Source organism: Brienomyrus brachyistius, chromosome 8 (genome assembly GCF_023856365.1).
Source record: "Brienomyrus brachyistius isolate T26 chromosome 8, BBRACH_0.4, whole genome shotgun sequence".
Lineage (NCBI taxonomy): Eukaryota > Metazoa > Chordata > Actinopteri > Osteoglossiformes > Mormyridae > Brienomyrus > Brienomyrus brachyistius.
This window is the reverse complement of record NC_064540.1, coordinates 27,689,702-27,826,933: the sequence shown is the minus strand read 5'-3', so window position 1 is coordinate 27,826,933 and position 137,232 is coordinate 27,689,702. Positions and strand designations below refer to the sequence as shown.

The 137,232-nt window shown below is 42.9% G+C and overlaps 1 protein-coding gene and 1 long non-coding RNA gene across 5 annotated transcripts; one reads left to right on the top strand and one right to left on the bottom strand.

The window, feature by feature from the left end:
- Positions 1 to 56,096: 56,096 nt before the first annotated feature.
- Positions 56,097 to 64,740, top strand: LOC125747395 (uncharacterized). Its single transcript, XR_007399293.1, has 3 exons — positions 56,097 to 56,313; positions 57,858 to 57,973; positions 60,426 to 64,740. It is a non-coding gene; the product is annotated as an uncharacterized LOC125747395 (long non-coding RNA).
- Positions 64,741 to 68,964: 4,224 nt separating this feature from the next.
- Positions 68,965 to 98,893, bottom strand: LOC125747373 (caM kinase-like vesicle-associated protein). 4 transcript variants are annotated; one of them, XM_049022573.1, is made up of 14 exons: positions 98,649 to 98,893; positions 81,433 to 81,579; positions 80,129 to 80,241; positions 79,370 to 79,636; positions 75,815 to 75,922; positions 75,299 to 75,430; positions 74,110 to 74,184; positions 73,534 to 73,672; positions 73,054 to 73,174; positions 71,886 to 71,961; positions 71,613 to 71,749; positions 71,386 to 71,464; positions 71,117 to 71,204; positions 68,965 to 70,439 (listed from the first exon to the last, which is right to left on the bottom strand). In XM_049022573.1, the coding sequence occupies exons 5-14, from the start codon at positions 75,907 to 75,909 to the stop codon at positions 70,146 to 70,148; spliced, it is 1,236 nt and encodes a 411-aa protein (XP_048878530.1). In that variant the 5' UTR covers positions 75,910 to 75,922; positions 79,370 to 79,636; positions 80,129 to 80,241; positions 81,433 to 81,579; positions 98,649 to 98,893; the 3' UTR covers positions 68,965 to 70,145. The 4 variants fall into 4 exon arrangements, with proteins under 4 accessions (XP_048878530.1, XP_048878529.1, XP_048878532.1 ...); XM_049022572.1 differs by having other exon boundaries at positions 80,129 to 81,579; XM_049022575.1 differs by lacking the exons at positions 80,129 to 80,241; positions 81,433 to 81,579.
- Between the last annotated feature and the right edge of the window lie 38,339 nt (positions 98,894 to 137,232).

Here is a 137,232-nt window from a genome sequence, read left to right as displayed (position 1 = left end):
CTGGTCTTATGCACCCCTCCCCCACTTCCCCCACAAAAGTGTCACACCGGAAATGTTTACCAGGCCAGACAGACCAGGAAGGGTCACACCCCAGCCCCAGGGGTTATTAATAACACATTGTTACTGTCTGGGTGTCCTGGATACATAGTGGGATGGGGGGGGGGGGGCGGGGGGCTCCCTGCTGCTTGCACTCAGAGACACGTTTTCCCACGCCCTGACCCGCACCGAGCACGCTCATTAAAACGCCTGTCAAAGCCACAGCGCCCCGAGGACAGCTGGGACTGCGTGTTCAGTCACACTCGAAAAGCAGGCAGACAGCAGGCGACCCGCCGGCTTCGCGGCCATAAGCTGCCTGTAAATTAAACAGGGGTGCCAGCGGAAATGAAATTACACCTCCACCTGTCAATTAAGCCAGGCTTATTTACAATTTAACTCGCAGTGCAGAAGTAGAGTTACTGCTTAATTTACTCCAGAGTATTATAATTAAACTACAATGCTTAGTGGAATAAAAAAATGATTATGATTTTGTTTAATTAATAAGGGCACATTAAAAAAAACTTCAATTATCTGTAAAAAAGGGGAAAATTAAAAGAGTGAAATAAAAATATGACACAAACACCTAATCTCCCAGTCTTGTTCATGTTGAACAAGGGTCAGGAACTGCACACCTCCAAGCAGGAAATGGAGATTCTGGACCTGGCTTCCTTAAGCAACAGATCCATTAGTGCCAGAATACCTTTCGCTACCAGAGAAGATGGCCCTTTTTGCTGTGTTCTCCATGCTCCTCAATGCTAGGCTCCTCAGGCCTCCACGCTTTCCAGAATAACACTGGATATCTGAATGCTGTGCCAGTCTGGCCCTGCCAATGGCCTCATGCACCGGAGAGAACGTTGGTCTCAACATCTGCTTTTGTGTCAAATCCTTATAACTAATGACCTGCCTTTACCAGCTGTTGAACCAGGTGGCTGGAATTCTTCTCTCTTAATGTCAAACACTGCACTGCTGAAATTCATCTGCTGATTGGCTCCTATTCATGCTCTGCCCACTGCCAAAGCTGACTGACATTAAGGTGGCTGTCTCATCACTGATAGTTTGAAGACCACCTGGGGGAAAAAAGTTTTAGCTAATCATAATACATATTTTTTTAAATAATTATGGTGGGTTTAGGCATGCACTTTAAACTCATAAGTTGCCATTAGGGAAAAAAGTTCATCATGACTAACAGCACACAAAGTTAAAAGCCATCACAGGTTTCAAAGTCTTCTTTCCGCCAATGCTAGCTGAGATTTTTGCTGTTAAAAACACTGTTGTGGTGTTTCAGGCACCATTAAGCCCACAGGAAAAATGCCCCCTACTGGCCAACTGCTATCCTGTCCAGAAATATGCAAATCAGATATCCCACATGACCTGTCACCTGCTGTTAGACCACAATCTCCAGTCTGGTCTATAGTGTCTTGGAAACGTCATGCATGTTTACATCCAACATGTAGATATGAACCATGTTTCCATTCATTCAGAGGGAAAGGCAGAGGCTGTCACTCGGTTTGGGTTATTTAGCGGGGAGACAAGAATTAACAGATGACTTGGGGAACTTGAAAGGAAACAGCGGTGTATAGATTTTGGCCTTAGGCAAAAGGTGACTGTAAAGTGACCTTCTTGAGGTATGAGGGTTTGTGGTCTTCAGGAATTTTTTTCTGTATCTTCAACTGTCCCAGCCTCTAACACCATGCTCTCTATACAGGCAACTCCTGCCATATGCATTTTAAACAAGAGCACAGTCTTCTTCGCTAAACTGGGATTCCCAGTTGTTCCTGCATTGCTGAAAATTCATTGAAGCGACGGTTCTTCACACAAACAGGATTGTTAGGGGTCCTTTAATTAGCTGATAAACATAACAAAAAGGCAAACTTACCCTGTCAATGGGCTAGTAAAATATTTATTAGCATGGTAAAGTAAAACAACCAAAAATGCATATCAGAAAAAAGCACATAAACTCATATATTTGGTTAGTGTCAGGCACGGAAATAATACTATACAAAAATACTACAGTGTCCTTTGCAGTTCAGATTATTTTTTTATAGTACAACAGTATTTAACAAAGTACTTAAGTCAGAATTTTTGAGGTTATAGCCCGAGAACTGAGTACTATCCTCATTACAAAGGGTTAGTGTGTGTGTCTTGCAGTTTGTCAAACCGCAGGTCTAACAGGAGGAAGGCAGTTGGGAAGCAGAGCTGTTTGTGGGGGGCAGGGTGGGGGGCGTTGTGGTATCACAAATGCCGCAGACCTGGCTGTGCGCATGGGCCATAACATATTCCAGATGTTGGCTGGGACCCCTACGCCCTGCGGCTTTATTTATATGAAAGCGTGGCATGTCAGGGCCTCGGGTTCTCTGGAATCCGCGTTTGAGCCAGGGGCTCGATAAATTCTCATTCGTTCAAAGTCGAAGTGCAGCTCCCTTCACTGCTGCCCTGAGACAGGCTCCCAGCTGGCAGCGCGGACGCAGAGACATCTGCAGGCGCGCCCATTCTGAAGCCACGCCACGTAGGAGGCCATAAAACCGTAACCTTGGTGATTAGAGTGCAAGAATCCCCACAGCCACCCTCCACCGTGTCATCGAGTGATTGTACATGATGTCACCACTGATGGAAAGGAAGAGAATGGAGGTGATGCACAGACAGAGTGCGCAGTTCCTGCATTTTCAGAACTCTATTGATGTCAGTCCAAGGATGTTAAATTGACCCGCTGAGTGGAGATTAGCAGGTCATGTGCCCGGCCCAGCACTGAGGCCTTCCCTTTGTTTTCCTTTATTTGGTGTTGCTCCTCTCGCTGTAATGCTGCAGTTCTGCTCCCAGGGACAGCAAAATGGTTTCCTGTAGCATTTTGATTTTCTCTGGTTTTCAGTTTCAGTGAACAGGCCAAATGTAGAACAAATGAGAAATGCATGGCAGTTCTTTCGCATGAATCATAGCTTCGGTCTTCTCTCATTTCTGTCCAGGAGAAGATGTCAAGCTCTCTATACATCATTATCAATCCCACACTGCTCGTCTGCCATAGCAGTGTGACACCACACATAAGCAACACCTGATAACTCTTTCACAACGTATTGTCAAGGCTATGAAGTCTAATGAAACAAAAAAGGTATAAATGTAAAAATCCAAAGATAAATTTCAGGGCACCCAATAAGATATCCTGTTATGCAGTCCTAAATTAAGTTTCACTTCTACCCACAAAGCAAGATTAATCTTTTAATTGAGGGGAAAAAAATAAATAAAACCATTTAATTACATGCAATTTACATCTTCAAGCATTTCTTTTCCTGTATCTCCAACTGTCTCAGCCTCTCACATCATGCTCCCTGTAATTACAGGCAACTCCTGCCGCATGCATTTTAAAGAGGGGCAGCCATATCTTCTTGGCCAAACTGGGATTCCTAGTTGCTCCTGCATTACTGGAATTTCACTGAAGTAATGGTTCTTCACACAAACAGGATTGTTAGGGGTCCTTTAATTAGCTGATAAACATATCAAAAAGGCAAACTTACCCTGCCAATGGGCTAGTAAAATATTTATTAGCATGATAAAGTAAAACAACCAGAACCGCATGTGAAAAAAACACAGAAAGACACATAAACGTGTGACACATATAGTTAGTGTCATGCAAAAAAAATAATACAATCATACCTCTTCAAAAATACCATATTACATCCAGCATAAAAGAAGAACTGGTGGAATGCACCATTTAATGTAAGTTCAATTTGTCTTTAGCGAGTAGGATTTACAGACTTTGTAAAATTTGCACATCTCAAAGTCAAGAACAACAGTGTAAATGCCTCACCGTGCCCTTTAAAACTTTATTAAAGCTGAGAAAAAAAAACAAAAAAAAAAAACAATTAATTACATATAATGTATGTCTTGCACTATGTAGACCTTATAGAAATGTGAAAGTATAAATCCTGAAGGTACATCATTATAAAGTTTTAAAAAATCATGGAACTGGTGATGCTTTGGTAAATGCAGATCAGTCACTCCATTAGCAGACCAATACCAATACTTCCATTAGCACAATAAAATGATACAAAATGACAGCCCCTGACTGGATCTTGTTTATATTCACGATCAACGAGGGTCAGGAACAAAACACCTCCAAGCAGGGACAGGAAATTCTGGACCTGGCTTCACTGAGCAACAGCAAGGGCCGTCAGCTCCATTCTGTGTGATCTGCAGCAGGATCTCAGCCCACTTCCTCCAAAGCCGTTTTTTCCCTTCCCTTTCATTTTGTGGAATTTTTGAAGAAACATGATATACATGATAGGTACACTGAGTTATCATTTAGAAGGTCTGTGGTTGAAGACATTTGAGTTTTACCTCTCGCCAGTGAGAACAAAGATATCCCAGACATTTGGATGGAGACAGTGTGTTAAAGTAAATGCACAGCTCCACAGCAAATGTTATACAGGTAATCTGTCGGGCTGATGGGGCAATTCAATGGGAGTAAGTGAAATTAAGTATTAGCATAACCATAATGAAGAACTGCTTCACTCCTAACAAAGTCACAATGCAAATTCACAACTTAAACTGTACCTGCATATTTACATTGCGATCCCTGCTTTACGAAAAAAAAACAATAGAAAATGGCATCAGCTAACACCCCCCCCCACCCTAGTCATGCATGCAGCAGATTGTGTCCTACCCTGCGGCCAGGTATGGAATTAAAAGGTAGACAACCAGTACCTTTGAGACTCAGTACCAGCCCTCTTTTCACAGAACTTTATCCACACTTAGCCTGCACTGTCAGCCATAGGCAAAACCATAAGTGTGCTTTAACACCACACGTATGCAAAAGGTTCATTCCTAAGCTGATCAAGGTTCTTAAAGTCACAATGCCTGCTGGGGGTAGAGGTATATCAAGCCCCAAAGGACACCATGTTCATGTATCGGAAATATGTAAGAGATAATCATGAAAGTATGTTGTTTAGGCAGCAAAAATAATGATATAATCCATCTTCCATTACTGCTTATCCAGTACAGTGTTGCAGAATCTGGGGCTTGTCAGAGGAAGCGCAGGGTACAAATCGTGCGAGCAGCCTGGACAGGATGTCAGTCCATTGCGGGGCACATGCTATGAGCAATTTAAAGACATGATTTCAACTAATCAAATGTTTTTGGACATTGGGAGGAAATGCATGCAAAACTCACAGTGCTACCCACTGAGCCACTTGGCTGCCATATAAAGAGTAATAAAAATGGCAAAATAATGCACATTTCATTACAAATTGCAGGATATCAAAAATAGAAAATAGAGGTTAAATCTGGTGAATAGTCAACTGAGCTTTGAGGGGGTAAGATTGAATCAGTCACTTGGTAAGTTTACAGACAGGCCTTGGCAGGAAACCATGCAACCTGGTGTTCAATAGCGTGATGCTGATATTTTGTACTGTGACAGACGCTTGTGTCATGCATTGGGCTCATGCGGGATGGACGCAGACAGGTCATGCGATGCGGCGTCTGAGGCGTCATGAGGGCCGCAGTCATCCTGTTTGCTTTAAGTGCTGAAATGACGGTACACAACCGCAGCCAGCGGGACACAGCAGCTAATTACGCATCGTTGATCTCTGCGATCTGTCGCTAAGAAACCACATCAAACCAGGAGAAGAGTGTGGGAGAGACCAGGAGAAGAGGGCCCCGGATGCTATCTCTGTCTCCTTATCTGTGAGGCGTGAGCGCAAGGCAAAACAATAGTATGTGCAGCCAACGCAGGCACGAATATTTTGAGTGCTACACATGCAACACACAGACACAAGTCCAGTAATAAGTGAGAAGCTCAGGGAACAGCTTCAGATGTGATCACACCGACGATAACATAACACATGTGCCGGTTGCGGTCTCTGGCTTAGAAAGAATGCTGCTGAAGCACAACTTGAAAACTTAAATGACAAAATCCTTTCATGAGCAACGACACCAAGAACATTTTTTTTCTCCAAGGGTTTAGGGTCTCAGAACTTAATATTTCTGACATTCTGCTGTTAGCTTCCAGGCAGCCTGGGATTATGTTTGGTTATGGTGAAGAAATCGCAGTGTTGTAATGTCCAAAAATACATTAAATGTTTGCTTCATGGTAATGAACTCATATGATTTTGATTTCCTTCAAAATTGTCTGTCTATCACTTAGATATAACCACTAAAAAGACCAAAGTGACATTCTGGAGGATGCTTGGTGCTTTATGTTCCCCTGATGAGAGCTATGTTTCATGCTCTGTGCCCGTGAATCCCTCTCAACTTCCTGCAGAGGAAGATCCTACACCAACTGTTGTTTTTGACATCGGCTTTCCTCATCATGGACCCGGAATACAACCCTGTTGTTGTTGATGTAGGTGATCTGCTTACACATTTGTCTCACTCATAATATCAGGTACCAGGCTGACTTATCACTGATAGCAGATATGCCCCCCCCGGCCAAACAGTCTTCTGTGTCCCTCTAATGATGCACGGCAGTTCGTCTATGCATTCATTAATCCTTGCTATGCTTCCAAGTGATATGCATCCTGCTGTGGCTCCTGCTACACAAGACCTAAAAGGCTTGGACGTCTTGAATATCCCCCGTCCATTAAGATGGACGTCCTGTACATAGCTCACTATGCTGGAGACATAGAGCCGTAAACAGACACGCGTCTACTCCAGGTTAGTTATGTTGTTCAGAAGATTTTCATTACCTTGTTGTGCCAAAAATTTAAACCACTAAAAGCAACAAACTGTTAAACATTTTATGGAGTAATCTATCTGCCATGTGCAGAACTTAGACACACTCTCTTACTGTGGATCCCTTATTAAGGTGATGACAAAATCCTACTTTTTAATTTCTACTATAGTTAAATGTTCTGAGCTGAGGATGTGCTTCACCACAGAGCTGCTCCATGCCTGATTTTGGTGTTGTCTCAGGTCTCCCTCATAGTTACATATATCTTCTGTCTCTTATCTTTTATTTTGATGTCATAGTTGCGTTCATTAGGGATATTCTATTTTGCATTTAGTTAACTAATTGTAGGCTATTTATCAATATGATACATAGTGCTTAGCTGATGATCTATTAATTCAGGTAACCTTCTGCACAGAGCCATCTGGTCTTCAGCTAACCGATCATAAACTGGATCCAGACAACTGGCCAACCATCATCTCTAGAGAATGGATCCACATGTTGGATGACCCAGCAGACTGACTCCATCATCTCACTCTCAGAACTTCATATGTCCAACAGATGGATCACTGGACCATAGTTCCAGACAAGATTCCGTACTTCCTAAGTCCAGCAGCTATCATCCATAATCAAATGTATTTGTGATTCATGCATTTATCCACACTATTTACGGGAGTAGAATTCGATCACCTTTTTTGAATAGGTTGGAAAATGACTGAAGAGACTGGGAAGAGACAGTAACACTACCACAAGAAGTGGCATAAACATCCTCTGCTCTCTGTTCTGTTGAGTGTTATTAGGCTTGGCATCCAAAAGCTGAACATGTGAGACATTTAGATGAACAATTATGCTCTAAAATGTACTCTTTGAATTGTTTATTGCCTATTTCTGGCAAAATATGTCATATGAGTGTGAATATTGTAGAGAATATCTAATAGAGAGATTCAGTATACTTTGTGGTGTTCCTACCCATCAGTATGCTGTCAATGGTGCATAGGAAAAAGATCAGAAGGGTCTGTTTACTCATCTTGCTTCTCTCCAGACATGCACTGTTGAGCCATTGTCAGTCTGATGTTGTGTGACCCAACAAAATCATCAGAGATCTACATTGAGCTTGGATGGTGTGTCATGCCTTACAAAGAGTCCTGAACTGCCACACCATACCATGCAAGGCCAGCTCACTCTTCATGAATGTATATTTTTCTTACAATAACATGATATTTTTTCCAAAAAGAACATCACCTTTCACAGATCTGTCCAAGGTGCTGAAGTAAAAAGGAGCGAGCCATTTCTATGATTCTCCGTGATTTTATCAGCACTACATCTTTTGCATATAAACACAATATCTCACTCTTAGCTGTTTGACGTGTGTTTGCCAAGGGATTAACTTGATCACCTTTCAGGAAATGAGGTTCAGGTTACTTCTGAGCCACATGACAATGAAAATAACCAGGCATCCATCTAGCCTGGAGTGGGCTCATCTATTGAAAAACAGAGCTCATTGTGAAGTAGAAGCAACTGGAGACTTCATATTTATTTGTTCAAGAATTTCAGTACAATTCACATTTTCATCCTGGATTTAATACATCCATGAAATGATTGAAACAATACGTTTTTTTGCTTGAATGAGAGAGATATCCGAGTTTGTCGAAGACTAAGCCTCGCCAATGTCCTTGGTGCCACCTTTGCATTCTGTGTTGTGAAAACCCCCCTCCCACCAAATAACAGCAAGTTCCCCTCAGACCTGCTCTGTTTACACCAGACCTGCCTCTTAATTACCTCCATGTTTTAGTCATCCTCCCATGGGGCTTGTTCAATCTACACGCTAAATCGCATTAGAAAGCGATAGGGGCGACGTAGGCTTATCTAAATCTCCCTGCTAATTTCTCCCCGTCATCTTCTTTGAGTGTTCCGTCCGCCTTTCTCCTTTGTGCATCTCACAATAATATCTCCACTTCAGACAAAGGATAGACGTCTCTGAAACAATTGGAGGAGAGCGGCTGTCTCTGGCTGTGGGTTGGCTCTCGGCTCCTCTTTGCGGTCTCCCCGCACGGCATTCCGATTACCTGCTGGGAAGCCTTTGTTGTGCATCTGAGGGAATGGGGGTATTTGAGTTAGATTCCCCCGATTGCTTTTGGATCGTGCGTACATATCTGATGCTATTTCATCCTGGGGTCTTTCATGCTGACAGTGTTGTTTATGCATAGACTCCAGCATAGAAACCAACCGCCTTTCCCTGCTACTCTGCCTCAGGACACCAAGGAGTACGGCTGGCCATAGAGTAGGCAACTTTCCTGCATGTAAAATGTGAAAAACTTCACTCGCTTTCCCTGCTGATGGCCTGTGATTTTCTTCCTCAAGATAATAAGAACATAAGAAATTTACAAGCGAGAGGAGGGCATTCGGCCCACCAAGCTCGTTTGGGGAGAACTTAACTAATAGCTCAGAGTTGTTAAAATCTTATCTAGCTCTGATTTAAAGGAACCCAGGATTTTAGCTTGCATGACACTAGCAGGAAGTTTATTCCATACTCTAACCACACGCTGTGTAAAGAAGTGCTTCCTCAAATTTGTTTTAAAATGTTCTCCTGCTAATTTCCACTTATGACCATGAAAATACAATGTCATTTCTGGGGTTAATTTTGCACTTTGTTAAAAGTACAGCAGTGTGGAAAAGTCTTAGGCAGTCAAAGAAAATCGTGTTAAAATGGCCTTCATCTTGGTGTAAAACATGACATTATGCCTGTCAATGCCTCTCCCAAGGTCACCTCAGGATCTGCAGCAACCATCCATCACATGCATGTTTTTTTTTTTATTTGACCACTAGCATACCATGTTAGGCTAATCAATATTTTATCGATTTAACTAATTAAGTTAATTAATAGAGCTTGAGGTGAAATTTAAGGAATACATGGAATAGTTGAGGGGCCCCTGAAGAATTGTTTGGAGACCAAAGCGGTGTTCATCTTGCCATCCAACTAGATGCCAGCAACCTTTTTGGAGAACCCTGGTATTCCTTATTGTGTTACTGATATTTTTGTATTTTTTGATGTTAAATAGTGTTTTTTGTTTGTTTTTACATTCACTATCCAGACAAATAGCTGCACACATTTTTATTTTTGACTGCCTAAGACTTTTACACACTATATATTGGACTCTTGTCAGTCAAATGATCACATTCTTAACAATTCTTTTTAAACAATCCAGTAAAAAAAAAAGAGAACAGAAAAAAATCCTAACTGTAATCTTAAAACAGCCACTTCCACTGAGGATATAACCAGCTACTCTTCATTTGTATCTGCCTCCCCACACTGATAAATTACAAGTGAAGATCTCCATTCTTCATTCTCAGATGTGTGATTAGTCCTGCATCATGCTGATCAGTGTTCTTACTTTATCAATGAACATGAGATCCCGACCTGGAAAGGGTAAGTGTTCCCCTGGTCAGCTCCTTCTCCCCAGACTTGGCTCTTATGCATGTCCGGAGTGTTTTGGCTCTGCTAGATTTCAGTGCGCAAACAGGCTACAGGCAGACAGCTTAGCAGATTGTGAAGGGCCTGGGCTTATCAGTGCACTGGGAGAGTCAAGAGGCAGTAGCGGAGATAACATCTGCGCTTTTGTTATGATTACTTTACGGCTTTATCTTAGCGGTAGCTCGTGTCGCTCCCCCTGCCTGGAACTACGGCCCAGAGAAGACACGCACAGCCCTGCTGAGTAGCACTGGGGAAGGGCGGAAGGCGAATGCACGAACTGACCGCAGTCAGACGCCTCCCCATCAGGTTCAGGTCCCCAAAATGTGCCGATGGCGGATGCAGTTCAAGTGATTCATTAAAACCACCCTCCCCAACATGTCTTTCAGGGAAAAGTATAGCACAAATAATGAAGTTACTGTCAGTACTGAAAGAGGAACTGATTCCAAATTGTCCTTTACCATTTACTCATGCATGTCTGCATGGTTAAGCATGCGATGGAAATGATTGTAGGCTGGGAGAGGACAAGATTGGCTAAAAGTGCATTCTGCTCAGGTTTACATGTACAGCAATGGCGTTAGATACGGTCTAAATCTCTGCCATGACGTTATAAAAATGTTACATTTTATGTTTATGTGATACAGCTGTAATGAACAAAACATGTTTTATCCAATTTTCTGTCTGTATATATTACACAACATTCGTTTCAGAGTACACAAAAGTTCCTAAACAGTTTATTTTTGGATGAATAGTAACAAGAGACTTAAAAAAAAGGTTTTAAGTTGTTTGTTCCTTGCAAAGGAGAAGATAAACAAAGCAGGCATTTAGACAAACTTGCATAGCTCTCGGACCCTGCTGTACATATGAAAGCACGGTCTTCTCTAATGTGATGGACACCCACCCACTCTGCAAAGGTCTGGCCATGATGTGTCTCTTCTCAGAGTGACAGAAGCACTTACAAAGGCATGTATGCTGAATTAGGTTGAGCGTCAATGATCCCACCAGTCAGGCCACACATCCTCTTTACACTTACCTGCCTGTACTGGGTCAGGAAGGCTGCGCGTGACCTGTTCTGGGTTGGTGTGCGTGTGTCCTGCACTCCTTAGCAACCCAAAGGACCCTGAGATGGATATAATCAGATCCACTGATAAACAGCAAATCTTGAAGTGGCGACATATTAGTGAGACGTGATGGAGTAAACCCAGAAAAGTCAGGAATCTACGAAGCACATGTGGAGGATGTGTTTTCACCAGCTTAGAGTGACCTGTATAGGAATCTCATCGTATGTCCCAGAATACTCTGATGCGATACTTTAAAATTTCTATTTACATTTATTAGAAGTGTTTATCCAAAGCAACTTACAGTAGAGGGAAAGTTTACCATTTATGTGTGCTACTAAGATAAATCAGTCATACTCTGATAATTATTTATCCAGATTTTCCTGTAATAAACAGAATTACGGTTTCTTCCTCACATTTGCTTGTATTTTGCCTGTTAAAATATTACCTTCATCATCCAAACGGCTCAAATGCAAGAGGGAACACTTCTTGCAGAAACTTACTTGACTTGAAATTTCGGCACATTCCAAGCAGTACAAATGCAAACACATTCCCCAAATCATAGGCCTCGTAAGTGAATGAACATGCTCTGTTCTCAGAGTGAGATGTTTTACGTCTGGCTTATGTAATACGCCACCCTCTGTGACGTGGATCTGAGTCAATGCTGCCTACAGCAACAATTTACCGAGATATGAAATCTCTGCAAGAGATCTGCAGCTAATCATTGAGCAAGTGCTTCAAGAAGATAATGAAATCGATGTTAACTGTCTTTCATCTTAATTAACAAGTTGCCCTGTTGGGGCTTTGATGCTCAACCCGCAAGCAGACAGAATGTAAAGCACAGGAGTCCCGCAAGGTGACCCCTTGCACAGAACGCTCACATCAGCTGGCTAGTTTGGACAATCTGTCGTGTGAGGATGGTCGATGATCCTCTCACAGCTTCACACAGGCGCCTAGCTTGTGCCGCCGGTGTTTACAGCGGCTCTGCGAAACCTGAAGCGGGGACGGGGTCAGCAGTGCCCCCCCCCCTTTCTCACGGGGAGGGGGACAGGGAAAGCCTCCGATCGCGTAGGCGAGCCATAGAAGCCCGGTCAGCCGCCTGTAATGGGATTGGGTTTCCACGCAACTTGTTGCTTGATGCTAAATAAACTCTGGCATGTGAGGATGAAACTAAACACTACGAACCCCCTCATCTTGCACCGGATGGAGGGTCATGCACCAAAAGGGCCCTCGTAGCCTGCTTCAGTCTCTGCCCTATCCTGCTGGGATCCTGGCCAGGATTTCTGCCCCCTTCTTTCAACACCGGCTTGTCAAGAAAGGAGGCCTTATACTCAAAGATGTCGGAGACATGGATACTCCGGACAGGGGCACCTTGAATATGAAAATTGTATGTAAAATTAGATGAGGGGGGAGGTAGAATTTCTAGGTACACATGCAAAGATGAGAATTAAAACAAGAGAATAATAAAGGATTAAAATAGTAGCCACCTCATTATTCGGTACAATCAAATGGAAATTAAATCATGTTAGACATACACACCCCCTGAGTCTTCAGTTGATTGGAGTCACTGAGAGTTAGCTAAGTGGAAACTTCTGGTACCTTCACACCATGCGTATCACCTCAAAGGGCCCGAGAGGCACTGATATGTCGCCTCAGCAGCATACTCTCATAGCCGAGTCGGCTTGGATCAGTGAATGCCTGGAGCTGAACCCCAGCGTAGCCTGGCAAAGTCAGAGGACCTGCCCATGCTAAGCAAAGGATATACCTCTTCAAGGGGGTATAGCAATCAACATACGATAAGGCCTTCAATTAGGCTGCTGGACCCAAAGGCAGAGAGACACACGGCATAAATGCTAATCAGACAGGTCCACATGATGACAAGTTCATACCTGTTCAAACATGTTCAAGTTCAAACATGCCCTCAGTAACCATATGACCTGCCTAATATCAGGTGGGACCCCATCATGTGTACAAAACAGCCTAAATGTTTCAGAGGCCACTGAAAGGAGATTCAACTTCTGGGATCATATAAGTCACATGTGCTAATGGACCCAACTGCTGATGAGAGTTTGACTAGGAAGAGAATCTCAAGAGAGAGGCTTATTTCCTCATTTTACTTCGATTCTAACAAATATCACTTGCTCAGGTCAGCACAGATGTCAGAATAACATTGATATAATGCTTTACCTACCACCAAGAAACCAACGAGAATGTCTATCTAGTATTGTAAAGCTATCCATTTTATCAGAATAAACCAACTAACATTAACACTTGAACGATAGCATATTCAACTCACAGACACCAGCAAATGCAGAGTTTGTACAAACTTACACCCCTATTTCTTGGGGTACAGCTTTCATCATGGCTAAGCAATCAGTCTAGAATCCTCTCTAATCTCATTGAAATGTCTTTAAGGAGGTCACCCAAAAGAGATTTAGTGAGATTTCCCTTTAAATACCTTGTTCTACAGCGTTCTCTTGTCACAGCCAATCAATGCTCACTGATTAACTCCTATAATTGCCTTCAGTCTAGTTAATTGTCTCTGTATGTTTTAATTAGTAAACAGCGGATGACTGTCCAGGTCAATATGACCTCCTTAACGGACAGAGACTGTGCATATTTTGCTTGTTGTGGCTGTTTCCCGAAGGGACGCGACGAGTATTTATACTCTGTTAGATAGAAAGAGTAGGTCACTGGGCCACCTCTATGAATCATCTGCCAGGCAAGTAAAACAAATGATTTTAAAAACCAAACTTATATAGATATTATGTTCCATCATTACTGTTATAAGTGTTTAAATTGAAGGAAAAAGTATATCATCCATTTGGATGTTGTCATGTTTGTTACAGACACAATCCTGCAAGCAACAGTAACTCCGATGGGTTAAATATCATGGTCACACTCTTTGATGCTACAAAATATTATCTTATATCATCAAAATCACTCTTCTGACTCCTTCTCTGGGATTAAAAGGTGTTACGTAAATTCTAAACCTCTCGCAATACATTATCTTGTCATGTGTGCATTTTGCTGGGACAGAACGCATCCATCTCTGGTTCCCGCATCTCCAAATTCTCTTTCTCATTAAATGCAAATAGTTATGGGGGGTGTGAAATGGCCCATCCCCCAAATTCAACCCCCATCACTGTGATGGCAGCTGCTGGCCTGATTATAGATGGCACTGAGGCTCAGAATCTACTGCCAATCAAAGAGCACATAATGAGTGGGATCATGGTGCCATAATGGAGAAACAATGCTGACGTACCCATCCACTGAAAGATATAAGATGTGGTGAACAGAATGGAGCTCTGCGCTGGAGATCCTGCTGTAACCATCTGATGGAAACAAACGCTGACAACAGTGCGGTATAGGAATCACTGGTCAGCTGATTTTCATTTCAAATTAAAATGGCAGATTGTAACTAACCATGGTAAGGTTTCCCAAAGAGGTCGACCTTTGTGAGTTGGTAGATGAACTCTCGGTTTTTATTTGTCCAGGAAGTAAATATAGATAGACAAGGAAATTCTCTCTAAATAAAACAGGACTGCATTATGTAATTTTCCAAATAATGTATTAAACATAATTTGTCTCTTCATATAAGTATATACATATATTTAACAAATAGCATAATCTATGCAGTGATCACAAATAAACATTTAATTCAGATATGTTGCTGACCATCGTGAAAGAACATTATTCATAACAAACAAGTGTGCTTCCAAGGACGAGTCAAGCTCGGTGCTGTGGCTGCAGCTGTGCTCTGCGCCCCCTGGTGTTCATCTTTGGTCGTAGGCACGGTTCTGCCTCCTCCTGCCAGTGCCATTCCTTCCTGGTTCATATTTTTTCCCCATTTCGCAGGTGTAAATATTCATGAGCCAGGAAGAATCCAGCACAAGTCATTTCCAAGTGCCCCTTTTGAAGCAGAGGAAGCAGGTCAGGAACCGGTGTGTGTGTGTGTGTGTGTGTGGGGAGGGGGGCGTAGAGGATGAAGTACCCGTGGAGCGAGACTGACCTCCTGGGCAACTGTCACATGGGACTTAAAAAGAAAAACAGGCGGCTCAGCCTCCCGCCGGCTTCTTTTGGTTCCGCCAAATCCGCCGGTGGGGGTCAGCGCGCCGTTTCGGTGGGCGTCATTAGCTGAAGTGCCGCTTCTTTGTTTCAGAGGTGAATGAATGAGGAAAACATTCAGAGATCCAGTGATGAACAAAACCCACCCAGGGAGAGGAGGAGGGCTTTCTGCAACAAAGCTCAAGCCCCCTGTGTTTGTTTGTCGGACCTCTGAATGGGCCCTTTGCTTTGTGTTCACAACCTGTGGCCGTGGCTGCGCTTTCAAGGCAATTATGTTCGTACTGTTCCGCTGTGAAGTTACTCTAAATGACTTAAACTTCTGACATATAAACAAAACTCAGCCTAGTCTACAATCCCTTCAGTCACCCAACAACAACCATTTTATTGTTGATTGATCTGAACTAGAGGCCAAAACATCATTTGAAAAACGATCAGTTCGGGAAGTGAAATTGATCCTTGTCTGTTTAAATCTGAAATCTAGCACATTTGAACAAATAACATTTGTGACCTTCTGGTCAATTATGAGCTCACTTTCCAGAATTCATCTGGCTTGCCTGACCCAGACAACACTTCATCTGGGCTCTGGACAGTAGTTCTACCCTCATTTAGCAAAGCAGGCCTCTGTAGCTCCCCATTCTCCATATCTCCATGAAGTCTCCATAGAACATTCCATAAGTATTGGAAATATTTACATACCATTTGTTTTCTAATACATTGATCGTGGTTCTTCAAATGTAAAACAAGTAACATCTTCACCATAGTGTTGCCAAAAAATGAAAGTTAACAGGGAAATTAAACTTAACCTGTAAATTCTAAGCGGTTTTTGCAATAACCATAATAGTAATATGACATCATCACAAGTGCAATTAATTAATTAATGCTAATGCACATTTTCAGGACTAATGCTTGTTCTGGGACAGATTTTCAATCTGTAGCTCATGCCCAGGCAGTGTTAAATGGGCGGAGGACCATCTTCCAGCATAGATTAGTCAGTAATAAAAAAGGTAAGTTAGTTCACAATTAGCTACAGCAAGGGTACATCACAGATTTTCTGGCAGTGGTTGTCTTTGCTGAGCATGCTCCACCTTTTTCAGCAGCGCCGACGTCCTGGACGCAGCAATCAGAAAAGTTCTGGGTGCGGACTGGCAGAAGTTGTGACGCAGTGGTATTATGAAACAGAAAAAGTAGCGGTTAGGGAGCCAGCTGGCTGCTCCTGCTTTGCAGAGGCCAGTCAGGGAACAATGCGCAAAATGCTGGGGGAGAAAAGACTACAGAATGTCCATGAGAGCAGAGAAAAGCAGCAAGCTGCCCACTGCTGAAGCCCAGATTTAGCCGACCGCCCGTTACACTAATGCAAAATAAACACGGCACATCTGTAATGGATTTACTAATTACACACGTAACACATAGTGCTCAGAAGATTTATTCTGCCTTTGAAACATATGATAGATTGAAAGGTAATCTGTGCAAACGGTTTTGCCATATGCGTTAGTTTCTTTAATTCAAGCCAAACTGAGTAGGATTTGTTAACTTCTCTTAAAGGGCAGTCAGAGGGGAGCGTTTTCAGTTTACCTGCATGTGACATGTCTACACTGCCTGTTAAAGGCTTTCCTACCCCCCTGACAAAACATAATCCATTTAATTTTAAAATCCTCTGTGGTAGTTTGTGCACCTTTCAGTAGCAGTGCTGTTGCTGAGTGCACCTGCAGACGTAAATCCATCTCACAGCTAATATGATTGCATTTGTATATAGGAATGTGGCTTCAGTCCAGGTTCTCACAAAATAGTATTAGAGATAGTTCAGAACTGAGCCTGGATCAGCATACATCAGTCCAGAAACATCACAAACACACACACACATACACACACACACACACACACATACACACACACACACTCGGGCTGGATGATATCTAAAAAAATTATATTCAAGATTTGAATTTGCAAATATTGGGATAAACGATATCAGTTATGCAACCTCCTCAACACACACACACACAAAGAGGTTTGTAATTGTATATTTGTGGGGACCCTCCATTCATTTCTATGGGGAAAACTCTAATCCCAACATGACAACCTTAACCCCTACCCAGCCTTAACCTTAACATAATAACCAAACAAAATATGAGACTTCAGGCATTTTTTAATTTTTTGATTGCATTCACAGATCATTGTGAGGACCTGAAAATTGTCCCCACAATGTCAAAATAACACAATGTAATATAAACATAATTCACACACACACTCACACACATGCACAATAGATCATTGGCCCATATTTATTTAGGATTTAATGAAAGACATAGACTAGAAAAGTCTATAGCAGTGGCACTCAAACTTACAGTAAGCCCTAGCCGTGGATCACCTGACGTTTACATACACTGATACTTTTGGGCACCATATGAGAAATTAAAAAAACAACACCAATATGTTTTTGAACATATTGGCACGCACACTATGGGCAATTTAGAAATTGAAAAATGCCACTTGACCTAACAGCAAGTCTTTGGACTGATGCAGGAAACCAACATGGCACATGCATATTGGGGGGAGGGGGGGGGTAAATCCCCAAACCTATTTTTAATTGCTACCAATTTATTACTGTCATTAATTATTATTAGCAATAGTAGTAATACTAGTAGTAGTGCATGGAATGGGGGAGGGCGTGGGCATGCTGGCTGAGTGGAGACAGGTGTTTGGACACACACGGGCGGCCAAGCCTCCCCGATCACTTCGCAGGGCGATCACTGGAACACAGTGCTGCACACATGAAAGAGCGTGAAATTCATACCCACTGAGGGGAGCACATGCAAGGACTAAGACGATATAACCCAGCACTGCGCGGGCCTGAAAAGCCATAAGCATTTGCAGCGTTTGTATGCTTTGAGAATATTTTATTCCCCCATTGATCAGGACCCAGAACGGCATGCCAGAGGAGGAACTGTGACCTGTGACCTTTAACCTATGACCTGCACTCTGCCAGAACTTCAAGGCCCTGTCTCAAAGCACACCCACTCCTGCCAGCTCATGCTCCTCCCTGTGTCTGATGCGCATTACGACCGTGTGACAGTCAGCATGGTGCAGCAGACGTGGGCAAAAGAGCCATGCAGAAGAGCAGAAATATCTCACACAAGTGTCAATTAATCACAGGCGGCAAGACAGCCGCCACTGTCATTCTGAAGATGTTAGGAAGTCAACTAAGTTTTTCCCACGCAAAACTAGAAAATGAGATAAAAATTAATTTATAATGGCAATAACAATAATATTAAAAAACAATAATAAACAACAAGCTGCAGCAGTAACATCAACAACAACAACAATAATAATAATAATAATAATAATAATAATAATAATGTTTTCATGGTGGTGAATTTCTGAAATTACAATGCTTAGAAATATTAAGTTGAAATTAAGTTAATGTTGAAATAAGTTAAAATTGTTGAATTACTGTCACAACTGCATGTTTAACAGCAAAACAGAGTCCTATCTGTGAAGTAGACGAACGTCTTAGACACAAACCTTCTGTCCACTGAGACGATCCCACTTCAGCATTCAGAAATTCATAGGCAGGAATTTCCATCTCAAAGCTTTGGTTTGTTATAGTCAAGGTTCCTTCAAAGTTTCACTCAAGTTTTGTGTTACTGGACACAACCTGATGTCTCAAACTTCTTTCCCACAGGGGAGGGGGCGCATTTGAAGGAGAAGGCAGGACGGGTCATGTCATCGAAAGACCCACATAAATAATGGGTGTGGTACTAAGCAGCGGAGCCCCCGGCTCTCCTGGCCTGTTTTATGGGAGGTGAGGTGGCGCTGTGCCCCTGGTCGTAATGAGGACTCCCTCACTCTGAGGCTAATTGACCAGGTAAGGGTGGGAACTATGCCACTTCACGGACAGACCATAAAGTATCATGTTACAAAGCTGTTAAACTGATACATGGCCATATGAATGTCAACTGCTGATCTACTGCTTTGCGCAAATGTTTCAATAACCAAATGTAAACGAAAGCGAAAGTTTCGCATAAACTTGCAGCCAGTAAAATATCATGCTGTTAGCTGTCCAGGATAAAGGTATCAGCTTCAACACAAATAAAAATCATTAGTACATAAAAATGAGAGGTAGACTAAAAAACAGAAAAACAGAAAGTATTTGTTCTGTGACCTTCTTTACCTGTGCTGCTGCCCCTGAATCAAACCAAGACGTTAATGAGTTCTTCAGCATCTCAGCTCAGTATCGTGACTTAGATGCCAGCTGCGGGATGTGCGCTTAGTAGCAAATGCACCTGGATGTCAGTTGGACACATGGAGGTTGGAGGTTCATGATAACATGCTTGGCTTGTGGTTTCTGATTATGGTTCAGGGAATGGGAGTCCTGACCAGGGGAGAGCGAAGACGAGAAGAACAGCAGCAGCATAGTAACTGTCACAGGAACTGCATGAAGTGCCAGTCTGCTCTCCCTAAACCATTAGTCTGGCAAAAAAATAGCATCTAAAATTTATATCAGCTAACTAATATGGCTCTGGAATGTACAGCTCACACAGCATAAATTAGGTAAAGGAATTGCTAACAGGCACTGAGCTTTTTTGAGTTAATTGAGAGCCTTCTCACAGTGCTCCAAGCCAGTACAAACTTTAGGGTTTCTACCTGGTGGGGCCTCCCCCTATGTTCCATAAAAGCTACACAACTAAAGTCAATATCTTCAACTTGTAGGATCACGTTACACTGCACCATAAAATCGGTCCCCTTTCAAAGGGGCCGGTCCCTGTGTTTACAGCGGAAGAGCTTGGGCAGCAGGGAAATATGCTAAAACATCCTTAACTAGATCTGATTAGAAAAACATGGTCTAAAAGCTTGCAGAGTCCAAGCTGGAATATAAAGCTGTTAATGTTGTACTAGATTTAGAGTTTGGAAAAATAACAGAGTCATCCAATGTTGGGCTGAATTGGCATAGATATGATCAGTACAACTGCGGACAAGGCTGATACAAGTGGATGTCAGCTAAACAAATAAGTATTTGGATCATAACAGGGGTAATACAGCATAATAGTAAAAATGGAGTCAGATCTGTAAGATAAGATGAACACCAGTAATCACCTGAAGGGAAATTTCGGTGTTCCAGCTGTAGTTATAAACTGCATCAGACTATACACAGAACACATGGACACAGTATAAAGAGTCATCAAGACTCAGAGTTAGATAAAGAGGTTAAGCTAACTGACGATCGTGGATTGCGGGTAAGCGCACGGACAGGCAGGCAGGCAAAGATCAGGCAAACAGGCAAGATACAGGGCAGAACTAGGGGTTTATTCGGCGAACATCGACTAACATCAATGATGGACAAGGGATACATGCAAGACTTGGACTTAAATAGACAGGACTGATCAAAATAACTAGACACAGCTGGTTACGATCAGGGAAGCACACATGGATAATCAGGGGGCGTGGCACACACGAGGATCGTACGAGCCGGGCATGACAGAACCCCCCCCCCCCAAAGGCGCGCTCTCCGGGCAGACAGGACGGACAGACAGAACTGGCACAAAGACAGGAAGTAGGACAAAACTTGACAGAGGACAGGGAAGGCAGACAGACAAACCATGAAAGGGGACACAGTGGGAACATTCGGAACAAAAGGACCAGGGGTGAACGGAGGAGGAACAAAGGGACTAGGAATGGGAACAGGAGGGACAAAACCAGGAGGAGGAGCAAAGGAAGGAGGGAGATAGGCAGGGGAGTAAGGAGAGAAGGCAGGGGAATAAAGGGGAGCCCGAGGGAGCCCCAGCAGGCGACGGGTGGCAGCCGGAGGGGCCGCAGGCGGCCGGGAGGCCGGAGCCGAAGGGGACCTCGGAGGGGCTAAGGAGGCAGGGCGAGGGACCGATGGAGGGGCCGAGGAGGGATCACCAGGGAAGGGGACGAGGGAGCCGGAGGGGACCCTGGCGAGGGCAAGGAGGGGGGGGAGCCGCAGTAGGCAGCGACGTCCTCCGACGCGCAGGAGGTGGGGGACCAGCAGGCGACCGAGGAGCCGCCATTGGGGAGCCCGCAGGCGACCGACCGGGCACTGGAGTGGGAAGCGAGGCAGGGCGACGAGGCCGTGAAGGGGGACCCGCAGGCGACAGCCGACCCGGACGGCCAGGACCCGCAGGCGCCGACCAAGTTTTAGCGCAGGCGATGGAGGGCGAGCCAGGGGGCAGGGTGGGAGGGACCCCAGCCCTACGTCTGTGTCCTCTCCCCTTGTAGGACACAGACATATGGACCCCTGGTCGGGGTCGAGCTCGCCGGGGCGAGGGCAGAGGAGTCACCAAGAGGGTCCCTGAGGGGTACCATTCAAGCTCCTCCACCTCCGAGGAGCGATGGTGGGGTCCTCCGGGACCTCCTCGGGGACTGGGGCAGAAGGGACTGGAGAGGGGTCAGGTACGGGAGTCACTGGGGTCAGGGTCATAGTCACTGGAGGCGGAGGGAGCGCCTCAGGCGTGGGCGCTGCAGGCAGAGGGAGCGCCTGTTCGGGAGCTGCAGGTAACGCAGGCAGAGTGAGGGCCTGCTCAGGAGCTGCAGGTAACGCAGGCAGAGGGAGCGCCTGCTCGGGCGGCGGATCGGCTGGCAGGGGCGGCTGCTCGGGCGGCGGATCCGCTGGCAGGGACGGCTGCGCGGGCGCCAGCGGTGGCGGCTGCTCTGACTGCGCAGGCGGCAGGAGCGGAGGGAGCTCCTCAGGCCAGACGGCTGCAGCGAGCAGCGGAGGAGGCTGCTCAAGCTGTGCAGCAGCCCAGCGTGTTCTCCGGACGTGGGAAGATGCCCGGGGAGGCAGCTTAGCAGCACTGGGGACTTCTGTGATGATCGGGAAGCACTCCCGATCACCTCCATGAAGAGAAGCGGGAACGAGGGTGCACGCCCCCAGGGCGATCGTCGGGGCGATCGCCAGTCTCTTCTTTCTCCTCCTCCGGCACACGGTGGTGGTGGGAGGCGGCGCTATGTCTGTAAAGGCGGACGGCGGGAGGAAAGTCCCTGGTTCACTTGGCGCGACATACCACTCGGTCCGGAGCTCGGCCACCCGCCGGAAGTGTCCTCTTCCAGGGACAGCTGATCCAGGATATCCCAGCTCCGGCTCACGAGGTCCCACACTGGGGGATCCTCCCGGATGCCGGGCTGGGAAATCCAAAATAGCACCTGGTCGACGGAGCTGAGGTAATCCTCCTCAGCTACGGAAGATGCCTTTTCTTTAGGGTCTGTCATTCTGTGATGATCGTGGATTGCGGGTAAGCGCACGGACAGGCAGGCAGGCAAGGATCAGGCAAACAGGCAAGATACAGGGCAGAACTAGGGGTTTATTTGGGGAACGAAGCACGAACATTGACTAACATCAATGACGGACAAGGGATACATGCAAGACTTGGACTTAAATAGACAGGACTGATCAAAATAACTAAAACAGGAAGCAGGCAGGCAGAATCAGGGGTAAACGGGGTTTAATCAGGAGACGGGGACCAGGATACATCAGACGCCTACGAACATCAATGACAGACAAGGGAAACAGGTAAGACCAGGACTTAAATAGGACGGGACTAATCAAAGTAAGTGGACACAGCTGGGTACGATCAGGGAAGCACATGTGGATAATCAGGGGGCGTGGCACACACGAGGATCGTACGAGCCGGGCATGACACTAACGCACTTCGACAGACATAATATCATAGTTTTACACCATCATGAAGATAATATAATTTTCTTTGACTAAGAAAACTAAGTCTAAGTTTGACTAAGTCTAAGACTTTTGCACAGTACTCTGTTTGTACCTGTATACAGTCAAACCTGGGATTGTGAGTAACTTAGTTTGCGAGTGTTTTGCAAGATGAGCACATTTTTTTTTATAAATTTTAACTTGATAGAGAACTTTTTTCTCAGAATTCTGACTTTAGAAAAAATAGAAATCTGACATTACAATAGATGAATAGAATAGAAAGCCTTTTGTTGTCATTGTACTGGAGCATGGATGCTACTTGTACAATGAAATTGCAGTGGTCACTTCTGAAGTGCAGACATATACAGACATCTACAGACATATACAGACATTACGCTTGCAGTACGGACAGCATAGACAGAGTAGATGCAATTAGTTTTGTATGATACTATATTCATGTATTATAATAATAGAAAATTATTGCACATTTCCTTATGTGGGGGTGGTGTGTGTTGTATATGTGTGTTCATTGCAGTGATGGCTTGTGGGAAGAAACTGTCTCTGAGCCTATTGGTCCTGGTGCTAATGGCCCTGTAGCACCTGCCGGAAGGCAACAGGTGAAACAGGTGATAGGCAGGGTGAGTGCTGTCTCTGATGATCCCCTTAGTTCTGCTGAGGCAGCCGGATGTGTAAATGTCTGTTAGTGAGGGGAGGGGGCAGCTGATGAGTTTCTGCGCCATCTTCACCTCTTTCTCCTCCGGTCTGCCTTAGTGTAGCGGGAAAACCAAACTGTGATACAGTATGTTAGAATGCTCTCAATGGTGGACCAGTAGAAGGTCACCAGCAGCTTCTCACTGATGTTCTTCTTCCTGAGCACTCTCAAAGTTAAAGTCATTAAAATCAGAATTCTGAGAAAAAAAGTCAGAATTCTGAGATTAAAGTCTTATGTACTTATGTACTGTATGAGTGTTTTGGATTACGAGCACGTTTCTGGAACAAATTATACTCCCAAACTTTATTGTTTAGTTATAGTTTTTAAACACACACACACACATACACACACACACACAAAGGTTTGTTATTATAAGCCCCCTCTAATTATTGTGGGGACTCTCAATTCATTTCTATATGGAAAACTCTAATCCCAACATGACAACCTTAACCCCCACCCAGCCCTAACCATAACCATAAGTAACCAAACAAAATATGACACTTTTAGCATTTTTTGATTACATTCACAGGTCTTTGTGTGGACCAGAAAAATTATCCCACAATATCAAAATAACAGGTTTTTATAACATTGTGGGGAACATTTGGTCCTCACAATGTAATATAAACACACACACACACATACAATGATCTGTATTCAAGTAATTAAATAATAGCTAAAGTGTAAGACCTGAGATTGTACTATACAAGGTGACGAGTGTCAGAATATGTAAACATAGGCCACGAGGTTATGTGGTTCAGTGTGAGTACACATGGCGCATAGCATTGGTGTGCAAACTCATTTTCACGTGGAGAAAAGACGACGCTCTCCCAGGATCGGATGTCAGAAAGTCTTAAAGAAGCTGTGGGATTGGTCAGTGTAAATCTGTTAGTGGAAAGAGACGTGGACAAGGTCAGTCCTTTACAGTCTCTGGTGTCCCATTCAAAATGGAAAAGTCCCCTCTGATGGACAACAGGCAATTTGTTCACTGTTAAGTTTCACAAGGAATATTCTGCGAACCTTTTTCAAGGTCACCGTGTAACGACATATTCAGATGTAGGCCGTAGTTTATGTGCATAATACTATCCAAACACCTGCTTCTTGCATTACATTTGCCTGCATCAATCACTATAAGGGACGAGATCCTGCCTAGCAAAGGTAAACCCTGGGGGATGGGGAGGGGGGCAGTTTGGCAGGGCTGGCCCACATTGCTGTTGCACGCCCCCTTTCTATTCTCTTTGGCACCTTCCAGCACTCCTCCTCCTGTCAGATTGCCAGGGACCTGATGGGGTCCAGATGTACCCAAACACTCAGAAACATGGGTTTTACTGGATGATGAAGACCGGTGCAGAACAGAGCAAAGCCCAGTACAGTGACATCAAGGGAAAACAAAAGACCATCCATTAAACACAACCTCTTAATATCGCTACAGTTCTATTGTGAATGTTTTCCTAAAGGCTATCTTCTATGGTCCCCACCCTTCGACAGTATCCATGAAAACCTTCACAACTATCATCATCACAAATTGATAATATGAGGTAATGGAATTTAAGACTCATTGTCCATGATAACGCACATAAGCTGCTGGGAGGAAACTAATTACATTTGAACTATACTTGAAAGTACCTTTGCCTTCTAATGCCTTGGTCTGGGGGCCCCGCTTGAGTCACCCACCTGTACATGGCTGGGTGCTCAGCCTATTCCCCATTCTCCACCTCCTCTTAAGTTAATGCAAAACAGGCTGAAAAGCTACAAGGAGACAAGGAACTGTGGTCTATTGTTGGAAATTAGAGCATGACGATTGGGGGGGTGGGGGGGTCACCAAGTATGGTTATGTATCAGTAACCCAGCACTGTTAAGTGATATGACTTCCATGGCACAGACCTCACACCATGTTCAGGTCCAAATCTCTGTCACTGTTTGACTCGCTGGTATCACTGTTGTCAATGTCGTTCCAGTAAATATATCATATCATGGGCCGAGGAACCGTACTCCTTAGCTAAACTTTACTTCCTGTAATGAGAATGCTCTTTCTACCAATGAGTGTCATTCGAAGACACTGATTATTCTGTCCCCTATCAGATAATAACTCTATTTCTCATTCTCTCTCTCTCTCTATAGTGCATCTATGGAATAAAAAAGAAATTCAGCAGAATAAAAGCATTCGTGTTTGAAGTGTTTAGTGTAGCGGGGACGGCCATTGTGTGACCTGGATCAGCGTGACCTGGTCAGGTTGACAGGAGAAACAGGTGAGACTGACTAACTGTGATGTAGTAACTAGTAAAATAGCACCTGGAAGACACCACCTCAGGGTGTTTGGTGGTGGTGGTGGGGAGGGGGGGGGGAGTGGAATGAACCATCCAGAGCTAAACTACTAGGCTTTGTGCAGGGCTGTGTATTTCATAAAGAAGTATTTTCTGTTCTGAGATGGGCATCACCTGCAAAACCACTACACCTTAAACCTAATCCATCATTTCAAGCTTGACGGATCCACAATCCATCTCCACTGTCGCTGGTGGCGCTTCTAGACGATGGAGGTCAGACCCTGAGGGACACCAAGGACTGGCGGCAAAGTGATGGAGCGTGAGGCTGCGGACCATCTCCACGGGCCAAGGGCTGATTCAAATGAACGTGTGCTACTGTGTTTTTTTTTGGGGGGGCCGGGGGGGTCTTTAGAAAGAGCTATTGCCTGAGGACTGATTGAGATGCAGCCTGGGATATCCTCCATCGGTGCTCATTCAGGTCTCCTGCCAGAGCCGATGGAGCAGAAAATGAGTAGATTGATGGATTCGGAGCCTTTGGTGGCTGATGTGACCGGGGGCTCTACATTCGCCCCAAACCTTTGATTAGCATGTGATATGAGCCCCTTCCATTGAGAATATGTGCTCAGTTTACAATCTGAGCACATTTCTATCCATAACGTACAGTATGAACTCCAACAGCAGGTGAACACTGAAGACGAAGGTGACAAATATCTGGGACCCTGCCAAGAGAAACCTCCCAGAACTATTTCTCATTTTCATAGTGGGTTTTTGCTACAGCTCCCAAGTCCACTCCCTGGCAGGACAGGACCTTTTTGCTATCTGCCTTCTATTCCTCGCAAAATTAAGTTTCTGTTCAAAAACAGCCATCGCCTTCTCCACCAGAGATGTCTACTTATGGATTATTAATGATAGGTTCCATAAAGAAGTGGAATTGATTTTTTTCCACTTTCCTTTGAACAGTGCATGTATTGCTGAGCTATGGAGTCCTATCAGAAGGAGAAAAGATGAAAAATTAACTCTGCGGGGAGTTTCTCCAAGGATCAGAGGTGTAAACTAACCAGCTCCATGGAAACACTCATACTATTGCCTCTATACAGTAAGTCCTGAGATGTAATAGAATATAGATGAGAAGGGAAACAGAAGAAACACAGAACAGCCTTTTTCAGATTTTTCAGAGGAAAGAAATACCACATAAAGCACCCAAAAACATTCCTATTGTCACTGCCACCAAAAATGTGATGTTTCAGTTCTCAAAGGAGTATGAATGACAAAACATTTTCCGCTTCAATTATTCATTTGCAAGAAGAATGGATCATTCCATTGGTTTGTTTGAGAGTTAGGGAGGCAGCAGGATGTTTGCTTGGGGGTGCATGAAACGGGAGTAACTGAGTAAACACAACCAAGATATATTCTTTGTCAGCCAGCCCGCCATCACAGCAAATGTCATTTTTGGACAGGCAGAATGTCACTGAATGTTAAAATCTTACTGGCATCTTCTCTGCTTTCCTCAGTAGTTGAACACACACACACACACACACACACAAAACAACAAACATGAATGTGGCTAACATGAGTAGATTAACTTGTCAGGCACAGAAAAATCAAATGTAAATGCTGTGCCAGCCCCCTCCCCCATTTCCCCAACTCCAAAGCTTGTTCATTATGTGAGTCTCCATAGGCTGAGTGGTACAGCACATTACTGTATGTGTCTAAAATCACACTCTTTCCCCACTTTGAGCGCAATTGACATAATTCCAAAAACCCTCAAAATCATGAATTTAACACCTTATTGTCGTCGTTCTTGGATATATCCCTCATTCTTCTTGTGCTTCTGGTATAACCAAGATATTATACTGATTATGTTTATGATTATGCCTATTAAGTGATAGTGCATCAAGCTGAAATCTAGTAGTTCTATTCTTTCTTGAACATTTTAAGAGACTCAGCCAAGCCGGTGCTTCTTCAGGAGTTATAAAGCCTGTTTAATGTACAACCCCAGCCCAACTTGGAAGTGTGCTGCAACTTTCCTTATCAGCTACGGAACACTCACAAGGGTGCAGCTAATGAGGACCCCTCTCCTGTTGGGATGCTCATTTATAACAGGCTCTTCTAGCAGAGTAATTAGAGCCGAGCCGTGGGCCCCAGGTCAGGACATTTCATCACATGAGCATTTTCAGCAAAGGTTCATTAAAACAAAAACACTGTCGTCTCTCCAGTGCTCACATCCACAGAATGAAGCACTTTGTCTTCTGGTCTTGTTTACAGTAAAAGGTGTGAGGCTCTGGGGAACAAGGTGACTTTGGCACAGCCAAAATAACTAGGTCATAGAGATGCAGTCCTTCACTAGCCATTTCTAACAAGGAAGGTCTGATCCTCCTGCTGACCCTAAAGATCTTCCCAAAGGTTTTGAATGTGTATTTCTATGTCACAGGTTTTCCTGTATATGTTATATTCTAGGCTGATCGTTCTGAACAAACATCGGCTGGAAATATAATACCAGTCAAAAATTTGGAAACTCCAAGCTGTCTACAAAGGAGAGCGATAGTGTTGCATCACATGACCTAGTCACCTGACCTAAACCGAGTAGAGAGGTTTGGGAGGAGTTTGACCAGAGAATGAAGGAAAAGCAGTTAATGAGCGTTCATAATATATGTGGGACCTCCTTCAGGACAGCTGGAAAAGCACCTCAGGAGGCCACCTTATGATACTGGCATAGAGGAGGAAGTAGGGTCAGTCAATCCCAGGAGAAATTGGGGTTAACAGCCTAGCTCAAAGGCCCAATGATGGCATCGCTCTGCCAACCATCAAACCATGGATTTGAACCAGCAACCTTCTGAGTTCCAACCCACAGACCTTTTTGGTCAGTGCATAATTCCATGTGTTATGTTATAGATTACTGTCTTTATTATTAATCTAAAAAGTAGGGTATAGTACAAATAAACCTTTCTATGGGTCAGTGTGTCTAAACTTTTGACAGGTACTGTATACAAGCTCCATGATGTACTTAATGATCCAGGGACATCTGATACTTCTTCACTGAAAACAATTAAATAAGATCTAGCTTTTCGGTCAGAAAGAATGATTGACTCACTCCCAGGTCATGCGTTAACTGCACCGAGAGTGAAAACTTTAATATCAGGATGACACTGAGTCACAGAGGTAAGACAGAAAGGACAGCAATGTGTAAAGTGGTGCAGGTGATGTATGAAGCTTTCAGAGCGTGGGGGGGCGGGGTTCGGGGCATCTGTAAACACATTTCTCAAAAAATAATTATAGCTAACATTGTGTACATGATGTGTTATTCTATACCTTTACTGCTAAGTACAGTTTCAGACAATTTGTCTAAATTTCACAATGATGTTGAAACATCATGAAAAGATTGCAAAAACTGTATATAAGCCACATCATCATCCTCTCTAGCTTACATTTTTTTTTTTAATGTTTCAAGTTATTTTAACATGTAACAAAGTATATCAATCACAATTCTAAAGGGATGAGTCCAAGAATTCCAGTGTTACCTGATAATGTCCTTCGGGGATTAAATGTTTTTTTGCTAACCAGAACCTAAAGTAAATTTCCTGGATCAAAATAAACATAGACCCAAATCTCTGGTCAATGGCCATGAGTGTATCAAATTAATCCTACCTCGCTGCTGTGGATGTATCTGCCACTTGGGGCTTGGGTGAGTCTCTTTCATTCACACCTGGGATTTAATGGGGCTTAAGGAGAGAAAACAATTAGGAGACTGAAATGCAGTCAGGGTCTATCTAGAACACTTCCAGATTGATCCTAGTATGAAGGGAATTCTTCTAGGTTCTAGAACACCACTCCACTGGGGGCCTAAAGTCGTTTTGTCTTTGGGGGGAATGCCTTATCTGGAAGCCCTTATTGTTGTACTGTACAGTCGAGGTTGTACCTCATTGATTGGTTGAGCCTAAGTTCCAGCATTTGACAGTCTGCCAGCCAACATCTGGATACATTGTTAGACTAAAAGCAGACAGGCAGATGGAAGAGCTACACGCTGAGCCTGTTTGTCCTACATATGCTTTCAGCTTTCCAGGCTATGGTAATGTACTACTGTGTCTCTTCTCACCATAGATGCATCACATCCTCTGCTCTTGATTTTAGATGTGTTTGTGGGCAAAGTTAGGCTACCCCACTACTCAATCCAGGAAGGTGCTATAATGGCGGTTAAGAGCTGACCCAGCTGGCGCCAAGCCAGGACGTCCACATAAATGGCTGGCAATCATAAATGTATCCCAAGCCTTCAGTTTGCTCGGACTCATAGCACATAGCTGAGGCTCTCACCGCATCCTTGTGTGGGAACATCACAGTGACCAAATCCCAGAAGAATAACAGGTATAGGTGAGGAAAGGAACCAATCAGCCATCTTACATTGACTTAGAGAAGAACTACAAAGCTTTTCTCAGACTGACCAACATATAATTAGATGATGAGGGGAAGAAGTTTTTTTTTGCTTTCATATTTAACAAGAACGTCGAAATTATTATGGGTCTTTTAAAATATATTACATTGAAGACACACTTATCTAGGATCCCCTGGGGGTTTGGAAGGAGCAAAAACATGGAACACCCTGGGGGCTTCCAAGGATTGGTTTGAGAAACACTGCTCTGGAATGCTACATGACAGTAAACAAAATCAAGTAGACAATACACAATACTACATGCCATAATAAATGATTATTATGGAAGATGAATGGCTTATACACCTATAGACAATAGGGGTTATACTCGTCATGAATATTGAGTCAATGAATATTTGGGTCAGACTGAAGTGAAGTGTGTGTGCATGACTGAGAAAGATTTTGAAAATTTTGTTTGCACGATTTGTCTTTTGGAACACAAGTGTGTTTGTGAACACAGTCAGGAAGACTGTCACTTGAAGAATCCTGGACAAAACTGAAACGAAATACAACACTGACACATAAGACTTTTGGTGCTTTTGAAAAATTGTATTTGAAAAATAAAATGATGATGGATTGTGACATTCATGTCATGTCTAGCTTTGACACGCGTGGGGTGCTTTGAGTTGCTGTGTATGAAATTAAGATGCTATCAGTGTTAATGTATAAATAGGATGACACAACAAATGTACTGGGAAAGTAGGATGAAGATTAGCTTTTCAGAACAAATATTTTTGTTGTCTGTAAGATAATTGTATCTATTACACTAGGTGTACCATCAAGCTACAGTAGTAAGGTGGGGGAATGAACTCATGCAAAGTATTTCCCTGCCACAGCAGATGACGGGGGGGGGGGGGGGGGCTGCAGGCTGGGCTCTGTCATGTCCGCGCCCAGCGCGTGGCTCATGACGATGTTTTCGTATCCCTGGAGACTGTCCTATCAGCTTCCTCCCTGTGATTTATACCCTGGCAGCTGAATCATTGGCACTCAGGCCAATGTGAATGGCAATGCAAACAAAGATGGGGGATGACGCGCGGGTAAGGCGATCGTATGTGTTCCGCGGAGGGTAACTGGCTGTAAGCGGCCCATGGATCTAATTTACCATCCCTACCCCGCCTCCCCCCCCCCCCCAAGGGCCTGTCCAAAAAATAATGGGTCACAGACCAAGGACAAGACAAATAATACAGAAGTGAAGTTCAGACCCAGGGTGGGGGGAAGCATTTGAAGATGCCAATTTATTTCTTCATTTCCTCTTACAACAATAACCTGTGTAGGAGTCTGTGTGTGTGTGTGTGTGTGTGTGTGTGTGTGTGTGTGTGTGTGTGTGTGTGTGTGTGTGTGTGTGTGAAATAGATTTGTTTTACATTGTGGAGACCAAATATCCCTCACAATGTGATAGAAACCTGTTATTATGATGCTGTGGGGGGCTAGGTACCCACAAAGATCTGTAAATGCTATCAAAAAACTAAAAATGCCAAAAGTCTGTTTTCTTTGGTTACTTTTGATTAAGGTTAGGGCTGGGTAGGGGTTAAGGTTGTCATGTTGGGATTAGAGTTTTCCCCTTAGAAATGAATGGGGAGTTCCCACAAAGATATAATTACAAACCTCTGTGTGTGTGTGCGTGTGTCTGTGTCTCTGCGTGTGTGTCTGTGTGTGTGTGCATGTCTGCGTAATTATTACATTGTGGGGATATCAGATATCCCCACAACGTGATAAAACCTGTAACTTTTTAGTGTGTGGGGACATTTTTTTCAGTCTGCACAAGTATATCCTGCATTTTATAAAACTCTGTGAATGCGATCAAAACAATAAATGTCAAAAGCCTTGTATTTTGTTTGGCTACTTATGGTTTAGGTTAGGGATGGGTAGGTGTTAATGGTGTTGTGACTGGGATTAAGGTTTCTTGGAAGATAAGTAAGCCATCTTGCATGTGTCCGTGTGGTTGTCATTGATTGGATAAGGGTTAGGTCCATAGAAATGAATTGACTGATATCATCATGTTCGGAATCCATCCCCCAGTCTGCTCGGTATATAATGGGTGGATTTTATCACCACGCCTGGTGGCAGCAGCACTAACGAGCTCAGCTCAAGAGTCCCAAAGCACAGAACCTCACAGACAAATTCAGCATCACTGCTGTGCAAATACGGGCAATAAATTGCTTACAAGACACCATTAAACTGCAAGTTTGAAGCTAATATACAGGTACGGACACTCATCTGTAATATGTATTTAATGTAATATTTATAATCAGCTGTTGGTGAATAATTAACATTAAAGACATGGATCTGATCCAGACTATAGTTAGCCTGTAAGACAGCACTTTTATCCATTCACCTACCGGGATATTTATTGAAGTTAGAAATAGACTGTGGACATGTTGCCTGATTGAATTATCAGGAATCGCCCAGCCCTTGTGGCTACATGCAGAGCTTTGATATTTTCATAACCCTGCCGCCATGACGTAAGATGCCATAATGGATCATGAGAGCAGCTTATATTCGACACAGATAGTGTCCAACAGCTGCATCCAGCATAACGCAGACAGTGGCCAGTACCAAAAATGGGTCTGTGTGCCTTTGGCAACCCCATCTAAACCCATTCAAGAATGTAATGTATGCATTGCAGGTTCTAACCTGGAGCAGCAAGATCATATTCAGAACTTTTGAAGCGGAACAGGAGCTTCCAAGTCCGTCCTGAGCAGCAGGCTTACTGACGGAAACCTGGAGATCTTCCTATTTATTACTCAACAGCAGTAATTAGGATATTGGTGTGACTTACTTCTAACTGCTTACTCAAATGGAATCCACTGAAACCCATCACAACGATCCAGCATATCCAGTGGGCTGATTCATATCGATCCAGTTACTTAAATCATCCTACAGCATCACAGTTCTTTGACTTTAGATCACCCAATCCACTGTTCTTGGCTAACACTGACAGAATATTATACCATATATAGAATTTTTCATGGTTTACACAACCCCATTTCCAAAAAAGTTGGGTTCCAAAAAAACCCACATTCAGTCATATAAACCATGTAAACACAGAAGAACAAAGGCAACATTATCAAACGCTGAAAGTGAGAAATTTTATCGCTTTATGACATATATTTGCTCAATTTGAATTTTATGTCAGCAACATTTTTGAAAAAGCTGGGACAGGCGTGTTTGGGACTGTGTTGCATCACCTCTTCTTTTAACAGAACTCGGTAAATGTTTGGGAACTGAGGAGACCAGTTGCTAGAAGTTCTGAAAGTGAAATATTCTTGCCTGATATAGGATGTCGACTGCTCGACAATTTGGGGTCTCCTTTGTCATATTATTTGTTTAATGAAGCACCAAATGTTTTCAGTGGGTCACAGAGCTGGACTGCAGGCAGGCCAGTCTAGCACTCGGACTCTTCTACTACAGAGCCATGCTGTGGTATTACACACAGAATGCACTTTGGCATTGTCTTGCTGAAATATACAAGGCCTTCTCTGAAAAAGACATTGTCTGGATGGCAGTATATTTTACTCCAAAACCTGAATATATCATTCAACATTAATGGTACCTTCTCTGATGTGCCAGCTATCCAAGTCATGGGCACTAATGCACCCCCATTCCATCACGAATGTTGGCTTATGAACTGTCTGCTGATAACAAGCTGGATGGTCCCTCTCCTCTTTAGCCCGGAGGATGCAGCGGCCATGATTTCCAAAAAGAATTCGAAATTTTGATTCATCAGCCTACAGGACAGTTTTCCATTTTGCCTCAGTCCATCTTTAAGTGAGCTCAGGCACAGAGAAGTCAGCGGCATTTCTGGATCATGTTTAGATATGGTTTCTTCTTTGCATGGTGGAGTTTCATCTACCATTTGTGGATGCTGCGATGAACTATGTTCACAGATGATGGTTTTTGGAAGTGATCCTGAGCCTATGCAGTGACTATAGAATCGTGTCTGTTTTTAATGCAGTGCCACCTGAGAACCTGAAGATCATGGCTATCCAATACTGGTTTTTGGCCTTGTCACTTGCATGCAGAGATTTCTTACAATTCTCTTAATCTACCGTACCACAGATGATGAAATTCCTAAATTCTTTGCAGTATTACGTTGAGGTACATCATTCTTATATTATTTCCACTATTTGCAGACACAGTATTTTACAGAGTTATGAACCTCTCCCCATCTTCACTGCATAGAGACGCTGCTTCTCTGGGAGGTTCATTTTATACCCAGTCATTTTACTGACCGGTTGCCAATTAACCTAATTAGTTGTGAGAAATTCAACCTGGTGCTTTGTTTAAGCATCACACAACATTTTTTGTATTTTGTTGCCCCTGTTCAAACTTTTTTTAAACTTATTGCTGGCATCAAATTTAAATTGAGTATATATTTGTCATAAAACAATAAAATTTCTCAGTTTCAACGTTTGATATGTTGTCTGTGTTCTATTTTCAATTAAATAAGGGTTTATATTATTTGCAAATCATTGCATTCTGTTTTTAATCATATTTTACACAGTGTCCCAACTTTTTTGGACACTGGGTTGTACATTAGTAATGATAATCCTTGCATAATTGCTAAAGGTGTTGTTTTTGTAATTATGATAAGTGAAATAAGTACAATTTATCTGGCTATTTAGCAGAGCAAAAAAGTTCAAGGTATAGACGAGACATTTCAGGATCTGATTGTTAGTTGCTTTTTCTAGTCCATACATGTACTCATTAACCGAGCCAGTAACATTCTTGCTTGGAGTAAAAGACTCCAAGTACCAACGAGGCCCTTCTCATTGCCTCGCCTCACCTTGCCCTGTGAAACTGCAGTTCCTGCATATGTGGATATGGAACGCAGACAGGTGCTAGGCTCTGTTAGCACGTCCTCTGAGCCACTTCAGCAGTGTGAACACATTCGCAACTCCTCTGGGGGTCTGTAAGACCTGGTGGTGACAGGTTTCCATGTCAATGGAGGTTATTTAGCTCACACATGATGGCAGAACCTGGCAGATATGTGGAGGACCAGAGGGACCTGGGTCCTGAAGACCTGCTGTTTACAGACTAGTGACTGGAAATCCTCATCTGATCCTTGAATCTTACCACCTGGATTGTGATGACTGTACTCCAGCCGCTTGCCCGGGTGATTAGAAGCAAGATGTTTCTTCAGGCGTTTCTCCTAAGGATGTATCTGACCAAAAGGGAGGTATCTGAGATTGTCAATTTACTTCCAAAAGAAAAAAAATCTGTTACTGTTCTCAGAAGAAATCAGTTCTCATCTTTGCATCACAGATCCTGCTGCTTGCCCTCAATCTGTTGATGTTCCAACTTCAGGGCCGGCCCTGGGTGTTCTGGCACCGCCTAGGTGAGAGTCTGCTGAGCGCTATCCTATTTATATATATATAATATTATCTTACATATAATATAATATATCTTACACGGTCCTACAATAATTATGTTATGTAATAAGTATGAGAGTCACCTGACATGTGCCTTTGGGGTTAAGTTGACCCCAGGGTAGGTGTGAGAAATAAGTGTGTGTGTGTGTGTGTGTGGTCCAGATACTGTATACCTTACCTTGTGGGTACCAAATGTAACCACAATGTGATGAATACACGGCCTCTTCTACTACAGAGCCATGCTGTTTGCAATTTTCTTTTTTACCTTATGGGGACCGGTTTCTCTGTACCAATTTTGTACATGCTCATAAAACTGAATCCTAGAATCTCAAAAAAAATATCTGTAATGCAAAAAGCCAACCAGCGCATATAAACTTTTGAGGGAGGGAGATATGAAATGAGAGACACATAGAGGGTGATATACACTTTAAAAAAGTATTTTCAGCCTTTATCAGTGAGTTACCATAGAAACTCATTCCCTCCAGCAAAAACATCCAGAATGTTGTGAATGGATCCAAGGAATTTCAGCAGCAAGCGTCTGAGAGATGCACGCGTGATGACATTCTGAAAGGTGCCAAGATTATTCTTTATCGACAGCCAATTATTCAGCCATGCCTTCAGTTCTTCACATTTGTTGTCTACTAACAATGTCTGCAATTGTTCCATGTATATTCTATGCTCTGTTCTGTCAGTGTTTAGGTCGAAGGTACTCAGTCGCTTCCATTGGTTCTTATTTTCTGGTTACGAAGATTTATACAGCTGAGCCCTGAAACATTAGCAAAAATAAAAGTATATTCCAAAAGGATACCGGAGAATGTTTTCCCCACATGGGTAGTTATAAATGCATGGACCGGCTCAGCAGTGCATCCCGGGAGGAGAAGACTTTGAGATGCCTGAAGGCAAATCCTGACAAAGAAAAGCTATAAATTCAATTACAAGATAGAATCCTGACCCACTGGGGCAGGCTGGGTGGCCTGATGTCATTACATTTTCTGATGTTTTTATCCCTTGAGGAGACAAAAAGAAGAACATTAAGAAAAGGGATTTTTAAGAAAACCTTATTATGCCAAACCAATCATTAAGGGCCCGGTTTCCACACTGCACGTTTTACCATGTCCTGCAGTGTGTCCTAGCAGACCCAGATGGACCAAGCGAATCCTGAAAATTTTATATGAACCATATATCTCCACACCCAGTGTTTATGGAACATATCTGAGGGAGTAAATTGCATTCTGATCCAAAACTAGACATGGTTTGTTCTGTGTTTACTCAGACGCATTTTAATGCAACGCGATGACAGCAAGCAAGAGCAGTATGGGAATTATTAAGAGAGAGTGTTAAAGATGGATCTATTACTCAGCATGAAATGCTGATCCTTCTGAGTCTTCATTTAGATTTGAAGTGTGAAATGTGTGTCTTTTTAAAAGACATTCCCTCGTGTATCCTTCCAACAGCCCACTGTTTTGGCATAGTCAGGCTCTCTTGAACTGAATCGATAACATTTCGTTTTACATCAGCCAGTCTGTTTTACATTAGCATTCGTTTGAATGTAATTTGAATTGGCACGTAGCAGTAAAGCACTAAGGAATTAACTCTGTATCAGGCCCTTTAAGAAGGTACCACATCCAGGCTCCTGCTTCATTAAGCAAAATGAATAATTGATGAAGCATATTAAAAGCTCCCCCCGCACCCCCACTAGCTTATTTGTGAAGCTCTAAACATTGTACTTACTTCACATTGTTAGTTTTTTAAATGCACAAGAACCTCTAAAGATTCATGCTGTGGCTCTGATTCTTCATGCAGTCATTTGGCCTCTCTGCACTATTGCATCCACAGAGAGTGACCAAACTGTCTGGATCAGTTACTGTGCAGACTTACCGATCTGCCCGGATCAGTCACTGTGCAGACTGACCAAACTGTCCGAATCAGTCAGTATGCAGACTGACCGATCTGCCCGGATCAGTCACTGTGCAGACTGACCAAACTGCCCGGATCAGTCACTGTGCAGACTGACCGATCTGCCCGGATCAGTCACTGTGCAGACTGACCAAACTGCCCGGATCAGTCACTGTGCAGACTGACAGATCTGCCCGGATCAGTCACTGTGCAGACAGTGACCGATCTGCCCGGATCAGTCACTGTGCAGACAGTGACCGATCTGCCCGGATCAGTTACTGTGCAGAAAGTGACCAAAATTGCCCTGATCAGTCAGTACACAGACAGTGACCAAACTGCCCTCTCCAGTCACTGCACGGAGAGTGACAAAACTGCCCTCTCCAGTCACTGCACAGAGAGCAACCAAACTGTCATGATCAGTCACTATGCAGTGAGTGACCAAACTGCTCTGATTCGTCACTGTGCAGAGAGTGACAAACCTGCCCTGATCAGTCACTGTGCAGAAAGTGACCAAACTGCCTTGATCAGTCATGGCAAACAGAGTGGTCAAACTGCCCCAATTAGTCACTATCCAAAAAGTGACCAGACTGCCCCGACAAGTCACTGTGCAGAGAGTGACCAACCTGCCCTGATCAGTCACTGTGCAGAAAGCGACCAAAGTGCCCTGATCAGTCACTGTGTAGTGATTGACCAAACTGCCCTGATCCGTCACTGTACAGAGAGTGACCAACCTGCCCTGATCAGGCACTGTGCAGAAAGCGACCAAAGTGCCCTGATCAGTCACTGTGTAGTGATTGACCAAACTGCCCTGATCCGTCACTGTACAGAGAGCAACCAAACTGTCTTGATCAGTCACTGTGCAGACTGACCAAACTGCCCGGATCAGTCACTGTGCAGACTGACCGATCTGCCCGGATCAGTCACTGTGCAGACTGACCAAACTGCCCGGATCAGTCACTGTGCAGACTGACCGATCTGCCCGGATCAGTCACTGTGCAGACAGTGACCGATCTGCCCGGATCAGTCACTGTGCAGACAGTGACCGATCTGCCCGGATCAGTTACTGTGCAGAAAGTGACCAAAATTGCCCTGATCAGTCAGTACACAGACAGTGACCAAACTGCCCTCTCCAGTCACTGCACGGAGAGTGACAAAACTGCCCTCTCCAGTCACTGCACAGAGAGCAACCAAACTGTCATGATCAGTCACTATGCAGTGAGTGACCAAACTGCTCTGATTCGTCACTGTGCAGAAAGTGACCAAACTGCCTTGATCAGTCACGGCAAACAGAGTGGTCAAACTGCCCCAATTAGTCACTATCCAAAAAGTGACCAGACTGCCCCGACAAGTCACTGTGCAGAGAGTGACCAACCTGCCCTGATCAGTCACTGTGCAGAAAGCGACCAAAGTGCCCTGATCAGTCACTGTGTAGTGATTGACCAAACTGCCCTGATCCGTCACTGTACAGAGAGTGACCAACCTGCCCTGATCAGGCACTGTGCAGAAAGCGACCAAAGTGCCCTGATCAGTCACTGTGTAGTGATTGACCAAACTGCCCTGATCCGTCACTGTACAGAGAGCAACCAAACTGTCTTGATCAGTCACTGTGCAGAAAGTGACCAAACTGTCCTGATCAGTCACTGTGTAGTGATTTACCAAACTGCTCTGATTAGTCACTGTACAGAGTGTGACAAAACTGCCCTGATCAGTGAATAAGCCTGAAAATGTATAAAACCCGGTGTCCTGGAGGTTAGCCTGAGAAATATCACCATGCTCCAGTTTAACCTGAAAGCTGACTGGCAGGGAGACCCACTGCTGTCTGGGTGCAGATTCAGTGCAGTGCCCCAGGCTGCTTCTCATCTGATATAACAGCTCATGTAAATAAACAGTGTGAGTGGCTTGTGTCTCTAAGTCAATGAGGCCTTTCCTCTGGACAGTTTCATAAGGACACTCTGACATTCTCAAAGCAGGAAAAAAAATAACAAATTGCATATTTGATGAAACTTCTTCATCAATTTTAATCTCATACGTAATTCAACAGCAAACAGGATACACTGTTTGCTTTGCAGAAAATTTCACAAAACCATTAACGTAGGAAAGAGATAAAATGACTGAGTAAAGCAGACTCTTTGATGGGCTGCAGGTCTGCATACAGGATATAAAATTTACTCATGGGTTAAATGTGATTCCAGGGAAGAAACTGCTATATGCTAGAATGAAATGTGAAAACAAAGACCAAAAGACTTCGTGAGGTGGATTATTTGGTTTCAGTTCTTATTTTCAGAGAAGATCCCAAACCTTTAAATTCATAGAGGTAATGAAATTGCCAATAAACTTTCCATCGCCTGGTGCATTTGATTCAATATCAAATATTGGAGCTGAGAGGGACAAGATAGACAGATCGATTTTGGCTTATGGCAGCATATGCAGCCGATCCCCTGCAAAAATCACTTTGCACAAGTCCAACTCCTGGTCAAGAACAGCCAGACAATCAAAGCATAACATTGGCATTCAGAGTTCGGCTACACGTGTGCTTTGGTTATATCTGGCTACTCTGATGTTGCAGCGATGTCACAGTGCTCTGTAAGTCACTTCCTGCTTCTGATTAATTACAAGCATGGTAGTTAACCATTCAATTTATGTCGCGAAGACTGCATAATTCTAATTTCTCTAATTAAGGGTACAGTTTAAGGGGTGGGCAATCTCCACAGTGAACCAAGAACTGCTTATCAGGAGAACCTAAATGACTCTGCCCAACATGGCATGTGGGAATGCTGCACTAAGCAAAACGTGAAGCTATAACTCATTTGCCGATAAACCCATCACAGAGCGACAATTGCTGGACACTGCCCAGAAATAGCGGTTCTCCTGGGGAGATAAACCCAGACAGCCCATCAATCAGAGCAGAGAAAACCAACGGATGAGTCTGTATGCCGTCCTGAATGCATCTCCGCACTAAGAATGCTCTCAGAGTCCAGAAGCAAAAAGAACAAAGATGGCAGAAAATTCTTTGTGGGAGGATCGTGGGCAGAGATTAGACTCTGAAATTAACCCTTTTGTAATATATGGACAAAGTAGAGAAATCCCCAAGTGTCGGGGTGAAGTTGGAGCAGAAGGTCGACAATAGCGGTGACCCATCACCGTTGGAGAAGGCTGCCGTAGGCGTGGACTCAATGCGGTCATGGAAATCGAACATCTGCTGAGGGACTGGTGATATATTAGCCTTTTTAAATGAAGCATCTCATTTTGATTTGAGTGCATGTCAGCTACTACTTAACATTAAAATAACACTCAAGATGTTTTCAGGCGGCATGAGACCAAATAAGAATGGAGGCCTTCATTTCATCTTAGCAATAAAAGTTCATTTTGAAAATGAAATTAATTATCTTCATAAAATGATCCGCATTGTTTTATTACTTCACATATGTCATCCTCAACTGTAATGTGACTAAAATGCGTGTAACTAACAAAAGGTCTAGCCTACATCTATGGAAACCAGAGTCTCCTAATGAACCTGATGTTTATGGAAGGAAATCCCAGACCTACAGAGATTTAGAATCCTGTTTTTCATATGTGTAGCCATGTACAAATAAAGATTAAAATTATGTGTCAATTTGCTCTTTTTAATCTCCTTAGATGTTGGGAAGTAAAAGGGAAGGCAGTAGGTGAACATGAAAAAGAATACAACTAAAACGAAACAGGCCAAGTACAAGTATTTCAGCTGCGGAAGCTGAGTGGAGAAGCTTCTTTTATAGCCTAAGGGCCGGCAGGGGACTGACCATCCCAGCCTGCACACTCCCCACCACCCAGGAGAGCTGCGAAAAGTTACAATCTTACACTGAATGCCCCCAAAAATCACTGAATGTTTCTTCCCAACACCAAGCCTATGACCAAGACTGAAACAGTTCAAGTCTGTCCCTTTTTCTTTATGTGACAATGAAATCACAGTACTGGCACGAGAGCTTAGGATCCTAAGTTATTGCGAGGCTGATAGTGCAGGAATGTAGACAAATGATACAGAAAGACCAGAGAAAGTCAGAAAGCAGAACGATCAGAGGCTCCCGTGTCACTTACTATAGGGTCACACGTGTACAGTAGCAGTCAGTGTTCTGCAGGTTACTGAAAATGAATAATTACAGGTACTAGTTACTTCATTCAAAAGAAATTCAATTACACACATATATATATATATATCCATCCATCCATCCATTATCCTCCACTTATCCGAGGTTGGGTCGCAGGGGCAGCAGTCTCAGCAGGGAATCTCAAGGCGTTCCCAGGCCAGCGTGTCCTGGGTCTTCCCCGGGGCCTCCTCCCAGTGGGACATGCCCGGAACACCTCACCAGGGAGACGTCCAGGGGGCATCCTAATCAGATGCCCGAGCCACCTCACCTGGCTCCTCTCAATGCGGAGGAGCACCGGCTCTACTCTGAGTCTCTCCCGAATGACTGAGCTCCTCACCCAATCTCTAAGGGATAGTCTAGCCACCCGGCGGGGGAAACTCATTTTGGCAACTTGTTCTCATTCTTTCGGTCACAACCCATAGCTCATGACCATAGGTGAGGGTAGGAACGTAGATCGACTGGTAAATGGAGAGCTTTCCCTTTTTTTCGCTCAGCTCCTTCTTCACCATGACAGACTGATGCAGTGCCTGCATCACTGCTGACGCTGTACCGATCCACCTGTCGATCTCCCGTTCCATCCTTCCCTCATATATACACTCACTGGCCACTTTATTAGGTACACCTTGCTAGTACTGGGTTGGACCCCTTTTGCCTTCAGAATTGCCTTAATCCTTCGTGGCATAGATTCATCATGGTACTGGAAACATTCCTCAGAGATATTGGTCCATATTGACATGATAGCATCACACAGTTGCTGCAGATTTGTCGGCTGCACACCCATGATGCGAGTCTCCCATTCCACCACATCCCAAAGGTACTCTATTGGATTGAGACCTGGTGAGTGTGGAGGCCATTTGAGTACAGTGAACTCATCGTCATGTTCAGGAAACCAGTCTGATATGATTTGAGCTTTATGACATGGTGCATTACCCTGCTGGAAGTAGCCATCAGAAGATGGGTACACTGTGATCATAAAGGGATGGACATGGTCAGCAACAATACTCAGGTAGGTTGTGGCGTTGCAACGATGATCAATTAGTACTAAGGGGCCCAAAGTGTGCCAAGAAAATGTCCCCCACACCATTACACCACCACCAGCCTGAACCATTGATACAAGGCAGGATGGATCCATGCTTTCATGTTGTTGACGCCAAATTCTGACCCTACCATCCCAATGTCGCAGCAGAAATCAAGACTCATCAGACCAGGCAACATTTTTCCAATCTTCTATTGTCCAATTTCGGTGAGCCTATGCGAATTGTAGCCTCAGTTTCCTGTTCTTTGCTGACAGGAGTGGCACCCGGTGTGGTCTTCTGCTGCTGTAGCCCATCCAGGGACGGATTATGGACCGGGCCAGCGGGGCTGCTGCCCAGGGGCCCTTGGGGTGCAGGGGGCCCGTGGGGCCCCTAGCCCAAAACAATTTGCAATGCTTATCAACAATGTATTTTCGTTTGTCTATTTTAGAGGGCCTACATTCTTTGATCCTCTGCCTACAAGGGCCCCTGACCCTATAGGGAGGGCGTTTGGCTGCCAAGGGCCCTTGAATTGTGGTGGTTGTGGTGGTGGTGGTGGGGGGGGCCCTCGCGAACGTTTTGCCCAGGGGCCCACACAACCCATAATTCGTCCCTGAGCCCATCTGCCTGAAGGTTCGACGTGTTGTGCGTTCGGAGAGGCTCTTCTGCGTACCTTCGTTGTAACGAGTGGTTATTTGAGTTACTGTTGCCTTTCTATCAGCTCGAACCACTCTGGCCATTCTCCTCTGACCTCTGGCATTAACAAGGCATTTTCGCCCACAGAACTGCCGCTCACTGGATGTTTTCCCTTTTTCGGACATTCTCTGTAAACCCTAGAGATGGTTGTGCGTGACAATCCCAGAAGATCAGCAGTTTCTGCAATACTCAGACCAGCCCGTCTGGCACCAACAACCATGCCACGTTCAAAGTCACTTAAATTACTTTTCTTCCCCATTCTGAAGCTCGGTTTGAACAGCAGCAGTTCGTCTTGACCATGTCAACATGCCTAAATGCATTGAGTTGCCACCATGTGATTGGCTGATCAGTAATTTGCATCAACAAGCAGTTGGACAGGTGTGCCTAATAAAGTGGCCGGTGAGTGTATATATGGGTGGGACTTGATTAAAAAACTTAATCTAATTAATTAGATGCTTTGTAATTAATTAATCAGAATTAATCACATTTTAATCACATTTCAATATCTGACACGAGAAATAAAAAATTTAAGTTTGGTTGATGAATGACTACATAAGCTTAAACTTCAAAATCTTGTTTATTTTCCCATCAGTCCCATCAGACCAACAGATGAGTGCAGAAAACACAGAGCAAACTGTTTTCAGAACACTGGAAATTTTTACCAAAAATGCCAAAGTACTGATTGACTTCAACTGCTCCCATTTTTCAAACATCGTGTATGAAAAACCAAACAATCCCATTTCAGTCAAAAGCTCCCTCAAATACCCCCTGGCCAAAAATAAACAGATCAACAGTTCACGCTAAAGTGCTATGTCAACCATCTAAAATGGTATAATTACTTACCTGATAAGCTATTAAGTGCTTTGCGATTTGTGAAAGAAGTAATATAAACACTGAAGTGCTAATCATGCTAGCGCGTCAATGGGATTTCCAATGATATATTAGCATCCTGCTAGTCGCTAGGTAATTTAACCGTAATATATTACCATATTGCAATAAATGTATTACCTGTTCAGTTTCACAGTGCCTCTTTTAGTAAACATCTCAAACTGCAAGATATGCTTCCCGGAAGTTTATTGGAGGAGCCTGTTACCCATCTGTCAAGCTAAAAACTGCACACTCACATTAGCAAGGTGTCACACCCACAGGGGCGAGACTTGCCAACTGCAGGGAACACCACTGATTGCCTCCGCTTCTTAAGCGGATCACTAACAACTGACGTTGCAAAGTATTGTTTCCATTTTTATTTGCCATGCTGAGCATTTCTTTGTTCATTGTCTTCCACATTATCCCTACCTACTGCATCCTGCCCGCTTGTTCTGCCTGCCTGCCCATTCCCGCCTGTCCTGCCTGCCTGCCCGCGCGCCTTCTCCTACGATCCCGACCCGTCTCCACTGCTCGTCCTCCCCTCTTGTCGTCTTGTCCTGTGCCTGCTTGTGGGGCCGACCCTTAAGGTTTTCGACTCCCTGCATCCGACCTGACTACGATTTGGCTTGTGGACTTGGCTTTCATTGTTCCTGGCTACAGAAGTAAAATACCTGTCTCCTGCACTTTGGGGTTTGCCTCTTTTTTGCTCTCCCGGCGTCACACAAGGACAGAATAGTGCGAGTTAAATGTGTTAATTTTTTAAATAAAATATCAGGTGTAAAATTTTTCTCCATAATTAATTAACCAAAATTAACGTGTTAAAGTCCCAGCCCTAATTATAACCCCATTGTGAGTTATATAGTAGCCTAATCGGGAAAAAATACAGTAGGCTAAACATTACATAGTGATCTCATTAACACTGTGTTGCTGTTGAAATACATCGTGCAGATATCGGGGGAATGTCGTATCATTATTCGGCAGCAATGTCTCTGTGAGCAAATGACCTCATAGATATGCTTTATAAGGGGTTGGAGATATTGTGCCGATGCATGTGTGCTGTCTAGGTAGTTATATTATGTTAATGTTGCTGCTGTGACAGTGCAAGACAATACAACTGTCAACCTTTATAACTGTACCTAATATGACCTATTCACTGGGCTACCGTAAGGTCGGATGGTGTTAGATCGTAACCAGGAAATTACAGGAATAGGCTGCATTTGTCCATTAATATTTTAATGCAAGGCAAAAGTAACCAGTAATGAGCCCAATTAAATTTTAGTACTTAATTTGAAAAGGTAATTAGTTATATTTCTTGTTACCACTAGAAGTAGTGGAATTAGAGTAACGCCTTACATTGTAATGCATTACTCCCAACACTGGTGACAGTGCAGGTAACTCATCTTGGTGTTGATTCGATAGATATTCTACCATTGATTATTTGCGACACAGAATAGCACATTCCATACGCTACTTTCCTTGTTAAAAATCCTCTGAATATAACTTATGTCATAATTATATATCCATAATTAGTCTATATTAAGTGATACATAGTCAGGTCATTTTAATGACACAATCTCGAGATTATACTTCATTAGTAGCATCTGAAATATGTTGAAAAGTATATTAATGAAACAGTTGAAAAGTATATTAACAAGTGAAAAAGACATTTGGAAAGATGTCAGTTGTCACGATCGCCGTTAATTAAGCGGGCGATCGCTCGGGCAAGCGAGCAAACAGGAAGCAGGCAGGCAGAATCAGGGGTAAACGGGGTTTAATCAGGAGACGGGGACCAGGATACATCAGACGCCTACGAACATCAATGACAGACAAGGGAAACAGGTAAGACCAGGACTTAAATAGGACGGGACTAATCAAAGTAAGTGGACAAAGCTGGAGACTATCAGGGAAGCACACGTGGGTAATCAGGGGGCGTGGCACACACGAGGAGCGGACGAGCCGGGCATGACATCAGTTTTACAGTATAGAAAAGTGTGAGAAACAGTATTATGCTTTAAGATTAAGATTCCAATGAATGGTTCATTTAACACGGAGCTGCGGCAAAGAAAAGGGCTTTGATTTATGGGAGCCTGTGTCATGTTCATGAAATCAAAACAGCACATATAATGGTGCCCAAATATTAAATGACTGCTTTATATTCTCCACTAGAACTGTTCCATTTTCCTGCTCTGTTGTGTCTTATTTTCTTTAGACTTGTCTTATTTTGCAGTTTTAGAGATCATCAGCAACTAAAAAGATGGTGTACAGTTTTTTTGCGAGCTTGTTAGAACATATACTTCCACCAGGATTTAGACGTTGACCAGAAAAAACATCTAAAAACATCAAAGACAGCGTAAATGACATCAAATCAAAGTGTAATGACTGAACTGGGTATTATGTAACGTGTGAACTAGTCTGGTAACCATTTGGATTCCCTGAATTTTTGTGTGAATGGCTGTGACCTAGGGACATAAATCTTTGGCCCCAAGGTGATTCGATGATAATTTTTTAGGAAAGGATTCAATACATTAGAAATCTTTCATTTCTACCATGATTTTATTAGTTTACATGACTATTAAATTATTTGATTGGATTACTTAAAACCGCTTTAAAACCTTATGGAAAAGAAATCACATATACCACCATGAGCATGGGATCTTAATCACACACCATCCAACCACAGAGTGTCTCTCTTTTGGTATTTGCCAATTTCTTCTTTGGCCTCGTCCTTAGAAGATTTCACAGTCTCTCAAGCTGACTTGCAGAATTCAACACATTAACTACACAAAGGGCTCCTGCATTAAAACACAACAGATAGAAGATAGGGCTACTATTATTGTAAGCATTCCAAGCCCTGATTAGAAAAGACTGTTATTCAAACATTTCTTTTATCTGTGCATTAAACTATTTGCCACTTCTACATTTTATGGGTGGGCCGGGGGGGGGGGCAAAACAGTGTCATGGTGTAAAGATTTTCTTGACCCTTAAAGAGAGCATTCAGTGCTATAAAATGGGTACAAAAGCGGTGGAGTGCAAAGCACAAAGGTCATGAAGCAGCACTTCCTTTATGAAGAACGGCACAGGAAAGAATATGATATTCGCGGGAGGTTAATAAAGACAAATGAAATATTGGGGGGGGGGGGTACATGTCCCCTCCACCTCCCCCGGGTCCTACGCCCCCATTTATGAATATTAATGAACCTTCTCCTTCCAGAAATCTGCTTGCAGATACTGTTACTTTGCACATTACCTGTAGCACCTGAGCATGAAATATGCAACCTGGAAGCAGAAGTGTCTTCAAGGGGGATTTTGGCCCAAAAATTGATTCTGACAGATTCTGACATTACAGATTTATGCAGCTAAATTGCAATCTTAATAATGCATTCATCATGATTAATCTTCACAATCCTACAGTGATCTGACCCTCCTCTAAGTAATAAAAATAATGCCTTTATCGAACATGGGGCAAATCTTTAAAGATATATTTTTATTTACCATAATATTGAATGATTTATGATTTAGCATAGCAATGTTTAATGATTTAGCATATTAGCGGGACTGAGTACAGTAACATTTACTGATTTAGGCCAATGATATGGGTGATATGTATCAAAACAAGCTTACAAAACTTTATGCAATGTTTGCCAGTTACCTAAAAAACATATGTCACTGAGCAGCAAACAAACAGGAAAACAGTGCAGAAGAAATTTTACACCTGATATTGTATTAAAACCAAGGTTGGGGGTGAGTCAAGTGTGAAGGAAGTTTTCCCTCGAAGCCCATCCCAGTCCTCCCATCTCCTGGTGTCTCATACTGGTCTAGTGTCAATAGCAAAATGGATAAACTTACAAGTCCCTGAGTATGTAAAACTTTACTATAAGTGTTATAGTAGGAACTGTTAACTGACCATGATGCTGGGTACAGCCTAAAGAACTCTGATGCACCTTTTCAACAATGGTGATAAACATAGCTACCGCAAAAGTCACAGAATACTGAACAATAATAATGAGGCCCATTTTCCTAACTAATCTAAATTCCTTTTACCCATATATTTCCTATAGACTATGGAATATGAATGGATTATGGTAACCAATTAAATATTTCCCAAGTGATGTCATTGTCTGTGTTTTCACCATGGAGTAATTTTTCGTGCGGAAAGGGACAGCGGCCCCTGAGAAACATAATCAACTTCTAGGGAAATAATAACCTTTATTCAAATGCCCTCTACATGGTGCCGGAGCTGTGACACTGACACAGCACTGACGCTTCGCTCTGCCTTTGCTTTTCATTGCATGCCCATTACTGACTTTCATGGCTTCTTTTTTATGGCTCGTCCAAAATATCTTTCATTTGTCAGTGTTCAGGTTTACCAAGAATCAGGACATTATTAACAAGAAATCTAACATTAGGTCTATCAAAAGCTATACAGGACACATAACAGCAGACTCTTTCTCAAGTTTGGGCTACAATCCACAGGGAACAAAAGGACTAAGGGGGGGGGGGGGGGGGTGAACACTTTACATTAATGCACCTTCATGATGCTTTTATAATGCATTCATAGAACATTAAGTGCAACTTCAAAATGCATTCATAATGCCTTAATAAGAATTATTATATGATAATAACAAATTTTATAATTGCATAATCTTCGCTATTAATGTATTTTTAAACTGTTAAGGTATGTTAGGATGTTATGGGATACTTACATGCAGCTTATGGATATTCTATGTATGCATTATGAATGCATTATGAAGGTGCAGTTAATGTAAAACATTACCAAATGGAAATTAGTAAAGGACCTGTACAAAAAATGGGAGGATGGACATGGATTTTAAGGTGTTGAAGACCATGCAGAAGGTGACCTCAAGGTAGATATAATTCTACTCCTTAAGTATAAGCTATGAACAGCAGAGAGAGAACCTTTGGGAGCACACGCTTCGGGTGTACAGTGTCAGCATCTGTCACTGCACAGGAATGCATCACATGTTGTTCAAATTGATCTCTGTGCTCGTCAATTATTATTATGCTAATCTATGGTAGAAATGTAAAGCACACCAATTAACTGACCACTGGTATCCTGAATAAACATGCTGATGTAATGTGTCCCATAAAAACACTGTACACGGTGTTAGACACCAGTGCATACAGTTGAAATGGATGCATTAAACAAGATGTGTATCTGCCAATAATTAGCCAAAACTGAGCCAAACTCCTAACGAGAGAATTTCACCTCCCCCCTCTTCCGAAAGCAATACCTTTTTCATGAGGGAATGATTACTGCAGTCAGCAGGGAGTTCCTTTGCCTACAGCATTCCCTGCGTAAATCACCCACAGCATTGCAGTGCATCTGCAATCGCTCACAATTATTCTAATTCAAGTTATGAATGGTTATAACTGTGAGATTATAAGACAGTGAGTCACTGTCTGCATCGCTCACCATCACCGTCAAATGAAGTAGGTGAAAACAAGCAGAGGTAAGCTGGTTATAACTTTTGGTGACACTCTGCAGATGTTTGGCACTCTGTCGACAACCTGAATTTGGGGCAATTATAAGTGAAAGTTCTCTTACCTGCCTCTCACACCCCCCCTCCTCATGGAAAATCTCAATTTTAGATGGCCAAGCTGACAAAGCCCTTTTTAACTGCTACCCCCCAGTTGACACTCCTGCCTAGCTCACTGGTCCTGGGAAGTCTCTGGTCTGGGATAATTGGGTCCCCTGTGATGGATTCCAACTTCATGCCTGCCACAGTGCTCCCCTAACACAGGCTAAGGTACAAAATGGATACATAATTTTGCTCATTCATTTACATTCCATTTAGAGCACTGAAGTTTACCTCCTCTACTACGATGACGATTCCAACTCCCTACTGTATAAGCTGCTCCATATACGATCCGGAGTGGAGAATGCAAATTAACTTGACAATATTCGGGACACAAACACAGGCGATGGCCATACCTCCAAATGCAAGTGCAGCATTCCCTGTTAGTTCCTAAATTTACATTATGCGTGGCAGAGTATGAAAATCCACAGATGAAGAACAAACACATATTTGGCCAGGTTGTCCAAGTAAACTTCTTTCCTAGTTAAAGTCAAAGCTAGTCAGTGTTTCATAAACACGTGTGGTCTGTGACTTCTAGGTCTTCCAGAGTATCTGTAGACAGCATTATGGCAAATATGCATAATTCAGGATTTGCTGTGAGTGCTGCAACAATGCAAACATTCCAGAACAATGAAACAGACTGAGACAATCCGACACAATCATCCCACGTGTCAAGCAGTAATCCCTCCAATGGTGCTCGTCTTCCAAAAGACATTTAATGCAAAAAAGAGCAGATGGTATAAGGAAGTGCCCTCGCTTTTCATGAAACCTTTCTATTGTTCATTTTGTTTTGCTTTTTTACTTTAATAACCATACATGCCCACATCCTGCATGCAAACTGATGTCTCCGTGGGAAATGATATACTTCATGAAATAACAAAAGCCTAAAGATCTACGAGAAACATTTAGGTTTCAGCGATTCTGTCATTTATGTGCTCGCAGTTCTGGGACTTCACACATGTGCTAATTCAATCCAGATTACACTGCACATCTCCCAAAAGAGTCTCCCCACATTCCTTTTTATTTCACTCCTACACCAGTCACAAGACACCTAACCTTTTGACTATCACTCCTTTTTGAACGAGTGACATAGAATTCAGCATTTGTCCTGTTGTAGTCATGGCAACTTGCAATGAATAAGGGAAATGGCTCCTCCAATTTCCTTTCACACCTGATGAAGAACATGATCAATGATTCAGGCATTCCAGAACTGGATGCTGTGGACAGCCTGTGGAGCAGGCAGCCCCTTGGTAGAGGTCATGCCTGATATCATGGCACAAAGGTTTGCAAAGTATGGTATCATGTTGCTATCAGTGGCATAATGTAGAGGACATAGGCAGACAGACAAACGGAGACAGGATTAAACCCAAGAATATAAGAATCACAAAACAAGTGACCACTACTTGTAGCAATATAGAATACTGTAGTACAGTAAGGATATTAAAATTAAAAATATAGAGGTGAGAAAAGGATTTATGCCATATATGAGAAAATTGCTTACGTGTTCCTTGTGACTCATGTGTAATGAATGAATGCAAGAGCTACACAATATAGCATGAGTTTTGAGTATTTGATCAGGCTCTAATTACACTGAGATGTTGTAAATGCCAATTTGTCAGAGGCTGCAGCGGTTCAAAAAAATAAATGTTGTCCAGTCATTGTAAAATGATAGATTTCCAAAAGAGAAAAACAGAAGCTTCCATAAGAAGGTTTCACGTGTGAGAAGTTTCTGTCCCAATGCTATTCTTCCTGGCAGGACGTACTTTCATTACCCAGCACTTAACCAACAAACCGAGTTTATACAGAGAAGTGACAATCACTCCCTCAATCTCCTCCTTTCATTAAAATTACATAAATCCTACATGGCTGAAGAAAATGGACTTCTAAAGCTTCTTTAAACATAGCTTTCTGACAAGCATTCAATCTATATGTAAATACAGGGCATTTTTATAATAGTGGAACAAAATAAAATGCATTCCCGTTTCCATCCGATCAGTCCCAGCAGCTAACGTTATGACTTTTAATGAAACCTGTGCAGATATGCATGGAGTCCAGGGATTTCATTAAAGAGCGAGTCTGAGGCGCGTGTCCATCACAAAGTTACCTTGAATAGATCAAGGGTTTAAAGTCCATTTTAATACGTCAGAAGTTTTCTTTTTCTGTTTTTAAAGAGAAGTAGTTGAACGAGGAGCTCAGGAAGAATGAAGTAAATCACAAAAGTATCTTGGGAAGCATGTATCAGGGTTTGGTCCAATATGCCGCTGAGATGAAAGACATGCATGATGAAATGGACGTGCTGTACAGGGCCGTTTCTGTGACATGAGGAAGTCAGGCAAAGCTGCCACTGACGGCACCACTGCACGCGCACTGAGAGATGTTTACACCCTACTTAAGAACAGCAGATATTGCATGTTTTTTTAAAAAGTTCTTTCCCATTTGCTCAAAGGTACCATGTAACTCAAAGGACACTCCTCTACCATCACTGAACAGGTGGTCGCCTCAATTTAAAAAGTTCAGATCTGCAGGAATGAAGTGTGCTTCTGACTTCACAGGGCGCTCGAGTTTTTAAATTGCAACCCTAGAGTGGATGGAATTAGGTGTTTGCAAAAGCTTATCGGTGGGAAGGGATTATAAACCTCTAATCCCAAAACTATAATTTAGCAACATGGACAATTTGAAAGACAGCAGAAAATTCCAGTGAGGAAATTGCCAATAATAACCCAGCAATTAATGCTGCACTGCAGAGGTCCTGATCAGAACCCTAGGAAGTTGTTTTGTGTGTGTGAGAGCCTTATCACCACCCCCAGCCCCCGCCCAGGGTTCTATCTCCTTCTAATTTCTAAACCTACTATTGGATTAAGACACCTCATGCTGTTTCTGTTTAACAAAACTTTTAAAAACATTTATATGACAAAAACAAATGATTTCCTTGAGTCACAAACCCAAGTTCAGGAAATGCTTTAGAAATGTCTTATTTAATACAAATATGCCTGATGATTATGTTTGATACTGGAATTCTGGGCTAATTTTCATAAAGGGTTTACATTTCATTTTCTGCCATAATAGAAAGTCTTGGTAAAGCCTCTGAAGGTCCCAACCATGTTAATAAAGGATCTGAATATTTGTTTGGACATAAGACAGCTACTTATTTTGCCTGGACAGCAACAGTATTTTGTTAAAGAGTGTTTGCTTTTGAGTTAGGGGGCCATTATACTTAAGAGGCTTGGCCTATCCCTCCCCCTCCAATGAACTATAAACACGACTGGCTGATACCTGGGAATGCCCTTAGAAATGCCCTGCGAGGGGCTGCGAAAGGGGTCCCCCAAACGAGCCCCATCACTCAGTGTCCATCACTCACCCCTGCCGCCGTTTCATTTCATGGTGTTTGTAAGAATGTATATTGCTGTATTATATCTAGTACAAAACCATAATTGCAAGGCCTTAGAAATAATGATACGGAAGGTAGAGGCAAAGAGGAAGCAGCTGTTTGTCTGATCTGGTCACAGCTAAAGTCATCAGAGCATCAGATCCCCATCGATCACCCCAGAGTTTAAAGAAAGTTCCTCTGCCGAGATAAACACATTCAGTTTCTGGACATCCGAGTTTCTGGACATCCGAGCCAATGGTGGAAGAGATGGGAAGAAGAAAGCTTCTTCTGGTACTGTTTCAGGGTTCATGGCAGAGTTATTCTATTCTAGCGTTTAATTTGTTTTACAGTTATTTTATTCAAGTTTCCAGCGCTGCACTTATGGAACTGAAATTGGAGACAAGAAGAATGAATTAACATACACATACGGAGAAGCACTCTGGCATTTTTGAGTTACACAGTAATCAAGGCCTCTGAGATGGGCTCTAGTCCCAGAACGTCCTGGAAAGTAAGAACACCTTCGCTGCTCTGACAGATGCTGGCATCAACCTGCTCATCATTTTAAACTTCACTCCCAACCTGCTGGAAATAGTATAGCCACACCAAGAATGGCCACTGTGTCAGAAGTATGACCAAGAATGAAGCCTCTATGACGCTGAAATCCCATTCAAATATATTGAGGTTATTGACGAAAATAAAATCATTGAATTTTAGAACAGTAGGTTTGATTTACCGGGTCAAGTGAAATCAGGATAAGACAAACCGTGCAGGCAAGCGGCTGTGCTCTGGCGAGTCAGTACGTGATGAAGTGAGTCTGGTTTCTCATTATCAAGGGACATGAGAGTCGTGGCAGGCAGCTGGAGGAGTGATTAATACCCCACTATGTTCTTCCTGCAGTAAAAACCATCCATACTCTTCCTCCAGCTGAAGAACACCCTGTTGATCTCTTCTGGAATATCACTGGCCCCTACTACTCTGTCTCTCATTAGGTTATATGTTCACAGGCGTTTGCCAAAGCGGCCCAAATAGCTCAATTTCCTACCAAAAAAGAATTTGTTTAAATAGCTCCTTAAACCATTTACACAACTGGGTAAAGACAGAACCAAGTGCAGACCTCTAATACATCACCACCCCATTTATCAGCCATAGTTCCAATGGCCAGAGGTGCAGCATCTGTCTTGCAGGAATCTTTCTCCTTCTCCTTTCAGGTTGGTCTCTAATGTGTACTGTATGTCAGAATGATAAAGGCGACTTTTTGTTGCCGTGATAAATTCCAGGACTTTGACGGGCAGGTAAACAGTCAACGTGCATGGAGAGCCCACAATTAATCGGTGGGGTTCTTTGCACACTCCCTGTGCTGAGCCAGGTGGGGACCACACCCCGCTGATGTCATACCTGCTGTGCTTTAACCCCAATGACCCTGAACGTGGACAAGCTAAAGGGACTCTTGGTCCAGTGAGGATATTTTTTCATTCCTACATAGTCAGATGTGAGAGTGCAAGTTCGGCAACAGTACCAGTGCAGCTCTTGACGCCATCCTGGAGTGACAAGAAACAAATAGTGACGCATCACCCCTCTTTATGCGTGTGCAGAGCCTTTCAGATGACGTGCAGCCTAGCAGTGAAGCGATGGCTCATTTCAGAAGCAGCAGGGAGTGCATAGGTGGCACACTGGCAGTGTCTGTAACCCAAATGACCGCTCTCTAGCTGACTGCCATTCCTGCGCAACTTGCCACTCCCATCCCCATGGCAACACTAAACATCCCCACTCAACAGCCATGTCTCTGTCCCTGTGAAAACACTACACGCGCCTGCCAGCCGTTCATTAAACCCTCGGTTAATTAAAACTTTAACAGCCTTGATGGAACTCTGTGGTCGGAGTTTCTAAATAACTGGAAAAGTGCAGAATTTTATAGTTCCTGCCTGGCTTGTTCATGCGCTTCACCATTATTACTATTATTATTATTTCATAATGATGCTTCCGGCACATGTCAGGGAGCATGTGGATTCGGGACGTTAAAATTTGCCTTAAGGGCCCAGACTTCAAAAATTAATATGATTTATTTTTATTTTACAAGATATTTCCACACATGGCAGCAAGTCATGCTTTATGGACGGCAGGTGGCCTAACATGTAAAGAACTTAATGCACCCGCTCAAATCCCCAGGACAGATTTTAACCCTTACAAACTACGCAGAATGAAATCCACTGTAAAATATCAGACTGTGTATGTATATAAGCCACAGTGGATAAAAGGAGCTTCTAAGCTAATAAACAACACGAGGTTTAATCTAGTAAAGTGTCTAGCAGCAGGTGTCACGCTGTAAGGGCTGTGCGAATGTATCTGCGGCTAAACACTTGCTGAGAGACAGCTGGCTCACATGGCCAAGGGAGAGAGAAAGATGGCGAAGAGCCCACAGTAAAACCACCAGCGAATAAGCAGACCAGGCTTCAACGTAAACGAGCGGCTATAGAGTGTCTGTCAGGTAAAAACAACCAAGCAACCAGGGACACATAGGGCTGTCAGGGCACAGTGAGGCCTCCACAGTAGATTTATAACCAGAAATGGTTCTGGGTCTTCAGAAGATCATTGGTGCCTCTTCACTGATTCTGGGATTCCAGTGCTATAGACTTGTTTACTGCTTGAGGGGGAGGGGGTGTGGCACAGGCCCCTGCTCAGTAAGAGGAGCTAAACAAAACACCCTGTGGGGGCAATGAAAAAGTCCACCTCCCAGACCCCCCCCTCCCCCCCCCCCCATGGCCTAATCCCCTGAATCTTAGACCTTGGTATTGAAACTCGAGCCCCATGTGGCTTCCAAGGTCTACAGAAGGCTCAGCTGCACCACCAGTATCGCTCCGGTCCCAGCTGCACTTTGGGCCTCGGACGGAGGATACAAACCTGGTAATCCTCTGCTTACATAGTAATCTTGGGGAAGAGTTAGGACAACAAAAGTGGCCTGAACGACAAACACGAATGGAGCTACAACGTTTCCAGCAGTCAGCTGAAGGAGGACCAGAGAAACCAGCTTCAGTGAGTATGAAAGTCTCAACTGCTTTGACAACAAAAAAATTAAGACTTTGGAACATCTCACATGGAAGAACATCCCTATCCAGCATCTTCAATGGCCCTATTTGATTGTATGAAGCATGTTATGATAATGGTATGAATATAAAACGAATGTTTTCGCGTAGCAGTATTATACAGGCATACTTTTAAAAACTGGTCTCTTCTAAATGACTTTGCAAGCAAAGAACGAATTTAGCTTCCATGCAGGAACATATACATCGGTTTCCACCTTGTGGACAAAAAAGGTAATTGCACGGCACACAAAAAAATCCAGAAAATGGCATCATGGTTATACAAACTACAAACAGAGGGTGAACCCTAACACGTCGAATTTGCACTGTGGATCTCCCGGTCCAATAATAAACAGGGAGACAAGAGGCATCTCACTCCCTCCTTCGCAGTGTCTCACAACATATATAATTCTTATTATTCAAAGAAAAGATCTAAGCACCAAAATCTAAGAGTGGGAGGTATAACTGAGCACCGAACGTTCAAACGGTCAAGCACACTTGGGGCACCATGATTGAAGAACTTTACAAGCACAAAAAGCAAAAAAAAAATCAAAATACAATGGTCTCCTGCTATGGGGCACCAAGTGCATGTCATCCACAAAATTATTTCATTCACGAAGTGTATTTTGTTCATGGAGTGACATTTTTCGGGCCATGAAATGAAATTATCACAGCAAGGTGTCAGTACTATTCAAATGACTTCCAAGAACATCTCATTTAGTTATTGCCTATCCATCAATATAATTTACCATTGTCCATCCATCCATACACAATACAGTATTAATGATATGAAAATGAGCAATTTGTAAAGTCAGTAAAATACAAATGACAAAAGACGATCAAACTGAGATATGATCATGTAATGTCTTTCACTGACGTATATAAACAAATTTGAATTTCCTCTCATTTTGCTTACTTTCATCTGTATTCCACAGTGTTTGTAATGAACCAAAGCAGGTGAAATTATGATGATGAAACCCATGCCTGGACAAAAGGATATTTAAATATTTACAAAGCATGGCCACCCTGAACCTTCTCCTGTCTACGGAGAACAGTTATTTTTTTATTTTCTGCGCATGACATGCCAAACCAAATCCAAAGCTGGGGTTTTGGGACTGCAGTACTTGTTGTACATGCCAGAATGTAGCAATATCGATAGTGTCAAGCCCACGGCAGCATGTACTGTAATAACTTGCAGACCCAGGCATCGTGGTGGCCGGAACAAGAAAAACGACACTGGTTACTAGACACCGGCACCTTGACTGCCATTAGGTATCGGGATGAAATCCTTGAACCCATTGTCAGATTCTATGCTGGTGCAATGGGTCCTGGGTTCCTCCTGGTGCACGACAATACCTGGCCTCATGTGGCAAGAGCAGGTAGGCAGTTCCTGGAGGATGAAGGAATTGATACCAATGACTGCCCCCCACGCTCGCCTGACCTAAATCCAATAGAACACCTCTGGGACATTATGTTTTGTCCATCCGATGCCACCAGGTTGCACCTCAGACTGTCCAGAAGCTCAGTGATACCCTGGTCCAGATCTGAGAGGAGATCCCCCAGGACACCATCCATCGTCTCATTAGGAGCATATAGTACTCCAACGTTGTCAGGTATGCATTCAAGCACATGGGGGCCATACAAACTACTGAGTACAATTTTATGTTGCTGCAATGAAATTTCATCAAAATGAACTAGCCTTCCGCATCATTTTTTCCACTTTGATTTTCAGGATGTCTTTGAATTCAGTCCTTTGTAGGTTGATCATTTTCATTTCCATCAAAGGATGTGGCATCCTTTCCTTAATAACACATTACCCAGTCCATATCAGTATAGATCCAGTATAATTTTTTCCCATTGAGATCTGATGTGTTTTCAAAGTGTTCCTTTAATTTTTTTGAGCAGTGTGTGTAGGTATAAACTAAATATATTTTTAGACCTTTGTAAGGAGAATAAAAAGAACAAGAGTGACTGACTCCAGTGTGCCAGTCTCTAAGCAGTCCTGATCGCCCACCTATTTGCAAATAGTGCTATTCATATGATAACGATACGATAATCCCACGGTTGTTACTGAGTCAAGAAAACAAGTGAAAACGCCTGACAATCATGTGCTTAAACACTGAAAAGACCTTTGTTTTATGGTATTGACCTTTAACAAAATTAAACAAATATTCTAAACCATGGTATTTTTAACAACGTTTTACAACACAATGAACTAAGTAAGGAAGGCTTCTCACCTTTTCCCTCCATTGGCTTCCCTGTGACACCGTTGACAGATTTGATAATTTAATAACACATACTATTTTTCTCACTTGACTTATTGGTGGTATTTAACTTAACCCCTTGACACTAATTTAGCTTAAATAATAGGCAGTTTTTGAAATATCTGAGTACAAGCGTTTCATATCTATTTTATGCAAACAGGAAATGCCACTGAACATGTTGGTGAATAAATCAGAACAAATTGTTTAGGTGAAATGAATCAAAAGAACTGTGTCCCGAAAAAAGGGTAATTTTGCTCATCCCTATAAGACAGGCCCAGTATAGGTAGGGCCAACCACAAGACACGCCCACTTGATAATAATGTCACTGTAATGACTGGAAAGCAGACTGGAGGCAGACCCCCGAATTGCGGGAGACCAGGAGCTTTATTAGTTTACCAGGTGCAGACAAAGCCAAGTAAAGAATCCAAAATGGTGGTCGGGACGTATGCAGGAGGTGAAGAGACTGAGAAGTCAGTTCAACAGGCAGGCACAGGGGTAAGGGGAAGGAGGGGAAGGAGGATCGACAGAGATGGGTCAGCAGGGGATGACAGGCGAGGCAGAGAGGAATCACGGGGCAGAGCAGGCAGGTTGGGAGCGCAGGACAGGGCAGGCGGGAGAGCAGGCAGTCAGGGCAGGTGGGAGAGAGCAGGCAGTCAGGGCAGGTGAGAGAGAGCAGGCAGTCAGGGCAGGCGGGAGAGAGCAGGCAGTCAGGGCAGGTGAGAGAGAGCAGGCAGTCAGGGCAGGTGGGAGAGAGCAGGCAGTCAGGGCAGGTGAGAGAGAGCAGGCAGTCAGGGCAGGCGGGAGAGAGCAGGCAGTCAGGGCAGGTAAGAGAGAGCAGGCAGTCAGGGCAGGTGGGAGAGAGCAGGCAGTCAGGGCAGGTGAGAGAGAGCAGGCAGTCAGGGCAGGCGGGAGAGAGCAGGCAGTCAGGGCAGGTGAGAGAGAGCAGGCAGTCAGGGCAGGTGAGACAGGCAGGATGGAGCAGGCAGGGCAAGTGGGAGAGACAAAAGACAAAAGAACACTTGGTAATGCTCCTAAGTATGGCAACAATACCTTGTATCGTATGCCGAGTATCATCCGCTTAAGAAGCGAAGCTAATCATCCCGCCTCTGTGGGCGTCACATTGATGCTGCACACCTACTGCATATAAGTCTACATGAAACGAAGTAGGGAAGTTTAACATCAACTGCACTCTCAATCAGTAAATTAAATGAGGACGAACATAATAATAAATGTTTTAGGCTTTCATCGGTAGACTTTATGCAATAAAACTGTACTGAACAGAAGAAAAGAGCTTATGTTAAGTAGCTAATGAATAAGCTAAACGAATAACCAATCTTTCTGGCTCAGCTGGGTTAGCCTAGTTACCAAAACCTCCTCCTGCTCCGAAAACGAAAAGGTAAAGACCTCAACTCCACATCCATAATTAAAGGTGAGCAACAACGCTTAACAACGGATGATTTGAACGACGCAGAGAAGGCGACCATTTGCTATGAACAGCAGTGTCACTTTGGTTCTGAGCTCACTCTTTTAAGAAAAAGCATGCTAGTCAAAGCAGACAGCTCCATATCCAAACTGGATCTGATCCTGGATAAGGGCATCCTGAGGACTGGAGGCAGGATAAGTAAAAACCCAATCATCCTACCCAAATACTCCCATCTATCCAAACTGATTGTGGGTGACATACAGCAGCAAGTAGGACATGCAGGAAGAAACCACATGCTCTAAGGCTTAGGCAAAGATTCTGGCTTCCCTCTGCTAACTCTTCTGCAAGAGCTGTTCTTAAATCTTGTATCTTCTGTAGGTAATTGCAGACCAAAGTTGAAGTCCAAAAGATGGCAGACTTGCCAGTGGACCGAGTCACTCCAGACCTACCACCCTTTTCCCATGGAGCTATTGACTACTTTAGGCCTATCGAGATAAAAAGGGGTTGTTCCCTTGTGAAGATATGGGGAGTGATCTTCACCTATTTGGCGAGCAAAGCCATTCATCTGGAAGTGGCGAGTATGTTGGACACAGACGGCGATTCCTGTGTCGGCGAGGGCCAGTACTCTCCATCAGAACTGACTGTGGCACTGACTTTATGGGTGCACAGAAGGCATTACAGACTGCTGCACACCAACTAGACCATCACAAAGTTTATGACACTCTGATGACCCAACATGTCAAATCACTGTTTAACCCTCCCTTTGCAGCCCACTTTGGAGGTGTGTGGGACAGACTAATAAAATTAGTAAAAAGGTACTCTTACAGTGCTAAAGCAACAAACACTGGACGACGAGATATTGCACACAGCCCAGTGTGAAGTCGAATCCATCCTTAATGACCGCCCAATAACAAACATATCCAGTGACCCTAATGACCTTGAACCACTGACTCCGAATCACCTTCTACAGTCAAACACCAAACCACCGTTGCCTCCTGGACTCTTTGACAGAGAGGATTTGTATAGTAGAAGGCAATGGAGACATTTACAATATAATACTCTGTTAGACTGCTGAAAACCTCACTCTTCTGCAGCAACGGCAGAAATGGACTGATACCAAAAGGAACTTTAAACAGAATGACATAGTAGTCATAGTGGACCCAATGACACCAAGAAGCCCCTGGCCTTTTAGGCCAGGTGGTGAAGACCCTGCCTGGGCCAGAAGGACTTGTCCGCAGTGTCTTGGTGAAGACCAAGCCCAACCTCATCCAGAGGCCTATCGACAAGCATTGTTTGCTCTTCAAAGCTGAGTTGTCAGCTTGAAGGTCTGGCTTCCTTAGCCAGGCTTATGTCCCATGCCCTGCATGCATTCACATATACTGACAAACTTACAGATTTGAATTTGCATGCTCACACACCAGCACACTGACACTTGATGGGCTCTCATAAGCCAATGGACTGGCTATAGACAGTTTTGCACACACTCATGGACTTTAGGAGTTTTGGGGATTTAAACAAAAAGATAAAATGCATTGACACTATTGATTACTGTTATTTACCGATTTGAATTGTACTGATATCCATCCATCCATTTTCCAAACCGCTTATCCTACTGGGTCGCGGGGGGCCCGGAGCCTATCCCGGAATCAATGGGCACGACGCAGGGAACAACCCAGGATGGGGGGCCCATCACAGGGTACACTCACACACCATGCACTCACACATACACACCTATGGGCAATTTAGCAACTCCAATCAGTCTCAGCATGTTTTTGGACTGTGGGGGGAAACCGGAGTACCCGGAGGAAACCCCACGACGACATGGGGAGAACATGCAAACTCCACACACACACGTAACCCAGGTGGAGACTTGAACCTGGGTCCCAGAGGTGTGAGGCAACAGTGCTAACCACTGCACCACCATGCCGCCCCCAGTACTGATATCATTTAACTTATGTTTTGATTAATATATTTTATGGCTCCGTTTTTGTATATATTTGATAATTCTCCTCCCTTAACATTGACAATTAGGGGCCCGAGTGTAGGACCCTTATTTGTGATCGTGGTAAACTTACCATGTGATCGATTACTTACCGGTCATGTGGTATGTAGACACACCTCCTGACGCGCCTGTGACACGAACGCAGCGCTTTAATTGGTTGATACAGAGCACTGGAGAGGTTAGATGGTGAAGCAGAACAGTTTCTTGACCACAAACGAAAGGAAATATTACTCTGTGGAATACTTGTTTTGCTGCTTTATTTTGTCTTTCATCCTTTGTTCACAACCTGAAAGTCAGTCGGATTGTTTTAATGGAATAAATCACCTTTTAACTTAATTTACTCTCCGTGCGTGCTCTATCTGGATTGTGTGTCGGGAACCTTTTCCATCAACCTCACGTGGCAACTTTTGTTTGAACTGCCACTTCAACATTTCTACGGAATGCTACGGCTAAATAGATATGTGTAGTGTATTATCACGTATAACCAAATCAGGTTTATGCCATTGAGCTATCTCGAGAAAAACGAACTGATTTAAATAATGTTATTGGCATGTATTTTATGTATAATTATGTCTGTTTGACAATGTCTTGGGCTAATTCAGACCTGTGCAGAAAAGACACGGCGTCTGCTATTAATTACGTCCCTACGCGGTCAGACCCGCAGCTTTAGAAGTGTCATAATTTTTTTACGCTTTTCAACAAAACTGCCCTCCATCAACCCTTGGTACTCACTGACGCCCCCTAGTGGTCGCCTCCGGTCAAGAACCACTACTCTAAAAGACGCTTAAATGGTCCATGTATTCTCCGTATTCAATAAATACTTAAGACCTTCGGTACAATTTACGCTCATATTTATTTATTTAACGGGCGGGTTTGTCCAAAGTGACGCACAAATGAAGTAGATTAAACAGTAATAATTTAAGTTCATAGACAAATCATCAAACGGAAATAGAAATAACAATATTAAAAAAATATTAAATTAAATTCGGAGTTCCGATTAATCTACCCAGTCAGAAAATAGGTATGAGTAGTTTCCTGTTAACACTAAACATTTTTCAAACATTCATCAAATATGAAGTTGTAATGAAAAAGTCATGTACAACGTGTTACAAGATTTAAATGGTCCATTAAAACCGACAATAGGCATACTCTCTGCCATCAAATTAATATGAATAATTAATTTTTAAGGAAAATGAATATTAATAGAATATCTATTCTTCATGATTATTTATAATTTAGGCTAAATATCTATTACAACTTTCAAGAAAAGGCAGAAGCAAAATCTAAGCTTTTTGTTATACAAGCCCGTCCATCTTTCTCTGCTGCAGCTAAGCAGGTTAGATGAGGTTAACTAGATAACCAGCGATTTTATTGAAGCGGAGGCTGGAGCGAACCTAGGCTCCGGAGATCCTCCCGATCCTGGGCGGCTAGATGAGCCGTGCAGTTGTAAGGCTGCCACATGCATTCACTTAACCACTAGCTTATTTTTTCTTTAACACTTTATGTACCGTGTGTTAACGTTAAACGTGACACGTTTTGGAAATCGCTGTTATGTACACTGCAGTAGTGACAAGCAGTTACTTCGCTCATGCACGGTATCAAACGCTGCGCTGAGCCATTGAAAGTGACGTCTAGCCTGCGCTATTTTAATACCCATTTCTTGCTTTTAGGAACCCGTTACCAAGGTAACTGTCCAGTGACCAACCCTCCCCCTTCAATCCGCAGCTCTGTATTTAAGAAGCCTATAAAAAACATCCACTATTCCTCAAAAGCCGTTTTTATCATTATATATTTTTTAATGATAATTTTAAATATTGTTGGTGACGTGTTTATGCTTTTCCTTGTAATTATGCCTTGGGAAACAAAGTCCCAGGTGGGCTTTCGATGGGGGAGATGGCGGAGACGTCACCCAATAATGGCCCAAACAGTGGTATAACAGCGGTGCTGAACTGGCTAAACACTTTCAATATCATCTGACATTATCATTTTAAAATTATTAATGCCCCGCAACCGCCATACTGATTATTCACTTCAGCAATGTCGGGGACCCACTGACCGTTTTTTTTTTTTTAGTAAAAATGTGGACATTCTAGCAGGGATCTTGAAGGAAGCAAAAATGTAGAGCAGCGTTGGGGCCCCAAGGATCGGATTGGGAAATACTGCAATACAGGACCACAGTGAGACTGAAACCTCTCACAGTGGGTACAGGGCACCAGAAAGGGTATACAATCTACAGCAGGGGTGGCCAATCTTATCCACAAAGGGCTGCTGGGTATCCAGGTTTTTAGGATAACCTAGGATAAGATGGCCCAGCCCTGCTCTACAGGATGCCAGTCCATCACAGCCTACACACAAAGATCAGTTCAGAGACCTTCATTCCCCCAACTGCATGTTTTGCGACCGAGACCTGCAGACTGCTAAACACAGGTTTGAGCATAATGGCATCAGATGATTTCCATCGAGATGTCCAACAGAAAAGTGATCATCTGGGCTGTGATACAATCCTATGTATATGTTGGTATACATTTTTTCCCCTTGCTTCTTGCATAATGTGTGTGACTCAATGTGTTACAGAGCTGTGCTTATGCTCAGGAGGTTCTTGGTTCAAATCCCTGGGCTGGGTTTGTGGGTTTACTGTTCTCCCATGTCACTTTACGTAATTGCATCTGCTAAATGACAAAAACTGTGCAATCTCTTGAATACTCTTTTCTCTGTGCTGTATTTAGATTGAATTAATAATGATATGTACTGTACAGTAGGGTTCAGAGATCTGTCTCTTGTATTATGCAAAAGAAAATAAATAGCTCTCCTGGCTGCTGTTTATTGTTACTTTTCTCTTTTCATATATCATACATAATACATCAAATGCTCTTGGCTTAGGGCTCCAAAACAACTGCAAAGCACTGTAAATCTCCCCCAATCACAACAAAATAAAATTTAAAAAACTACTCAAAAATGATTTACTTTACAGTTGATCCCAAAATTGTCTCCCTGACCATGTTGGTGCGAAACAAGGTTGTTACTGTGATGAATGGGTTTGGATTCAGTACCATCTTGGTACCTCTCAACTAACAGCTACAGAGCCCAGAATCTGTAACTGAGGCTCATGTTAGAGTAATGTTCCCTTTGTCTGACATCAACAGCTTAACTCGGGAATATGATTATGTGTTTGCTATAAATGTGACCTATTTTATGACTTTTAAAGGAAGTCAACTTAGACCAAAGTATGCAACAGTAATAATGTATTTTTTTTCTTCCAACTTTTCTCTCCAACTGGCTATGCAATTAGTGCATAAATTTATTTAAGCGATTTACAGACTGAAAACAAAGGTCAGGAAATATTATACTGCAGCCAACTATCATTTTAGCATTCTGTGCATGACTGTTTCGTTTGCCTGCTAAGGTGAGATTAAAACGTTCACAGTATTCAGCACCTCTCTGTACTATACCAAGCTTTGATATGATAAAACTCAATAAATGGGCAGGAAGACCAGAGGACACATACCTAATTCCATTTTGTGAAGGTAATGAGATAAGACACAGAAAACTGCCTAAATAACATGATGGCTGGTATTAAACACATCTTTCATCTTTTATAATTACTGCAGTTGTAATGTTAGTTAACCATAATACACAGGTTTAAAGGGTTTTGGACCAAAGTCTTGATGCTGTCTCCTGGGAAAAGACATTATTACATTAATATATCGAAATTAACTAAGGAGAGAATGGGAGAACTTCGACGTTCCATGAAGAAACTTTTATTACCATTAAATTCATAAAGTCAATGAAAGAATACAGAGGCTACAAACATGAGGCAGAATGTGTGCATCCTTCACATCCCTGTGAGAGTAAAATTCAGGGATATGATGGAGAATGCTGGACAAAATAAACAGACCATTAATACTGAATACGTGGTAAAGCTGAAGTTCATGTTGAGCCTTCTTCTAGCAACGATTAGCTTCTCAAACAAACTCTATGAAGGTTTGTTCCAAATAAAATATTAGCATTACCCAAACTTAGTGAAGTAGCTCAATATTCTGTACATTTGTAATCAGCTCTATTGATAGTAACATACATCAGAAACACAGAAGTGCACCAGACCGGACATGTTTCAACATCTTTCATTAAAAAGTCACTGAGTACCAGCAGGATGAATTACTTGTTCCTAAAGTAAAAAACTCCTCTGATGTATCAGCCTGTAACCACAAGTAGATAAGCGGACTATAGAAAAAAAATAATCAAATGAAACCGAATAAAACAGGACAGAAGCATGGAGAAGTAATCAATTAAACACTTGTACTGAGAGCGTAGCACAACGTGCGCATCTGATCAGCAGACACGCTAATCTTAATGTTACAGCTTCTTGATTACAGGTGGATTGCTGGTGAAATGCATTTTGGGAAAATATAAGATGCAGGAGAAAGTAGAGGTCAGATGTGTAACATGGCCTGAATGAACAATTCCTGTCGAAGGATAATATTCTACAGAGAAAATGTAGCAGATGGACAGTCCTTACAAAATGTCTCATAAAAGCACACCAAAAGCAGGGTCAGTTTTAAAAGCAACCCGAATATTGCTGTGTGTGTCATGTTTACAGTGTACTGAAGATTTCTTCCATTCACTAAAAAGAAAGGAATGTAAAATACTGACATGTCATTCATATATCTAAAATTATATCACTCAAATTAATGATCAAACCTGTAAGAGACAAAAAATGAGACGATAAAATGCAGCTGAATTCATGGTTCAGCGGAGTTGATGTTATTGAACACTGATGCATTAATCTTATTCAAGATAAAAGTATTGACAAGAGAAAAATAATGGCTTTTATTACTGATAATCACAGGGTCATTTCCCTGTGTGAAACAATGCAAACAAATCTTTTTGATTTAATATAAGCTACACACAGAAAACAGCAAAATAAAGGATGGCTTTAAGAACAAGAATGTGATCGTTTCAGAGTAAGACGAGAGTGCAAATAAAATATGCACTGAACCAAGCTTACCTTGGCAGAAATTTAGTCACTGATACGTACATCTGCTGTTATTCCAGCAGTATGTCACTGAGTATTACATTACTCTTTAAATGTAAATTATTCGCCATTTGTTTTTCAGAGCTAGAAATACATAATAGTTTTTCTTTCTAGTTAGCAATTTGCATGCCTTTCAATGCAATTATTCAAATGAGAATCATTGTGGAAATTAGCATTTTCTAAAAATCAAAATACATCTAGCATAAAAGAAGGAGGCATTTCGTTACAAAAATGTCCTGCTCACTGGCAAAATGCTGTGATTACGTAAAGTTACAGTGGGGCAAAAAAGTATTTGGTCAGCCACCGATTGTGCAAGTTCTCCCACTGAAAATGATGGCAGAGGTCAGTAATTTTCATCATAGGTACACTTCAACTGTGAGAGACAGAATGTGAAAAAAAAATCCATGAATTCACATGGTAGGATTTTTAAAGAATTTATTTGTAAATTAGGGTGGAAAATAAGTATTTGGTCAATAACAAAAATTCAACTCAATACTTTGTAACATAACCTTTGTTGGCAATAACAGAGGTCAAACGATTACTATAGGTCTTTACCAGGTTTGCACACACAGTAGCTGGTATTTTGGCCCATTCCTCCATGCAGATCTTCTCGAGAGCAGTGATGTTTTGGGGCTGTCGCCGAGCAACACGGACTTTCAACTCCCTCCACAGATTTTCTATGGGGTTGAGGTCTGGAGACTGGCTAGGCCACTCCAGGACTTTCAAATGCTTCTTACGGAGCCACTCCTTTGTTGCCCGGGCAGTGTGTTTGGGATCATTGTCATGTTGGAAGACCCAGCCACGTTTCATCTTCAAAGCTCTCACTGATGGAAGGAGGTTTTGGCTCAAGATCTCACGATACATGGCCCCATTCATTCTTTCCTTAACACGGATCAGTCGTCCTGTCCCCTTAGCATAAAAACAGCCCCAAAGCATGATGTTTCCCCCCCCATGCTTCACAGTAGGTATGGTGTTCTTGGGATGCAACTCAGTATTCTTCTTCCTCCAAACACGACGAGTTGAGTTTAGACCAAAAAGTTCTACTTTGGTTTCATCTGACCACATGACATTCTCCCAATCCTCTGCTGTATCATCCATGTGCTCTCTGGCAAACTTCAGACGGGCCTGGACATGCACTGGCTTCAGCAGCGGAACACGTCTGGCACTGCAGGATTTGATTCCCTGCCGTTGTAGTGTGTTACTGATGGTGACCTTTGTTACTTTGGTCCCAGCTCTCTGCAGGTCATTCACCAGGTCCCCCCGTGTGGTTCTGGGATTTTTGCTCATCGTTCTCATGATCATTTTGACCCCACGGGATGAGATCTTGCGTGGAGCCCCAGATCGAGGGAGATTATCAGTGGTCTTGTATGTCTTCCATTTTCTGATAATTGCTCCCACAGTTGATTTTTTCACACCAAGCTGCTTGCCTATTGTAGATTCACTCTTCCCAGTCTGGTGCAGGTCTACAATTCTTTTCCTGGTGTCCTTCGAAAGCTCTTTGGTCTTGGCCATAGTGGAGTTTGGAGTCTGACTGTTTGAGGCTGTGGACAGGTGTCTTTTATACAGATAATGAGTTCGAACAGGTGCCATTAAGACAGGTAACGAGTGGAGGACAGAAAAGCTTCTTAAAGAAGATGTTACAGGTCTGTGAGAGCCAGAGATTTTCCTTGTTTGAATTGACCAAATACTTATTTTCCACCCTAATTTACAAATAAATTCTTTAAAAATCCTACCATGTGAATTCATGGATTTTTTTTTCACATTCTGTCTCTCACAGTTGAAGTGTACCTATGATGAAAATTACTGACCTCTGCCATCATTTTCAGTGGGAGAACTTGCACAATCGGTGGCTGACCAAATACTTTTTTGCCCCACTGTAAATAAAAGTATCTGCTGAGTAGAACTGCAGTGATTACAGTGATGCTAAGCTAGGACTCTCATCAGGGAAAGAACTTTGTAAAATACATGGATAAACAGGATGTACAGAAAGTGAAAAGGTCCGAGTTATCAGTTGCACGTCAGCATGTGTATAAATATGGTCTCTCTATCCTTCAGTCATGATAAAAATCAGCAGGACAGTTTTAATGTATGGCTAGTTGTACAGGGGACTATTTACACATCATATACACTTGTGAGCCAAACAGTGAGTTCCTGAGCAGGGCTGAAGGTGAAGATGTCAGAAGGGAAGAGGGGTCAGCTACTGAATCACTCTCACCAAGCCAGATGCCATTACTCAGAATGTCGAAACAAAAGGACGCACATTGCAAAAAAAGAAAATAAGTACTGAAATCTGCCAGAATGCTTACTTCTTGTCATGCTTTAGTTATTAGGGATATTATCAAGGGAGAATCCATGAGATGATACCTACAGCTGCTCGCAAAAAAGATGTTTATGAAACTAGAACAGGGCTATTCGAATCACGGTCCTCAAGGGCCAAGCACTGCTGATTTTCCAGCATTCCTTTATCTCTTTGCCAGGTATGAAACCTCAGTGCCCAATCAGAATCAGTATTTATTAAACTAACTGTGAGGGAGAACTGAAAACAAGGCCTGGATTTGTAATCGACGGCCAGATTTGAAGAGTCCCGAGCTAGAGGGAGTGAAAATGCAGGCCAATCAATGTTTCAGGCGAGAGGGAATACAGGGCACTCAAACGCATCTGACACACCGAACTCCCAGGAAAGACTCAGCACAAGTGGATCAGTCTCTAAGGAGAGGCAGAACACAAGAACACAGGACGACCAATTGCTTTTGAGAAAGGGAATGCTGGTTAATCAATTGATTACAGATGGAATGCAAGCTAACTGACCTCTCAGGAAAGACATAATACAAATTAATCACTTGCTTAGGAAAGACAGAATATGGGATGATCGACTTCCTATGAAAGACAGAACCCAGGCTGATTGGCTGCTCAGGAGAGATGGGCTACAAAATCTACCAGATGCTAATGCTGTGAAGGTAAGTAGCGGACTTAGGGTCACCATGCCAGCAGCGAATATACAATATACAGGATGGCTTGTGGGGGGCCGGGGGGGAGGGGGATTACCATTGCGCCAGACTGACATTTAACCATTTTGCTCGTCACTGGTCACAGCTGTCGATGGGAGGGGTGCAGGGGTTTCACCATTACACCGCAGCGAGGGATCCGCCGACTGAGGTGCGGCAGAGGGCTCTGCGCTGACCCCGCCCACAGCACCCGAACCCTCTGCTTGAGTCAAGGGGGCTCCCTTGTCACCAGAGGGCTCCGCTGTGGGGAGGGGGTTCGCTGGGCCAGACACAGCAGGCCCGGTGGCTCCAGCGGAGTCGCTCTGCTCCGGGGCACGCAGCCTCTTCATGATGGTCGTGACCCGTACTGCTTTCTGTGGGAAACACAGCACCATATGATGCATTAACTGCAGCTGCAATCAGGCTGCCGTATACAGAACCAGCTACGACAACGAGGAGCTACACCCAAATGCCGTCAGTGAATTTCCTGTTCTCTAGGTGAGTATGAGCTGTTTGTCATGTTAGCAGGTAACCAGCAGGGGGCACAGGTCTTCTTATGCCTCTGAATTACTTATGTGGGTTGCAGAGTTCAGATCCAGAAAGTAATAATCCAGACCAAGATACTCTATTACCGTGGCTCTTTATGCTCAACTGGTGGGTTGAAACACAATCTTGGTCTGGATCTTTACTTTCTGGACCTGAACTATCCACCTCTGGTAAGTTACTAGGAGATAACAGGGCAGGTATCTCCTACTTATGAGCCTCATTTGTTCCTGGAAATTGACTCATAAGGTCACATCTCATAACCTCTAATAACCACTAACGTTAATGGGGAAAATTTTTAAGCCATGGAAGAATTAAGATGAGATAATAGTAATATAGCACAACTAAAAACCAAAGTGCAGAGATTGTAACTGCCGATGAGATCGTAGTTGTGATGCCAGTACCAAGCTAGGCGTAGCTGCCAGTGTGAACTCTGTAAGCTGTCATCTTAGATCTCATGGGATACCTGTATTTTTTTTTTGGGGGGGGGGGTGGGGGTGGGAATTACCTTCCATTTGGCTTTGGCAAAGTTTTTCTCGATTTGTGCACAAACACCATCCTTTATGTTCTTGTCAGAGGCCGCATTTCCCGAAATCCTATGAGAACATCAGTTAAACAGAAACCTTACCAGGCATTTTGTTAATAATACAGACCAGGTTGGGAAACACTGATACAGAATGTCTCAATCTGGCAGCATCAGTTACTAGCACTACATGTCAGCACAGTAAATTGCCAAACTGACTGGATATATGCTATTAAATATGCATGATTTGGTACCATTCATGATTGATCGCCTCCTGAGCAGTCAGACGCTGGTCCTGGTCCACCTCCATCAGACGAGCTACTAAACTTTTTGCTGTAAGGCAAACACAAGTGCAGTCATTAGCCTAGTCAACGTCATTAGCTTAGTCAATAACCCTGGTGCCCACTAGGTGTCGTTAATATGTGCCAACAGCATGATGAGCTTTCCTTAGACACTTTCTAAGTGTACCTACGTCTCCTACCTGAGTCTGAGATGTCGTCCCAATATGGAGAGTCAAACTCATAGTCCCCTGCCAGAATCTTCCGGAAAAGGTTTTTGTCGTGATTCTCATAGTCATCATCATCTGTCTCGTCGTAGAAGGGCGGGTTTCCTGACAGCCTGGGTGCAATGGGTACAGGTCAGGGTGCTGTTCCACTGTCCCATGGCCATCTCTACACTGATAGTACACGTTGCATTAATGTTGTGATGAAGCTGGAGCTGCGATAAATGCTCTTCTTCAGCACTGGGTACTCACAGTATGTACATTATGACTCCCAGGGCCCAGCAGTCCACTGGCCTGCCATACCTCTGTCTGCCCACCACCTCAGGTGCTGGGGAAAGGGGGGGAGGGGCACAATTGAGAATATCCCTCCATCCCAGAGCTAATTTCCTGTAAACTACCCCTACCCCTATTAAAAGCAAGATATTTAATGTTTCTGCTGTGTACATAGCTAATTGTTCTCCCCTTTGATGTTGCAGGTAACAAGAATCTCTGCCCTCAGTTCTTTTAGTAAGCCCCACCCTCAGTGCTTTCAGTAAGCCCCGCCTTCCATGCCTTTAGTAAGCCCAGCCATCAATGCCTTCAATAAGCCCTGCCCTCAGTGCCTTAGTAAGCCCCACCCTCAGTACTTTCAGTAAGCCCCGCCCTCCGTGCCTTTAGTAAGCCCAGCCATCAGTGCCTTCAATAAGCCCTGCCCTCAGTGCCTTAGTAAGCCCCACCCTCAGTACTTTCAGTAAGCCCCGCCCTCCGTGCCTTTAGTAAGCCCAGCCATCAGTGCCTTCAATAAGCCCCGCCCTCAGTGTCTTCAGTAAGCCCCATCCTCAATACTTTCAGTAAGCCACGCCCTCCATGCCTTTAGTAAGCCCAGCCATCAGTACCTTCAATAAGCCCAGCCATCAGTGCCTTCATAAGCCCTGCCCTCAGTGCCTTCATAAGCCCTGCCCTCAGTGCCTTCATAAGCCCTGCCCTCAGTGCCTTCATAAGCCCTGCCCTCAGTGTCTTCAGTAAGCCCCGCCCTCAGTGCCTTCAGTAAGCCCTGCCCTCAGTTCTTTCAGTAAGCCCGCCCTCAGTTCTTTCAGTAAGCCCCACCCTCAGTACTTTCAGTAGGCAATGCCCTCAGTGCCTTCAGCAAGCCTGCCCTCAGTTCTTTTAGTAAGCCCTGCCCTCCGTGCCTTCAGTAAACTCTGCCGTCAGTGCCTTTAGTAAGTCCCACCGACAGTTCTTTCAGTAAGCCCCGCCCTCAGTGTCTTCATAAGCTCCATCCTCCGTTCTTTCAGAATGCCCTGCCCTCCGTTCTTTCAGAATGCCCTGCCCTCCGTTCTTTCAGAATGCCCTGCCCTCCGTTCTTTCAGAATGCCCTGCCCTCCGTTCTTTCAGAATGCCCTGCCCTCCGTTCTTTCAGAATGCCCTGCCCTCTTCTCACCAAGGTACTCAGGGGTCCCACATGGCTCCTTGATGAGGCCATTCTCCAGCTTGGCAAGGTGGAAATCACTGATGACAATTTTTGAGTGTTTCAGACGGTTGTAATACACTAGGTTCTCCAGCTGCAATAGAGAAGCAGAGAAGCTGCTGCTTTGATATTCTAAATGTACATTTTTCTGAAAGAGTTAATGAATCTACCTTCATTTATTTTATCCAGTTCACTGATTTAATTAAAATATCAAAATGAAAACAATTTCTCATCCAAAATTATGTGGTGGGTTTCTCTGTTTGTCCAACAGAGCTGAGTCTTATTTTATAGTTATGTCATTTTTTTATTTGCACAGACACACTTAACAGGAACATGACTAATTATTTCAGAATTTCACGTACAAGCTGTCATGGGATTGAAATAACGATACAGTACATTTGAAATGCAGTTCAATGTTCCACCACCAGGTGGTGCCTAATGCACCTCTCATACCTTTAGGTTCCTGTGAACAATATGGAGCGAATGCAGATAAGCGACAGCTTCCATCACTTGTCGAATGACATTGCTGGTGTCCCGCTCGGAGTAGTAGCCTTGATCCAGGATCCAGTCAAAGACCTCTCTGCCTGTAGCCCTTCAGATTAAAAGCAAGTCAAAAAATACTGGGGCTTCATTACTGAACTTGAGTGAATAAATAATCCTGTACTGCAGCTAGGCTGAAGTGGTAGCTAAGGCTCTCGCATCATCACACTGAAGGCTCCATTTCATTGGTATGTGTGAGTTAGGTAGTTTGGCTTCTTCCCACTATATAAACACATACTGTGTCTGCGTGTGCTTTCCTTACACAGGTGTAAGAACAGTGATGCAAATAATGCACAAACAAAATACCTTTTCAGTATATGATCAGTTTGGGCTAAAGATGAAAATGAGATCTCCCCCCCCCCCAAAAGAAGAATAAAGGTAATAAAACTGTCTGACGTGGAATTAAATGCTGTAGGTACTTAGTTGGTCTGATTAGTTCGGTTCTTCATAGCTCATTTTCTATCAAACCACAGACAATCAGGAACTTACAGCTCAAGGAAGAGGAAGTACTCCTTTCTGGTCTCAAAGACATCAACCAGTTGAAGAATATTGGGGTGCTTCACCCTGAGAACAGCAGAAGGTGATGAGAAAACAATGGGAAGGATTTACGAAACCTACTGTAATACATTGTCCCATTTACGAAATATTAAAAAATACTTGTACGAAGTATTTAGATTTAGACTGAAAATGATTTTCACAGAAGTTATACTCTTTTAAAGAAATGTATAAAACATTATTATAAATTATGTAGTAGGATGTGTTTAGACAAGAGAGGTGGCCTAAATTGCCTTGGATCAATAAAGTAGCTGTTGTCCGTTATTTTAACAGGATGACAGGAGAGCAGCTTGTCTTGTACTTGAGAAATTCGACTGAAATCACAGGAAGGCAACAGACACTTGTAGTCGTCATAAAAGTGCCCCAGTCTTATTAAATTTTAATGTTGTGCCTCTCTCAATAAAGGCTAAAATGATTATAATATATAAACTTATATATACTTATATTTGTTTGTAAAACCCATAAACCAATATTTGTCTATTTCTTTGTTTGTTTAAAGTATGTGGAAATGAGGTATGTAAGAGTAAAACACTGAGGCACAGATCAAACATGACCTTTTGGCATCTACCGCTGTTCCTGAGGCTACAAGAATTTTTCATACGCTATGTGGATGCACAGGGTAAACGGGGCCACAGCGATGGAGCCCTTGCCACGATACAGGTGCTCCATCTCGACCCTTTCTGAGTTTGCTTGAGGTTTAACGCTTCCACAGAGATTGTTTGTGCTTTCATTTTTGTGAGATCCTGTTAATTGTTTTATTTTTTTAATGCTCACAACGTTCCATAACCAAGAGGCAATCGTTCTGAAACATCGCTGACCAAGCTAATCACGGACACAGGTTGTTCGACGTTCATTTTTGTTGAATCGCATTGCAGCAGCTAGAAGCAGAGCCTCCGGCCCGTACTGCAGGCCTAAAACTCATCTCAGATCTCACGGCAAATGAATCTATTGAATGAAATACCCACAAGCACGATATTTACCTAATAAATAATGTGAAGGAAAGTCTACTTTTCCAGGTGTGTTGGTGCAATTATGGCCCAGGACAATGGGGGCTTCAAAAATCTGTATTTAAAGTGCAAACAGAAATGGCCAAATAAGTATGAGAGTGGGGTAAGTGACTCACATCTTCAGGATGAAGATTTCATTCTTGGCCGCCTTCCTTACTTTCCTTCCGTCTTTCTTCAGGAATTTTTTGCAGGTGTACATTTTCAACGTATTCCTGTCCTTCGCTCGGAAAATCTCACAGAACTCCTCGCTAGATATGATACAACACTTGTTAAATATTGACACCAGTACAGAATGAATAAAGGAATATGTTGGTGGCAGAGCAGAATAATTCATAATTAATAATAAAACTATCCTGGGAGCCCATTTCTTAATAAATTCTGATGCATTATAAGCAAATATTATTCATTTTATGTATAGTAACTAATATAAAACACACTTGGCCTGTATTTCTTAATTATAGTACTAGTTGGATCTCACAAGATGAGATTTAATCTGAGAAAACTTGGATTATTATATACAATTCCCAAAATTCATATTGTACCTAAATCTTAGGCTTCACTGCTTTAAGTAAAAATAACAACATAATATTTATTCCCAGGATGCCCTAGCTTTTTGTAAACGAGATACTTACGATTTAACGATCTGGCCGAGGTCATATTTATCGGTGACCTCTGCCAGATTGTTGTAATCCTTCTTGTCCCCGAATGTGAGACAGCTGAACGGCATGGCCACTCCAGCTCTGAAACAGAGAGAGAATGTGATGATGCAGGCTAATGCGCGATTAGCTTCACGCGTTCATGCTAACCGCCAAAGTACCACCTCACGCTTTTGGGGCTTCGCACGTCAGACCCCAGTGGATTGTCAGGCCCCAGTGAGTCCTCTACACAGAGCTTCAGCAAACTCTCACCAAATCAAATCGCTTCACTACCATTTTATTCATATTATTATAACTAATGTTTCGGGGATGATGTAATTTTTAAGAAATTTTCACTTTTTTAAGAAGTGAAAGCTTGAGGTAAAAAAATACACATATTTAATGAGTCAAGCAGACAAACACACAGGATTCCAGGACACAGAGGCCCCATTTCAGGGCAATGGGAAACCTGCATGGGGGAGGGAGGAAGAAGTCGTCAACCCCCCCACCTCCAGAAAAGTATTTTGTATCTGAAGGAAGAGAATAATTAGGGCCTGAGTACCTGGCAAAGGAGGGCAAATTAAGCACCATGGTCGTTATGGAGCTCACACAGTCATGCTGTTCTGTTTTCATCTTGTGGAAGGGAATTGCACACGGCAAGCCATCATATTTTACTATTTTTTAACCCAAGAAGACCCTGGAGAAGAGAAGCTCATTTTGGACAGACAAGGCGGATTCACAGCTATGCACTTGGCACATTCTCACTCAGAAAAGCCGGCTGCTACAGCTGCCCGGTCAATATGGAGACTTGCGCGCATTCTCTCAGGCTGTTACATGCCGACTTCAGGGACTAGTGTATTGGAACGTTACTGATGTTTAAAACTGGCATGCACGTTAAGTTGGGATTGGGAGACTGGTCGTAAAATGAAAACAAATATAATTTCTTAAATTGTACGTGCATGACACAGTCCAAATAAACCAAACAACATGGAGCATGTTGTCAAGAGTTAATGATACATTTTGTTAACATAGCCACTCCCTTCACATGATGATATAAGAAATATAAAAAGACCAAATCGAAGGATGTCCATCAGCACATACGGTCAGAAACCTAATCAGGGTAATCACGAAGCGCAAATCAGATCTCCGCTGTTCTGCATTATCTGTTTAATAATTCAACACCACTCTTTCTAATAGCACTAGAGAATTATTATGGTTATCATTGGGGGAAGAGGCTATGTGACACAGTCACTAACAACAAACAACAATCCCTAAGCAACACTTTGAGTGAGTGGTGATCGCTTATTCCGGGAACCCACTGACCCCACCCACTGTCCATGATTGGCTACACAAAATGTGAGGTCTCTGGTGTCACTAATGCCTTGCAAGGTTCATGGATGTAAAAACAAAGCGCTTTTGAACGCCTTTGAAGGAAGAGTCGCTGAGCTTGTGCATTCATATTTGTACGACGGCTCACGTCAAGATTTTAATGGTGTGCAAATTACCTCTCTGGGTTATGCTCCTTCACCACGGCCATGTTTGTTTGTGGATGACACATTTTTTCCCACGTTATATGTGGGACCACTGCATCACTGCATCAAACATTCTGCGGCCTCCAGTTTTGTGGAAAGACACAGAATGAATAAGTATGAAAGACGCTGTTTTTGCCGACATTCGGTTTAGTTTTGTCCAGACGCTGTTTGAAGTACGTGGTCACCTTCATGTTTTCTTGTTATTTCTGAGCATTATTCTCCAGCTAGTACATTCCCAAAGAAGGAGGCCCTCATCACTGTAACAGGTTCCCCTCCATCTGCACCCAGAAGTGAGGTCATGACTGGAATGTCTTAAAAGCAACCAGTGACAGAAGGCAACCCGCTGACGTCTCTTTATTTACGCCTTGTCAGTGGTCCGGTGTGTGAAAATAACAACAAGGAAAGAGCAGACAGTGTAGCGAAGGGCCAGCCATGCAGATCGGGGAGGGAGGTGCTCCGGGCTTAAATGTCATCATGGTGAGATCCTGGCAGAAACTTCGTTAAAAAATAAATTCAGAGATGCTGATGAGGTAGACGAAGAACATTTTGCTTAAGAATCTTTCCCTTGGTGTTCTCATCACTTGCTCAAACACCGCACGCTGCTTTGTCAAACATTAAGGGAGAAATGTATTTGGGGGAACTGGGGAATTTTCTGTTAGGGAACCCAGCATGGCAACCAGACCCAAGCCAGAAAGCCTTTCCGGCCCCAACATCCAACGTGAACAGCCTGTGCCATTAATTCACACTGCGGCATTTAAAATACATGCCAGGGTACAGCAGAAAAAAATAAAAACCCTGGCAGCAGATCTCCCTGGAACCTGATGTACGCTTGCTGGAAGACGGTGAGATATGAATCATGCCTGTCTCCAGCCAGCGTTCCATAAAACACGTAATGCCGAGCGAGCGCATATGCAAATGAGCGCTTCTGCCGCGGTCTGCAAGCCGCGCAAGGTCCATTAATGTTTTGACTCTGGTGCAGTAGAAACTTCCCCGATTGTGGAGAGGGACATATTGAGCCAAAAATGATGCTCCTCATTCGCACCTCACTTCTACAACAGAATTACGGCCTTCCTGACAGCTTGGTATAATATTGGAAATCTATGTTTGAGAGTTTAAAATCAAGAAATAATGCACACATAGACATACAAACAAACACACACACACACACACAGGCCGTCATATATTACTCTCCATTGTGTGGTAAATAACGAATCACTTCGTGTAACCAGCCGGCCCTCAGCACAGTGTACGGAGAAGCTATCACGCCTTGAAAAGTTTGGTTTAGTCTGCTGATCGGTAAGTGGCCGCTCGGTGACATGCTGGAGCCGCCCAGCTAGCAGCTTCCCTACAGGGTTGGAGTTAGACCTCCTCGTGAATCAGCCTCAGTCCCACCATCGGTGAGATTCCCGGGTAAAATCCTGGCCGGCGTTCTCTGCAGAATTAGCTGGTGTCATTAAACCACTGCAGAAATGACATATTTTTTAAGTGCTTGGATTGAAAACAGGAGCAAAATTATTTGCCACGCTTAATTGAAAGCGTTTCTCATATTCCCAGAGCACTGACGGCACTAATGAGACCCTCAGTGCTACATATCATCTGCCTTCCTCCTCATACCTCTTGTTTGTGCCTTGCAAAGAAAGAATTAGTATGATCTGAAGCTTGAAGCGGCACTCACTGTCTGAGTTCAATACAATACCGCCATGACACCAGCTTAAGCACAGGGGATTACACCATCTGGTCACATCTGTGTCCTTCTGGGTCCCATGAATGCATTAATTCAGTGGTTTTCAGGTCCAGACTCTTTGCAAGGCCACCGTGTGCACATCCTTTGATTCTGATCCATCTCTTCAGTCCATGCGACTCTGTAAGGCACTGTAAATATGTCCGTCAGTGTAGCCCATCGCGATGAAAGATCTCTGAGTTTCACCCCAGGCCGAGCAGACAGAGTGACTTGGAGATGGGGATGCAGCACCAGGGCCCCACGCAGACTGAACATCATCCCGTAAATGTTCTCTCTCACCTCTGTGGACCTTGGCTCCTCTCTCCGTGTGGCACAGCTTGCTGCGTGCGGGCTCCTGCCGCTCGGAGCAGATGGGTGTGGGTGATGGTGGAGGAGCCCCCCTCCTCCGCTCATGACACATGCCACCTCACAAGCGGGGCCTAGATTGCCGCAGAGATACCTGGAACTGGCCCATGAGACCTCAAGTTCCTGCCAGACCAGGGTGGCATCAGGAAGCAGCACAGGAAGGCTGCCTCTGCTTGGGGATGGGAAGGATCAGAGGGAACACTGAAATAATGAGATGGGAAAGAGATCTGGCATCAATTATTCCTGCCTTGAGGTGTTGACTGACAGTTCTCAAGGTTCCACTGTACTGGCAGCTTTAGATCTCCAAGCCAGAACAAGTCCCTTCCATAGTTTCTCTGTAGTGACAGAGCTGTCAAGTGCAATCTGAGCAGATGCCACCCTCCTGAGCCCTCAGGATTACAGGCATACCCTCAAACGGATGGGGTACACACTGCACGCCTGCACCCAGCCTCTCAGCTCTTTGAGTCTTTGTTGTTCCTGTTTTGTTTTAGAGGATCATTGCACTTAGTCAAAGACATAAAGTTAGATTTTTTTAGAGGGAGGAATAATTAGTGATCTGATCATATGCTTCGGCCCAGACTCCCTCTCCGGTAGGAGAGAGCAAAATGTTGACAGCTGCGTTTATAATTTATCATTGTCTCTTTCTTTCCTTTTGATTTTTTTGTCTATCTGGTATTTCATTTACTTACTGACCGGCTAACTGTACAGTCCTTTCACGTGGCTGAAACGGCAGCTTCTTCCTTTTTCGGCTCCATCGGCATCCGCATCCTCTCATCGACCTTGTTAACCCTCCCTCCCCAGCCAGTCTCCCACATGAAAGCACACATTAGAGCTGTAATCTGCTGTTAAATTCACTATTCAAGACATCTGACATGCTTGCGTAACAGAGATAATTGGGGGGGCTACATCAGCAGGCTTGACCAACTTTTGTAACCTACTGGCAATAAAATGTTCCTGCTAATGTTGGCACAGTGAGGTGGGGGCATCTATCCCACAGTGCCCTTGGGCACCCTGAGAGACACTGTATGGAGCTGACAGGTGAGTAAATACCCTATATGGTTAAAAGTATTGAGACAACAACCTGTCCAACATCGCACTCTGATTCAAAGCTATAACAGCCCGTGCTCTTCATAGATGTTAGAACATTGCTGGTGGGATCTGCAGCCATTCAGGTTGGGTATCGATGTTGGGCGATCAGATCCTTTGTGTGGCTACCGATTTGCAGCTGAACTTGTTGCCAGATGTTTCCAATTCACAATCACTTCACTTACAGTTGGCCATGGCGGCTCTAGCAGGACACAAGTGTGGAGAACCGACTCATTGAAAAAGTGCCAAATTGTGTCTCATAATGGTACTAGGTTGACTAACCTCTTCTGCCTGACCACTCATTTTGCTGCCATTGTTTGATGCTGGAGACTGCATGGTCTATACACGTATATGTCAGCAGTGGGCGTGGCTTACATGGCCAATTCCTGTAATTACTACAGATCTCCCAATACTTTTGTCCATATAGTGTATGTACTCCCCAATGCTAGCCTTGTTTAGCCAACACAGAGCCACTATAGCCCTGACTTAAGATTCCTTTGCTATTGATCCTCTAGTTCCAAAATTCTTTGAACTATAGAGCCTTTAGCCACAATGTCTGTTAGCTGCAAACCCTTTTATTTTGTTCTTGTCACTTAAATCTAAAGCCGTTACAGCACAAAATATAGTAATGAGGCTGTAATGTATGTGCAGGGTGTATTTGAATTCTATGCTGGTGTAAATCTCAGTGGTGATACCTTCTCACAATTACAGATCACATTTTGGGACAGTCTTCTACTTTTTCAGCATATCATATTTTAATGTCAGGGCAAATTCTTCACTGAAAAAAAAACATTTGTGGAGGTCAGGAGGTAGGATGAGGCAGCAGAACATTTGTGCACCTGATAACCCTTAATGTCGATTTGCCATTGCTATACCAATAAAGATTAACTGTTGTTGGTCTTTACACTTACCGAGAGTCGCAAAAAGACTTTACGCTCAAGAAAGAAGTACAATGTGCCACACTGTGGGGTGCTGCTGGGTTCGAGTCTCCATCCTGGCTCCATGTGTGTGGAGTTTGCAAGTTCTCCCTGTGTCATATTGGTGCTTCCTCAGGCACTCTGTTAAAGGTCCAAAAACACACTAAGGCAAAGCAGAGACTCCAAATTGCCTGTAGGCGTCAGTAAGTATGCCCTGTGTTAGGTTGTTCCCTGTCTTGGACCCAGGCAATCCAAAATGCGACAAGCATGTATAAAAAAAATAAAAAATAGATGGGCACCACACTGCCCCCTACTGGAGGACACTATTCAGGGGGGCGGCTGTGGGTTCCGAAACGGACCCCCCGCTCACCCACCAAAGATTGACATTTTGTCTATCATTAGTGATTTAATAGAATTGCTATGTCATAAAACTACCCCCCAGCACTGGTAGACAGTGTTATAGCTGCCAATCCCTCAAAGCAATTTCATCACTGGTGCCCACCCAACATGCCCAAATGCCGACCCCAGGAAGGCATCCTGGTAACACCAGGGCTGGAGCTTAGCCTTCCGGGTCTTTCTTCGGCAGTCCAAGAGTCTGTTGAGGCCAGTGGCTCATCGCTAAGGACTCCTGTGGTAACATTGTGGGACCTCAGTGTAAATGAAAGTCTATGACAGAAATGCAGGGATAAGTTGTGGTCCATGGCAAAGCAGACTTATGTAGACGCAAAGCCTAACAAAGCACAAATGAATGACAACAAAGCACAAATCAATGACTATGCCCCCCCCCCCCGTTAATCCACAGCTTTATTACTAGCACTGTAACCATGCAACTGTACTCTGACAGGTCCTATGAGCATTGTAATATTCTCACAGAAATATCTCACCGCCTTGAGTACAACGTGACCCAGCAGCGGCTATGTGACAGACCTCAGAGTGTCACTCTCACCCTGTCAGAGATCAGCCCGTTAGCCTTCCTGTGCGCGCCTTCTAATCCGAGCGTACACGCTCCAATCCCCTGACGATCAGCGGCTGCTCTGCCTCGCTTTCTGAAGTCTGTAAGGCGACTCTGCCAAGAGCTTGCTCTCTCTCCCCCCCACGCTCCTCAGCAGGATAAAAGCTAGATATCGTAAACGTGCTGCAGAAGCTGCTTGCTATGTCACAATACAACTGCTAATCACATTTTTTGGCAGCAGCAGGATCCTGGTAAAAGCAAACATCCATAGCGAACTAGTGAGCTCAGGGGTGCCGGGGCAGCCGTCCGACGACTGAACGCCAACATATTAAGCCCAGGGAGCATCAACAACCCCCCCCCTATCAAAAGCAATAACTCACCGGGGAGGCTAAGGTCAACAACCTCAAATTCCTAATGCCAGGAAGTCAGATAAATAAGAAAAAGCCAGAACACACACACACACACACACACACACACACACACACAGTCACACACGCATTGACACAAACATCACTGCCCTGTGCTGTCAGATTATAAAAGCGTGTTTTCACCACAACACTGCGCTGGTGATGTCATCGAGAGTCAGCCCAGATTAAAACACATATCCCTTGAAGAAGGAGGGGTTCAACAATGTGCAGGGCATGTGCGTTTTTCTGCTACTACGTTAGAATTATAAACAAGGCCCTTTGGTTTTATGCTAACATTAAAAATGCCGGATTATGTCGTATTTATGAGGGCCCAGTTCTTCACATTATTTTTTCTGTTGGAGTTTCTGGTCTAAAATATTTATATCAAGTCACATCTTCCTCACTTTCCTCCATGTTCAGCTGAGAAGTCTGGCATTCTGTGGCTCTCTTTCTGCATAGCAAAATGTTCTTCTCATCACTTTGGATTAGGAAGATTGTGTGTAAAACCCTAACACATACTACCCTGTTTCCAAGGGTCCATTGATCCTAACTACATTTCAAAGGTTGCAAGAAGGAGACGGTGAGATTGTGTGATGGCGTCAACAAGAGGAGTAAAACAGGTGAGAATGTAGAAAGAGAGATGGATTGACAGACTCCATCACCAGGTACCCTTACACACATACTACCTTTTAAATGGATTCCTAGCCAAAAATGATTTTAAGCTAATTCATTAGGTAATGTCTTGGGTATTGAAAAGCAATTTCGTTGCCATGTGATGCTAACATAGAGCATGCACTTTATTTTATGGAAAATGTTACGTTTTGATGTCACCATGAGTCATTTCAATTCCTGTTTGTTGTCCATGCAGAGTAAAATTTCAATGTTGTGTAGGTCATCAGTAATTTTCTAATCTCATTGCCAGCAATCCTGAGGCGTATTCCCGTTGTCTATCTGACAGTTAGCGCATCTTTTAAACTGCGCTTTTATATCAGGATATTTTTATGAATAGGGACCTTCTCCTCTGCAATCTTCAGTTTCCCATGATTCCTCGATGCAATGCGGCGATAATGATGAAATGCTCACTGGGAAAAGCAAAAATGTGCCAGCTACCCACTGCGGCCCTGACACTGTGCCAAAAAAATCACTGATTGAGTAACCAGGAAGCATATGCATTATTTTCTTTATATTTCTAACACAGTATATGTCAGTAACAATGTAAGAAGAGAGAATTCATCTCATGCAAAATAATGCAAAACACATTACAATATGAAAATCTACAGAGACGGTCTGTCTGATATCAGGTCAATTTACCTGCATAAAAGAAGGTGAAGGTAAAGAATGGAAGGGATGCTGTTTTAACTCCAACTCCCACTATGACCTTAGTTGTAATGGGCTGTTAAGAACTTTCTCCTAATGTGAATTCTGCTTTTATGAATCTTTCCACACCACTTTCATCCTTAAAGGCACAAATTGAATGAGTTTTTAAGTACTGCCTCTGTACTCGACCCCTGCATCACTGGTTACTTAAGCGTTTCCTCCTCTTGTGGCCTCAGCTCTAAAATATACAAACATATATAGTGTAAAGATAGAGACCTTAGTCACAGTTTGAGTGCTCACTGCTATTTAAAGGCACCTTATAATGCATTTTTTAGTACTTTAAGTTGTTCTTTGGTTGGAAGGTATGTGAACTCGATTTGGTCGAAAAATGCCAAGAAGTGGTATTACAGGCCCTGTTATTTGGCCCTGGAATGAAACAGACCATTTTCACATGTTTGGTGGGCTCATTAACATGTCGATGCACTCTGCTCTGATTGGCTGGTTTAAACTAAGGCACTGCCACGGCTCACACAGAGCCAACCATCTCTACAGTCATGACTCACACAATGACGTTTTGGTCGACAACAGATCGCATTTATGATGACTTATGGCAGTCCCATAAGATTAGAAGGAAGCTGAAAAATTCCTGTCACCTAGTGATGTCATAGGGCAGCGGATTACTCACATGTTTGTGGTGATGCTGGTGTAAGCAACTCTCCACTACTACTCCTGTAAAACTATAGCACATAGTTATGTACAGCACATAATACTTTATAATGACAACAAACAACTATGTTACTGGTTATGTATTTACTATACTGTAATTTATCATAAAATGCACACTTTCTACCTTTCCACACGTAAACCTAATACTACTACAATGTTAGTATAATCGTTACTTTGTCTTTAACAATGTAACAACTGCATTGTAATTATTCATTTCAGTCAATGATTTTATGCCGCTAGCTTCGTTATTCAAGTTTTATCATGACCTCCAACCTGTCAGCCGAGCAGCTTGTAAATGTGTTACCTGCCTTCAATTGTTTGACTTCAGTATCCATTAGATATTTATTTTAGCTAACCAAATATTTCACAGACAGTATAGCACCCACCTGTCAATGTCAGTATCCCTGACCTCGTAATGTTGTTTACTGCTCTCCTGCTAACCTGAGGCATGTTTCCCAAAAGCATAGCTGCTAAAAAGGTAAGCAACTTACAATATTTGAACGATGCAACAGAAATCCTATTCAGCTATGCTGAGGTAAAGTCAGATGTTCATTCTGTGGCAACTTTAACACATTCTCCTCACAGCTGAGGGTGAAATAAAGCTTACGTTAGGCTGAAGTAAGTCTGAATGAAACAACCGACTACAAAGCAGATGCCCTTTGAGGGATCCATGGCCCCTCATGGAACTGCGATATGTTCTGCACTCATTAAACACAGACATTTGATCCATCAGTTTAACTGTACTCATTTTGAGAAGATACTCTGCATCAGAACAGCCCTGGGGAGGAAAAACAGAGCAGAAAAACCAAACTGCAGTAAATCTTACAGGGATGCAAAATCCGACAGCAAACTGCCACCCAAATATAAAACACGGCTCCGATCATGCACTGCAAGCTCTGTAAGGTCCAACAAATAATGCCTGGCTTTTTACATAAGTAATACATGCCAAAAGGTAGATGCATTGATCATTATGAATAAAAGCTTGTGTTAATGAATTATCATTAAGCCTCAAATTTTAAAAGCAAAGTTTGAAATAGAAAGTACTAAAAACTAAAAAAAAATTAATAAAATTAAAAAAAAAACAAACCTCTTAAACACCACTCTCCGAGACTCTTAATTTACAAAAACTGCATTCAATAATGCTGCAAGTGAAGAATGCACAGCATTTAACACCTGCATAAATATTGGTGCACCTGATTGTGTTGTGCTTACTGCGGTCCTGTCATGCATTGCAGGCTACGAGCCAGATTCTCACAGGCGAATAGTACATACCACCCAGTGGGCCGTGCTAAGGAGGACTTTGTCGATCAGCCTAACCCATTATGTACAGCAGCCTGCTTCAGTCTCCCCAAACAGCCAAGGCCTCTAAAAAGCCATCCAACATGGCGCTGGGGCTGGAGGTGCTATTAAAAGCCTGGCAACAGGTTTTGTTGCATCGCCAGGTTTTTACTGAGCCAAATACCTAAATTCTGGGGAGCCACAAGTGCCTTTGAACACCTTAGTATCTGGGCGATTTCAGATGGCAGGTGCCAAGCCAAGGGAGAACAGACGGCTAAAGTCTTCAGCCTCACCAAGCTGGGGAAAAATCGGTCATCATCAGCGGGGTTTCGGTGGCAGAGTTCCAGGCATGTAGAAGCCTGAAGCCACAGGTGTCTACAGATATATTACACACAGGCAAACTGTCTCTCTCACATACAGACACGCTTATAATGACACGTTTGGTACGAAGGGGCTAGAAGTGGATGTCTGAAGCCGCGTGGGCTCAGGGGTAGGGGGGTGGAGGCAATGAGGCATCTGCAGATGGCTGCAGGTCTCAGGGGAGAAGTCTCATGTCTCATGGCCCGCCTACCAGGACAACCCACCTGCTCCCTAGAGAAGTCAACAGAGCTCAGTGTAGCACTCCGCTCCCGCCTCAGACTCCACGTCTATCCCTCCGCTCCCGCCTCAGACTCCACGTCTATCCCTCCGCTCCCGCCTGACTCCACGTCTATCCCTCCGCTCCCGCCTGACTCCACGTCTATCCCTCCGCTCCCGCCTGACTCCACGTCTATCCCTCCGCTCCCGCCTCAGACTCCACGTCTATCCCTCCGCTCCCGCCTCAGACTCCACGTCTATCCCTCCGCTCCCGCCTCAGACTCCACATCTATCCCTCCACACCCGCCTCAGACTCCACATCTAAGAAATCAAGGCCTGAGCTTAACTGCGTCAAAGAAATGTGGCTCAGCCTTCGGCACTGCAGGGGCACGAGCGCATATGCTCACACAGACACCAATAAAGCCACGAGAACAGACAGCAGTGCAAAGATGAGGTCAGAGCACAATATAAGAACAGATACTGGTACAGGCACAAGTACAATTATCTTCATAGCCACTTGTAGAAAGATGAGTAGAAACACCAGTACAAAAAAAGTTATAGTGTTCTCTACTAGGAAATACAAGTATCATGAAGTACATGTATTTTCCTGTATGACGCAAGGTTTTGTTGATTATTCTGGGAAACATACAAAAAGTTACAGTTCACATAATTTTAAATTATTTATGTGGATCTTTTATAATGTAGTCAATTTAGAAATCTATTAGAGTCTAAGTTGAGGACAAACCAGGACTTTGGTAGAAAGACATTTTTCAGGATGGAGGAGGTTCTGAGTAATGAACTTCTCTAATGAAAAAGGCCAAATCGTGACTTCCATTCCCGTCCCCCTCCAACACACACACACACACCAACTGTTCCACCAACTCACCGACCCCTGTCTGTTGACTGGATGATTATTTATTTTTGATAAACAAAACACAACACTTCTTACCTTCTCATAGATTTTGAAGAAATTGTATGAATGCCAGTATAGAGCATAAGCCGTAGAACCCTAATCTGGCAACCTGACTGAGCTCATGATAGATCCCACACTGATTACACAGCACTGCTGAGCCCACTTCGGCGCTCACACTGCCTTAACATCACTGTTGAGTCTAACTGTGCCCAAGATAGATCTTACATGCTAAATAAGCTGGTTTCTGAACCAGGCTCTCAGACACCGGAACTTTCTGCATAAAAGCATAATTTATGGTAGTATAAATGTGACCAGGTTTTATTACCCTGCAACACATACAAGATGCTAGTAAAAAATCCCTGCATTTCATGCTATTTTCCAAACTGTTTATGACCACTGAAATAGGGTTGTATCTATGCATACATTTCTTCCAGTTCATCGCATGGCTGCTTGATGATGAGACACGTCTGAATTATTTCATCAATGAACAGAAGAATCCTGTCATGCACACACACGTAAAACAATGCCGGATTATTCATGGTATGGGCGAAGCTGGGGTTAGCAATGGGGAGGCTGTGAAGTGAATGGATGAAGCATGAACTGATGGCAAAATCCGCCCCCAGCAAGCAAGCACCCCTGACAGGGTGTCTCTCCCATTTTGAGCTGGCGATATCACATCTAGCACCGATACACAGACCCGTGGGCGTGGATGGGAGAGATTGATGTTCCGCACACCCTCTCCCAGATGCAGCCATTGTGTCTAACTACAGCTGCCTTGGAAAGTTCCATTTTGTTCTATTCATGTTCTTTTCATGCTCTCATTGTCCTGCCAAAAGCTTGGTGTGCCATTTCTGACAGCTTAGAAAAAACAGACCAAGCACATATTCTCCCTCGTTTAGCGTGTCAGAAAATACTGCTATCAGAATGTCCGGCTTTGGGCTATCTGTCCATTCCTAAACCTGCACAATGTAGACACATGTCGTTATCATAGAGTGATACCTGTGCTCTCAGAGATTATTCCAGAAGACAGATTTACACGATTTTTGGATTGTTTAATAACCCTGAGTAGGAGGAACACTTCAGTACGTTGTAGATCAAAGACAACAAGCAGGGGACAGAACATTGAAAGCAAGGCAGAGATGAACACTCCAGATTACATGGTTGTGCAGAGATATATTACTGGACAAAAATACCCAAATACATAATTTATCTCCTGCCCGTAAGGTCCTTGATTCAAAGGAAGAAATAGTTACAGTCTAGACTGGTCTGTTGGACTTTTTGCATGGAATTTCTGTTACATTCCCTAACCTGACCATCATGTTCTGAAGTTATTTGTTGCCTTGGTTACAAGTCCTTCATCTACATCTTGGTAGTATGGTTCCTTCATATGGTGTCTGGCTGCAGCCTGGGGCTGGGGAGGGGGGGGGACTTAATCCAATGCACAGGGCTAAATTTAGGCATTAACTGTTCTCAGGCTCACCTAATGATCCATCCATGAAGCACAGATTTGCCTGCAACAGTGAGAATTCATAATCTGCCTATCCAACCTAATATCTGAGGGTTCTACATGCTGATAAGAGAGAAACACAAGCTGAATGCAGCACAACACCTCAGACAGAAAAATGGTACAGGTTTACAGTGCAGGAATAGAACAGAATGAATTCAGTGTCATTGTAGAGGTAGAAAGTACAATGAAATTCTATCCCATCTTGCTCTCCTAGGAGACACGTGCATGCATACAGGTGAGCAGAAAGCTTGGCATCGGGGTGAAGGGTCAGATCAGTTTTACTGATTAAAGGCATTGCTGAAGAGGCCAGCAAGCGCTATCATTACTGCAGCAGCTACAGAATCTAAAGTCAAAAGTTAAAACATCAAGATTTACTTAATCAACCCGGAACTCGAAGTGATTTTATGGCTATTAAATATAGTCGATACGGTTCAGTTTGCAAGTGTTCTTCATTATTTTTCACAGATATCTCTTAAGTTTTCTGCTTATCTCCATCGGTTCTTGTACGGCTCATCAGTGCTTAGATCATAACGCTAAACGCTGTGTTTTCTGCCATCAGGCCAGCATCAGCAGAATGGGGCGTCACCCCTGAGCAAAGCTCCACGCACCAAATGGTAAGAGCTTTACCAAGCTAAATAGCTCCAACAGGATGAGCTACAGTAATAGGGAGTGGGGGGACAGTAACATCTGTCAGTTGCTTCTCATAAGTCCCAGTATCTTCGGGGATCATTTTGCAATTTTAGTCATGGATTTCTTCCTCTTTTGCATGAATGTTTTGTTACATCAGAAGCAGAGGGAGTGTAAGCCACCGTTGAGGAATTTTCACCCCAAATCCAAACAAATCAGACATAGTAACAAAAACAAATATGGACAAATATGGTTAAGAGTGAAGTTGATTAAACTTTTGTCAGTCTTATTTCAAACATCACGCCCTTGCAGTGCTGGAGTGCAGCCAAGGTAACATTTCCATCACTCATCAAGACAGCGAGCTCAGCACTTTCAGAAGTGTGTGAAATCCCCAGGATTGTGACCTCGCCAGACCAACTACATGTCCCCACTAATACATAACCATAAAAAATTTACCATTACCAAGATTTGTGACTCGATTAAACGACAAATTCTGATAGTTCTGAAGATTTCAAATTATGGAGTGTGGTTCTGACATTCCAGGTTCATAGCTGATGCCACTTCTAAGACTTAAGTGAGCAGAAGCAGCAGGCAGGGTGTGGACACCCCAGGGAACAAACCCATCAGGTCTTTGGTGATCAACTGCACATTAACCTACACATACACACAGCCCTCAGAGACCATTTGTGTGTGTGTGTGTTAAGGTTAGGGCTGGGTAGGGGTTACGGTCATCATTAGAGTTTTCCCCATAGAAGTGAATGGAGAGGAGAGAGAGGTAAGGAGCATGAACTGGTTACAGCGTGTTTCTGTACCCACCACACAACAAACCACCTCAGGGATGAGAACCTGAGTGCAGCCATGTGATGGGTGATACCTCAGCACCACACTAGTCTGAATGGACCAGTATGAAGTTTTTTTTTTCCAGTGGCTGGAGTGCCAATCCTGCCACCAACCTTCCAGTTGCTGGTATAGATCCCTAGCCTCAAAGCCACCACTCCATCCCAAAGCGAGAGTCCCCACAAAGATAAAATTACAAACCTCTGTGTGTGTGTCTGCGTGTGTGAGCGAGCGGGTATACCTTACCTTATGGGGACACAATGTCCCCACAACGTGATGGATACCCGTTTTTTTTCTCCCTTATGGGAACCAGCTTCCTGGTCCCCATAAGGGAAAACTCAATTCGCTAAAAATCCATGAATGCAATGAAAAAACTAAAAATGCAAAAACTCTTGTATTTTCTTGGTTCTTATGGTTATGGTTAGGGCAGGGTGGAGGTCAAGGTTGTCATAGTTAGCGTTAGCACTTTTCCCATAGAAATGAATGAGCGGTCCTCATAAAGATATGTTTACCCGACATATGTGTGTGTGTGTGTGTGTGTGTAGGATCTTCACAGCCTGATGCTTGATTCCAATCAAACAACCTTCTTGTCCATTCTGCTTCTTACTCCTCGCATACACAATTCTGTGGAATATGAAAATGTCGGTGATGACAGCATGAATCAACCAGACATTAAATATTGATTCGTTTCCATTTTCGATTCCCCTTTTAATTGCTATTTGTAGACACTGTCAGCAGTAGAAGCTTTTTGAAGCCTGCTGGTGTGGAAAACAGGCCCTTCGGAGGAGTGGACCAGCACTGGGTTCTCTCTCGATAGATGCTTGTCCCTCTTCTCTTTGCCATATGATCTCTAACCAGTAAGCACTCATTCATCTGTGTTTGCCTGCCACTTCAGGGTCTCCCTGCCAGTCCTGCAGGAGCCCTGTCATCCTCACATCATCTGAAAGTCAATCACTTACCAAGAATCAAACCTCCAGATACTCAGGTGGACAGAAAACACTCAAAAGTTTCACATTCTCTGCAGTGCTGATGTCCTTTGAGCTCTGGATCCATTCAGAAATGTTTCCTGCTTAGTCAAAATGCCATGATTCAACACAGTAAAAGTAGCTGCTTCTCCTGACCCTTATAAAAAGCTAATCTTTATGAGATAAGACTGCCTTTTGTCAGCTGTCAGATTAATTTGCAGTGTACCAAGTGATCTACCAAGAGCTGCTACATTACCAGGGGTAGACATTGGGTCATATACTTCTCATTTATGATTGCCATTACCCATTAACATCAGAACTGAGATAACCATGTCAGAACCAAGAGCTGGCCACTGAGTCAAAATTCTAAAACAAGTCTCTTCCAAGGAGCTAAATAATAATAAAAAATAAAACTATATACTGTATGGTGATAGTCCAGAAAATCCTTATCACTCTGAGCTAGGACAGGATTTGTAAACTGAAATTTCATTGAAAAGGACCTAAATTTCATTTAAGTTCTTGCTGTTTGCCAATTGGTCAGTATCTTACAAACATGCATGCCTCACTTAATGTTAATGTGAAATAGCTGGATGAGTGTTTCAATCAAGGAAACAAAACAGTCAAAGCACAAGAAGAACTTAACTATTTGGCCAAGCACAGGAACCTTTCTGTTTTAAAGTAGTTTGTAAACCTAAAGTAGCTCAAAGTGTCCTCCCTGACATGGATTATCTGGTCACCCTAGGCCATTGGTACAAAAGTGGTATATGCATGCCTTGTAAACAGGTACATAATACAGTGGAACAGTAAAATGATGAGTGAAAGACAGCTGGGTTAGTGTCCTGTGAGCTGCGTGGGGTTGGAGACATGGAGACCAGAATGACTGAGTAATCAGATGCAGATTGATGCATTCAGTCATGCCTCCTTGGTGGATGGTGTACCTCAACTGTACCAGACCTCTCTTCAGGGCTCATAATTCACAATGGAATACTGGAATACTTCCCCCCTTTCATTACCACTAACAAAGGGTCCACACTCAACGTCAGTTTTCCTTCAAGAGTTTCTTGAACTTCTCAACATGCTTTATCCCTCTAGAGAAGCAGCAGATTACATGACACTAGCTATGGCTGGCTAGTAAATCACATGTAGCAGTCGGCAGATGTAGTCTACAAGGACACTAGCCTTCTCATGCGGTCAAGCCTGCCATGGATGTAGAAAAACTCCTTTGTTAAGAACCAGGCCCAGACCAAGGCATGTCGTAGCTTCAAAATTTGATTCCTGTGAGTCTGGAGAAGGAGAACTGTAAGAGAGCAAAGTACACAAGCCTTTTCCATGGCATTTACACAGGGCTGCAAAGGCATAAAATGCCTAAATGAAAACGTGAGTCCTCTGGATGGACAATAATCAGATTCATGGAACAGATGGGGTAGAAGATTTAAAAATTCCCTCCGTTGGGATTCATCAGGAAGGTGAACTGAGCCAAATATAAAACTATTGTGGTCATGATTTCTCTCCTCTAACACACGCAGAAAAGTCAGACGCAAGGTAAGCAGACTCCAACTGTTAAGCTGCCAGCTATTTCTAGCTATGTATTAGGTGATAGACCAGATTCATGAAAATGTCCTAGTTCATACAGTTACTGTGTGATTGTCCAGCATTTTGTGTAATCTGTGCATGAACTGAAAACACCCAGTAGCTTTGGGGCATAAAGAGAGCTTAGATAAGAAGATGCCTTTAATTATACAACACCTGCTCAAAATGATTCAACAGAATTCAACAAAAATGCAACAGACAGTTCTTAAAGTCGCATTGGGGGGGGGGGGGGGGGGGGTGGGGGAACCATGAAGATGCAAAAGGGAAGGTAGCAAACATAAACGACCTACTGCCTTTGAATTTCAGCTTCAAAACCATTGTGTGACATCATCAAAGCCATGCATGGGCTTTTCATGACCACTTCACAGAATGGTACAAAGACCACGTCTGGTAGTTTCAAATCAAAGCTTTCAGGAGGCAATTAGCTATAACACCCTGGCCTAATAGAGAAAATGGCTGATGCTTACTTACCTGTGCGTGTTTCTGTACGTGTGGGTGATTGTGAGTGTGTGGGGGCTTATATTTACCACATTGTGGGGACCCAGTGAAATCTGTTACTTTTTAGCTTGTGGAGATATTTTTTCAGGTCCCCACAATATAAACATCAATTTCATAAAAACTGTGACTGCAATCAAAAATCAAAAAATGCGAAAAGTCTTGTATTTTGTTTTTGGTCATTTATGGTCAAGGTCAGGGCTGGGTGGGGGTTAAGGTTGCTATTGTTGGGATTAGGGTTTTCCCATAGAAGCGAATGGACGGACCCCATGAAGATATAACTACACTGCGTGTGTATTAGTAATTGCATTGTTCAAATTTCGGTATTTCTGAGTGTTGTACAGTTTGCAAAGACCCCACAAATGTGAAACATGAGTCATCTGAGCCCATATATGGGAGAATGCTGTACTCTGGAAACGTGTATGGGTTAAGAAGATATAAGCTGCTTATGTATACAAGATATCCTCAACAGCTGAACATGAAGCTCACTTGGAACTAAAAGTAATTAATAAAACACTTACCAAAAAAAAAAAAAGATGAATACGAGGTCTGTTCTAGTTGGATTTCAACAAACTTTAATTTCCGTCATAAGGTTAAATGCCTTCCTGGATCCATACTAAACAATCTAGAACATTCTTTAACACAGCAGGAAGAGAATTGGCTTTACTGTGTCCTCCAAAGAAAAAAAAATTACATATACAGGTTACACCTCATTCACACTCTCTCTCTCGTATTGTCACACAGAGATAAAAAAAAAGGCATTGCTAATTTTATAATTACCTTCAACTCTGATCGTGTTAAAAGTGAGGGTGACAGAGAGCTTTTAAATACATACAGATCACACATAACTATGATCCAACAGCACTCCTACGACACTGCAACAGGTCTCATACTGAAATCATTATTTCTTAATAAATATCATATATTTAAGGTATTGTGCAATATTTTACATAGGTTAAAAAAATACAAAAACCATAAAATAATAAATGTGGCAGATGTTAGGGTATAACAATCACCTGTAAAGGTCACCAAGTAAAGTTCCAGTACAGACACAGTACAGACGCATATCTTATACTGGTATAGGAGTGAGTATATTGTTTTAAAATACTGGACAAACATATCACTTACTCCACAACAGTGTTTACAGAGCTAATATCTGTGAAAAATCTGGAATACCACTGTGCCCAAGCAAGTAACAATGTACCATTTATTCTGTAAACCGCAAGATAAAGATAATCCACATCCATCCAAACCACATACTGTATACTGCAAATTAAAACATTCATTCTATAGAGTAAGAATGTCCAATGCATACATCACATGAAAACAAATTAAATTATCTGTAATCTATACTCTAGGCAGCTGTATCGTGAAGCTGGATTTCTTGCTTAGCTGGATAACTTTTAAAACTTTTTTTTTGGCAATCTGGGCTCAACATTGGTGAATGAAGATAAAGTTCATTTATCCTGGGGTCCCTTAAATCGAACACATTATCCGGCTAAGCGAGAAATCCGACTTTGTGATATCGCCCTTGGACAAAACCAACACTCCATATTTACACAATAGCCAAACAAAAAATTTCACACTTATATTCCACCTGAAATGCTGGACAAGGCTTTATTCTGCAGTGAGACCAATTCATTAGACACCCCTCCGGCATACTAGCTAGCATTTAGATTTGGATAAAAACTCATTCAGTAAATTCTCTCGCCGTAACTCTGTGAGTTTATCCTGCTCCCTCGCTGCCTCGGATAGTTTGGCATTTGGAGGGCAATGCTGGGGTGGGTGGGGGGTGTTCTTTAAGCACTATGGGATCAATAATTCTTCTGAGGCCTAAATGCTAAAAGGGAATTATTCACTTTACTTGTCATCTGTGGAGAAAGGTTAAAGGGGAATAAAGGCAGGCAGTTGCAGTAAGTGATGAGCAAGCAGCTGGAATCATACACACACACACACACACACACACACACACACACGTGTGACAGTGAGGGGAAGCTTCCATGCCTCAGCAGTCGGTGAATTTACGCAGGACACTCCTCCCACAACACACGCAGAGAACAATTATAATGAACTGGTTTACTACTGGTAACCAGTGCTGCTTCAGCTTCTAGTAAGTGAAAGAAATCAAGTCAACAAGCCATACTTAGAAAACCACCCTGATCTGTACATACTGTAAGTCGACAAAAAGTTAATTGGTAAGGGTCTGATAGCCGAATAAACGACGACGCCAACTCTATTACAACTCTCTTAGTGTATTTCTGGCCATGTAGAGAGCAATATTGTTGATTTATCTCAGTGATGGATTTTAATTTCGGTTGGCAACTGCATAATGGCAGCAAAAAGCTGATGTGGGGATATTTTTACAGCATGCAGGGTGAAAGTGTTAGCTCTACTGCATTATGGTGGTACTGTCATCTATAACTGAATCTCATTTAAAGTGACAAGCTTCTCTGGCCAAACAACAATTAACATACACCCACACATCCTCCAGCACCAATGTCCCAGAGAATCCTACAATAGTGTTTAAAGAATTTAGTTATGCCCATTGCAGTGAGAGGACCTCACCATGGCCTCTCAGTTACCAAACATGAACCTGTACTGCACACATATGCTGGACCTGAGCACTAAGCACTATGTTTAGTGATGATTACTCTCAGACAACCTATCAATGAAACAAAGATTATGACTGAGAAATGCTGCATACACTCACGGTGTGTTGCAATACAAACTGTTTGATAATCTACATGAATACCTGTATAGATTTTTATATTGATTGGTGATTATAGGATAACTAAATAAAGCACTTAATGCACACGTCTCCACTATGAATTTTTATAAAGCAAAGTAGTGAGAAAACGCAAATCAAATGGAGAATCAGTTTTATGTAAAAATGTATCCTACGATTTCCCCAGCTGAAGTAGGTCAACCTGCTGTTGTCCACCTCAAACCACATCTCAGAGCCGATGATCTTCTCAGAAATAAGCTTGGTCAACAGCCTGTCACTAATTTTGGTAACTCGGGTTACAGGGACCTTGCAATAATGTCACAGGTACCAGGCTGCATGTAACAATCACACAGATGCTATCTGTAATGGTAGTCACACAGATGCCATGTGATGACTATACAAACGCCAGGTTGACATTGTCATACAGGCACTTATGCTTGACAATTACAGGGAACAGCACTCCAGAAACCATCCACAACTGGCGTGCAGCTTTGTGAGACTGAAAATACTGCAGCTAAACAAAGCAGGCAGCTCACCGCCAATTCATGTGTCCAAAACCGATTTTGCTTGAATACATCTGCGTTCGCATTAAAGGTGTATCTTTAAAAAAAAAACTCCCAAATATCTGAAAATTAAAAGTATTTCAAAAACGTAAAGCGACTTTGCATTTGGGGTTAACAGTTTTCTATCCCAATGCCGTACTTCGACAGGAGTGCGTAGTGTAACTCTGGAATTATATACCAAGGCTGACATATTTTCGTACGGTTTTTTTTTCATGCAGCGTACAGAGCATGTGTGCATGAACTTCTGACTTAATTGTGGGAATTATTGACTGGCAGGTTGCACTTCAACCGCCTCATAAACACTTCTAAAATGCTGCATTCTGAGTGTCACACTTCGATCCTGTGATTGACGACAGCAGCACGGCTAACTCATCGTATTTGTCGCCTCAGCAGATCGGTTCAGAATCAAAGTTACATTTCATAACTGTCTGAGAGCCTGGTTCCGTCTTATGGTAAAACAGCACTGCGCAAGATGAGCAGCCAAGTGTCCTGTGACTTTCAGTCGGGGTGCTGATCTTACACTTATACTGTATAATGAACGAGTTAATAGCGTTTTAGGATGACGCTCATTCGGAATGTATTTGAAACTCATAGGAATTAAACTGCAAATATCATGATCCTTTATAAATCAGAACCAAACAGTAAAATTTCGCGATACATAACGTTGGGGGTGCAATCATTCATCTTTATGTATTAAACGTTACGTATCTTATTGCGACTACAGTAAAATCGCACGTAGATTTTCTTGGAATAGTCATTATTATAAGGCTATTTTGTTTTATTTTTTCACCCCGAAGTATGCCTACAGATCAAACCTTTATGGTGAGGTAGGTTATCATCTTGCCTGTCCCTTCTGATTTATCTCCTGTTATTTTTACTTGTTGAGCAGAAAGTTTGATTTGCAGGGTAAGGTGTTCAAATATAAAGCCAGTTAATAGCCAATAGTGACTATCAATAATATAAACTTTGGTATACTTAAATGTTTCCACGTTTGCAGTGTACTGGTAACATATCAGTCACGGCTGCATGCATACTGACTAATAAGACGCAATACACAAATCAGAAATGGCATGTGTTTCCGAAGAGCGGAGTAAAAATAATGGTATCAACCAAGTCGCTGAAGATATAAATCTTTCAGCAGAACTGCAAAATTAATATACACAAAATTAATATAGATGAAACAAAAAAATAGATGAAAATATAATTCGTTAGCATGTGTGAAACATTTACTACGCTTCAATATATAACTGGCAATTAAATTACAAACACTGAAAACTTCCAAACGGTAGTTTCTCGTCGTACCTTCTATTACTTAAACCGTCATATTTTGACGCTATACCAAAAACATTCTCATTCAAAAGCATCAAATTTAATACATAAATCTATGTAACGAACTGACTTGAGTTTTTTCACGCCAGTGCCAGTTTTTGACGCCCAGCTGAAACAGTTCAAAGACGGGAGAAAATCAGTCAATGAATCTTTTTTCAGAGACAAACTCGTATATTCGCTGGAGTGATTACCAACTTCGTGATTTTCTTGCAGTTTAACCAAGCAAAACTGGTAATTGTCTTAAACACACTAAAATTAGACGCTTTGTTAAATAAATGCTTATGAAGCTATACGGTGACTATTATTTTGACTTTATAACCAATTAAGAAATATCTGCAGCAATCATTACGGTCTGCCTTTCCAAGAGTCGTCCATAGGAGTTATCTGCGACGCGCTGGCTTACCTTAAACAGATTATTCTGGTGTAAATGAACGTTCCACAGTTGTTCTGCTGTCTGATCTTCTCAGATCGTGGTTTGCACCTGAGCGTTCAGATGAACTGGGTTCCCCCCGTCTTGACAGGAGTACACTTCTTCCTAAAGAGACGGGGGTAAGTCCCAGCTCTCCTGCTCCATAAGTCTCTACAGCGATGCTGAAAGCGCAGTACGCAGGAGGGAGGCAGCGCACAAGCGAGCTGACTGCAGGTTGATCTGACAGACATGCTTGAGGTGTGGCCATCTAGTAAAACCCCACCAGCGCAACACTGCGCTTAATTATCACAGTATACGGCCGCTGAAAAGCGCATGAAATGAGAAAGACCATTACCCTGCTGTTTAAATTATTGTTTAAGGTCAAACATCCTAGGGACAATAAAGAATAATGATGATTCAAACAACATTGATAAATTGTCCAAGTAAAAAAAAGAAAAGGCCTATAGCTTGATAAGGTTAGGAGGTATCTTACAATATCGAGGCTAAGGAGTTATATTGGTTTTAGACTTTGGTTTGTATTTACAATTGATGTAGTTTGAAGAATGACAGCAAGACCATCTATCTATCCATCTATCTATCTGTCTATCTATGCATCTAGCCATCTAGCTATCTATCTATTATATATATATATGCATGCAATTGAACCTAATACCCACATTTTTAAACTTTATACTTCACATGGTGAGCTGATGTGATTGTAAGTCCCTTTCAAAATTACTGGTTGGGCAAGGAAGCCCACACCTCACTGACCACTAACCTGCAGTTTAAGGCTCAAAGGGTCTTTTTAACTTCAGTCTTAAATCAAGCACTTAACAGTGGTGTAAATATGTATATTGTTCTCCAGCTTGTGCCTCTCTGGAAATGAAGTTTGTGGTGTCTATCAGCTTGTGAGCCTTTGTGGAAACCTGACAGTGAAGCCCTTCTGTGTTGTGAAAATAAATGGGCCAGTTTTGATGTTACATTTTTTGTACATGTATTACCTTCGTATGAGTGGTGAATTTGGGCCGGCTGTTACATAATCATGGCGAATGCAGATAATATCAGTGTGTGTGCTTTCATAATGCCTAGGCTTTATGTTCATGCAGCCACACACAGAAAGGCATTCCTGTCCCATACTATTGTTGTCATTACTAATATTGATATTATTGTTATTATTTGAAAAGTAAGCTTACTGATGAAACCCAAAAAACCCAAAAATAAATGTAGCCTTATGCTGCATTGAAAAATAGTTTTGTGGAAGGTTAAAAAGAAAAGTGTGACAGTGCAGAACCTTAGGCTGACGAGTTGATCTTGGGTCTTGAGCAATTCTCAGGCTGCTCCATGCATGTGACACCCCCCCTCCCCATCACTAGAAAGCTTGTGAAGATAATTGTTCAGCTACCTTCTGCTGGTGGATCGAAGTAAGTAGCATGTAAAGCATTGCTTAATAGATCTGTCAATTGAGATTGTATCTTAGTGCACAAGGAAATCATCTGCCCCAGTGGCCTCAGCATTGTGGTCCCCGGCATGTCAGGCGTTCTTACAGTCGTACTTGGGGATGGACATGCACATCAAACATTCATGCCCTTTACAGACTTCTGGGTTTTAAAAAGACCATACATCCGTCCATTTTCTGGAACCACTTGTCCTCTGCAGGGTGGCAGGGGGTGCAGAGCTTGTCCTGGAGGCTACAGGCACGAGGCAGGGAACAACCCAGAACAGGGTGCCAACCAATCACAGGGCACACACTCTCACATGCTCATTTATGGTTTGTGATCAATGTGGTAATTCCAATCAGCCACAGTAGGTTTTTGGACTTGGTGGGTGTGTGTGTATGGAGGGGAGGGGTGGGTTCAAAACTTGAGGGAACCCCACAAGGAGAAGATGCAAACTCCACACACGGAACCCTGGCGGTGACTCGAACCCAGGTCCCAGAGCCGTGAGGCAGCTGTGCTAACCACCACAACCCCTAGGCAACATATATTTGTTTTTATAATTTAAAAAGCCAAATCACTGCAATTTTCATATATTAAGCAGCAGTCCTCATTATCTACCTCGCAGATCTGAAAGAGAAGAGTAGCTGCAGAAAAGACCAACACCAGCGTGAACTTCTGCAGAATTTCTCCGTAACTGTTAAGTAGCATAGCCGGATTTATGTAGTTTCCTTCTGACATGCACTTATTCTGTGCTTTCTCACCCATTTTAAGAACTCCAGATCATCTGTAGTCCAAACACTGTGACTAGAACCATTCGAACCTTTATTGTCAGAAATGACACCAGAGATGGAAGGTACAGAAAACCAAGACTCACCGTGTGATTCCGATAATCGCATTTTTAAATTCCTTGCTGTTATCTGCAGCTGGATTTGATGACCTTGAAACAACACGAGTACAGAAATGATAAACTGAACACTCCATAAGTGTAGCAAGCATGCGGTGTTTTGTTCAGACGTGTAGTATGAGTTTGTGAAGAACGTCTTTCAGATACATATCCCATGAGGCCGGAGCATCGGGTTCTGTAGTGCTTCAGGACCAGAGACTGCCAGAAATACCCTCCCCCTCTAGAGAGGAAAATGTTCTAGAAATGTATAACATACCTGGAATTAATACATTTTTATCATGGAGTGACTGCAGTGTTTCACTGTTTACAGGAGAAATGGTCATGAATTTTTAAAAATCCAATATAGCTGCAGAAACTGGTGTACGCTTTTCTTGGTCATCTTGTGGGTTATATCACATTATTAATGCGGTCAGAAAGGCACAGCGGGAAAAAACATGAGGAAACACATGCAAACGTGTCTTTTTCCCTTCGCTTTGTGTTTCACATATTCAGACTTGACTTATTAATATACCTAAATTAGATAGTTGCTGATTCTGTACCTTCTTTTTCTTGGCTTTCAGCCTTCTGTGATGTCATCATGCAGGGATTGCACCAGGTCACATGGCTCTTCATTGCCCATAGAGGGACCTTATGGATGGTAGAAATAGGAACACTGTAATGGTGGAGAGAGAGAGATTATGGTGGTTTGGACTGCTGGTACAGTATAGAGATATCACAATGGTAGAAGGTACATGGGTGTGTTTACTGTTGCCTTCACATTCTCATGGACTTCACAAGAAGATGATCTATCTATCAATCTAACATAGCTGAATAAATGCCTCTTTTCCTCAGACAAGGTAATACCCCCTATCCTTGTAAGATGTTGATCCCCATTATCATTAACCAATGAGGGTCAACAGTGGTGAGGTCACAACCACCGGTCTACAGGGATACCGGTTGTTCTTTTGTCACTGACCACTGACACTGTGACTGCATGCCATTGGGCAAGCATTCAGCACACTGCCCCCTGCTGAAAAGAATGATGATTTGTGTGTTTTAATCTCAGTCTTTTATTTTTGCCTATTCAGGAAAATTGTGTAATTCAGGCACTGTTACTGGGCCATAGAACTACTTACAACAGTTTTCAAATACTTGTATTTTTCATGATTGTTTTTCAGTCTCAGTGAGAGGTGTCATGTTGAGTGACACAATATTTTGTATTGGTCTCATATGAGTTCAGTTCCATACATCACTGTATATCTTGTATAAGCCTTTTCTGCCTGGTTTATGGTTTTAAATACCGTCAGAAAATCCACAAGTCACTGCCGGTAGATTATAATGTCACAGGAAAATCGAAGTCTTTCAAGGCCCCATGCATAGTGATCTGTTCACAAACCTACACTTTTTGATTTTGGTAAATAGTATTAGGTAAATAGTCAAGCAAGGGATACCTGTCTTTTGCATATTGAGGATTGGCCAGATAAAAGAAATAAACTGAAAATGGAGCGCATTGTACTCGCCTCAGCATCAGGACCCAGATCACTCCTTTTTGCATAAGGCAGAACATGTCAAGATGCATCTAATCCAGCACCGATGGGGCTTCAATATAAACCTTGTATTATGCAAAGTGGCTGATTTGCCAACAAATTTTAACGTTAAGGGTCTAATACATGCATTATGGAGTTATGAACCCAATGTACAATGTGAGTTAACGGCAAAAAAGTACCCTCAGCAAGTGCTCATGCTAATCATGCCGTACCATGCAAATAATGTTAACTTGCTGACATTGACATTTAAACAGAATACTTGTCCTTTTAAAAGAGAGACCACTTTTGGCAGAGAGACTGTTAAAACACTGAGTGGAAATATAAATGATTTAATGTATTCAGCCTAAGACTCATGATAGCTTTATAAATGATTGGCTACCTCCAGATTTCATTATGCAGTGTCCCTAGATATCATTACAACGCATTTGCTTTTATTCATTAATGGCCGCTTTTATTCAAGGCTTGAAAGTTGCAGAGAGAACTAATGATAGATGAATAGTAGGAAGAGTTTCCGTGAGTGTGGGTTTGCTTACAGGTTCCTGTGTACAGGTAGTCAGGTACTCAGAGGTCATGAAGACAAACAGCAGCATAAGCTCGGTAGGAGAGCTGCTTCCAAAAATACTGAAACAGACACAGTTATGTAACGCAGCGCTAAAGCCTTAATTCCCAATATTTCTTGGCTAAACTGAGTATTGGAGGTAGTTTTCGATTCCATTCTCAGACGATTTAAGATGCTTTCAGTCTTTTTTGGGAAACTAGGGCCACAAGGGTCTGTGGCTAGTAAAGTATTTAAAGCAACAGCGTAAACATTTTCCTTTTTTTCTCAATATGCTTTAATGCCATTCTGTGTACTTCTTTGTTCAGTGGAGAAAACTGTCCTTAGTAACGTGACTTAAGGGCTCTGCTCTTTCCCAGGGTGTAAGACATTCATTCCTTTTTCAGTCAGGGTTGGATCTTCTTTAGGCCCATAAAGTTGTCATTTGGTTACATCACATTTTATGGGTGCCACAGCTTATGAAGTCATCCCAAGAAGTTATTAGGAGTTGAGGAGCAATGACAGCTCACTACCCAATCACCCTTGGGAGCTGCGTGTTGAGTCTGTGAACTTTATTTCACATCCCTAGATAAAAGTGTTAATATTGAATAGAGAATGAGGAAAAAGCTTTGTAGTCAAAGACCACACTGAGAGGAGAGTTTGGACCCAGATGAGACTCAAATCATGTGAGTCTTAGTCTCTTCTAAATTTCTGGCTTTTGGTGTCAATATTCTCTGACAAGGAGTGTCGGACTTTCTGTCTGCACACTGCCTCTCCCTTATGTGTCCTTGTCTTATATGCACCACAGCTGATAAAAGTTTGAAATATGTATTTAGCCACGACAGGTGGAGATTTTTGAAATGATTCATGACTCTGCTCTACTCTCCACTTTTCTTAAGGGACTATTGTACCAGCCTAGACCTGTTTACATAAACAGCACAAGACTCTGTAACCCTAAAACTTTGGAATGCTAAGAAAATACAGCTCACTAACATTTTGTGAGTGATTGTCAGTTACCTGCTTTTAACCTTTAACCTTTCATACATTGACACTTATGTAAGCCATCAGTCCATCCATTTTCGATATCTGCCTGTCCTATACAGGGTGGTGGGGGTCCAAAGCCGATACTCATATAATGTAATCACATTAAACCAGTCCTTGATATCACTCTCTGGGTCTTACTCTAAGGCCCTGTTTACACTTGGTTTTAAAATGCATCTTGGGTGATCAGGTGAGCTGCGCAAGTTGAGACGCATCACCATTTACACCTGTGTCTATCATGCGTTTATAAGCTGTCCCGCTAAACACTTGTGCTCTGATTGCTTTACTGCCTACATCACTTCTGCTAGAAAGTCAAATGGCAGCACCCACAGTTATTGTAACATCCTTTTCGAGGATGCATCAGGATGCATTAGTTTACACTACAAAAGTTATGTGGTGAAATGCATCCCAGACCACCTCAGCAAGTGGTTTGAGTGATCGGAGCATAATGTGTCTTGGAGGTCATTTACACTTATATTAGTGCTGTCTACTTGCAGTCTGATCACCCAAACTGCATTTTAATGCCAAGTATAAACAGGGTCTGAGTCATTGTGTCAAATGATCATTTTTCAGCATCACTACGGAAGCCTATGAAACTCCATTCAAACCGGCCTCTCTCAGCACCGATTTCATATAAAATGGAATCACCCAGACAGATCATTGCTGCCACCGTGGTAGTGGCGAGCAGTAGTGACACAGTTTAGACTTCCTATGCTTCACTTTTTTGGTTTTCTCTCTGCATCTCCGGCTCATGTTAGCTCATGAATCACTTATTCAAAAAGTATTTCTCCACAGCCTAGCATTGATTGTAGCCTGTGTGAATACAGCTCTGTGAACTGTGATTAAACTGACTAGCTGAAACAATAGCATAGCACTGGGTGAGATATCGCGGGGGTCGATACTGGAGATGGAGTAGGACTAGGACTCTCTGGGCTCTGCAAAGTATCTTAATGATGACCGTATAGTTAAATGTCGAGCAGAGAGATCAGAGACAGAGAAAATGTAGAACACAGGATGCTTAGAGAAAACATGGTAAAAGGTGCACAGAGAAAATGTGGAATGCAGGGTGCACAGAGAAAACGTGGAATGCAGGGTGCACAGAGAAAACGTGGAATGCAGGGTGCACAGAGAAAATGCCAAACCAAGGTGCACAGAGAAAACGTGGAATGCAGGGTGCACAGAGAAAACGTGGAATGCAGGGTGCACAGAGAAAATGCCAAACCAAGGTGCACAGAGAAAACACAGAATGCAGGGTGCACAGAGAAAACGCGGAATGCAGGGTGCACAGAGAAAACGCGGAATGCAGGGTGCACAGAGAAAACATGGAATGCAGGGTGCACAGAGAAAATGCCAAACCAAGGTGCACAGAGAAAACACAGAATGCAGGGTGCACAGAGAAAATGCGGAATGCAGGGTGCACAGAGAAAACATGGAATGCAGGGTGCACAGAGAAAATGCCAAACCAAGGTGCACAGAGAAAATGTGGAATGCAGGGTGCACAGAGAAAATGCCAAACCAAGGTGTATAGAGAAAATGTGGAACACGGTACACAGCAGATTGCTTATACAAGTGCAAAAAAGTTAAAATCACATAACTGACATTCAAGGCTCAGTGCTAGCAAAAGGAAAAAAATATCACAGTCTCATGTGACTCAGTTAGCTATGTCACTGTCCAGAGTCACTGTTATTGGTCAAGTTGACTTTCAGGGCTTTGTGAAACCTTCTCAATGGGCTGGGAAATGGAGATGACAGAAATGATGTATGTCTGCTATTGGTGCAAAAACAGAGAGAAAAAAAATTTCACCTGTGGTCTTTAATTATGCTGATGCTCTGATTGCTGAATGAATAAATAAGCATTTCACATGTTTGTGTTTGCCTCTAGAAGAGTGTATGGAAATTGCAATCTGTGTAAAAACAACACAATTGCACTCAGAATTTTGCGGGCATGGTGTTTGTTTTGGTAAAGCAGTCGTGTGACGTGCATGCATTTAAATGCCATTCCTGGAGGTTACCCTCACCGGTGAGAATGCAGCACTCAGGGCCTCAGGGTAGCTATGCCAGAGAACAGAGCAGTGCAGCTGGAAAAGAACCTGACTGAGGCTGTGTTTAAGGGGGTGATAATGCATAGTTTAGAGTCATGCTGACTGATCATATAGCTGAACTCTTCCCCAACATTGTAATATGCCATCATGAGAGTGACGGGAACCCAACTCTATATCTCACCCAACACCAGGTGAGTCAGATTGTCCATCAGGAGAGATGCTGGGTCAGGCTTTCATGCCACTAATCCACCTCTTTGCCTTATGGCCAGCAATTTGGTTAGCTTCCTAAAAGAAGTGTCGTTTTGCTAAACAAAACAGCTAAAGTTTCACCATACGGCTAGCTAGCTAACGTCAGATAACACTGCATCAGCTATGTTTTATAGAAAGTGGCAACATTACCCATTACATGTATGTATGTCAATTTCTTCCACAATTAGAAATGATGTTCTAAGTAGATAGTGTAGCCCGAATTTATCATTAAAAAATACATTACATAATAGAACTGGTCGGTTACATAATGCATGTCCCCATTTGTACAGCTGGATAAAATACTGCACTTGTGCACGACACAGATGCAGCATATACTATGTGTGAATAATTAAAATGTCCATCAGTGGTCACATTGTTTTAATAAATCTTTGAAAAGGTGTAGTACTTAGTCATGTGAAATTGTGGATGGTTTTACATATCAGGACATAAAAAAAATCATTGGGTCCTTACCAGGTTCTAAAATTATTTAAATCTAACCTCAGGTGTAAAACAACACATGACAGATTCCACCATGTTTCAGACACATGCCTTGTGTGAAATATTAAGTACACCCCATGGTTCATTAGCTTATACAACCACCTTTAACAGCAATAAATTAGTAATCATTTTCTCTGTGACTTTCAGTCTCTTACATTATTGTGCAGGAATTCTGGCCCAGTCTTCTTTACAATATTGCTTTGGTTCATTGAGGTTTGCAGACATTCATTTATGTACAGCTCCCTTATGATCCAACCACAGCATTTTTGTCGGGTTGAGGACTGGGTCATTGCAACACCTTGATACAATACTTTGGTATACAGAGGAGTTCATGATCAACTCAATGACTGCAAGGTGCTGAAGTCCTATGGCTGCAAAACCAGCCCAAATCATCATCCCTCCACCACTGTGCCACACATCTCCACTTTGGTCTATGCAAAGGACATTGTTCTAGAGGTCTTGTGGTTTGTTAAAGCACAATTTTACAAACCTAAGATGTGCTGCCATGTTCTTTTTAGAGATAGGAGGCTTTCTCCTGGCAGCCCTTCCAGACAAGCCATATTTGTCTATCTTTTTCTCATTGTACTGTCATTAACATTAGCATTTAACATACTAACTGAGGTCTGTAGAGTCTGATCACCTGAGATGTAGCTCTTGGGATTTTTGTAGTTTCTCTGAGCATTGTAAGATCTGACCTTGATGTGAATCTGCTGGGACGTCCACTCCAGGGAAGATTGGCAACTGTCTTGAATGTTTTCCACTTGTGAATAATCTCTCTCACTGTAGAATCATTGTCTGATGTCTTTCCTCCTTGGTATTGTGTTAACACACACCTGACTGCTTCAGACCAGCAAACTGCCTTCTGCTTTTATAGACTTGGTCACACTTGATGATGATCAATTAATCAAGTGCATTTGATTAACAGCACCTGGCCGCTACTGACCCACTTAATTCTTATGGAAGCAGTAAGGCTGTACAAAATTTTTCACATACTGCTTCTGCATTTTGGCTTAGTCTTTGTTCAGTAAATAATGACATGATATAATGTTGTTCATCTGATGTTGTATTTATCTAATTTTAAGACCTGCTAAGGACCAGATGATTTTTTATTATGTCCCGATACATAAAATCTTATAAATGAATGAGGGTATAGTTTCTTTTTCACATAACTGTAATTTTTAGGGCTGGTATTTTGGTAATTCAGTAGAAGATGAAATCAGTGAGATGTGGTGAGCATCCAAAAAACAGATTTTCTGCATTAGAAACACAAGCTTTCTTGAATTTGTCATATGTGCTCTCTGCCCTAGAGAATTGTAAATACTTTCTAATTAGCTTGGTCTAAAAAAACTGCGGGTGATTGTAGCCTGTGTTTATTTAGGCCTGTGAACTGTGATTAAACTGACTAGCCGAAACAATACCATGGGTAAGAGGAGAGAAGAAAGCATAAGGATTAAACAGAATTTCTACTGGAAGGAAAGACAGTGAGAGACTTTGACAGTGCCTATTACACTGGAATTTTTATTATGCTGCTAAATCTACAGACAACAGCAAATTATAAACGTTCTTCAAGAAATAAAAGGATTAATCGAAAGCTTTAGGCTTTGTAGTATAGATTTGTCTACAAAAGCATGACACCATTCATATTTCTGCAGTTAGTACGGTCACTGCTCTATAATTTTGCAGTGAGGTTCACTGGAGAATCGATGGCACCTCGAGCTGAAATACTTTCAGCTCTTTGATCATAAACATCCAGGTATAATACTATACTATTATGGATGGTAACATTCATCAATTCTCATCGGTGCACCGACATAAAAGTTCACAGTGCAATTGCCCCGATTAAAAACATGTGCACCAGATACAATTTGTATTATTTAGAAATATATAGTATTTTTATATTTAGATTGATTGCCCCTCTCTAAATGGTTCCTGTAGCGCTACCACATTGAATTGCCTGGCATCATATTCTTTTGCATCGTATCATATCGCACTGAATCGCAATGGGGTGAATTATATCGTATCTCATTAGTAGTTCACTCATTTGTGTCTTTAATGTATCGGATCATTGGCAATGCACTGAGATGTGCATCAGTGATGCACATCCCAACATAGTATACAGTCAGTACCATGGAAGGAGAGGTGGAAGATGACTAGGTTAAAAGGGTTATGCCTCAGGGAACTGCAAGATAATGCGATAGGAAGTAAGGATGGAAATGACAGGGATACCCAGCAAGAGCAAATGGAAATATAAGTGACAACTGATGAGAAACCATTGGAACAGGAACTGGCAATGTAGCTGATCAAAATACACAGGAACAGGAATTTCAAATTCAACTGGCAGGAAGACTCTAGTACATGAACTGTAAATACAGCTAACAGGATTATAATGGAACAGGAACCGGGAAGGTAATTGTCTGAGTAATGCATAATAATTACATTTACATTAATTTGTTTAGCAGATGCTTTTTGTTCAAAGCCATATACAAGCTGGGCAGATGGTACATTATGAGTAGAATAATGATTATAAGTAATAATAGTAATAATAAATGTAAAAAGGGCAAAGATATTTTACACAGGAAGGACAACAGAACATTAACAATGATGGTAGGAAAAGTAAAAAAATCATTATCAAATTCATTTCACATGTAAAGTACAGAAGTGTTATTCGTCACCAGTTTTAACATCTATCACAAAATACGCAGCTGGTCTGTTTGTACTGGTTACTTAGGCAACAGAGTCTGGCTGCAGAGAGGGCCAGCTGCATTGTGGGAGGTGTGAGGCCTTAAACAGGTGTGTGGCAGACATTTAGTCACGGTCACATCCTGCCATACTGCGTGAGCCCTACATGAGGGCTGTCTGGAGTCCAGCATGTCCCTTCTCAAGGGTTTGTCCAAGAACGCATGTCTGACAGGGAGAAACCGCAGCCCAAAGGAGCAGGTCAGGAAAGATGACGGATTTGGAGGCTGTATGCCTGATCACGTGGGTCACACCTGCAGATCGGCTCATTCACTGAGCCGGATCAAACCACAATTCTGCATCTTTCCTTCCAGAGCCGAAATAATCTGGCATCACGCCACACAATTATTTCATATCTTCAACAAGTACATACCGCACTGGCAGGCCTGCCAGGTCTCTTGCACGTTTCCAGTTGCCTTTACCGTTAGTGTGTTCAAATCATCATAATCATTTGCTTTACTTTCTTACTTTGCAATTGTCTAATCAAGTGTGATCATCTTAGAGTTTGGATTTATGAGATGTGTCTGCTGATTAGTGCGTACAGAGAATCACTGAGTGCTTTGATTGTATGCTCCATTCTTTCTTGTTAAAGAATAAATGTCACACAGAAGGACAGACATAGTGCCTGAATGTATATAAGCATTAACTTGCATCACTCATACATTCATTTATACACTTGGTGAGGTAACTTTCAGTCTGGTCCCAAGGCCCAGTCTAGCCATCTGTGACTCACCGTTCCCAAAACCCTTAAACTCACTTAACTTTCTGACATAACTAACATCTAAAGCGTGCTGTGAACCAGCCAGAGGCCAGATGGCATGATCAATATGCACGGAAGCTCGTCAGCTTTGTCTCTGTGGGCCAATTTTCCAGCACGGGCTTCATTGTTGCTTGTGGAAATGGTGTCATACTCCTGTTTTAACCCAAATGTGGACACCTCCCCCCTACACTCGAGCTGAGTGACACAAGTCCAGCTTTCAGAGGTCTCTGTGAACCACCTCATTAGCAGAAAGATAACACAGACCTATTGGTTCACATTTACGTTTAGCATGTTGTTTAACATGGATCCTAGACGTATTTTTTGACAGGTTTGACTGCCAATATCACAGAATTTTTCTGTTGAAAAACACTGAAGTCATTTTCAGGTCACACTAGCAAAGGCTGTCTTTTTATGGCAGATTCTTACACTAAGAACCATAAATCATCAATCTTTTAACCACTTGGCCTGGCCAGAGACACCTGTGCCTTATTACAGGGAGCTGAGGACACAAAGCTGTGAAGTCAGGCCATCACAGGGCTCATACACACAATGGGCAATTTAGAGACACCAATTAGATCAGTGTTTCCCAATCCGGTCCTCGGGGACCTGCAGACAGTCCATGTTTTTTCTCCTGTCTGCCAGGGAACTCGGAGGGAGCAAAAACATGGACTGATTGTGGTTCCCCATGGACTAGATTGGGAAACAGTGCCTTAGACTGTTAGTAGAAACCCAAAATTCTTCCTTTCGCATACAGTACACACACAATGCAGAGGTACAGTAGGATTTGAATATCCAACTGAGGAGGTTAAAGGTAACAGTAAACCACAGAAAACCTTTTTACACTGTGACCCCAAATGCAATTAGACTGAATGATATCCCAATACAACTAAAATTCTGACTTGGGCTGGTGCTGCAAGGCAACAACTTTAACGACTTCAAAATATCAGCGCAAACTGTTTCGATATGACTTTAAAGGACCATTGACGGCAGTCATTGACGAATCTTGTGTTTCGCCATACAGGCGCCGCTCAAGACTGTTGGTTTCCTTGACAACGAGGCTGGCACATCTTGTGAAAGTATGATAGTGAGAACGAGAGACATTGAAAATCATGCGGCTCAGTGAGAGCGAGCAGCCCCTGCCCTGGAGTATTTACTAAATCAGTAAGAGCTATGGATGTATTCATTGCAATTATGCTCTATAATCCAATTCCGGAACTCTGCTGTTTCTGATACTTATCTGCACCATTGTTTCAATGTTGTGAAGTTCATAAAGTGAAATGATCTGTGAAAGCACGCTCTTTCATTCAAACCCACAGATATGTGAGAATCTGCAAGCTCAAACTAAAGGTTTCAAAGGCTTTTTTTGTTGCTGTATTTATTGTGAATGCAATCACTGGTGGACCTGCAAGAAAGCTACACTGGACCATGACCTTGTCAAAAACCATATTGAATACAGAAGAAATAAAAGTGCAGATTCAATGGCAGAAAAAAATGCCATCAATGTGATGTAATTAAAATACCATTTGGTCCAGGATGACACTAGAGCCATATGCTTCTACTTTAGCCTTCATTTGTTTGTTCTTCAGGATTTCAGCTAACACAGAACCATTGGTTTTGTTTTCCACTACAGAGAACATAATAAATCACGCTAGCAAAAGATCTGGGATTCTATCCATCGGCAGCCAGGCAAAACAAACGATCCAAGAGAACTTAAGACACAGCCCATTCTCAGGCAATCTCTGAGAAGACAATAGTGCCTGTCAGAAGTACACCTTTAAGAAATACTGATGTTTTATCACTGCTTTGGGAGGCCCAAAGTGCACCAAAGCTCCTTAAAGGGAATGGTCAAGCAATAAGATAAATAAAAAATTTGGCTGAATGAGCATGTAAATCAGGCAGAAATATCGCATATTACCAGGAAAAGTCATAAACAATATTATCAGTCAGGTGAAAATTTATGTTTATAGAGCATGAGGGTCCCTGTGGGTGTTTGTTCATTTCTGCTTGCATGTTTGTATGGCTGTGTTTCTCTGAGAATGTGCATGTGCTTCTTTGTGAGTCTGCATTTCCCTGTGTGCATCTCTAGGTTTAGAGAGCTGCTCTTGAGTTGACTGTCTCAGTTTGGGTTTCTTTTTACAGTCACATCCAAACTCATCCTTCATTTGCGTATCTCTGCATGCGGGGAGTCACCCAAAGCTTCCTGGAATCCTCTGAAAGAGGTCCATTAAGGAGGACTTCGTCTGGCAAAATGATTGTAGCCTGTCACACTTAAGGAGCTGGTCTATTTTATTTTATGGCAGCACTTAAGTCGAGATTGATTGGCCTTTGGGATCATTTAAGATTTCTCCAGTAATATTGTAGCACGTCTAAGGTAAAACTTATGGGATTATTTGAATAATTTATAGGTAGACAAATAAATGAATGTATTCTAAATGTTATTTTTAGCTGTTATTTAAGTATTAATCTTTATGGCTGCACATGAAATACATTCACACTGCACCTGCAGTGTCATGACTCAGTATTCTGTCTTCATGGGTTGTGTTATGGCATTTAGCCCAGTGTATCCTGGTGCCTGAAGCCATTTGTGGTAGCAGAACTGAGCACATGATCATGGCCCATCTCCACCAGGATTAAGGCTTATGATTTTGTGCATTTTCCTCTAAGGACCCCATCTAGGAAAGCATGCTGGTTCAGGGGACATCACTGTCACCTCACACCTCCTGCTTGGTGCAATGTGTGTGGAGTTTGCTTCTCTGTGTGGCTTTCCTGCTGCTTTACAAATACATTCAGTTAGGCCAGTGGTTCTCATTCCTGTTCCTGCCCCCCCACCCCCACCCCAACAAGGGTACCTTACTCAGACATATATGGCCTGTTGTGATCGCCGGTGAAGGCGGGTAAACGCACGGGCAGGCGAGCGAGCAGGAAGCAGGCAAGCAGGCGAAGTACGGGAAAAATGGGGCTTTAATAAAGATCGGGACGGGCAGGACGGAACACCAGCACTGACATTAACAAACATCAATGACGGACAAAGAACTAAGGCAAGACATGGACTCATATAGACGAGACTGGGCGAAAAAAAAAGTGGACACAGCTGGGCTAGATCAGGGAAGCACACGTGGGTAATCGGGGGGCGTGGCACACACACGAGGATCGTACGAGCCGGGCATGACATGGCCCTTAATAGGCTAATTATGAATATGACACATGGAAAGCAGCAAATGCCGTTTATGCACCTAATTAATTACAAAACATTTACTAACCTTTTAATGAGCATTTACTCCGTTGTCATTTTTTTATTTAAATATGTATGAGCTAAAAATATACAGCATTGTTCACTGCGCCTACAGCATTGTTCACTGCGCCTACAGCAGCACACTGCAATGATCCTTTCAGTCAACTGGCACACGACTCCCTCCTTCTCTTCCTTTCCTGCTTCATTCCCCGTCAAACGCCAGAGATTTGAAATGCTATTATTATTATTGTTGTTGTTGTTGTCAATAATAATAATAATAATAATAATTATAGCTGCGGCATGGTGGTGCAGTGGTACACCTCTGGGACCCGGGTTCAAGTCTCCGCCTGGGTTACATGTGTGTGGAGTTTGCATGTTCTCCCCATGTCGTCGTGGGGTTTCCTTCAGGTACTCCGGTTTCCCCCCACAGTCCAAAAACATGCTGAGGCTAATTGGAGTTACTAAATTGCCCGTAGGTATGCATGTGTGAGTGAATGGTGTGTGAGTGTGCCTTGCAATGGGCTGCCCCCCCATCCTGGGTTGTTCCCTGCTTCGTGCCTATTGCTTCCAGAGCCGCCACGACCCAGTAGGATAAGCGGTTTGGAAAATGGATGGATGGATGGATGATAATAATAACAATAATAATAATATGGTTAGTTGCTGCTCTACTACATTATCCATCCATCCATCCATTTTCCAAACTGCTTATCCTACTGGGTCGCGGGAGTCCGGAGCCTATCCCCTATCTCCCCAGCCTGCCCCCCTATCGTGTCATGTGCACCATGTGTTAATCTGCACTTTACCCCTGTCATTGTGTCCACACAGCCCTCCTGTGTGTCTTATGTTGCACCGTGGTCTGGGTGGAACGACATTTTATACCACTGTATACTTTGTATGGCTGGCACCACAGTTAAGTCCCACTTGAATTGACTTGACGAATAATAATAATAATAATAATAATAATAATAATACGATGATGGGGCGGCATGGTGGTGCAGTGGTACACCTCTGGGACCCGGGTTCGAGTCTCCGCCTGGGTTACATGCGTGTGGAGTTTGCATGTTCTCCACATGTCGTCGTGGGGTTTCCCCCCCACAGTTCAAAAACATGCTGAGGCTAATTGGAGTCGCTAAATTGCCCATAGGTGTGCATGTGTGAGTGAATGGTGTGTGAGTGTGCCCTGCGATGGGCTGGCCCCCCATCCTGGGTTGTTCCCTGCCTCGTGCCCATTGCTTCCGGGATAGGCTCCGGACCCCCCGCGACCCAATAGGATAAGCGGTTTGGAAAATGGATGGATGGATGGATAATACGATGGTGATGATGATGATTATGATGAAGATGATTTTATTTCAGTGGTAGTGAAGTCCTGCATAGATGAATGAATGAATGAATGAATGAATGAATGAATGAACATGCACAGTATAGCCACCTTCTTTTTTACCAGGACACCACTGGTGGGGAAGCCCAGGAAGATCAATCCTCATGTGGAGATTCTGAATGCACCTATGCAATGGACCTCCTCAGTTGTTAAAAACAGCAAAGCTTTTTAAAAATCATTTTGAAAGTGTTTCTTACACAGATGCAACTCAATGTTCTGTGATGTTCTGTGTGGTTAGTGTGCTCCATCGAAGAGAACCTGACAATCATCTAATCAGGTGATCTGCCAAATGAACCTTCAGGAGTGGTGGGAAATCAGAGAATCCTGCTATACTGTAAAGCGGCGTTTCCCAATCCGGCCCTCGGGGATCCACAGTTGGTCCACATTTTCGCTCCCTCCCACCTCCCTACCAGACAGTCCATGTCCTGCTGGGAGCTGGTGGGGAGCAAAAACATGAACTGTCTATGGGTCCCCAAGGACCGGACTGGGAAACGCTGCTGTGAAGACCAGAATCTGCTAATATCCTTTGGCCTTCCTGTAAAACTAACAATGACACAAGCCCCCAAAAAGTAGTACAGTGAATTTCCAGAATTTATGTAACATGCAATTACAGAATATGCTCAGCATCTTCACGTTTTTCCAGAAAGGTGCTGCGTCTCCTCATCCTCTTTTCCTTAATGACAATCCAGTGGAAAGCAACCCAGCATGACAGGCCGAGATCCTCTCTGGGACCATCTGTGGCCAGGCTGCTGCTTCTCAACACACTTCAAAGCAGGAGCTTCTCCATCTCTCCCTCCCGATGGTCCCAATGAGTCAACCGCCTAGCGTACATACGCGCTCAAACGCGATCGCCTAGGCGGTTTAAAGACCTTCAATAAATAACTAGATGCCGTTGGGTTCCCTATCTCACGTGAATTCTAACAAAGCCAGCAGTTCGTGTATTCATCTCAGACACAGCTGAGCCATGACATCTGCTCCCAATGATTAAACAACTCCCCTGCATCTGTAAGACACGCCAACATGGCATGTTGTTGTACAGACATTTGCCTGTATACATTTTTCTCAGTACAGTGACACTCTGGCCGTGTTGCACACCGGACACCATACAAAACAAATCTAGCTTAAACCGACAGACAGAGTTACACTTCTTTCCTTAATCCCTTGTTTCCCTACTTTATTTATAACTGAGTGGAATGACAGCTGGACGGCTGATATTTTCAGCGAGCAGTCGTTGTGCTTGCATCACCGTTCAGGCACCGTCTGTGAGGTCCACGTCACTGGGAACAGAACCTCTCACTGCTTCGTCCGCCCACCGTGTTTTGGTTCTGTTGGCAGCTAACCAGCCCTTGCCAAGGCCCGGCTGAGTAACTCGATGCTTCTCCGAGCAGGATGTTGTCATTTACAGAAACAAAGGAGAAAAAATAAAACCCATGCAAATATAGCAATCTATATAAAGACGTCTATCTTTAAGGGATCTTGATATTTCTAACATCATGGGAGGTCATTAGCATCACTGAGCAAAGAAGCGTTCTTCTGGCTTGTGTGGAGTGATGAAACAGTCGGTCGCCATGGCACTTGCTTACGGTTGGCACGGATACAGAAAGCCCAGGATGCTCAAGGAGTGACCTTAAAGAAGTCAGAGAGCATCAGGGTGGGGCCAAATCCATATGCATACCCAGCTTAAAGATACATACTCATAAAAATAAAAATTTGAAACATAAAGCATACAGCAAAGCACCTCTGGCAATTATGGGAAAAAGACAGGCTTGTGTGGAGACATACTATCTTTTTTTTTCAAAATGCAAGTTGTTCAAGTTCAATTTGAAATATAGAAATAATAAAACAGAATTAACCCATCAATCGATCCATGAATTGCATCAATTAAAAGTTCTAAAGCTTCTCTGATGGTATATGGTGCACTTTTATCCGATGCTTGTGATGATGGGTGTATGAAGTTAGATGGGTGTAGTCATGCATAAATATTATACATGTGGAGGTATACATACACACCAGGACCAGGTCTTGTTACGGCGATGTGTTCTACGTGCCACGGTGCAAAGCCGCTACAGAGTTTCTCCATAAGTGCTTCACCTCACTTCTCTGCTCTCCGTCACTGGCTTGGGCCCAGTGTCTACCTGCCCGATCTCATTTTGTCAGGGTATTTTGGTTTGGTGTCACTCTCTTTGCCTTCTGCTCTTTTTAGCCCCGCGTCCACCGACGGGATTCTTGGAAACGAGTTTGTCGACTGGCTGAAGCCAGTCCTAAATGCCACGGTAATGATGAGTCTGTTATTCCATGGGCCTGTGGCAGTGAGGCAGAGTGCCAAATCCACAAACCCCCCCCCAGAATGATGGAACCACTGGGAACAGTCATGACAATCATCAATCAACATGCCCCGCCCCCATGCCAGAACCTCCTGAGACCATGACAACTATTTCAGGGTGCATTTCGAGGGGAAATATATTAGACTTGCATGTAAATCAACCTGCAGTGTCACCTCTTATCAACCTCATGAACTAATGTTTTGATATACTGTGACTTTGGCACGTTTAGAGAGGTGTGTGCATTCCAGGGGCATCAGAAATAGGGGGGTGCGTCCACCACAATAACAACAGAACCCCCCCCCCCACCCTTCCTTCCCAGTTTGTAAATATATATATAATCAGCAGCATGTTCCTTATCTTTCATTATGAACCGACGCGTTACTGATGAACCGACGCGTTACCGATTCGCTGCACCTTCAGAGCGCAAGGACCAAACCAAAGGATTCCACACAATATTTCATCTACAGATATTTCCTTAATGAAAATGTTCATTAAGGCTTTCATAAGATTCTATACATACATTTTGACAGTATCAGTGTCATTTTGCATTACACACATCTTTTGAATAACCAGTGTTATGGTGTTAGTGTTGCCTAAGAAGTCATGTACTTCCTGATTTCTGGTATCTCCTATAACCACAAGGCATTGTATGTATTGTACTGTAATATAAGGGTATTTTAAACAAGGTACAATACAGAAATAACCTATTTTTTATGGAAATTCTAATTTTGAAGATTACAAAGTTATTGTGCTGTAAACTCAGCCCAAATTATAGTTCTATAAAAGTCCAATCATCCATTCAAATCTTATTACATGGCATGCGCATAGTCACAGATAATAAAGATTATGAAACAAAGCTGCATGCAAGGAAGCTAATACAAACGATTAACATCATTCTTGCTGCTAAAAAAATACATTACTAGCCTGCAGCACAGAGGACAAAGTATTTGAAGACTGTCATTTCATAGCAGGCAATTTAAAAGTGACATCATCATTTTTAATAAGGTACATATAACCTAGCCTGTAAATTTGAAAGAAATGTAAGTGCAATACCTGAGAGGGATTTGATTAGGAAAATTATTAAAACTCAATTAAACACCATAAAAGGCGTAGTCTTCCTGAAGGAAATGACGGTCAGCACGGTGTTTCATTACTCTTCATTCTTGTGTCTTGCTTATTTTATTGTAAAACAATAGCTGTTGTGGTATGAAGCACCTCAAATGGACATTCCATGATCAGGAATCATCTGGGATGTTTTTCCCAGCAGTTTCTCCAATACACGCTGTCAGAAAAGATTCTTAGGTATTCTCAGGCTCTGGGTGATTCTCACAAAGCATAAAAGGCCGAGTCCTGGGGGCAACTCTCCTTGAAAACTGTCCTACCAATGTTAAAATGCCCTTGAGGGCCAGATCAATGGGTGCCATGGTGACGTTCTTGCTTTGGGGTCACAGATATGCTTCATTGTCTGAATGTTACAGTGCAAGGTTGATGAGGACAAAGGAAGACAGAGATATTGAGAAACAAACGATGGAAGCAAAAGCCCACCTGCCAGATTCCAGCAAAACGTCCCAGCATGCAACTTTTCTCTCCTGCCCCGTAACCTTGATTTGAGCTGATAAACAGACAATCTGGGAAACTTGAATCTGAAAGTCAGATGAGCTTGGTGCAGATGAAGTCCATGGTCACTGATGAGATCCATAACAATTTAGGTTTGTGCCCGGTTCCAAATGACTGCATCTCAACACAAAACCTTGTAGCCTCCTCCCTGCACACATCTTCAGGGTGAGTGGCTGGTGAGTAACACGGTGCCGTTGACGTCTGCTGGTGGGATGGCCATCGGTTGGTGATGAGAAACTTCTCCATTCAGGACGTGCGACGAATTGCCCTTGCAGAGTACAGAAGTCATTTGCGAACATCTGCTGCCAGAACCATTTGATTCCCTTTTCATAAAAGACCCAGATTTACTGAAAGCACACTGGGTTGCCATAGTTATAGTGCAGCAGTGAAAAAATACAACAAAATGTAAAAGTGAAATAAATAAGAGGGATGTTTGACGGTAGTGGTGAGGCACAGCCTGCTAATGAGCGAGGGCTTGCTTATAGACAATAGCACAAGATTCATAAGATGCAGTGGTTTCATTTAACACATCGGAGGAACTGCAGGATGCAGTTTATTCTGTGCACAATTAGCATGTATATTTTTGGGCTGAAGAGACTAAGAGTTTTGCCTGCAAAAAGAGAAGCGATTATCTCCCTTATGGAAATATTTCAGCTATGTGACTTTGCAGGCTCTAAATCCGTGATTAGCAATCATGGCTCCACCCGGTCCTCGCTTGTTTCTGTCAGGCGTGCCTGAAACTAATAAAGTTTCCTCATCCAGCCCGCCGTCGTTTTCCTCAGATTGCCGAGCGAGATGATAAGAAGCATCGATGAACCCCTCTCAAAATGCACATCTGTGGATCCGACGGTCAGCTAAAGACCTTGCTGCTAACGAAGAGTAACAAGCGTGAATTCTAACCCTAACTATGTATAGCCTGTTGGAACAAAGCCTCAGCGAGGAGGATATATAAAGAAAGAGAACAGCGTAAGGCCGTCAGGACGCCGGATGGCAGTGGAGCAGTCCAACTGGAGGGGGTTCACTGTGAAGGCTTGACATGTTCGGCTGCGTGCACACGCAGAACAACACAGGCTTCACATGGAAGCTGGGTGTCTGACTGGCTGGAAGTTTCTTATATGCTCTGGATATAGGGAGAAGACCTAACAACTGTGCAATACTTCTTAGAGAATTCAATATCAACCCTCGACTCTTGCAGCATGAATAAATCTCTTTGCAGCCCTTTGTTTATTGCCTTCCCAGTGAAAATGACCATTCCAGCCACATTTCAGATATTTTTCTCTTTTCACCGCACGCTAAAACTTAAGGCCTCTCTTTGTACACGCAGCAGCATATTGCTTACCAATGCATTTTAAGTAGTCAGTTACAGATTAAAATTCTCCAGTGACAAAATAATAGTATACTAAATTAGATGCTAATAAAAGCCAAGTGTGCAGAGGAGGGAACAAAAATATCTCTGTGCACCACTTGAAGCTTTACCTATTGCAGCACAACATAACTCATCGTGCATTTTTTATGTGTAATCTGAGCAAAAATGGTTTCTGTTCTTCAAGGGGGATTATTTTTTTTCTGAAGCCCTACTGACCAGTGAAAACAAAGTTTTTGGGCTATTTTTGCAAAGAGAAACACCAGTTGGTGGGCTGACAACAGCAATGAAGTGGAATGAAGCACCCGGGGAGAGATGTGGTTATGCTGGTGGGGGAAACAGGGGCTTCAGGCCCGAGAGGGTAGCTGGAGATGGGCGGACGGCTTTGCCAGGGTGCGATTAACGCACTCTGCCGCAGGAAGCGGGCGAGGGAAGGACATGATGTGGGCCCGGCACTCCCAGCTCGCTGCTATGGCAACCAGAGTGATGTTCACAGGGTCAGCTGAGAACAAATTTGCAGGGTGGAGAGCTGGTGTCCCATCTGTAGGTGGAGGGAGTGACAAGGGGTGAAGGGAGCTGTAAAGAGTACTTTGCTATTCTCTCATAACACCTGAAGGACTCTTCAATGTGGAAAAAAAGGAAACACACCGCTATTACATAAACAGACCCTCTGGCTCGCATCCGGGCTTAAAGCGTCGTCACTTCATATAAGTTAAGATAATTGCGGCGTGCGATGCATGGATCCATCTTTTTATTCAGCGACTGACAAATCGAAATGACCCTCATAGGCGAGAATGAATCAGGCATCAAAATGCAGATGGAGTGAGTAGTGGGAAGGTACAGTAGCACATTGTTGTGGGGTCATTAGGAGCCACACAAACATACTGAAACATCTACTCTATCTCTGCGTTCAGCAGTCCCAGGTCACTGCTTCCCAGATCTTCCGAAGATGTGATTTGATATATTCCCTAACTTTTTAAAATGCCTTTGCTATTTTGTGGATTTCAGACCTTCTGGTAAGTGATGAAAAATCACCACCTCATACAGTACAGGTCACAAAACTGTGGCCCCTTGGGTTTTGATGTTGTTCTTGCATTTAATTTGTCTTCATCTGTCGTTCCATTGCTCTTTTTCATTCAGCACTGAGAACTCCCGTACTTATTGCCAGACCCCCGGCTTCACCACAGCAAAAAGGATCTTTCCAAAGGGGACGGTTTTGTGCAGAAAAAAGCCATCGCTGAGTCACCAGCTTAGAAGGGAGAAGTACGACCTGGCTGTGTGTTTCAAGACTTGACGAGACACAAATCCTGTAGACCTTTTTTGCATTTCCATTACAAAGCAGGCTAATGGAGTCGCGATGCATAACTCGCAAGATCTCTAGTCCAAAGTTCCTGTCCATTTTAAAACAAAGTACATCACAAAACAGTTCATTTCTAAGAAATTATTCTCAAAGCTGATGTTTTTCCTGTTTTGCAGAAATACATACATAAATAACTTAAACCTGTAACCTTGCTCAGACAACAGAAATTACATTTACTTACCAAATGCCAAACACTGTAGCTTGCTGGCCATAGATTTTACTGAGTTAAAATTAGGTCACTAAACCCTTAAAACATAAATGAAGACACCTAAAACCAATGTTGACCATATCTCTTCGATCCAGTTATCCCCAGTTCTCCAGTGTCAATCCTTCCAAATTAACCCTCTTTAAAGTAGTGCAATTAGGGTCAGCGGGATCCCATTAGAGAACACTTCTGTCGCACGTTCTCAGAAGAATGCCACTGATGACCCAAAGCCAACTCCATGTGTTGCTCTACTTCAGGGGTCTCCAACAAGGGTCTCAGGTTAAAACCAGCAACCAGTTTGGCTTATCAGAAGCCAGGTAGGATAGAAAATCTACTTTATAGTAACTTTACCTAAATGACCATAAATGAGTATCATAATATTGGTGTAAAAGCTAAACTAACATAAATATTTATGTGATATTGAAGAATTGAGAGGCATGAATGGAACTTTTCAGACATCAGCACACATGTTAATGTTGCATGGAGCGAGGTCTACCAGATGTCTTTATTTATCAGTATGAAGGACCATATCAGGAGAGAGCCTGGCCAGTTAATCACGTTACTGTCTAGAAAACGATCAAGGTATGAAAGCTGTCTTTGCCTTTTCATGGCTCAGAACCTGATACCTTTGTACCTGGCATTGATGATGCAGTATTGCTTTATTTTTAAATACCCCTCAGGCTCGTACCGCCCACCACAATCAGCAAGACTCTCATGGTGCAGCATGGATAAGGCTTTAGTGGTGCAGGGTCATCAGGTATGATTCACTGTGTGCAGATGTGTCACAGACTCACTGTGCCTTTGTTGGTGTTATTCTTGTTAATTCATCTACAGCAATGTTTCTCAATCTGGTCCTCGAGGGCCCACAGCCAGTTCATATTTTTGCATCCTCCAAGCTTGTTAAATGCGCAAAAACATGGACTGTCTGTGGGATCCTAAGGACTGGATTGGGAAGAGGCAAATTGCTAAAGCGTGATCTAACTTCTGACCGCTTGTGTTATAAGGTATAGATAGAGGCTGGTTATAATGCAGGAGTCTGGGCATAGATGCCGAGTAAACACAGCCATAAATATGTAACTTATGTTACAACACATTTCGTGATGCACAGATAGATGTAAGAAATGGGCCTAAAACCCACAGAGCATGCAGAGTGCATAAGGAGTTCCAGCACCTCCTGGCTGCTGGTTCACTTGCCCTGCCCCGACTGTTCTGTCCAGTCTTAATCTTCCCCTGAAGACCAGGCACCTTCTCCAGTATCTCTGTGTTTGCCTGTTCTGTAACTGTGCACTTCTTGAAGTACCTCCTCAACTCCTCAAGTCCCGTGACAGGAGGTACTTCTCGACCCCATGAATATTTAACCAGCTATGCAGACATTCATAATTCAGTGTATCACCGAGTGGACACATGTCGTCTGTATGGCTTCGAGTTTACATTTCCATGGGACACAGCTGAGGATCATTTGGTTTAATCTGTGGCGTGAGCTATGAGAATCTTGTTCATCGATCACATTCATAAGCATCAGATATTGGCCAACACTGGATAATAATAGTAGTAAATAAATGAAAGGACTATATGGATAAATAAAAGGACAAAATGTGTCCAGATGGCAGGCAAGATGCCTCTCTGAGAATTCATTCTTTGTTTTCTTGTATTTTTTTTTCGTCTTTGTTGGCTTCCAGAGTCTGGTTTGGCTGTTGTCACTCCTGTGCTCTACAGATTAAAGCCCTATCTGTCCGAACTGTGGCGTGGAATATGTACTATATTCTGAGACCCAGAATGAACGTGAACAAAGTGACCATGATCAAGGTGAACGTGATCAAGGTGAAAGTGATCGAGATGACCATGATCAAGGTGAAAGTGATCAAGGTGAAAGTGATCAAGGTGAAAGTGATCAAGGTGACCATGATCAAGGTGAACATGATCAAGCTGAAAGTGATTAAGGTGACCATGATCAAGGTGAACGTGATCAAGTTGAAAGTGATCAAGGTGAACGTGATCAAGCTGAAAGTGATCAAGGTGAACGTGATCAAGGTGAAAGTGAACAAGGTGAACATAAATGCCATGTTGTCTCCAGGTCTCTCTCACAGCCCGTCTTGCTAATAATTAAAGCATTTTCTATAATACACTGGCTAAAAATTACACACACCATCATCGCTGCCATGTGCCTGTAAAGCACTAGATCATTAGGATGTTTTGTACATGAAGGAACTTTCATCGAGGCGTGTGGTGAGTAAATCGCACCCAGCTGTCCTCTTAACTTAACAGGGACATTAGCGCATAAGCCAGCTGGGCTGAAGCATTAAAGAAGATACTAGAATATCACCATACATCAGGCTTGCCTCATTTACACAGAGTGACTCTCCTTTAATTATTCATTTTTTGTTTATCAGTTATCTAGTGGGACGTTAGCACCTAAGATGTGTTTCTCATGGTGGCATCTTGAGCCACGTCCTAAATTATCAAAAAAAGTTTTATTTGTTTGCTAAAAACTCCACAAGCAAATATTTTGTTTTTACTTCGCTCATGTCCATATCAGTACCACATCATATAACATGCTCCTGCATGACCATGGGTGGCACACTGCCTTGGCAGGGAGCATCATCACCTCCTGGTCTGCATTTGAGTGTGGAGTCTGCATGGTCTCCCTGCGTCGTGTGGATTTCCTCTCGGCACTCTGCTTTCCTCCTGGAGTCCGAAGACATGCAGTTAGGCCAAATGGTGTCTTTTTCTGGCCATAGTGCGTGACTCTGATTCCGTGCCTGAGTGTGTTTGTTTGTACCCTGCAATGGACTGGCATCCCATCCGGGGTGTGGCCCCTGCTGCCTGGGATGGGGTCCAAACCCCTCCCTCCTAACCCTGACCAGGATGAGCAGATAGAAGATACATGAATAACTTGCACATGTAAAGACGCTGTATATATAAATATATAACAACAATAAAAAAAATTTTGAATTTGCCATTTAGCAGATTAAAATAAGATGATCTTTGTTAATACTAAGGGGAAATTTCATCACTACTGTTTAAGTGATTAACACATTTTATAATTTTGTTATGTTTTGTTATACCATAGACCCAGCCACTGTTGTCAGTGTCATTTGTAAACAGAATGCTGTTAAATTAGGGTAAATTGCCACATCTCGCCACAGCAATACCTGTCTACTGACACTTTCGACTCAGTCACTCTGTGATTCTACTAACTTTGCAGTACAAACTTTGTTCAAAAGCCTGTACCTGACAGGGCACACACTCCGCTAACAGAAAGATGTCAGAAAACCGTAGTGATAAAAATACAGCAACGGTGTGTTTAGAATCTATTTTATAGTTTATATGAGACAATGACAAGCTTTTTGGAAGAGGTGTTCAGAAGGTCATCCAGATAGGCAAACATTTATTTATTTAGCAGAAACTTTTGTCCAATGCAATGTGGAGGTGAGTAAAGCTTAGGGTCAGAGAGCAGGTTGAGCCAGCATCAAGTGCCTCTAGAGTTGTGTGGAGCTAAGGGCCCAACTGGGATATGATTACTCTGCTGGATACAGGATTTGAACCTGTACCTCTGCAGACATAAAGATCCATAACCCACTGAGCTAATCACCACCCCCTGCCGTTGTACATATTCTGAATATAGTGTTGTAATGTAAATAGATGCTTAAAAATGCAAGTAACTTGAATTCAGATGATCTCCATGTAGAAGACCTGCTTTGACGTGTTTTCATACTGGAACATACAGAGCCTTTTGCTGCCAACAATGGCCTGCATGCTTCAGTTCTGTTTTTGGCTGAAGCAGAAGACTTTCCTTCCACCCATCCATCCATTTCTGTTTTTTAATACATTTAGTGATCATTCTCCTTGTTCTTAAGCAGGAGAGTATCGTTGCTACATTCAGGAATTATAGAGCTTCTCAGAGCTCCTGAGCTCTGCGTAAAAATAACAAATTAGCTACATTTCTCAAGTGGCTATTGATATCTCCATGTTGTTTTACGCTAGTATGGCACAACAATGAAAGCTTCTCTGTCGCCGAGTTTAGGTCTCAGCCATAACTTATGGTGTGGCCTCTCTGAGTCACTTCCTCATGTTACCGAAACAGAACAGCAAGGCCCAGGCACACAGACAGCTCCTATCTTTGGTCAGACAGCAGTAAGTCTTCCCTGGTTACAAACTACACTGTGAGCCTGCAGTCCTTTGGATATAATGAACTGCTACCCACCAGCCTTTTCACAAAGCTGATAAACACCACAGTAGCTAAATCATACAAACCGACTTAAACTCATCTTTGTTGACCTTTTACAGATTTAATACATTCCCCACAGTAACTGGATGCTTGAAGAGTGTCTATTTTATAACGTAAGGCTACATATTAATGCAGCGAATACAGCCCTTTATAATTCTGCACTACAGATTGCAATGTGCACAATGTGGCAAGGGACCACAGTGATTTAGGTACCAAGTGATTTAGGTCCGTTTTGCATATTCGTATGTCAGCGTTAAACAGCAACACTGTAAACATGCATGTGGAGCATATGTATAACCTGCAAATGTATAACATATTATTAATATTCCAGATACATCCAAAAGATGTTAAATGCTAAGCCGCAAAGTTCCTTGTTTCCCTGGGATTAATTTGAATTTTAACAAAATGCTTTGCATAATTTAAGTCATATAACAAAATTCATTGCATGCTATAAACTAAAAAAACTACAAATTGTTACTGCAATTGAGATTTAGTATAAGTAACATCACAATATTTTATTCAGATGGCAAATGAGAAATCGGTAACATTAATAATATTGTTCAGTATATATTGTATATAATCCTTTAGTTAATCATTGATTATTTGAAAATGAATTATGCATGCAGTATTATTAATTATAAGGGGGAAATCAATGATATTTTGAAACAGCTACCATTATGCATTATACCATATGAATTATGCATACTCTATGGACTCTGGAGGACAGTAAGGGCTGGTGCTCTATGGACTCTGGAGGACAGTAAGGGCTGGTGCTCTGTGGACTCTGGAGGACAGAAGGGGCTGGTGCTCTATGGACTCTAGAGGACAGTAGGGGCTGGTGCTCTATGGACTCTGGAGGACAGTAAGGGTTGGTGCTCTGTGGACTCTGGAGGACAGAAGGGGCTGGTGCTCTATGGATTCTGGAGGACAGTAAGGGCTGGTGCTCTGTGGACTCTGGAGGACAGTAGGGGCTGGTGCTCTGTGGACTCTGGAGGACAGTAGGGGCTGGTGCTCTGTGGATTCTGGAGGACAGTAGGGGCTGGTGCTCTGTGGATTCTGGAGTCTTTAACGGGTTACAGCACGGCAGCTCACAAGAAGGGAGGCCGGAAAATACTGTGGACAGAATGTGCCAAGCCAGCCTTCATTAACCGCTACACAATCAGCTAGCGACATTCAAGCAATGGTTTTAAAAGAGAGCAATATAAGAGAGAAAACTTGTAAACTCTCAAATTCTCTCTGGTTCATGCTGTTTATCACGAATCTTATTTCTATCATTTCAGCCTTGACTATTCACAGTGAAAGAAAATATATATTTAAAAAGCATGGTGTCTATTTTCATTTTTTTCCACTTGTGTGCTTGGGAAAAACACACCTCCTGACCCAGTAACGATTACATAACAGACATTTGAAAAGGTGTGATTTTGCCTGGAGTTCAGCTTGTCCAAGCACACACACGTATCTTCTGTCATGCTAATCCTAATCTTTTATTCGCAGCATTTATTGCCGCAAAAAAATATATATTTTTAATACCGTGCCATCACAAAAGACAAACAGCATATGCTATCTACTACTATTTTTCTAGTTAACAAAATATTGTTCAAATACAGAGATACGACCCATTTGTCTTTATTAAATCCCATTGCTTGGCATCGCTTCTGGCTACCTACACATCTTCAGTGTCAAACCGCAGTTACCTTGGCAACAGGCATTGCCCAGCAGGGCCCTGATCTGAAAGTAGCAAACTATGCCGTGCAGACCAGCCCCATAGTACGTAGTGGCGTTTACATAGTCAATGTCATGTGTTGCACTGTCACCTCGTGACATCTGATCCCATGATCTTATGCCTACATACCGTTGAAGGCACAGCTGTAGACGCAACAGATATATTGTCCTGAGCGATGCTGATATGAGCGATGCCGATACGTCAAATGGCCACAATGTGGTGTACGTCTTAAAAGCAGGACCAAGAAAGGAGGGAACAGCTTATGACAGGTGGAGAGAAGACCACTGGCGTTTTCCAATAAGGCTGGGTGCTTAGAAGACCTCAGCTTTGCACACAATGCACCTACAACCTGTAGGGCAGGCTTTGTGTGAGCGGTGGGAATATGTGTTGGTTGAGAGAGAGGTAGGACAACAACTTGCCAAGACGGCAGGATTAACCATTTCATCCACTCCCCTAGTAAATGGCTAACAAGCTCCCCTTCACCCCGCCAAACCCATAATTAAGCAATGGCTTCACACTCTGTGCCTGAAGTAATGGAGATCAAGACATATGTATGCTGAGGTTGCAGAATGTTTCTTTAGCTCAGCTGGGATAATCAGTATTTTGACATATCATGTAAGGAAGTAACTCAACTTTGCCGACTTTAGCACAGCTTAAGATACACATGTCTTCAGGCTGTGAATTTCAGGCCAGCTGGTCCACCAAGCCACCAGCGATGAAAGCAAGTGCAGAAACATGTGACAGGCATGTAAATAGAGCTGCTATGTGTAATAGGTAGGACAGAACTACACATAAATTCCTAGCAGGAGCTTTTAGCTGTGGTATCAACCGAAACACTAATTTTCATTTTCTGAAGGTTAAAAAGTTACCTTCAACCCAAAGTCAGTCAGCACAAAATATAGGAAATATGTCTTTTGCCCATTGCAGAGGAAGAAACCTCTGGTATTAAACAGACATACATATTTTAACATTAAAATCCTTCTCAGAAAACATCAATAAAACACCTGACAAAATACCAACAGCAAGGACTTTATAAGGAGTACAGCTACCTATCACATCCAGAACAAGTTCAGTCCTTTTTAGAAAATCCTCAACTGTGCGTAGTGGAATATAGAACCATAATTCAAGAAGAAAAACCTCGAGTTCTTTGAATGATGATGGAAGCAAAAATCTACTACATTTTGCCTTCTAGAATTTCCTCTAAAGCTTCAGTAGTGTGGTGATTGCGAAGGTGATGGAAGGTGTTTAACCTCATCGCGGTGTTCATGAAACAGCTCAAACTTGTTTATCATTACCAATGGAGGCATTATCATCTTGGTATATGCAAACACCACGAGGGAACTTGTTTTTTGCATCAAAGTGTGCATCTAGGCTTTTAAAATGGGTTCATATTCCTATAATAATGCATAGAAATTGTCAGACATAATGACCCCCATGGATTCAAAAGTTGATAACAGTTGAAGGCATCCTTCAGCTTCTCCAAATGTATGTCCAAAAACAGATGTGAGTAGTTCAGATCAAGAGAGTAAAAGTCCAGACCAAGATTTTGTTTCAACCAACCAGCTGAGTACTCTGTGATTGTGACTGTTTACACACATTTGGTTGAAACAATATCTTGGTCTGGACTTTTACTGTCTGGACTTAAATTACCCACTTCTGCCCATAAGAACTGCAAAAAATGAATCAATCAGACTGTGATACTTTGTCAGTGCTCAGTGGTCCAGAGGCAAACTCCTTACATTTTCAAACGAATGTCCACTACGGGACTGTAGAGGGGGTCATCCAGTACAAGGCAGGGGTATGCACTAGACATGATACAAATTTTTCACAGAGTACACACACTCGCACACAAACAATCAGGCCATTTCAACTGAATGTATGACTATGGACTGAGGAAAACACACAGATCTGTACACTCATTGGCGGGGCAGGAACCAAATCCTCACCTGGGAGGTGTGAGGCAACAAAGCTACTGACTGATGATAAGGTTAGATAAGATAAGTACAACCAGCAACACCTAAGCTAGCAGAAACCAATCAAATGTGTGTGGAATTCATAGTCAGGAATCTATTGAAATTAACAGAAAGTCCATTAATCTGAATAACTTTACTTAATTGTGGGATTCGTGTTCATTTTTTTCATGTCTTTTTATGATAGCTAAAATACAGAAATCAGTTCACTTACATCCATCTTACTTACTTCCTGGCACCTGGAACGTTCATTCTAAGAAAAGCAGAGGCAGGCACCACTTTAACTGTGTACAAATACATCAGTACCAGGTCCTAAAAAACACCAAGCAGATGGGCTTTAAGGTAACGATTCTGGTTCCAGTAAAACATGCACAGGTGACAGGTGTCACGGTTAAGATTTAGCTCCAGAAAAACACCCAGCAGATGGATTTTACGGTTAAGATTCGGGTCCGGGTAAAAATGCACAGGAGACAGGTGTTAGGGTTAGAAATTAGCTCCAGAGAAACACAGAAGATGGGGAATGTAGTTAAGAACCAGCACCTGCAAGTGTAAAAGTTGCAGGGTGAAGTCCGGAGACAAAATCAGGGTCCCTGTAAAATCAACTTAAAAATGGAATTGACAGTTTTTAAAATTCATTCCAATACCTTTTAGACTTCACACATATGTCATGGCGTCCATCACCATATGTTGTTTGAGGAAAACAGCCTTTCTGTGATTTCCGTGCGGCCGATGTTTGCAAATGTAGCTATACATGGTTGTACTGTTCACACCTTTACCTCAGCACAGGTGGTTCATTTTATTTATTTGTTTATTAGTAGTATTACTAATCTGAGATCCATAATGATATGTTATGACTTTGTGACATGTCTCAGCTAATGAGCCAATTTCTTTAACGGACAGGGTTCACCAAACAGCTTTTGGTGGAGAGGGTCAAAGAGAGCTTGCTTATCTTCTCAGTGCATGATGATGAGGTGAAGGTACATTGAAACAGCAAGCGGCCAACAAGCTGTTACCTACGATATAAGCAGGTAGCATGGAAGTGTTAGGTATATAATCCAGGTATAAGATTCCAACAGGTCTAGATGCGGTTCATCCAAATTATTACTTCAAAATAAGTTCTAATTCAAGAATCCATGGCCACAGTTGGAAACTAGTGAGGGAACACTTTACTCTGGATCTGACAAAGAACTTCTTCATGCAAAGTATAATTGGAGTATGGGATAGTCTGCTCAAAGGGGTAGTGCAAGCTAAGACCCTAGATTCCTTCAAATCTGAACTTGACAATATCCTGCTAACTTTAAACGATTCGTTGAATTTTCCCCAAGCGAGCTTGATGGTCCGAATGGCCTCCTCTTGTTTGTAACTCTCTTATGTTCTTATGTAAGACAAGTGCTTGAACTATGGAAGGAATGCCGTTTTAGATGGTCCAGTTGGCCTTGTATTGTGTGGTTTTGTCAGACCAGACAGTTAGTTAACACACTATTGTTAAAAATCATATTTGTGACTCCTTAGCAAAGCATACCTCAGGATACACAGAGAAGAGCCAGCAGGACCCTGGGGGCATTTTTACCTTCTGCTGAGCCAAACACCACCCACACTTCATGGATTGTAGATCAGTTCAGTTCAGAGCTTTTTCAGGTCTCCCAGCAGAAGACGGACACCATTTATCACCATGTGCAGGAAATGTTAGTCAGCAAAATAACAAACACCTCCACTTCTGCTTTTGACAGACGACTCCAGCAAGGTGTCACTAACTTAAAACCATCTGTAACCCAAACTCCTGTACCGAGACATCCAGACAAGTCTGTTCCATCTCACAGTGACACCAGTAAAGCGAGTTAAAGGAGGTCTTAACCCAGACATTTTGTTTAGCTATTGTTTAAACTAGTGTTTCCCAGTCCAGTCCTTGGGGATCGACAGACGGTCCACCTTTTTGCTCCCTCCCAGCTCGCCGGTCCCAAAAGCAAGGAGCTCGGATAGAGTTAAAACATGGACCGACTGTGGGTCCCTGAGGACTGGACTGGGAAACACTGGTTTAAGCCTTTAAGCCTTGGTGTTGCTGTTTAGAGAGAGCAGGATCTGAGGATATCCCTGACAATGCTGTACTCACTTTTGCTTTTACTCATTCCAAGACATCTTCAAGACTCACACACTAGAGCCTCTGGTTACAGTAATCAAGGCTGCTTAAAAGTACAACGTAATCCCTTTTCTCAGTAATATCAGCATGTCTAGGGGGCATTGGGGGGTTTAGATTCCTTTACTCTGTTGTCATCTAGCTTTCTATCTTTCATTTCTTTATCTTTCCTTTTCCCTGTTTCATATGATTCCCTCTTAATGGTGTTGTAATGTATCACAACACATCCATGTAAAGCACCTTGGGGAGAATCTTTTGTGAAAGGCTGTCATGCCCAGCTCGTACGATCCTCGTGTGTGCCACGCCCCCTGATTATCCAGGTGTGCTTCCCTGATCTAGCCCAGCTGTGTCCGATTATTTTCGCCCAGTCCTGTCTATTTCAGTCCATGTCTTGCCTTGGTTTTCCTCCGTCATTGATGTTTGTTAGCGTCAGTGGATGTTTCCTGTACCTGCTCCCCATAATAAACCCCTAGTTTCCCTGTCTTCTGCCTGCCTGCCTTGTATTTCGCCTGCCTGCCTGCTTCCTGCCGGCTTGCCTGCCCGTGCGTTTACCCACGTACCCGGCGAATTTGACAAAGTAAAAATAAATTGAATTGAATTCATTTCCTGAATGAAGAAATATTGCAAATGGGGACCAGTAAAAGAATATTTAAAGATATTTAGCTGAAACCTGTATGGTGCCCATGTCTCCTGCCCTGTGTTTCCTGAGACAGACTACAGGCTTGTCGCAACCTTCTACTGCATAAGTGCTTATGGAAAACTGATGAGCCAATATGCATCATTTGTGAGAGAGAAATGCGGGTATTAGCACTTTTAGCATTAGTGTACTTCTACGCCATTTATGAAGCTCTTCAGAAGCTTCAGATAAATCTTTTATTTTTTCTCAAACTGAGCAGGTATTTTCTAGGTTGCCTTTTACCTGTTGGCTGTCTTCAGAGGTGCACTTGGTGCTTTTGCACTTTCTGAGAACTTGCTGCAGCTTTTGATTGCAAGTGCCACTAGGAGAGCTTCTTTCACACCACAATATGAGGGGTAGAAGGCTTTAGTGAGTATCATAAATATTTAAATATCTAATGTATTATTCAGCACACACTGAGTTCATGTTGAAGAAAACCATTGCATGTTCACGTAGAAAGCCATGCAACATCAAATATTTCTTTTGCTGTCCTCGAATTGCTGTATATGAAAATGATGGAGACACTTTGCTGCCATCATGCAATGATAAACAGTAAGATTTAAGCTGTAAATACTTTTATTTAGGCACAGCAATACTGCTCTCAGTATTTCAATACTAAATAATCATAATGTGGTCGCAGGCAGACCGAGGCATCGTAGTGGAGGCGAATAAAGATGAGGTGAAAAGGACTGACATGAGGTTACTGTTTTTGTTAGTTCTTGAAAGGGCCGCACCATAAGCAAGGATAACATGGAGGCAAACGCAGTAAACACTGGGAGGTTACACACTAGATGGGAAGGCTCACACGCGGTGGGTAATTACACAGTCACTAGGGACACGTCAGGATCACACGTACAACACAGGTAAGGGTACACACAACACTAGTGAAATACAACACAAGTATTAACACTAACAACAACACAGGAGCTGTGTACAGGTATATCTCCCACCATGCTCAGTGGAGCGATCTTACCAATGCTACAATTATAATAATAATTTATTGACATTACATAGATCTTAAACATATCAAAATGAACTCAAATTATTGTTTACTACATAATCGTGTAGCTTTTTTAACATATGATTTTTTAATTTCATTTTGCAGTTGGCATTCCGTCCAGGGTGTACCCCAGCCTTGTGCCCTGTGCGGCCTAGGATTGGCTAACAGACCCCTGCCCCCTCGTGACCCTGACCAGGATAGGTGGTTAGAAGATGGATGGATTGCGCGACGGATCGATCATGCAGTTCAAGTTTTTTTAAATTAGCTTAAATTATATGTCAGATCATTAGCTGACTTTCTCTAAGAGTCATTTTCTATGCATGCTGATATTAAAGCCACACTGTGCGAGGGCCAGGCTGGGGCTGCCTGGATATGGGCTGTTGCTTACATCCCAGACATTGTAAAATTGCTGGTCATGGAGAATGCTAATATTGTAGCATTTTAACATCAGTGCAGATTCATATAAAGAATCCCTCTGGATTTCATAGCAAATGTGCCCTACTTTATTGCATTATCTTGTGTTATTTGCCCCTTCATTTTGGAATTAACGGCATGTTCAGGGGCCGAATCAGGCTTGATGCTGATGTTCTGTTAAATCCCAGAGCACATTTACTTCCTTATGTCTTGGTATCATAACAATTTGTTTGCACTGTCCATGAAAACCATGCTCATTGAACCAATGTAAAAATTTCAAATACCAACAAATAACATAGCATTTCTGAAAATCCCCTTAAAGAGATTGCACCACCAGTAATATGATAAACTCATCTCTAAGCCTTGGATCTATCCTGAAACCTGTTCAAGTTGGTTATTCAGAAACCAAATCTTGAGACTAGTGACCGAATTACAGATCTACGATGCAAGATTTTGGGGGATCTTACTGTAGATCATTATATTCTTTTGGACCAACTAGGAAAGCTGAGTTGCTGCTGGAAGAGGTGTTGGTGTAGCCAGCAGGTTAGCCCATACTGTGGTCTATGTGGATCCCAGTGCAGTGACTGAACACTGTGCCATTAAAATGTTATTGTCCTGTGGATGAGCAGTAAATCTGAGCCCCGGAGTCTCTGACGTTGTAAAAGATCCCCGGGCTTCTTTCGAAAGAACAAGGGTGGTACGCTGATGTCCAGGCTAAAATTGCCCTCTGTGGCTCTATCAGATCTCCCCTGTATCTCACTGGTAAATTCCCTCCTGCCCCTTCACCACCTTAGCTACTGTGTGCTGAGCGAATGGCTGCTGTCCCATCATCCAGGTGGGGGCTACGCAGTGGGGGTGGTTGAAGTGGCTCCCCATTTCCTCTGTAAAAGTGCTTTGGGTGTCTTAAAAAGCACTATATAAATGCAACTTTATTTTTGTGTTTACAGGGATGACTTGCATCAAAATACTTCCCAGAGTATCGCACAACATGAACAAATATGAAAATACAACGTTAACAATCATTTCAAATAAATGTTAGCTGAATTTACTAAATGCATGATTACTTTGCATGATGGAACGTCTATAGGCAATGTGTACAAAAAGTGCTGGCATGTATAATTAGTCTGAAGCATAACAGAGGAATCACATCGTTACATGTTGCTAAAGATCTTAGTGTCCTAGTTGACTGGAATGCCTCTTTTGATGTTCACATTCTGAACATGACTGAGACAACATTCCTCCAGATGCTGTCTATCCACAATGCAGAAAAGTGAGCCTATGACTGTAGAAGCTCCTGATTAGACAACCATAATGCCTTGCTTTCCCGTTGTACCTCTGAGTCTTGCATGCTACAGGCAGTATTCTTATTAGAACTAGAATTTATATTAATCCTGCATTGGCTTCCAGTTAAGTCTCTGAACAGCCTTGCCCTGCAGGCCCTGTGTGATCTTTTAATTCCCCACGTTCCCTGCTTTTCTCTCCAGGAGTAGATCATCTGCTTGTTCCCAGAATGAGAAAGGCATTCTCCTACAGAGCTGTGGAATAATCTTCCAGAATAGGCTCATTCTGAATTGTAATTCTATGGCTAAAAACACACTTGATCATTTTAGCTTACAAGAACAGTAGCCATAGACAGTTGCTCAACCCCAGTTCAGGTTATAATGTGAGGGACACAGCTTTCGTGGGTGGGGATCAACATCATTGATTGATTGATGATGGGTACAGTCAGCAGGGTTGACAGCTCTCATGCATCTGCCGGAACATACACACTTTCTGACTCATACTCAAACAAGAAATCTTATGGGAAATCTATATTATAACATTACAAATCTAAAACTAGCTACATCAAAAGTGTTAGGGGTAGTTTCCAAACTCTACACACTGTTTACAAGGTGATAAAACTGTTGAATATACATACATGTACATGAGTGTGCAGACTTTTCTCAAACTAAAAATCTCATGCCAGCCAGCTGACCAAAGTTGGCACGCCTGTGTCAGTGCTGTCACTCTGCTGGCTGTCAGCTATTTCTCACGCCTGTGTCAGTGCTGTCACTCTGATGGCTGTCAGCTATTTCCCACGCCTGTGTAAGTGCTGTCACTCTGATGGCTGTCAGCTATTTCTCACGGCTGTGTCAGTGCTGTCACTCTGCTGGCTGTCAGCTATTTCTCACGCCTGTGTCAGTGCTGTCACTCTGCTGGCTGTCAGCTATTTCTCACACCTGTCTCAGTGCTGTCACTCTGCTGGCTGTCAGCTGTTTCTCACGCCTGTGTCAGTGCTGTCACTCTGCTGGCTGTCAGCTATTTCTCACGCCTGTCTCAGTGCTGTCACTCTGCTGGCTGTCAGCTGTTTCTCACGCCTGTGTCAGTGCTGTCACTCTGCTGGCTGTCAGCTATTTCTCAACCCTGTGTCAGTGCTGTCACTCTGCTGGCTGTCAGCTATTTCTCACGCCTGTGTCAGTGCTGTCACTCAGCTGGCTGTCAGCTATTTCTCATGCCTGTCTCAGTGCTGTCACTCTGCTGGCTGTCAGCTGTTTCTCATGCCTGTGTCAGTGCTGTCACTCTGCTGGCTGTCAGCTATTTCTCGTCCCTGTGTCAGTGCTGTCACTCTGCTGGCTGTCAGCTATTTCTCACGCCTGTGTCAGTGCTGTCACTCAGCTGGCTGTCAGCTATTTCTCACCCCTGTGTCAGTGCTGTCACTCTGCTGGCTGTCAGCTATTTCTCACGCCTGTGTCAGTGCTGTCACTCTACTGGCTGTCAGCTATTTCTCACACCTGTGTCCCTCCAGTCCCTCCAATCTTGTTATACCACCACAACTAGGCTTGCTGGAATTTTTTTGCTCCGCATTTGTTTTCTCTTCTCCCCCCTTTCGAGCAGAACCACTGAGAGGTCCGGATACAAGGAACCCCTCCCCCCATCTATGCCACCTTGCCTAAGCCTGAATTTACCTTGCAATGATGCATCACCCTGCCTATGCTGGAAAATACACTATAGCAGATCAGTCCAGGAAAAATATTTATTATCTTCTCCGTCAACTCCGGGAGAGAGAGCAACAGGACAGAGGCAAAAATCCAAAGTAGAGGTAGTGAAAACAGGCAGTGGTCAGGGGATCAGTGTTGGGATCCAGGGGAACAGGCAGGGCTCGGAGTCCGGGGGCAGGCAGGTGGTCAGGCGATCGGTGTCGGGATCCAGGGGAACAGGCAGGGCTCGGAGTCCGGGGGCAGGCAGGTG

What these genes read in the sequence shown, in the direction of transcription:
- LOC125747373 (XM_049022572.1), bottom strand. Translation starts at nt 75,909, where the DNA reads ATGCCGTTCAGCTGTCTCACATTCGGGGACAAGAAGGATTACAACAAT. An exon ending in TTGTTCACAGGAACCTAAAG is followed by an intron (nt 73,175 to 73,533) that starts GTATGAGAGGTG and finishes TCTCTATTGCAG; the next exon opens with CTGGAGAACCTAGTGTATTA. An exon ending in GGACGACATCTCAGACTCAG is followed by an intron (nt 71,465 to 71,612) that starts GTAGGAGACGTA and finishes TTTGCCTTACAG; the next exon opens with CAAAAAGTTTAGTAGCTCGT.